At 39.2% G+C, this 121,896-nt stretch overlaps 2 protein-coding genes across 3 annotated transcripts; both read left to right on the plus strand.

The window, feature by feature from the left end:
* The first annotated feature begins 10,986 nt into the window (after window positions 1-10,986).
* On the plus strand, window positions 10,987-71,726 carry ppm1j.L (protein phosphatase, Mg2+/Mn2+ dependent 1J L homeolog). 2 transcript variants are annotated; one of them, XM_041582073.1, is made up of 10 exons: window positions 10,987-11,235; window positions 42,349-42,493; window positions 46,057-46,368; window positions 49,094-49,206; window positions 51,468-51,552; window positions 53,880-53,998; window positions 58,459-58,522; window positions 60,475-60,582; window positions 63,815-63,966; window positions 71,024-71,726. In XM_041582073.1, the coding sequence occupies exons 1-10, from the start codon at window positions 11,174-11,176 to the stop codon at window positions 71,178-71,180; spliced, it is 1,317 nt and encodes a 438-aa protein (XP_041438007.1). In that variant the 5' UTR covers window positions 10,987-11,173; the 3' UTR covers window positions 71,181-71,726. The 2 variants fall into 2 exon arrangements, with proteins under 2 accessions (XP_041438007.1, XP_018102090.1); XM_018246601.2 differs by lacking the exon at window positions 10,987-11,235 and adding an exon at window positions 28,541-29,214.
* A 16,149-nt stretch (window positions 71,727-87,875) lies between these two features.
* On the plus strand, window positions 87,876-121,586 carry rhoc.L (ras homolog family member C L homeolog). The gene is given in 5 exon segments (NM_001086170.1): window positions 87,876-88,050; window positions 111,005-111,162; window positions 114,333-114,453; window positions 117,205-117,335; window positions 119,025-121,586. Coding segments are annotated over 4 exon segments (582 nt in total). The 5' UTR covers window positions 87,876-88,050; window positions 111,005-111,006; the 3' UTR covers window positions 119,199-121,586.
* Window positions 121,587-121,896: the final 310 nt, after the last annotated feature.

Consider the following 121,896-nt stretch of genomic DNA (forward strand, 5'->3'; position numbering starts at 1 on the left):
AATTCAAACCCCATCTAGCTGAAGGGCGTCATAGATATGGTGCATGGTTTAGTAGTGTACCATACAGTATTTCATAGAGTGCCAAATGGTTCGTTTGTACATCATGTACTATAACTTTAAAAAAGTGTGCGTAGTTTCACATTGTGTTAGCTGTTTTAACTGCCAGCTGATTGCCTGCCAAGTGGGATTCTGAGTTGACGCTCTGCACTGAATAAACAGGCACCCAGGACCTTTGACACATTAAATTCTGATCCATCTCTAAATAGGGCTTGGTTATATGAGTATAGGGAATTACCACTTGATTATTTCACCCCTCTGTCCTACTATACATGGTATGGGGGTCAGCAAGATCCTCAGTTACATGAGTTGAAGACAGCACCAAACAACTTCCTTGCCGTGACAATTTGTGCAAACTTTGGTAAACAAAACAGCAGGCCAGCATTTACACACATGTTGTTTATGATATGCGGCTGATTTTTGGCAGCTTTTCTGGCCACTACACAAATTGCACTTTTATGAATACACTTGAATTAACCCCTTTCTGTTTTATTCATTTGGGAGGGTTAAACGATCTGAGCAGATTGCTCATTACTGACCTTAACAGATGGTTGAAACATCTTGCAAGCCCAGTTTTCCCTCTAAGTGTTGTCTTCACTGGCATTACATTCTTTTTTTTTAAAAAATCTTTCTGAATTTGTGCTGCACATTCAATGTGCAGTTATACAGATAAAGAGATGAAACCATATTTCCTCTATTCATGTACTAATGGCTGCCCAGGCACTGACTAACACAGAGGAAATTTTGTGCTATTTACAGTAATCCCCAAATCCTTTTAAGAAACTTCTTGCTGCAGCTTTATTTAGTGCTTAATTATTAAGCATGGTTTTGTTCACCCAATGGATAAACCTTGGTCACCCCTACCAACTAGTTTAACCCTTTCAATGCACACCACACTAGTGGTATCTATGCAAGCGGGATAACACATGAATAGGCAGTGACCAAGAATCAACTAAATGGGATTCACATGATTTTTATTGTCACCAATGGAGACAAATTCAGCGGATAAACCATACAGGATGAAACTGAAAGGGAATATGAAGAGTACTACACATACTCTCATTTAAATGCAATGGGTTGTGTCACTGAACATGGGACTTCAGCAGCAACATTTTACAAACACAAGTGCTTGGATACTCTAACTTTAAAGAAAAAATACTTTTCTTAAAAGGGCCCCTTGGTCCTCATTTTCCCCTAAAAATCAAAAGGCAAATGCAAATATTAAACTTCCAAATATATTAACAGAAACCCAACACAAGAAATAATGGACTTGTAAACACCAGCCCCACTTCAGCTAAATATGTGCAACTATACAAAATTAGTGTGCGTGCTGCCAATACAGTGAAATTCATACCAATGGTAGCAGAAAATAATTGCAATTAAAGTAGACCTGTCACCCAACTATAAAAAGCTGTATAAAGGAAGCAATTAGCTAGTTAAATATGAAATCCAATTTTTTTTGCATTAAAACATCCATACCTGTTATTATTGTGTTTGAATATCTGAGCTGTCAATCATATATTGCCTGCACCGTCTCTATGCCTGAGGCATAGAGGCAGGGCAGTCATAAACTTTCACTTTCCATTCAGCACTTCTTAGATGTCATTGCCCTCCTATCATTCCCCCTCCCTCCTCATTCTCTATAATTGTGTTTGGCACTGCACATTAGATCCCCCATTCTGGTGCATGCACAAGATTTTGTGGTGATGCACAACTTGCCTTAATAACAGTGTCCACAAAATGGTGCCTGCCTGCTTGCTGTGATTGTCTTTCCGAGAATTAGATATATATGGTGTAAGTAAAGTATACTTTACAACCATGATAGAAAAGGATTTGGAATTATTTCTTAGGGTGACAGGTCTCCTTTTAGTAAATATTTTTATGTTTAAAACAGAGTTGCCCAAAACGTAGATCATGAGCTAACAGTAAATCTTTACCTGGGGATCATGGACTTGCAACAGTAGAGTAGTGTCCAAAATTGCACCATTAAGAGCGCTCAGAGCATTTAAATGTTACATTATCTGTGTAATTCAATCATGTTGAATTCGCTCCATGATCCATTATATAACTGCATTGTTTATATCAGTGCGGCAATGCACAGAATGCATTTTTAGCTCCAAAATCAGATCCGTGTGTCTGTACACAGGTTGATGCTCTGCCCAGTGTAGACAGGCAGTAGCCTAAGTCATTAAATTCTGGGCACTCCTGTTTAAAACATTTAAAACCACAGATAATCTAGTACAATAGGGTTTCCAGAACAAACATCTTAAATGAAAATATCCTAATATTTCTCAGATTTCCTTAATGATTGGATAACATCAAACAAATGTCTTTCATTTGATTAGATAGCAGTTGGCATGTGAATTGCTGTGTATATCACATATGAAGTTACATTCAAATGCATACATCCTTATTAATTAAAATGGGCAGTAGAGTAAGGCAACGTTCTCTTCATACAGTATCTCTTGCTCTATTAAAAGTTTTACTTTTGTATGCACATTTTTTCACACCAAAATCATCTCCACTGCTAACTTTCTCTGTGTTGCTGGGGTCCTCATACACCTAATAACTGTTGTTGCATTTTGCTAATGAAGCAAATCCTTAGTTCAGTTCTTTGTGTTTGGTATGACTTCAGTTCACAATATACAGTTCATTTCAAGATGAAATATCTTATCACAGTGTACATCATTAATAACCATTATTCTTTAATAAGTAGTCCATAAAGTTATCAGTCACCAATAGTATCGCCTTAGATCTAAATATATGAACTAGCTAACTACAGTTCAAAACCCATTTATGTACTTTGACATTTTCCTTACTGAATTCCTCACGCCATTATCTAGCATTTGATAAGTTGATCATAATAAGTCACTGCTGAACTCATACTATATAGGGTTTAATTAGTGACAAGAGATATGTCTGTCCAGGACTAGTAGCACATAGCAGATTTGCTTGTCTAGTGCAGTCTAGCAAATGGAACCAAGCATACTGTATGTTCCACATAACCCTTATATTGTGTGACAGTGTGAAGAAAGAATTTGGCATTATGGAACACTTTCTATCCATGATAACTGTTTGTGTATTTTATGTAATGTAATGGGGGCTTCGCATCAAATCACCGGGAATATTTAACAGGGTGGGGGTCTATGGAATTTTCACTACATTTCCAGATGTAATTGCTAGATAATTGTTTTAGCTAATACTGTATTATAACAGAGATATTTGTGCTAATAATTTATCAGCACTGTTATGTGTGATTTTCTGATTCAAGCTGCCACTGACAGACATGATCAAGTCAGAGATGGGACAGAGACTGTAGCATGTTGGGCAAACATCAACCAATATTGTCTTAACATTAATCGGTGGTCCATGTGTGGTGATGATACCTGGATATCTATTAGGTTGACTGAAAAATCCTTTTTGGTCTGGACAGTATTAGTCCATGTTTCACCCTATTTCTTCCTAGCATTTTACTTGAGCCAAGCCACTTGATTAGCCTGGTTTGGCTTATCAACTAAGTAATCAACGTAGCCAAAGGTCTGCTTGTTTGGTGCCCATACTGCTAAACTAACAGAAATTGAAGGGCAGATAGCTGCGAAGAAGTGAACAGACAGAGATCAATTTATTAAGACCCATCGCTGTCAAAGGCGTGGCCATACACGCTACAATTACGATATTTCCAGAAAGATCGTTAATTTTCACTACAAATGCGAAGAGCTGAATTGTCAGATAAACAGGTAGAAACAATAGACCTTTATCTGATGATCCAGCATTATCCCCTTGCCAATTTTCGGCACCTTAAATTTTCCATCTTGGCCAATGAACACGATGACCGATATCCAATTCTTTCACCAATATCGGTTGCCTTGTCTCTTACCATACACACCGAATATCAAACCTTTGTTTCATATGATAAAATCTGCATGTGTATGGTTACCTATATACATGGACTTATATTGATAGCGGCCAGTTTTGCCTATCAACCATGTACTGATTTGAATAAGAGACTGGAAAATAAATAGAAGAGAACCTGAATAGAAATATGAGTAATATCACGTAGCAATACATTTTTAGCCTTCCATAACAATTTGTTTTTGACCCTCATTTGAAAGCTGGAAAGAGTCAGAAGAAATAGGCAAATAATTCAAAAACTATTTAAAAAAATTGTCATGCCATTACCGAGTGTCTGGATCCCAAACTGTGGTTTAAAAATCCAATAAGCTCTCTAAAGGAAAAATGTTGGATAAACAACTGGAAAGGCAACATTCTCTTTTTTCACAGGACTTCACAGTCAAAGGGCAGGCCACAATAATCTTGCATTCACACTGCATTTAAGGTATCATTACGTTCATTTGCAGTGAATTACAAACGACTGAAAATCCTTATTGAATAATTATTTGCAACATAACTCTGTAAAAATTTTGCAGACTTTTGTTATAACTCATTAAATGTTGTGACACCCTCTAGTTATTTATTGCTTCAGCTGCAAACACTCAGCACTCTTCAGCAGAGTGTAAAAGTTCAACTATTGTAAAAAGTAAGGTCAACATTTTCTTTACTGACTACAACCAAAAGAGAGTAAATCAGTACAATACGAGGAGCCTTTCTGAGTACTAGTCCATGCCTATGTTAAAAATTTTAAAAAATGTAAAAATGTTCAGTTTCAATAAAGTTGAGCAACTATGTTCTCATTATTCCACAGAACAGTTCACAATTAGTCAGCATTTTAGAGGTCAATAGGATGCACACTCTATACACCAATCCTGTTGTGCAACACTGATCTCTACAGTTTCACACTAGTATTACACACCACATCTGTTTTACATAGTTATCATACATGCAAAAACATTACTGCAGATTATAGGGATAAAAAAAAAATGTCTGATAAATGTTCACATTTAAAAGTCATAATTTTGGTATTAATGTCAATAATTTTTTTATTAAAAAATATTTAAATATTTACTGAGTTTTAAAGTCAGTATTCAGACTGTCCAAAGTCTAATTCATGATCAAATTATTTTTTGTTAATTTTTGCTTTCCAATCTACTGCGCATGCACACCCGTGTGAAGAAAGGAGCATAAAGAGGATAATTCTGTGGTGCTTGCACAGAAATACCCTGGACCGGTGCAGTTTTCTGCTAGCAGGAGCACTGGCCGGGGGGTTAAAAGGCACACTGCAGTACAATTCTGTTTGAAGGTAATTCTCATTTATATTCATTCACTTTTTAGGGTGATTTTGGATGCATGGGTGGAGGTTACCAAAGACAATAGAATCAGAAACGTTTAAGATGTGCACCAGCTGAGATTCATTAGCTAAAATGATGATCAAACGTAATTATGTACAATTAATATCAGTTATTTGATATTACTTATTATCAAGGGATTCAGTAATAACACATTTATTTTTGTCATTCTTAAGAATGTAGACTCACTAAATTTGTGGTGTCATTTCACATAATGTTGGCAGGAGAAATTGCTATAAATGTTGGCATTGTTAGGCAATAATAGCGCAAAAAACTAGAAAACTTTGAGAGACAGTTTTGAAAGCATGGATGCAATATATGAGTGTGCAGAAAATATATGTGTGCCTAAAAGTTGCAATTACAGAAGTGACTCTGGTTTAGTAGACTGGCCCTTGCATTTTATTACATTGTTTCTGATGCAAATCATTGTCACTCGTGAATTGACACCTACAGTAAGTCTAATTTTTCATTATGCAATCAAAGATTGCAGAACATACTGCTGCAGTTCAAACAAAAGTGGGTAATATGAATGTGCCTATAAAGAATCCTAAGAAAATATTATCTCAGAATATCAAATGGTTTATTTCAACATGTTTTACCTTATTTAAAAGGTTACAAAGATTACTTAAAAAGCAAAGGACATTACATTCTGTGATTTGAATTATGCATAACCATTAAATTCACTCTTAGTATGATGTAGCAAGTGATATTCTGAGACAATTTGCAGTTTGTTTTCAATTTTTTTTATTTGTGGTTTTTGATTCAGCAATCTGTTTATAAATAAAAGACTGTAATATGAATAAGAGTGGGCCTGAATAGAAAGATGAGAAATAAAAAGTAGCAATAACAATAAATTTGTAGCCTTACAAAACATTTGTTTTTTAGATGGGGTCAGTAACCCCATTTGAAAGCTGGAAAGAAGCCAGAAGATAGTAAAAAAACTATAAAAAAATAAATAATGAAGACCAAAAGTTGCTTAGAATTGGCCATTCTATAACATATTACACATTAACTTAAAGGTGAACCACCCCTTTAAAACCAGTGTTTCTTCTAATTCCTTCTAGGCTATGTGCACAAAAGAAATATTTTGTGTGCACATTGTAAACTTGTGTTCTCAGTTTTTAAAAACTGCTCCTCGGGTCAGAAGATTCTTTTTGTGCACCACAATTTGTTGTGTGCGCTGGCCTCACAATTTATGTGCATGTGCACAAGGGAACATTGCTTAAGACAATTATATGTGTGTGATATGTAGGGATCAGTATGGTGACAATAATTAATAGCAAATGTCACTTTATGACATGAGATATTGAAAAAAAATAACTCAATACAAGAAAGCTTTGTTACATTGTGATGCTGTGAAAGTTTCCTCCATGGGAATTAATACAGGAAATAAACTATCAATAGGTGGTATTGAGTAACTGAGTTGTTCTGAGCCAATGTACAGATTTAAAGTATATATAGATTATTATTCTGTATATTTATATATATATATATATATATATATATATATATATATATATATATATATATATATATATATATATATATATAAATATATATTGCTATAGCAATTCAGTAAGGTAGTATTCAGCACTTTTTCACCATCTGCTGGCCAATTTCCAGAATGCATATTTGTTTTGCATAAATAATGCTTTATTGTTGTCAAGAATTACCTGCTTTTGAATTTAAGGTGGCCATAGATGCAAAGATCTAATGAGCATGGCTATATCGGGGGTCGAATGATCGGATTACGATGAGAGCGCAATGGGCTCCGGCTCTGGACAAAAAATGTCAGGACTCTCCACGCACTGTCCGAAAATCGAATCCGAGATTCGTACGAAAGGATCTTTGCTTCTATGGCCACCTTAAGGAGCGGGGGTATACTAGTCACTGCTCCTCCAGATTGGCTGATATCTGTCTATATTCCCTGGCACATGCCTTCAGTCCAGCTGCAGGCAATAGTCTGATCCTGAATCCTGAGGAAGGGCCATGTGGTCCCGAAACTTTTATTGCACCAGCTTCTCAATAGCAGCAATGATCCAGGACTTCAAACTTGTCACAGAGGGTCACCATCTTGGAAAGTGTCTGCGAGTCATGCTGAGTAGGCTCTGAGCAGCTGTTGAGGAGCTAAGCTTAGGGGTCGACATAAATTATCAAGCAGAAAATGAGGTTGGTCTTCTACAGGGTTGATTATTAAATTCTGATGCTAGTTGCACTGGTTTCTCTGCTGCCATGTAGTAATCATTTGTATTAATTACTAATCAGCCTTATATAGGGACATTTGTATTCTATGTGTACTGTACTGTATATTGTGAGTGGGTCCCTAAGCTCAGTAAGTGACAGCAGCACAGAGCATGTGCAGTGAATCAGCAAAAAAGAAGATGGGGAGCTACTGGGGCATCTTTGGAGACATATCTTTACAGCTAAAGGACTGTGGTTGCCTTGAACTGGTACAGAAGCACAAAACATAATGTACAACATTTCTACCTACTTCTACCTTGGGGCAGCTGGGAAATTGACAATATGTCAATTGAATATAAAAAATCTGTTTGCTCTTTTGAGAAATGGATTGAATTCTGCTGGAGCAGCATTATTAACTGATTCATTTTGAATTTTTTTTTTTTCCATGACAGTATCCCTTTAAGGCGTTGCAATTGAATCCTTCAGCAGAGGTGTCAGGGAGCTGCTATATGGTTAGCTGCCCATTCTTCTGCTGATGGGCTTTTAAGGGGGAAAGAGAGAGGTGTGATATCACTTCAACTTGCAGTGCAGCAGTAAAGAGTGACTTAAGTTTATCAGAGCACAAATCACATGATTGGGGGCAACTGGTAAATGGACATCATGTCTAGCACCATGCCAAAGTTCAAAATTAAATATAAAATAATTTATTTGATCTTGGATTTCAGTGCATAATTCTGCTGAAGCAGAACTATTAACGGACGCTTTTTGAAAAAGACATGTTTTTAAAAGGCAGTATCCCTTTAAGCACTGGATAGTAGAAAGCATTTTTTTTTTCTTTATAGTGAGTTGTTAAGGTGTTTGACTGAAGATCCAATGGATGTGTATCGGTGTGGGTTTGACCCCCACTCTTACTAAAAGTTTTGAAGTCTCTTAAATAAAGCAGTGGATACTGAAAGCAATTTATTTTTCCTTCGAATTTTGCTCACTTTGATTGCTTAAGCGCAATCTCTGAATATTAAAATTGGTGCTTGCTAACAAGCTCACACCCCACCAGGATGGCCGAGTGATTAAGGCGTTGGACTTAAGAACCAATGACTGTGTGTCCACGTGGGTTCAAATTCCACACCTGGTAAAAGTTTTTAAAGTCTCATATGCAAGACTCCCAGCTGGGGCATGTACATATAATCACCTGCTGCAGCACAAAAGCAGAATTGAGAATGGGATAGTTTTTATTCTTTATATTTTGCTCACTTTGAGGGATTGAGCACAATCTCTGAATATTCAAATTAGTGCTTGCTAACTAGCTGCTTAAGCAAACCCTAACCAGAATGGCCAAAAGGATAAGATGTTATGCTTAAGATCCCATGGATGTTTATTTGCATGGGTTCAAACTCCACTCCTGGTAAGAGTTTTTAAAGTCTCATATGCAAAACTTTGAACTGGGACTTTTGTACGTAATCACTTGCTTCACAACAAAAGCTGCAAAAGTGTTATATCATGAACAAGCTCCCATAAGAGAAATTCACCATGCTGATACTGTTTGAGGTTCAGCACTGGATAATGGAAAGCTATTTTTTTTTTCTTCTTCAAATCTTGCTCACTTTAGTGAGCCGGGAAAACATGTTTTTTTAAAATGCATCCTTAAATAGTGCTGCTCCAGCAGAATTCTGCACTGAATCTGTTTCTCAAAAGAACAAACAGATGTTTTTATATTTTATTTTGAAATCTGACTTGGGGCTAGACATGTTGCCAGTTTCCCAGGTTCCTTCTGTCATGTGACTTGTGCTTTGATAAACGTCAGTCACTTTTACTGCTGCACTGGAAACCCTCCCTTTCACCGCAGCAGCCCATCAGCAGAACAATGGAAAGGTAACAAGATAACAACTCCCTGGTAGATGTGAGAATAGCAGTCAATAGTAAATCCCACTGCAACTCCTTCAGTTACATTGAATAGGAGAAACAATAGGTCTGAAAGCAGTTCATCTAGTGATATGCAGGCTGGCTTGAAACCAGCAGGAATCGCACAAAATATTCGGCCGTGGGCATGTGTGCCCTAACAGTGCAACACTTCCACATTCTTTTGCATCTTTTTATAGAGGCTTAATGATCTGCCCCACCGTAACATCAGAGACACGTATATCCAGAAATGTGGAACCGCTGGCTGGGTCAGGTGTGGGTCAAGAATTTCTCGAACCGCACATCACTAGTTCCATCAAGAGCTGGCACAATGACCTGAGATGGCTACCTTACACACCAATATTACAACTACAAAAAAAAATTGTTGGTTCAGGAATTACATTTTATATGGTAGAGTAAATTATTTGTAGTGTAAACAGTCTTATTTAAAATAAAAACTACACTGTAAAAATCATGACAGAATTCCTTTAAGATCCATTGGATTTATATCCGTGTGGATTCAAAATCCACTCCTGTTAAGAGTTTTAAAGTCTAATATGTAAGACTTTCAACTGTCAGGGACATTTGTACATAATCAGCTGCTTCAACATAAATGCAGCTTTAAATACATGCATTAAATGCAGTTCAAATACAAGAAATTTTGGGGTGAATTTTGATTTCAATTTTCAAATCTATTATTTGTTAAAATCCAAAAATTATGCAATCAGGTGCATCCAAATCCATGGAAGAAAAAGTGAATTGAGAAATCACTTTGGAATATGGGCAAATTTGTTTTGCAGGTATAGATAGGGCTGAATATTTATTGCGAAGGCAAACCAGCATATGAATATTTGAAGCATTGTTATAGGGGAAAGATACTATTTTTTTTTAAATTTTGCTCTCTTTTGGGGATTGAGCACAATCGCTGAATATTCAAATTAGTACTTGCTAAGTAGTGCTGTAGGACAGTGCCCCACCAGGATGGTGAGTCATTAAGGCATTGGACTTAAGATCCAATGGATATATATCCACTCCGGGTTAAAGTTTCAAATTCAAGACTTTCAACTGGGTCATTTGTCAAGTTTTCATAACATAAAAATTAAAATATACAAACAAAAGGAGAGTTTGGAGGTAAACGTAAACAAAAAAAAAGAATAATATAGTCCATTTACTTTCATTGCCGTTACTAGATATATTTCTAACCATACTTTCAGATTCATTGTAACATAGGGATATTACCTTGCAAGCCAATATTTCCTTATCCACAGATTATGGGTACTTAACAGTTTGTTTGTAGCTTCCAGTTTATTTGGTGATTCCTGGGGGTTGATTGTGAATTCTGTTCCTGTGGACGACTTAGGTTTAGAATATAATGATCCACTTCTTGTAATTTGGTATTGTTGAGCAATAATTCCGTGTCATACCAAGTTGTTTGTCTGAATGCGTAGATTGTGAGATATTTAGTGTGTAATTCTTTGTTAGTGGTGGATTCCAACCAGTCCATATGGAAAATAAGATGGAGTTTTTGTATAACTAGTGATAGTGGAGGTGAAGACATTGAGAGCCAGTGGTGTAGAATAGTTTTTCTAGCCATTTCAGAGTTATAGCCATTCACTGTAAGAAAAGATTGTGGTGAGTTGTATTAGGCTTTAAAAAGATTTAGCATATGAATTCCAAAATGTTGAAATTTTATAAGTCGTCGTATATGGGTATGTGAGATTCTGTCAAATGCTTTGTCTGCATCTAAGTTTATCAACATTACCTGTTCTTCTTTCTCTAGGTTATGGTGGTAAAGCATGGCTATTGCTTTTCTGATCACTTGGACTGGATGTCCTAAAGAAAGCCCATCTGATTTGAGGTAAGTATGGAGGGGAGAATTCTTTACAATCTGTTGGCCATTATCTTAGTCATAATTTTTAAGTCCCGATTGAGTAAGGATATTGGTTTATATGAGGCTGGATCTGTGGGGTCCTTGCCTTCTTTATGTAATAAGATGATTCTAGCATCAGCCGCCTTATCCCATAATGGATTTCCTTGTAATATGTCATTGAGTTGGGTTTTTTTTTGGAGAATCAGGAGCTTGCTTGTTAATAAAGTGTTTTGAAATGTGCTGTCATTGTCTTTGCTATATCTGATGTATCTCTAGCCAGGGCCGCCATCAGGGGGGGACAGGGGGGACAAGCGTACCGGGCCCGGGCATGAAGGGGGGCCCGGCAGCGCTGCATTTTTTTGAAGATCCGGGCCCCCCTTACGAGCGCCCGAGCCGTACGTCTTGCCTCTTCAGTGCCGAATGCGGAAGTGCCGAAAAGCCGAAGCCGATGCGACGAAAAGACCCGAAGTCACGGAAAAAGCCGAAGTCCCGAAGTCACGAAGCGCCGAAAAGACCCGAAGTCACGAAAACAGCCGAAGCCGAAGTCCTGAAGCAGCGCAAAGACCCGAAGTCACGAAAACAGCCGAAGCCGAAGTCCTGAAGCGGTGAAAAGACCCGAAGTCACGAAAGGAGGCGAAGTTGAAGTACTGAAGCCATGAGTTCAATTCTACTGAACACCAGTTTGTGTTTTTTTTTTTTAATCCCCTGGCCACCAATGTATTATTTTAATATTCTATAGGCCCCTGCCACCAATCTTTTTTTTAAAACTTTTGTTTTTGGGGCCCCAATTTTTTTTTTAACTCGTAAGGGGCCCCTTGCCACCATTGTTTTTTTTTGGGTTTTTTTTTTAAAAAAAAAAATTAATTTTCTTTTTGGTGGCCCCAAATTTTTTTAACTTGTAAGGGGGCCCCTGCCACCAGTTTTTTTTTTTTTTCAAAAAAAAATTATTATTTTTTTAAATTTTTTTTGGGGCCCCAATTTGTTTTTAACTTGTAAGGGGGCCCCTGCCACCATTTTTTTTTTTTTCAAAAAAATTTTTTTTTCTCCAAATTTTTTTTTTGGGGCCCCAATTTGTTTTTTAACTTATAAGGGGGCCCCTGCCGCCAATGTTTTTTTTTTTTTTTCAAAAAAAATTAATTTTTTTTCAATTTTTTTTTTGGGGCCCCAATTTGTTTTTAACTTAGAAGGGGGCCCCTGCCACCAATGTTTGTTTATTTTTTAGTTTTTTTTACATTTTTTTTTGTTGGGGCCCCAAGTTTTTTTTAACAGGGGGCCCCTGCCACCAATGTTTTTTAAAAAAAAAAATTTAATTTTTTTTTTTTTGGGGCCCCAATTTTTTTTATAAGGGGGCCCTGACCATCAATAGCTTTTTACAACTTGTGTGGGGGGGGGTTACTTTTTTAGCGCTGATGTCTGTGTGGTCTTTTAACTGCGATGTGGGCGGGATATGGGGCGGAGCTTGGTCGTCAGTGTGGGCGGGGCCCAGGGGGCCCCAAAAATTTTGTTGTACGGGGCCCCGTGATTTCTAATGGCGGCCCTGTCTCTAGCCCATCCCATAGGTGTTTTCAGTTTCTAAATAAATGTATTGGCCTGCTGTCTTTTAACTATATTTGCTAATAGTTTCCCTGATTTATTACCCCAGCGGTAATCTCTGTTTGCTATATGGCTCAGTTTATGTTGCATTTGTATTAAAAAGAGCTTTTGTATCTGTGTATTTTTACTTTGCTGTTTGTGAATTGGTAAGTTTAAATGCTTTGTATGCACGGGTAAGATCTTTTTGTAATAAACTATATCTGCCATCAAATAGTTTCTTCCGCTTAATCAAATAAGATATTATGTGACCTCGTATCACTGGTTTAGCCGCAGCTCATAATAGGAAAGCAACTGTTTTTATTTGTTATATTTTATATATATTTTTTTTTGTAACATTAAACAGCTTTATATGATACATTGACACCATGGGCAGAATGTGTTTGGGGAGGCTGCAGGAAAAACCCTGAAAGCAGTTGAAGTGGAAGATTTGTGTAGGACCCAGTACATGCAGATGGTAATGGCATAGCACCCCCACCACTACTTAATAATGTGAGCTCAGTTAGCAGTTCTAGCACATTATTCAACAAAATACACTGGATACAGGCACCACAAGCACAGGGTTGGAACTGTCATCCCATAGTGAGAGACAGTAGGTTAGGGCACCACAAGCACATAATAAACAGTGAAAACTGTGGGTGCTGACACTCCAGGCACATTTATATACAATAAGAGATAGTATTAAATGCACAGAAGAGGTGGATTTGACACTTAATAATTTCAAAAACAGAATAGGCGATTTTAATAATCTTTAAATGACAATGATACCTGTAATGTATTTATTGGACAGAGTGGCCCTCTTTTTTTGCTTGTGGGAATCCATGAACACTGCAGATTAACAGACAGCAGCAGCTGCAGCACAGATACATTTTCTGGTTCTGGTTGGTTTCTATCCTGCCTCTGCTGCTCCTATTCTTTGCTATCCACTCTCAGTACTTTTATTCTGCTTTCCAGCATCACCTTTGCCTTCCGGTTTATTTTGCCACTTTCTTTTGTGTTTCTTCTCCGTAACCAATTAATCTTCCCTTCAATTACTTTGTAGGTCCCCTAGTATTTTCCTTATTACTAACCCTAACTACATTTTGATGCTCCTTCTCCCCCCCCCCCCACCCATATTTCTACACTCTAACTTCATGTTTTCCTGACTTGGAATGCCTGCCCTATTCTTTTCATATTGTTTCCTGGATGATGGGGAAAGGGGAAACAAATTCAAAGTCTTAGAATAAAGAAAAGCAAGTACCTGGGAGCTGTCCCTGGTGCATATAACTAAATGCTTTTAACTATTAATGGGGACTGAATGCAAACCAATACCCAAGATTCAGTAACTTCAGCTTCAGATGAAAGTCTCGGTTCTGCAACTGGGCAATTGGCTAGGACACAGTTCTTCCTCTACAGCCTAGCCAATTCCCTTGAGACAGAAGCTGCTTTCTTTTTTTGATGGGGCTTATTTTATTCTCTCTCTTCTAATTACTATTAATTATGTGTGTGTATATATATATATATATATATATATATATATATATATATATATATATATATATATATATGTGTGTGTGTGTGTGTATATATATATACATATATATATATATATATGTATATATATATATATATATATATATATATATATATACACACACACACTCAGGTCAGGTCACGCAGGTCAGGATTAAGGAAGCTTGCAACTTCCCCTTAATCAGTTAGCCATTCATGCTTTCCCAAAATTCCTTGCACAGATTACTCAGGTAACAGACAATAAATGAAGAACAATTAGACGTTAAAAAAAGTTTTATATGATTAAAACATTTTTTGGGGGTTGTGTGTTCTTTCAAACACATACATTTCTCCATCTTGTGCTGAATGGCACATTATCAACCCCAAGCCAACAAAAAATGAAATAGAAGGCAGTTCTACTGACCTTTCAGCTATCAGTCATGTACAAGAGTTACTTATTGTAAGTGACTTGCCAATTCCCTGGTCAAGTTGATCTGCAGAGCTGTGATTACATCAGCCAGAGAGATTTTCATTCTATGAACACGAAGGAGGAAAGTTGTATCCAAGTTGTCAGGACAAGTCCAGGCAGCGGTGGGAAGGACTAGAGTTAGGCAATTACAGGAGTAGCGTTCGAGGCACTCTCTTCCTGCTCATTTGCTGCCCCCTCCTTTCCTCTCTCTGCCTTTAGCCCCACCTCTCTCCCTCTCTGTCTTTCTCACAAGCAGCCAGCTCTGGAACAAGGCTCACATCACGTGAAAACCCTCTCCTCACCTCCCATTGCCCAGCCTTCCATGATAGTGGGCCCCAAGGGGGTGCGGGCCCGTGTGCAATTGCACCCCTGGTAGTTATGTCACTGTGGCCCACTTGTACAAGAAATAGAGCAGCCCCTCGGGAATTCACCTTAATGGACAGATTGCCAGTCTGGGCCTGGTCTTCAGGATAGAATGTTTCAGAAAGATGGACTAGTGGTAGGCAGACATAAGAGGTATGCACCTAGTGTCTCCATCCATTGAGCCCTAAACATGTGTCTCTTCTGCCTACCCCTAGTTCCGACCCTGGCTTTTTTTGGCACTATAACATTGTCTGGTCCAGTCTAGACACTTTTGCCCTCCTATTTGTGTATGTTTACCACCAACTTTGACTGGAATTAATAAGGACAAGGACTTCATTCCAACTGCATCTCTTACCACATGACACTTAAAGGAGAAACAAACCTTTTTTATTAAAATCCCATACCCCCCTACCCTACATATACCCCCCCCCCCACCCTGCTTCCCCCCAGCCTAGGTGTTACCCTGGGTAAATGCCCCTAACTCTTTACTTACCCCTCGTTTCAGATTCAGGGCATCAGAGTTCAGGAGCGCAATCTTCTTCTCTTCAGTAATCTTTGGGTCGTTTTCCAGCGCTTCAGCAATTTCCATGGCTTTCTGCGGATTTTTCAGGACTGGCAGATTGTGCCAACTGCGCATGCACAGACATGCCGCTCTTTCCTGAAGATAACTGAAGAGAAGAAGATGGCGCCCTGAATCTGCAATGAGTAGTAAGTAAAGAGTTAGGGGCATTTACCCAGGGTAAGACCTAGGCTGGGGGGGGCAGGGAGGGGGGCCTATGTAGGGTAGGGGGTAGGAATTTTAATAAAAAAGGTTTGGTTCTCCTTTAACCACTCAGCCATACAGGTGGGGTGTCTGTCCAGTGTCTGCACTGGATTCTGAACCCTAATTTATATATTCTCCATGGCAGCATAACGTAATTACCCTAAATGGTTACCTACTATTAAGTTATGCTGCATATACATGGGTTTATTGAACTGAAACATTCAGTCTATCCATCTGTGCTACATTGTCCAGCAGGGACATCTCCCTGTGTTTGCCTTTATATATCCTGCACTTAGTCTTTTTTCTTTCTTGAGTGTGCTGCATTCTAGTCCTATCCCTAGCTATGGCTCTTGATAGTTGTCATGGTTGCGGTTCCTTGTTCCTGTGAACATGATCTATACTAGTTACTGCGTGCTGTCCCTACCTTCCTTTTTTATGGTAGTAAGGTATTGTAGAGTGTCTGCAGAAAATGTGAGGTAAGGTGAATTCAATTTAAAAAAAAGGATTAAGTAAAAAAAGTAAAAAAAAAGTAAGTAAAAAAAAAAGTGCAGTTTTTACTTACTCACACAATACAAAGGTATCACCTAACCTCATATTTCCCTTTTTACCTAGTTCTTGTGACTTGGATTTCTCCTTTTGCTGTGATTGTGACTACTTTCTAGTTTAACCCTTGCCTTCACTAAGTTATTTTGATCTGTTGAAATCCAGCCTTCCACTGCTTAGATGCAGGAACTTTGCATTCCCTTCTGTGGTGTAAAATCTGTCAGTAACCCAGCTGAGCTCTGTCCTACCTGAGTACCTCCTGACATGAACATGTCTAGAAAATATGGTTGTCTGATAATCTCATTGTGCTGGTCATGTGGTCACTGGCCATGCAATCTCATACCTCCCAACATTTTGGAAGTAAAAAGAGGGACAAAAAAAATTTTCCCGCACGTAGCAAACTTTGTTTCTTTTTCTGGCTGTTCAGTGCATAGAAAAGAGGGACTTTCCAGTACAAATGAGGGACTGTGGGTTGAGCTGTCAAAAGAGGGACTGTCCCTCCGAAAAAGGGACAGTTGGGAGGTATGCAATCTGCTAAACCATCACCTATTGTCACGTTCGGCACCCTAAATCAAGAACCAGTGCTAGGCTCCCTGGTCTCAGCTCTTGCTTCTGATTTTAACAGCCGTCTTTCCCCTTGGGAGGAGCCCTCGACTAATTGGATGTCGCCAGGTCTTACTAAGAGAGGAGCAAAGCTACGGGTTCTGGACGAGCAAAGGGGCATGATCTTCTCACCAAGGATACTGGATGGAAGAACACAACTTGGAACGCAGGCCAGACTAGGGATGTAGCGAACGTCGGAAAAAAAGTTCGCGAACATATTCGCGAACTTGCGCAAAAACGCGAGCGGTTCGCGAACGGTTCGCGAACCCCATAGACTTCAATGGGAAGGCGAACTTTAACATCTAGAAAAGACATTTCTGGCCAGAAAAATGATTTTAAAGTTGTTTAAAGGGTGCAACGACCTGGACAGTGGCATGCCAGAGGGGGATCAAGGGCAAAAATGTATCTGAAAAATCTGCCTGTGTGTGCTTGGAAGAGATAGTGTAGGGGGAGAGCTGTTAGTGATTTCAGGGACAGATGATAGTAAGTTTGCTGGCTAGTAATCTGCTTGATACTGCTCTGTATTGGAGGGACAGAAGTCTGCAGGGATTTGAGGGACATTTTAGCTTAGGTAGCTTTGCTGGCTAGTAATCTACTGTTCTCTTTAAACAACTGCCATACGTTGACCTTGTAGGCATTGTTTGCCCAGTTTTTTTGGACGCAGCCACTGAAGCACAGTTGCCAGAAAAAATATGCCATATAAATGCTGAAAATAGTCATTTTTCGCCATACGTTGACCTTGTAGACATTGTTTGCCCAGTTTTTTTGGACGCAGCCACTGAAGCACAGTTGCCAGAAAAATTATGCCATATAAATGCTGAAAATATAAATTTTTTTGGTTGCAGCCACTGAAGCACAGAGGCCAGAAAAATTATGCCATATAAATGCAGAAAATATGCATTTTTTTGGTCGCAGCCACTGAAGCACAGTTGCCAGAAAAAATATGCCATATAAATGCTGAAAATAGTCATTTTTTGCCATATACGATGAGTCAACGTATGGCAAAAAATGACTATTTTCAGCATTTATATGGCATATTTTTTCTGGCCTCTGTGCTTCAGTGGCTGCGGCCAAAAAAACTGGGCAAACAATGCCTACAAGGTCAACGTCGTTCAAAAAGGTACTCGTTGACGGCCCTTTGTTGCAGCAGACGTTCCAACATAAGGAGCGTTGAATTCCAGCGAGTCTGGCTGTCAGAAATCAAACGCCTGACTGGCATGTTGTAGCGCTGCTGAATGTCAGCAAGGCGTGCCATGGCTGTGTAGGAACGTCTGAAATGGGCCGACACCTTTCTGGACTGGGTGAGAACGTCCTGGAATCCTGGGTACTTGGAGACAAAACGTTGGACTATTAAATTTAACACATGTGCCATGCAGGGCACATGTGTTAAATTGCCTAGTCTCAACGCTGCCAACAGATTGCTTCCATTGTCACACACCACTTTTCCGATCTGCAGTTGGTGTGGGGTCAGCCACCGATCGGCCTGTGACTGCAGAGATGACAGGAGTACAGATCCGGTATGGTTTTTGCTTTCCAGGCACGTCATCCCCAAGACAGCGTGACAACGGCGTACCTGGCACGTCGAATAGCCTAGGGGGAGCTGGGGGTGCACAGGTGTGGAGGAGGAGAAGGAGGACCCAGCAGCAGAGTAAGAAGAAGAAGAAGACGAGGTAGAGAGCGATGGAGGAGTAGAGGTGGTGGCAGAACCGCGTGCAATCCGTGGCGGTGACACCAACTCCACTGTTGTTGTTGAGCTACCCATTCCCTGCTTCCCAGCCATTACCAAGTTCACCCAGTGGGCAGTGTAGGTGACATACCTGCCCTGACCATGCTTGGAGGACCATGCGTCAGTAGTCATATGGACCTTTGGCCCAACACTAAGTGACAGAGATGCGGTAACTTGGCTCTGCACATGTTGGTACAGGTGTGGTATTCCCTTTTTAGAAAAAAATTGCGGCTGGGTACCTTCCACTGCGGTGTCCCAATTGCTACAAATTTGCGGAAGGCCTCAGAGTCCACCAGCTGGTATGGTAAAAGCTGGCGGGCTAAGAGTGCAGACAAGCCAGCTGTCAGACGCCGGGCAAGGGGGTGACAGTCAGACATTGGCTTCTTACGCTCAAACATGGCCTTCACAGAAACTTGGCTGGTGGCAGATGACTGGGAATGGGAACAGGTGGTCAAGGTGGAAGGCGGAGTGGAGGGTGGTTCAGACGGGTCAAGGAGAGCAGAGGTAGAGCAGTAAGATGCTGGACCAGAAGGAGTGTGGCTTTTAGTTTGCCTGTTGCCTTTGAGGTGTTGCTCCCAAAGTGCTTTGTGCTTGCCGCTCATGTGCCTTCGCATAGAAGTTGTACCTATGTGGCTGTTGGGCTTACCAAGGCTCAGTTTCTGACTGCACTCATTGCAAATTACAATGCTTTTGTCAGAGGCACACACATTAAAAAAATCCCACACTGCTGACTTTTTGGAAGTGTGCGATCTGGCGGTAACAGTAGAAGTTGGCGGAGTTGGCGGTATTGGCGGCAATGGCGGGTGCGTTGGCCGGCTGAACACAGGTGCCGATACATGTTGTTGCCCTGCTGATCCCTGCGGGCTGTCCTCCCTGCTTCTTCTAAGTCTTATTCTCCTACTGCCTCTCTGACTCTCCGTCTCTCCATCTGAACTACCCTCCTCTTGCTCTCTTCTACTAGGCACCCACAAAACATCAATCTCCTCATCATCATTCTCCTCAGATGCATCAATTTCTTCTGACACATCACAGAAGGAAGCAGCAGCGGGGACCTCCTCCTCATCACTCATTATGTCCATCTCTATCGTGTTCTCTGCCAGAATTAAATCTGGTGTAAGGTCCTCATCTCCTTCATCTTCTTCTGGCAATAATGGTTGCGCATTACTCAGTTCAAGAAACTCATTGGAAAATAACTCCTCTGACCCCAGTGAAGAAGGGGCACCGGTGGTGGAGGAAGTGTTACGTGGGGTGGCCATAGCAGTGGAGGATGAGGAGGATGTTGTGGTAAAGTTAGAAACGGTAGAGGATGGGGTGTGCTGTGTAAGCCAGTCAACTACCTCTTCAGCATTTTGGGAGTTCAGGGTCATTGGCTTTTTAAAACTGGGCAATTTGCTAGGGCCACAGGATTGCATAGCAGCACGGCCCCTAGCACGGCCTCTGCGTGGCGGCCTGCCTTTGCCTGGCATTATTTTTAAAAAAACAACAACAACAACAAAAACTCAGTTGGTTTTTCTGGAAACGATAATACACACAGCTAGATGGCGGGTTGAAGAAAACACTGTGCAAATAATGCCTACAAAGTCAACGTATACACTACTACAGCGGTGGATACGGATTACGTAAAATATATGAATGCTGCTTGAAAAAAAGTAACTCAAGTGGTTTTTCTAGAGACGATAATATTATCAATATTTAGACAAAATGTGAACAAGGTCACACAGCTCGATGGCGGGTTGAAGAAAACAGTGTGCAAATAATGCCTACAAGGCCAACGTATACACTACTACAGCGGTGGATACGGATTACGTAAAATATATGAATGCTGCTTGAAAAAAGTGACTCCGGTGTTTTTTCTGGAGACGGTAATATTATGGATATTTAGACAGAATGGGAACAAGGTCACACAGCTCGATGGCGGGTTGAAGAAAACAGTGTGCAAATAATGCCTACAAGGTCAACGTATACACTACTACAGCGGTGGATACGGATTACGTAAAATATATGAATGCTGCTTGAAAAAAAGTAACTCAAGTGGTTTTTCTAGAGACGATAATATTATCAATATTTAGACAAAATGTGAACAAGGTCACACAGCTCGATGGCGGGTTGAAGAAAACAGTGTGCAAATAATGCCTACAAGGCCAACGTATACACTACTACAGCGGTGGATACGGATTACGTAAAATATATGAATGCTGCTTGAAAAAAGTGACTCCGGTGTTTTTTCTGGAGACGGTAATATTATGGATATTTAGACAGAATGGGAACAAGGTCACACAGCTCGATGGCGGGTTGAAGAAAACAGTGTGCAAATAATGCCTACAAGGTCAACGTATACACTACTACAGCGGTGGATACGGATTACGTAAAATATATGAATGCTGCTTGAAAAAAAGTAACTCAAGTGGTTTTTCTAGAGACGATAATATTATCAATATTTAGACAAAATGTGAACAAGCTCACACAGCTCGATGGCGGGTTGAAGAAAACACTGTGCAAATAATGCCTACAAGGCCAACGTATACACTACTACAGCGGTGGATACGGATTACGTAAAATATATGAATGCTGCTTGAAAAAAGTGACTCCGGTGTTTCTTCTGGAGACGGTAATATTATGGATATTTAGACAGAATGTGAACAAGGTCACACAGCTCGATGGCGGGTTGAAGAAAACAGTGTGCAAATAATGCCTACAAGGCCAACGTATTCACTACTACAGCGGTGGATACGGATTACGTAAAATATATGAATGCTGCTTGAAAAAAGTGACTCCGGTGTTTTTTCTGGAGACGGTAATATTATGGATATTTAGACAGAATGGGAACAAGGTCACACAGCTCGATGGCGGGTTGAAGAAAACAGTGTGCAAATAATGCCTACAAGGCCAACGTATACACTACTACAGCGGTGGATACGGATTACGTAAAATATATGAATGCTGCTTGAAAAAAGTGACTCCGGTGTTTTTTCTGGAGACGGTAATATTATGGATATTTAGACAGAATGTGAACAAGGTCACACAGCTCGATGGCGGGTTGAAGAAAACAGTGTGCAAATAATGCCTACAAGGCCAACGTATACACTACTACAGCGGTGGATACGGATTACGTAAAATATATGAATGCTGCTTGAAAAAAGTGACTCCGGTGTTTTTTCTGGAGACGGTAATATTATGGATATTTAGACAGAATGTGAACAAGGTCACACAGCTCGATGGCGGGTTGAAGAAAACAGTGTGCAAATAATGCCTACAAGGCCAACGTATACACTACTACAGCGGTGGATACGGATTACGTAAAATATATGAATGCTGCTTGAAAAAAGTGACTCCGGTGTTTTTTCTGGAGACGGTAATATTATGGATATTTAGACAGAATGTGAACAAGGTCACACAGCTCGATGGCGGGTTGAAGAAAACAGTGTGCAAATAATGCCTACAAGGCCAACGTATACACTACTACAGCGGTGGATACGGATTACGTAAAATATATGAATGCTGCTTGAAAAAAGTGACTCCGGTGTTTTTTCTGGAGACGGTAATATTATGGATATTTAGACAGAATGTGAACAAGGTCACACAGCTCGATGGCGGGTTGAAGAAAACAGTGTGCAAATAATGCCTACAAGGCCAACGTATTCACTACTACAGCGGTGGATACGGATTACGTAAAATATATGAATGCTGCTTGAAAAAAGTGACTCCGGTGTTTTTTCTGGAGACGGTAATATTATGGATATTTAGACAGAATGGGAACAAGGTCACACAGCTCGATGGCGGGTTGAAGAAAACAGTGTGCAAATAATGCCTACAAGGCCAACGTATACACTACTACAGCGGTGGATACGGATTACGTAAAATATATGAATGCTGCTTGAAAAAAGTGACTCCGGTGTTTTTTCTGGAGACGGTAATATTATGGATATTTAGACAGAATGTGAACAAGGTCACACAGCTCGATGGCGGGTTGAAGAAAACAGTGTGCAAATAATGCCTACAAGGCCAACGTATACACTACTACAGCGGTGGATACGGATTACGTAAAATATATGAATGCTGCTTGAAAAAAGTGACTCCGGTGTTTTTTCTGGAGACGGTAATATTATGGATATTTAGACAGAATGGGAACAAGGTCACACAGCTCGATGGCGGGTTGAAGAAAACAGTGTGCAAATAATGCCTACAAGGCCAACGTATTCACTACTACAGCGGTGGATACGGATTACGTAAAATATATGAATGCTGCTTGAAAAAAGTGACTCCGGTGTTTTTTCTGGAGACGGTAATATTATGGATATTTAGACAGAATGGGAACAAGGTCACACAGCTCGATGGCGGGTTGAAGAAAACAGTGTGCAAATAATGCCTACAAGGCCAACGTATACACTACTACAGCGGTGGATACGGATTACGTAAAATATATGAATGCTGCTTGAAAAAAGTGACTCCGGTGTTTTTTCTGGAGACGGTAATATTATGGATATTTAGACAGAATGTGAACAAGGTCACACAGCTCGATGGCGGGTTGAAGAAAACAGTGTGCAAATAATGCCTACAAGGCCAACGTATACACTACTACAGCGGTGGATACGGATTACGTAAAATATATGAATGCTGCTTGAAAAAAGTGACTCCGGTGTTTTTTCTGGAGACGGTAATATTATGGATATTTAGACAGAATGTGAACAAGGTCACACAGCTCGATGGCGGGTTGAAGAAAACAGTGTGCAAATAATGCCTACAAGGCCAACGTATACACTACTACAGCGGTGGATACGGATTACGTAAAATATATGAATGCTGCTTGAAAAAAGTGACTCCGGTGTTTTTTCTGGAGACGGTAATATTATGGATATTTAGACAGAATGGGAACAAGGTCACACAGCTCGATGGCGGGTTGAAGAAAACAGTGTGCAAATAATGCCTACAAGGCCAACGTATACACTACTACAGCGGTGGATACGGATTACGTAAAATATATGAATGCTGCTTGAAAAAAGTGACTCCGGTGTTTTTTCTGGAGACGGTAATATTATGGATATTTAGACAGAATGGGAACAAGGTCACACAGCTCGATGGCGGGTTGAAGAAAACAGTGTGCAAATAATGCCTACAAGGCCAACGTATACACTACTACAGCGGTGGATACGGATTACGTAAAATATATTATGGCTGCTTGAAAAAAGTGACTCCGGTGTTTTTTCTGGAGACGGTAATATTATGGATATTTAGACAGAATGTGAACAAGGTCACACAGCTCGATGGCGGGTTGAAGAAAACAGTGTGCAAATAATGCCTACAGGGCAAATAATGCCTAAAAGGTCAACTTATACACTACTACAGCGGTAGTAAAATAAAAAAAAGTAAAATAAAAAAAAAATGAATATTAAAAAAAAAAATTAAAGTTGGTGCTGCTGAACTACTAGGAGCAGCAGATTAGCACACCAGTCCCACTCCCCAACACTGCTAGACTAATAGCACTGGGCTCTTATAGTAGTAGTAGTAGTAGTAGTAGTAGTAGTAGTAGTAGTAAAACAACAAAAAAATAAATAAAAGCAGTCCTTACAAGGACTACTGTTATTGCAGCAGTCAGCAGATGAGATCAGAAGCAGGACAGCTGCCCACTGCAGCTACATACAGAGCACTGCAGTAGAAGGTAGATTACTAGCCAGCAAAGCTACCTAAGCTTAAATGTCCCTCAAACCCCTGCAGACTTCTGTCCCTCCAATAACAGAGCAGTATCAAAACGATTACTAGCCAGCAAACTTTCAACTGTCCCTGAAATCACTAACAGGCAGCAGCTCTCTCCCTACACTATCTCTTCAGCACACACAGGCAGAGTGAAAAAACGCTGCAGGGCTTCGGTTTTTATAGGGAAGGGGAGTGGTCCAGGGGAGAGCTTCCTGATTGGCTGCCATGTACCTGCTGGTCTGGGGTGAGAGGGCAAAAAAAAGCGCCAACAATGGCGAACCCAAAATGGCGAACGTCGCGCGACGTTCGCGAACTTCCGGCGAGCGCGAACACCCGATGTTCGCGCGAACAAGTTCGCCGGCGAACAGTTCGCGACATCTCTAGGCCAGACAACACAGTGTGGAACAGTCAGACAGGCCGGAATCAGGTTTGGAGAGCGTAGAATAGTCAGAAAGGCCGGAATCAGGATTGGAGAGTTTAGAATAATGGTCAGATTGGAGAGGTCAAAATAATAGCCAGGATACAGAGTTCAGAATAGTCAGGCAAAGCAAGGGTCAATAACCAAAAGATCAGGCAGGTTTCACATAGAAATAGCACCAGGAACAAACTAATTGAACCTAACAATGGGCAATGTGTTATATTTCAAAGCCCCTTTAAATACTTAGAAATTTGCGCCGTTGCGAGATGACATCATCACGCAGGCTCATAAACCCGGAAGTGCATGGCCGTGCGCACCATAGATATACCGGCACTGAAGGGAGCAGGAAGCAGGCAGCGGGCATCCCCGCCGGAGGCACGGCGGGCGGCCCCGCAGCTCGCAGGTTAAGCCACTAGACCACCAGGGAAACCCATCATTACATCTACTGTATATAGCTACTCATTTAATTTCCAAAAGATTGCATCAGTACATTAAGAGGTGATTTTAGCCCTCCACCCTTTATTTAGCGACAAGAGATAATGACACCATTAGCCTTTAGATTAATATTGATTTGGAATCACTAATCAAGTGTTACATTCCTTAAATGGAAAGTAAAAAGCTTAAACAGAAAAAAAGTAAGCTTTTTGGTTAAGATTTTTCTTAGTTCATAAGATATTTTTTTGTAGTACATATATCTTTATATATATATATATATATAAATATATATATAATACAATGGTCTGCTATGATTGATAATATGGAAATTAATTCTGGAAAGTAATGATATTTAATTTCTGTAATAAAGCAATAAATCCAGCAGCACTCCGATATGTGATTCAATTATTTATTCATGCCATTAGCAGAGAGACGTTTCAGGCTATTCCAGCCCTTCAAGCTTGATAAAGGGCTGGAATAGCCCGAAACGTCGCTCTGCTAAAGGCATGAATAAATAATTGAATCATATATCGGAGTGCTGCTGGATTTATTGCTTTACTGTGGATATATTCCTTGGCAGAGAGGAACACAGCTGTGTACCCGATGCTTCAAAAGGCGATTCAGTGTAAGTGTGGCACCTTTACTGATTTGACGATATTTAATTTCTGCATACACTAAGTTTCTCCATAACCACTTCCTCCCATATGCCAAACATCACCAAGAAGCTTAAAATGTAGGTTTCGAAATAAGTCTAAAACCACATGATGAAACTGTTTTGGGAAGTTTGTTGTTGTGTCTCATACAATTACCTTGTAATTAGAAGGCTATGTCTTTTCAAATCTGGTGCAGTTAATAACTTTTTTTAACACCATTTCCTCCCATTTCTTGCCGAAAAAACCCCAAAACCTAAGTAACAATTTTTTCACTTGTCTGTACTACAGTAATTTTATTTTTATCTCCCAATTGTTTTCTGAAGTCTTAATAGTATCTTTATATAAGTACAAGTTAAGGGACCTCCTGAATTTAACCAACAAAAGGAAGGGGGTATACAACTTTTTCCCCTATATATTGTAATTGTATAGTACACGGTGTCGGACTGGCCCACCGGGTACCAGGAAAACTCCCGATGGGCCCAAGTGTCAGTGGGCCCTCCTGCTTCTAACCATTTGGCCTGTTTCATGTGCATTACCTACTTCTGTATGGGGACAGAGAGGCTAAATAGATAGAAAAATCAATAATAGAATAGAAAGAAAAGAGACTTGAAGAGTAGAGGTTGAGTGAGGTGAGGAAGAGGAGAAATAGTTTGGATAGTGGGCCCATGGACAAAGGTTTTCTGGTGGGCCCCTGGCATCCCAGTCCGACACTGATAGTACGTATGTTAAAAAGAAAAATAAATCACTATAAACATTTACTTTTATACGTTAAGACCTATACAACATATTTGGAACATATTAGCCTGGTGATACACCACCCACATTTACACTGTAACACCTTCATGTTACATGGTTTTCTAGTAGACTTAAAGGAACAGTAACACCAAAAAATAAAAGTCTTTTAAAGGAATGACAATATAATGCAATGTTGCCCTGCACTGGTAAAACTGTTGTGTTTGCTTCAGAAAGTCTGATTTATATAATGCTGCTGGGTCATGGGCGCCATCTTCTGGATCTTCAGTCTTCTTCGGGTCCTCTTCCTTCCCTTTGGCAATGCCACAGCACTTTTGGTGCACGAACAGGAAGAATACTCCAACTGCGCATGCGCCAATATGGTGCTCCTTACAGAGCAAGACCAAAGATCCGGAAGATCCATGAGCTCCACTATGCTTACTCTGCACTGATATGTGAGCAATGTATTTGGGACACTTTCAGGTGTAATGAACTATGCAGGGGAGAAGCAAGGAGGGGGACTATCTGGGGTAGTATGTAGGTGCTTTTCTTATTGGGGGGTTTAGTTCTTCTTTAAGGTATGAAGATCCAAATTACAGAAAGATCCCTTATCCAGCATTCTGGATAGCAGGGCCTATACCTGTACATGAATAAACGACAGCGTATGTAACAGGGCTGAACCTTTTGAATTAATCCTGTGTGCTACTGTTCTTCACATCAGTTGTTGTTTACAAGGCCCAGCTACAAAAAAAGCAATAGGATAAAATGTGTCCCCTGACAATTCAGTATCATGGTACCAAACTACCACCAACACTGCATTGGTAAGCAAGAAAAAAACATATGAATCTTTTACTTTTGTAGGTCTGCTAATACTGCTGGGTCCATATCCTTACTGAGCTTTAGGTGGGGGAACAGAAAGCTTTGTACATAATCCAGGTTTTTCCAGTTGGTCTTTTTTTTTCCATTTACGTGGCATAGACTGGCTTTGACTATCCATCAGTCAGCTCAAGATATGTCTCTGGCAAGTTTGTTACAGATCTTCACAACAGCAGGGTATGTGGTTCATAATCATAATCACTAACAGGAAATGAATGAATGTGGTTCATTCCATATGATTTCATATTAGTGACCCTCTCTTCATTACAAATGCAAGCTGGACTCCATGTGCTGCCTCGTTCCCCACATATTGCTTATTAGTCTGGTAATGAAACAGTTAAACTCTTTCCTTAGCAGTGAACACTTCAACATCCTCTTCCACTTTTTGATGGGAGGAACCATCATCATCATGTATTTTTATAGCGACAGCAAGTTACCCTGTGCTTTGCAATCGTTTATAACAAACAGGTGGTACAATGATTTAATTAACAAGTCACAGAATATAAATTGGCTTAGAATATTGAAGACACTAGTAAACATTAGTTACAGAAACAACAGTTTCCCAACTTAAACAAGCAGGAGGACTCCACAAACAGCTCTGTGTATTAGTATATGAATATAAAAGCACATCACAGATGAAGCCTGCTTTTGATACTACTTCTTTTTAAATTGAACAGTATTTTACATATTACAGTATACTACTGGCACTTCTTGGGTTGATTCTTTACACAGTGTTAATCTCCTTTTATATGCCAGTCTATGGTCAATACAGTGTGTAAAGTGAACTCTAAACTGCTGGCATGCTTCAGATTTATGCAATGTACAGACTTAATTTCCTAGAGTGCATTTCTGCCATGTCAGGGGTTAATGCAGTGAACAAAGGAAAGTCACAGGTTGGGCATCTCAGAAGATGTGGGAGAGGCTCATGGGCATGGAAAGCACGCAGGGCTGTCACTGAGCATGAACTGAAACCACAAGAAGAAGTAACTTTAGAGGCGTAACTATACAGGACAATAGTGTCTAACACAAGTGTGTAAGGAAAAGCTGCAAGCTTTTGGGGAGAGATTGGACACATTACATTAAGCTTTGGATGACAGTGAACAATTTACATTTAAACAGCACAGGAAGAGGAGAAAGTGAAAAAACATGGGAAGGAAAAGAGTCTGATAAGCTGGCAAGGCAGTGTGGGATATAAGTGTGCAATACACTGCTGGTTATCCACTGGGGAACAGCCAGAGTCTTTGCCTGTGCTGGTGGCTTTGTGCTTCAGTGCACCTGTGCTAAACTGAATACTGGCTTGTAGCCAAACATCTCTGCACAGCACTGGATTCCTTGATATAGCTTCCTGCTTTGGCTTGTTATGATCAGTAAGTTCCGGACAGCAGTGTCAGGGCTGGTGGGATCGTGGTATAACAAACACAGTGCAGAGCCCAGCACCTGTACTGCTGAGATGGAGCACCCAAACCCAGGAAACCAAAACCCTTGCACACTTTGTAGACCAACCTTTCTTAATCTATCTCCAGAGGAGCTACAGGAGTCAGGGGACCACTCCATCAGGAAAGTATTAACCTTGAAGAGACCTGCAGAACTACCTTGGGGGACCGGTTATGCTGAGTGAGTACCTTGTTAACTGAACCAATATACTTAACAGCTTTAATCCCCCCAAAGTGGCATAAATATTGGGACCCACAGCAAAATTATTTTAGCCCCCCCCCCCATAAACATATTGAAACTGTTTACCAGTCAGTGTCCCACTGGCCCCAAGCAGTCCCAGGGTCTGCTACCGCTACAATTACACCTCTGGATAGGGATGGGCATTGTGGTTATATAAGAGCTTGCTCTAAGAACTAATAAGGAGAGGTTTTGAAAACTGCAGCAGGCAATTGAGCAAAAGAAAGTTCCTGGGTATCCTATTCATTCTTTCATTCACATCTCATATTACACCCTTCCCATGCAGGCCATCTTGTGCTCTTTCCATAAAACCTAAGATACATTAAGATTTCATGTGCTGAATGTTTGTCACCAAAAAGATAGAGAGCAAAATAACATCAAATTGCAACTTTTACCAAAAAATGAAATTTTTCTCTGTGAGAAAAGTTCAGTTTCAAATAAAACACAGAAGTTGCCTTGAAATTGCTAGTATCACAGTGACTTTTTTCCTATTACGAAAGGAAATGTGTTTTCTGGTACTCATGTGACTTTCTACTTCTTTCCAGTCATGGGTTTATCCCTATCTTTAAAGGAACACTAACTCAAAAATACAAATATACTTATTTGAAAGATTCAGTAGGACATTTTACAGAAATATGTGTAAAAGTTTAATGTATTTACCAATTAATATATTTTAGTAATTGCATGGGCCCAAAGTTTGTTGTCATGTTCAGCCATGAATGGGGCTAATGCCACAGAAGCAAGTAGAGGGCAAGTCTAGTGCATAGTCTGCTAGACGTCTGCAGTAATATGTAAAGTAAGTGTTACCTATTATTGGTTAACTTAGTAGATTTGATATTCAATTTTAAGGAAAGTCTATGCCTGAAGAAGAGATCTTACTGTACTACATTTTGCAAACTACTGTAATCTGCTGATTTTTCATGTAAAAGATTTCACTTGCACTAAATTTGTCTTTCTTTAAAGGCTAACAAGAAGCAATACTCAACTTCTGCAGGGCCTCTTTTAAAAAATGGGACAACTAGGGGCAGGTTTTCTAAGGTTTGAATGGTTTTTTAATTACATTTTTTTGGTCGAAACAAAAAATCTAATTTAAAACCACCAACTCAAATTTGAATTTGAGATTTATCACACTTCAACCCTGGAAACAGTTCTAATTTGACTGAAAACCTGCTGAGTTCATGTAGAAGTCAATGGCATCGACTATGTTAATAGTAGTGATGAGCCAAATTTTTGCCAAATTCCGCTTCGAAAATGATGCCCCATAGACTCCAATGGGAGAAAAAAAATGTAGCGTGTCAAAAAAAATTTGATGAGCTTCAAAAAGTAATTGACACAAAAATGGGGGTCACTGACAAAAGTCAAATTTTTTCTGGAGGAAAACTAGATTCGAATTTGATTAGAGTTCTTGGACAAGACTATTCGAATTGTGAATAAAATCGAATTTATTAGAGTTTAAAAAAATATTCACATTACTCTAAAATAACCGTTGATAAATAACCCCCTTAGTATGGGGATCATCATGGCATTCAAATGTGATAGCAGTTCATCCTTGCACGGGATCCACTCTTCAAGAAAATCTTTGCAGTATATTTTCGTTTGGCTTTTTTTTTTTCTTCGTAATGGTTTGTTCTCTTCTTCATGAAGCATCTGGAAACAATTTATTAGCACTGTCTAACAATCTTCTGTTTCCTTGCTAAGCCACATGTTCCTATTAGCATTATTAGATCTGGCTTAAAGGGCACCTGTTGGGTAAAAATGATATCCCCAACCAACAGACCACATTCCGGTTGTGGATAACAGTCTTTTTTTTTAAAAAATGCCCCCCGCCAGCGATACGCCCAATCGCACAGAGAGGGAGCTCCTGGTGCAAGCAGACATTTCCGGTCACTCACATGCACATAATGAAAGTGTGCCACAATTTGCTCAATATGTGCATGTGTGTGACGGCACCCAATGCAGGTAGCGTTGCACTGGCGGGGCCTTTTTTTGTTTTAAAAAACTACTGCTATCCCCAACCAGAATGCAAAATCTATTAGCCCGCACCTTTGGTTGGGGATAACATTTTTACCCAACAGATGCCCTTTAAAACGACTCATCTGTTATATGACAGTCCGTATGATGAGTTAAATTTACAGCAGCTCACTTCACTAAATAGGGCAACGGTTAAGACTCTCTGTGATACAGGAACATATATAGAAAGAAGTATTTGTCTCCTGCTCATAATCACAAGACTAACGTGTAAGAGACAAGTTTAGTGGCAGCATATACTTCCCTTCTTCCCACAAAGGAAGTGCAGTAGCCTTCACTATCAGCTAATGCATAATTCTTAACACACTATGGACTTTCACAGAAAATGTACTGTATGTCTATTGTTCTGTCAAGTCATGTCACTCAGTTGCACCTATGGCTTTTTTCACTGCAAGCGACAGCAGTGTCAGTGGCATAAGTTCAATGAAAAACAAGACAATTTGCATTTAGTCATAATGTTTTATTATTTATGGCTTTTGAGTTGTATAGCTTTTTATTCAGCCGCTCTCCAGTTTGCATTTTCAGCAAATTCACCATGCATTGATATGAATAAGAGACTGGAATATAAATAGGAAAGGATCTGAATAAAATGTGAGTAATAAATAGTAGCATTTACAATACATGTGTAACCTTACAGAGCATTTGTTTTTTAGATGGGGTCAGTGACCCCCATTTGAAAGCTGAAAATAGTGTGAAGAAGGCAAATATTTCAAAAACTATAATAAAAAAAAATGAAGGCCAATTGGAAAGTTGCTTAGAATTAGCCATTCTTTAACAGAGAACTTAAAGGTTAACCACCACTTTAAACACATTGCAAGGGAAACTGCGTTGACCAACAGCAACAATGTTTCATGTCCCAAATGCATGACAGCAGACAGGAACATAGATAAACTGCTGGTTATTTACCATAATTCAAAATCAAGAGGCAAATTGTATTTGTTTTTTATCTCTAGCAAAGCATACTAATTTTGTTTATGGGGCCAGCAGTAATCGTACCTTTCAAACATAGGGAAAATCAGTTGGTAGTTCTGAAATATAGTTTTAACACACCATAATGGTGTTATTTGAATTTGGGTTTATTGACAGAGATGGGAGTGATGATTGTGGGCACCGCATGGAGTTAATGCTTCAAGTAGTGTCCACAAGACTTCAGTTGATCCAGGTTGAAAGATGGTTTTAAATATTTGTTGCTGGAATATCTATCTATCTATCTATCTATCTATTTATTTATTTGAAATGATGCTACTTGTTTGGATTACTTTATGATCATTTGACCTTTTTTGTTTTTTACTAGACTTGCTATTTCTAGTCTTCGTTTATTTATTTCATTGTATTTATATAGTTCCGAAACATTTTCTCAGCTCTTTATAAAGATCATATTATTATCAGTCCCTGGCCCAGTGGAGCTTACAATCTAAGGTTCCTATCCCATTCACACACAGTACGGTCAATTTATTCAGGAGCCAAATAACCTGTGTGTATGCATGGGAGATAACCACGCAGAGAAATTAATCCATTCTGATGTAACAGTACCCGGGCGCTCACTATTTTGAAATTGTTGTTAACCTTTTATTGTACTTTATTCTCAGATACATTTGTTGCAAGGCTCTCTCTTCAGTTTAGATCCTTTCTTTCAGATTGTATTACCTAGTGGTTGTTTCTCACTTTTTAGAATATGAGGGCCACACTGTCTATCTTTACTGTGTGTTGCTGGTTATTTCTATTGTTATTTTTTTTTATATTTTGATGATGGGCAAAACTGTGATCCATCATCAAATGTGTGCGTTTTTTGTCTGATGGACACAATATTGTGCATACCTAAATAAACTAAAGCAGTAAGATCACAAATGTAGTATATTAAAATTATCCTTGTCTGGACAGTAAAAGGTATAACAATAAACCTTGAACTCTCCCCCTTCGCCCTTTCTAAAAAATGTAAAATTACTATTTTGTTTTTTAATGTGATTGTGTTGATAGGGGGAGCATGCTTTTAGTTAAAAATTACAAGAAGGATAGCTTTGTGTATTCGGTATCTAGTGGGCAGGTTATACCTGTGCTGTGTCTGCAGTTATGGAGATTGGAGGAAAATGTGTATGCCTTGTGCTGTTTATACTACCGCCATTAAGCTCTACACATGACTAGCATAGTTGGGAAAATTGTTGCGACATTATCCCTCATATCTGATCGGCCCTGTGATCACAGCTTCTGAGGAAGTTCTTGCAAGGTCTCCTTTCTGTTAACTGTCGGGCATCAATAACTAAGTTTACTGAAGCAGAAAACTAAATTAGTTTTAGCTTAGTGTAATTGAAGCATTTATAACAGGGTTTCCATGGCACATTCCAAATTGCTAAGCAGTCTTTTCAGAGCCCATATACATTCAGGAAGTTAGATATTAGAGAAAACTTTTCAAGGAAAATTGGTCCTCTCTCAACAGGTTTACATAGTCCCCCATTATGATCCAGTCTTTGACCTGAGAACAAAATGATTGCATCAGCCCAATTTCACTTACCACTTGGATGGCCAAGTCAGCGAAAGATCCATTCATTTGCTGATTATCATAAAATGATCAGATTTTTGTGTATGCCCAACTTACCTTTCGGTATGGAAGCCTTGTACTGCTGTGAGTTTTCCTAAATTTCAATCATATTATATCCCTGACCTCTTTGTTCCCTTTCCTGTTTAATCCACCATATTATGGTCGATGGATGAAGCAGGCCTGGTACAGATGTCTACATTGTGGAAGCTGCTTAGTCCAAAAGTTTTTGTACTTTTAACATTATGGGGGTTATTTACTAAAACTCAAATTTATCTCATCTTTTATTAAACCAAGCTTGACCAAACTCCCATCCACAATTTTATCTTATTTCAATAAAATAACTCGAAAAATTCGGGTTGGGAAAAGATTAGATAAAATCATGTAGCACACCCTTGAGTGTACTTTTGCTGTGGATTAGAGCTATGTGTGACCAGGCTAACACTTCTTGTAGTGTGCTCCAGACCCCCAGTGTACCCGTGCAACTCCCTGCAACTCCCGGTACCTGGAGTAGATCAATGCAGCAGGATATTCAGCCAGACAAGTCCTTTTCAGTAAATTATAACTGGTTTATTAACAGAGCACCGGCAAGATCATAAGTTACAGCACTTTGATGTTCACGGCAGTTATAGCGTAGCCTCCAACAACAATATTCCCTCCAGGGGGTAGAAGATGCAACAGACGGAGTAGAAATCAATATAGATCAGTAACAATAGACTTGGGAAATAGTTACCACTCTCACTGGCACTATCCTTATGGTTGAACACTAAGGCATGGGTTTCTCAGCCTGGGTCTTGTATCTTGGCACCGGACTTGATCCTCACCTCACCCACTGTATTCAGCCTGGGATCTTGGGTCTTGGTATCCTATCTGGTCCTCAACTCACCCACTGTAGTCCCTGCACTAGTGGTTCAAATACCACGGGGTCCTAACCCCACTATTTCTCCTCGTTGGAGCCACGTCTGCTCTCTAGCTACCCTGGGCTAACTTTCACTCCTAGAGCGACTATTACTGTAGTACTATCCCTATCTCATGCTTCACTAACTTTTCCGGCAGACCTGGACCTGTAGTACCTCACACTGAGGCAAAGTCCCAGGACAGACCCAGACCTCATGGTGCTAAACCCTTTTATATTATCAAACAGTGCCATCTAGTGGACAATCTCCAGGTACTAGTGTGGACCCCACTAGGGACATAGCTGCCTAACTTAACTAAAGAACCCTTAGGTGTCCAAATACTAAAGAGGAATGCCTGAGATAAATACACCCAAATCTCAGGGTCTCTACAATCAAGAGAAAAGTTGAATTGTAAATTATTGCCCGAAAACCCCTACTTTTTCAGATTATCAGACGAAACCCATCACAGATCATGATAACTTCAAATTGTAAAAGGGACATCTGACATTGATTTCTTTATGATCTTGGCAGGTTTGAGATGGTGGATTTTTGGATTCTGACTTTTAGCAGCTTCTGGGTATTATAAATCTTGAAAAATTCTAAGTTTTTTTCCTCTAAATAATTTTAGTTTTTGCCCAAAAAACCTTCATCAGTAAAAAAAATGAGGTTTTAGTAGCTACCAATGGCAGCTAATAAAAAAGGCTAATTATAGATTATGGCAGGTTTACAATTTTACAATTTTTACACCCCAGTTAATGCTAAGGGGGTTATTTACTAAAACTCAAATTTTTCTCATAATTCTAATAATACAAACTCATATTAGACACCATTTATATGCATATTATATGCATATTTTAGAAGTTCCCCTTGCCCAAGAACAGTAGAGAACTATATTGATGTGTTAACTATTGCAATTATTTGATCTTATTTAATGAATTGGCGACTGGAAATAGTTACAGTATATTATGTATTATTAAATTATATTACAATATTACAGGGCAAAAAGGAATTTTACTGGTCTGGCCCGGCTCTGAGTTTAGCACTATATGGGGCATCCCCCACAACCGTTCTTATCCCACACACGTGCCCCCAAGTAATGGACTTATCTCACCAGATCTTGCATTCCGATTTCTCCTTGGCCCCCCTGGACCCGCTCTGATGCTAAAAGTTGAAAGCGCTAAGTGGGAGGGGGGTGGGATTGGGGCTGCTGCCTCAGGCGGCAGCAGCCCCTGAAACGCCTCTGACCCACTCAAAATATATGAAGCAATAAATTGCAGATTTTAGTATCATTATAGCCTTGGATATTATGCTTGTCCAAGAAATCATCCAAGCCTTCGCAATATCATATGGCAGGGCACTCCACAACCTCACTGTCCTCACTATGAAGAACCAGCTAAGCTGCTTCAAATGAAAGTTAATTTCCTCTAGTCTAAAGGGATGGCCTCTGGTCCGATGATCCATTTTTCGGAAAAATAAATCTTCTGCTAGTGGTATATAATGCCTTCTAATGTACTTATAAAGAGTAATCATGTCCCCTCCCAAACATATTTTCTCTAGAGAAAACAACCCCAACCGGATAGGACCGGTGCCCAATATTGCACTGCATACTCAAGGTGAGGCCTTACCAGGAACCTATAAAAAGGCAAAATTATGTTTTCATACCTTGAGGTAATGCCCTTTTTTACGCAAACCATTACTGTATTTGCTTTAGTAGCCACAGAATGACACTGCCTGGAATTAGACAACAAAAAACCCTAGATCCTTTTCAATTAAGGCAACCCCCAAACGCACTGCCATTTAGTGTATAACTTTTATATTATTTCTGCCAAAGTGCATATACAACATTGAACCTCATTTTCCAGTTTTGCTGCCCAGTTTTCTAATCTAGTCAAATCACTCTGCATTTTGTATGGAACTTATAGTTCTGCACAATTTAGTATCATCAGCAAAAATAGAAATTGTTCTTTCAATGCACACCTCCAAGTCATTAATAAACTAGCTGAAAAGCAAAGGACTGTGTATAGAGCCCTGCAGTACTCCACTGACAACACTGGCCCAATCAGAAATTTACCACCACTCTTTCTAATCTATTCTTCAGCCAGTTCTCTATCCAATTACAAATATTATGTTCCAGGTCAGTATTCCTTAATTTAACTATTAACCTGCTGTGTGGTACTGTATCAAAAGCTTCAGCAAAGTCCAAGTAGATTACATCCACTGCCATTGCCAAGTCTGGGTTCCTGCTCACCTCCTTATAAAAGGCAATTCAATTTGTTTGGCAAGATCAGTTACGCATTAAACCATGCTGGCACAAACTCATAGTATTATGATTTGCAATGAAGTCATAGCCCTTCGAAATGCTTTCCTACCACTGGAGTCAGACTAACCAGCCTATAGTTTTGAGGCTGAGAACAGGATCCCTTTTTGAAAAGCTTTCCTACCACTGATATCAGACTAACTGGCCTATTGTCTCCCTGCACCATGCCAGACCTCAATGAATCCTGAAAAATTAAGTAAAGAGCTAAGCTTGTTTGGTACCCTGGAAAGAATACCATCTGGTCTCGGACCTTTGTTTATCTTTACGTGTTCTAGTCTCTTCTGAATTTCCCCTGCGTGAACGATGCATCATTTGTTGTATACTAGAATTAGGAATAATTAGAAGGAAACCTTCATTACTTGGTTCCTCGTTTGTGTAGACAGATGAAAAATAACAGTTCAGAATCTCTGCTTTATCTCTGTTCTCATCAATCAATTAACCCCTTCTGACAACAATGATCCCACCCCATGCTTCATATTTGTACTATTTACATATTCAAAAAATAATTTGAGGTTCATTTTACTCCTTGCTGCAATACCATTTTCCATATCGATTTTAGCTTGTTTTTTTTTTTGCAAAGATTTATTGGCCTCCTTATACCTGGCAAACTTTTCAGCTGTCCCAGCTAATTTGAAAACCTTTGCACTTCTAAAGTTTAGTGTTTTAGTTACTCCCTTATAGAGTTGTTTCTGCAACATAGTCTCAAAGGAGACCATGTTATGATCACTATTTCCTTAAAGCTTACCCATGCAAATGCTAGAGATGAGTTTAGTATTATTAGTTATTACCAGGTCCAAAAAGAGAAGCATTCATATTAGTTTATTGAACTAGCTGAAATAAAAAGTTGTCATTAAGCTTATTTACAATCCCCAACTTGGCAACCGTATTACCCCAGGCAATAGCATAATTGAAGTCACCCATAATAATAACTTGACATAGTTGTGAAGCAGCCTCCTTTTGTAATAGTAGCTGGGCTACAATTTCAATGCAATTCAATTCAAGTTGGTTTGTAGCCAGTGTAGGACTGGGATGTCAGGGGCCTACCAGAAAACCTTAGTCCGTGGGGCCCACTTTCCAAACTATTATTCCTCCTCATACTATACTCTATTCTTCCATTATTAAGCATCTTTGTTCCCATAAAGAAATAGGGAATGACATGAAATAAGCCACATGGTTAGAAGCAAGAGGCCCACTGACACCTGGGCCCACCGGGAGTTTTCCTGATATCCCGGTGTGCCAGTCTGACACTGTTTGTAGCATACAACAATGACACTTTTCTTTGGAGCTTTTTGCCCAGTCGAAATCTCAACCCAAAGGGATTCCACAACTTCCCCTGTGCCATCCATGGTTATTTCTTTAGAGCACAGCTTTAATTCAAGTTTTACATAAAGACAAACTCCTCCTCCTTTTTAAATCCTCTGTCCCTCCTAAAAAGGATGTAGCCATTTAAATTGACAGCTAAGTCCCATACAGCGGTGGTTTCCCTCTGATATTTACATTATTTAATGAAGAATCACATTTAAAGTTACTATCAGTATTTATTTCTTGTAACAGAGGGATCTCCCTAACTGGTAAACTGTATGCCCCCCTCACTCCTCCCCCATGACCCCTTACTAATCCCACTGCCCAGTCTACCCTAGCTTCCCCATAATAATCTGTCTCACCCCCTTGCCTAATTTAAACACTCCTCCAACCTCTTAGCCATTCTTTCCCCTAGCACAGCAGACCCCCTTCCATTGAGGTGCAATAATCGCAACTATATAGACTGTACTCCAAGGAAAAATCAGCCTAGTGCTCTAGGAACCCAAACCCATTCTTCCTACACCAAGACTTTAGCCACATATTTAACTCCCTAAGCTCCTGCTGCCTTTCTAAATTTGCACATGGAACAGGCAAAATTTCCAAAAAAATTACATTGGAAGACCTTCCCTTAATCTTCGAACCTAGATCCTTCAACTCATTCTTTAAGGTCCTCCATCTACCATTTATTTTGTCATTAGTACCAATAAGTACTAAGACAGTTGGGTCATTCCCAGCACCACCCAATAATTTGTCTACCCGATCAACCACATGCTGAACTGTGGCACCAGGAAGACAGCAAACTGGCTGTAGTGTTCTAGACAACTAATTACCCTATCCACTTTCCTAATAATTAAATCCCCTATAAACACAATCGGGGGAATGTAATAAAAATCGCTAATGGAAAAACTATTCGCAATGCGAAAAGTTATGCCTTTGCGCGAACAAATTTTGCTTTGTGCGAATTTAATATAGCTTTTGCGAGCCCGGAACCTGTTTAGCGACCACTTCCGACAGTGAAAGACCGGTTGCGAATTTTATAGTTTGCGCCAATGCGCAGTCAATGTAATAAAACTTCTTACTGAAAAAGTCGTTATGTTTGCTCCAAAAGATTACGACACCTTCAAGCACTTCTTATGAGTGCGGAATTAAAATTCGCAATGCGCAATTAAAATTCGCAATGCAATAACAGTTTAATGAACAATATTACATTGCGAGATGTGGATATTTAGTCTTATTGGTGCGAATTGTTTTGCTCTTTGCGACTTTTATTACATTCCCCTGAATCTGTTTTGGCTTAGCTCTGCTCTCCTCCCCATCACTACAAGAGAAAATGGTCTCCTGGCAGATCAGGGCCATCTAGAACTGCCAATCCAGAGTTCACACTTCCATCTTCTTCACACAATCGGGGAATCTGTTGGGATGAATAAACCCCAGAGCAGCCTCCCTTTGCCTTCTTCCCTCACACAAGATTTTCTGTCACCCAGATAAGTGCCTTATCATTCTGCTGCTGTTCTGTACCCCCCAATCTAACTGACCCCGCTAAGTCCTGCTCAGTGAGCATGAGACTTTTCTCAAGATTGTCAATCGACCACAGTGTTGCAATTTGTTGCAGTTATCATTCTGGAACAAATCTTTATATTGCATTTTCAGTACATGGTAAAGGTAGATTGCATTACATCGAACCCAATCCCAATTAATACAACACACACATAAATTAGGTTGGAGACAGGCCGCAGCTTTATTTAATCTGATAACTAGAAATTAACCACATAACCATGTAATTATTACTTTCTTAAACCCTTAGCCAGCCCCTGCTCATTACCCAGCAGGCTGCCTATATGGTTTATAAATATCCCAGCCTTTTATTCTCCTAGCCATGGGATAAATGCTTAAATGCTCTCTCTCTCTCTTTTTTTTTTTTTAATTGAAATATAACTCAATACAGATGGGTGGGTGATTTTTTAATCACTAACCTAACTTTTCCTCCCATCAACGCAACTGCCACAAATTCCAAGCCCCCTGATTTTGCTTTTGATTGTGATACTGCCTCACTAGCTCGAAGGGCTGCAAAAAAGGAAAAAACAAATATGACTTCGAACAAAACTGCTTCATATGAAGAGAAACAAACTGCAGGAAGTTCAGCAACCAATCTTTTCAGTAATGCTAACGTAATAGGTTTTCTTGAATCGAATGACTTGTTACATCTCATCATTTTTTAACTAAAGGAGCCTTAGCCACATCCTTTTTTTCAAAAATTCTGAAGAAAAAAGAAATTTAAAAAAATATATTTATCTGTCAAGATATTTCAGTAAATACAGAAAGCCTGAAGCCATTTAGTAAATGTCCTTGCCACAAGCCTTCTTCTATCTTCCTCCCTGTCTTCCTTGGCACTTGGTAACAAAGATAATAAATCCACATACTCCCCTTTAAGAATTTTTTCTTTAACTGAACTAGTCAAATGCAAGCCCAGTGTGTAGTTTGACAGGTTATATAGCCTGTTGAAAAGCTACTTCAGGAATTCCCGTGTTAGGTTTTTTAAGTGCATTCAATAATAACTTTACAGCAGAAACATCAATATTACCTAGTTGTTGCAGCAGACTTGACACCTTCTGCAGGAAAACTGGATTCAGCCTGTGGATGAATAGTGTGAACATCTGGAGCAATACCATGTTTAATGACACTTGCTGCATGGGAAACACCAGCTTGCTGCAAATCAACATTAGAAGTAGAGTAGAAAGTGAGAAAGTAGAAAGTAACTTCAGTGGTGGTAGTGGGGAAAACAGTAGGAAAAGAAGGTCAAGGCAATGTAGAAGTAACAATTAAGCCACCCAACAAAGTGCTCAAAGTAGGAGTAGAAATTCTCTGCTCCCCCACCGTTGCGCCTGCACTATTTAAACTCTTGCTGTGCTCCCTGAGCCAATCAAGTACCTTGGATTGTACCATTTTAATCTACAATTCATAAACTACAATATTACTCACATAGCAACCCCCTTCCCATGTGGTTAAAGGGTCGAATTGTCCTTTCACCCTTCATACAACTTATAAAAGTTCTTGTGCACATACACTCTCTAAAAACTTGCACTGCTACTTTAGCCAGCTTTGATAAATTGCACAAAACATACACTGGTAAACTGAATGCAAGTTACAGGTACTGGTTGTATGCTGCAATTTGGGGGAAAACTAATTGTGGGTATTAACACCTGCTCCAGCTAATGCTGGAAGCCTTGTATTTGCGGGCTGGTATCCCTCCAGAATACACCATTGAAGGTTCTTTGGTCTCAGCCTTGTAATTAATGCTAATAACACATTTTTACCTTTGCTTCTGCCTTTCTTAGCTCACCCCTGTAAAGCATTAGGCCCAGCTGCAGGCAATTCGGTTTAGATCAATTTAGGCCTGTTTGCTGCATCACTGCCCTTCATTCAGTGGAAACCCACACCCCAGTTCTGGTTCACAAGCCAAAAATCATGTACCTCTTTTCTGACCTGCTGGTGTTTATTAAGTTCCTGTTCCTGTCATTGTCCTATATCTATTGTTCTCCTGTTCTGGTCTGCCCTGTATGGACTTACTGTTCGACTGAGACCTGCCCTGACCACTAGCCTGATTATAGACCTGCTTTCAGCCTGCCCCCAGCCCTAACTACTGGCGAATTATATGGAGGTGCCTCTCAGCCTGCCCGTTTTGCTTATCTGCTGTGTATGTTTGTTTTTAATATCTCATTAAATCATAAATGTAAGCATAGAAATGTGTTTTCAAGTTTCTAATGTGTTTGCACAATGTTACACAGCAGATATGCACCTTCAAGGTAATTCTACACCTATGGTACATAATTCTTGGCATGTATTTTCTGCACTAAACATTTAAGTGTTTAAAAATGACCCCTGTATTGCAATGGTGTTGTAACTGTTGGAATCTATAGTTTGTCACTGTAACTTTCCTTTCATTTTACACTTTCCAGCATTTCCAGCAGTTTTATTCTATTTTCCCTATTCCATTTCTACAGAGTGGTCAATGCTGGAAAAAGCCAACAAAATGAAGACCAGGCCTGCTGTGAATTTGTAACAGTAGAAAAACGAGATGGTAAACTTAGTGATTGCAAAGAACCTCAAGATCTGAAAATTGTCACAGGAAAGAAGTGCCTCAGTCAGGTTGGTAGTTTTAGGGTAAGGACACACGAGGAGATTCAGGGAGATTTTGTCGCCTGGCTACTAGTCGCCTAATTTTGAATAGTTGCCTGAAATTGCCTCACTGAGGCAACTTTGGGCAACTATTGAAAACGCATCGCCGTGTGTGCATTAATGCAGGCAACTTTTCATTGTAGCCTATGGGGAAAAACGCTGAGGCAGTTCAGGGAGATAGTTGCTCAAAAGACGAGGCGATTAGTAGCCAGGCGACAAAATCTCCCTGAATCTCCTCGTGTGTCCTTACCCTTAAGCCTATTTTGTCAGACATGGTTTAGAGATTATTTTAGATGGTGACTACCCAAATAGCTGGAATATTTTACAAGTGTATGAAACAAGTGTATTTGTTTGCTTGTTTTCAATTGTTTTGTTGCCTTGAATGGAAATAGATGCTGCTACTTTTTTAGATATGCTTCTAAAGTGGCAGTGATCTTTTTTTTACTATTTTTTGTACTATATGAATATATTTCTATAGCTCTACTCAGAATAGCATAGCATGCTTCCAAGGGATTTTAGATAATGTTGCCCAGGGCTAAGATGTGGGGGGTATACAATAAAAGGTGCAAAGTTTAATAATGGTTTAATTACCAATAGCATACAATCAGCAAGACGCATTGACTGTTCAATTGTTTAAAAGCAAACTTATTATCAGTTGCTATGGGTTACTGTACTAGGGCTATCTGGATGCATTTATTAGGTATGGAGATTACTGTTTTTGTAATTTGTTTTGTTTTTATAGAAACACAGGTTAGGTAAGTGCCCAATTACATAATTCAGCACCCAGTAACACATCTGCTCTTAGGTGACCAATAAATGCTATGTTCACAAACAAAAAATATAGTTCCCTTGCAATTAATGTTCACTCACTTGTATTACCCAATTTCAGGCTTTGTAGAGGTATATAAACCAGAATAGGGATACTAAAAACAAGAAAAAGCAGTAAAACCCCACACTACCTTACTAAAATTAATTGAGATCTAATTATATAAGTGCTTAGTGCTATTATAATCATATGCTTGGTTCTCAATCAATTTAGCACCAACATACAATTAATGGCATTTCAATCGATTGTGTAATATAGAAATAATTAAAATGATTAAAGTGCTTAAGTGCTATAAATTAGGTGCTGTGAATGAGTGCTATGTGCAATGGGTTACTATACCTGCAGCAACCCCCCAACTGGTGCTGACATTTCAAGGATATTTGCTAAGAAAAAATATGAGTGATTTACATGCACTCCAAAAAATAGGCACCTCCACTTACCCTCTTCCTGTTTGTTATTGATTTTGTTACTTGCATTTTATAACTAAAAAAAGTTGATCATGAACATGGCAAGATGCAAGCAGACCAACACTAATGAGAAGTAGAATAAAAGAACAAAGGAAACAAAGAGGGAAAACAGTGAAATCACATGCATATGACATCGTGATGCTATTATATCCAACCACATTTCATCAGTGACTCATAAGACGTAAGCTTCTGGTATAAAATTTTCAAGAACTCCCCCGTGCTGAGTAGTTGGTTTGCAATACCAAGGAATTGTTGTAAAAATATTTTTTTCTAAAACGTATTTGTTGAACTAAAAAATTTAATTTCACTAAAATAAAAAAAATTAAAGATTTTTGTATAGGCAATTAATAGCTCTGTGGGCAGACAACAAAATGTATAGAATTATTCCCTATTCAATTGAATGGCAATCCCAGGTATACTTTTTTTCAATGACTGAGGTTGCAGAAAAACTTTATAGCACTTAATCCTTTTAAGATTTTTCATGAATATGAAAAACACAACAAAGTGTGATTGCTGGAGAAGTGGTATTTGTCCTGATTATGGGTGTTTTTAACTCAAATTTTCAGTTTTTAATAATATTCCCCATAGAGCAATGATTTTCAGTGTACATCTGGTCAAAATGTATTTGCTTAAAGGAATTGGGAGTTGTCCCTAACATAAAAAGTGTAATTTATGGACAACTGTTAAGCCATGCCTCTTCTGGCTTTTTGATATAGCATTATACACATAATAGACTACGGAAGGTGTTAAATTTTCAGCCTATGACCAGCCCAGCTCTTAATGGCAAGGGCACACTAGCATATGGAATGTTCTCTCTGCCTAATCAATATTATTAAATCAATTAAAGCAACAGTTTATATCATATTAAGTGGCATATTTAAGAATCTTAACAAACTGGAATACTGTATATATTTGAGTAAATATTGCTCTTTTACATCTCTTATTATGAGCTGCCATTTTGTGATGTTTACCCAATGATTACCTAATGGCACATGCTACTAAAATAGTATATTATTATGAAAATGGTTTATTTGCATGATCACTGTCTAACAAATGAGTTGTTTTATGCAATATGTTTTTATAGAGACCTAGATTGTTTGGTAGTATAATTTTCATTATATATGCTATATATGCTAGTGTGCCCTTGCCCAAATACCAGTATACAACCCTCTTCCTTCTCCCTTTGTTGTGATGGCAGGAATCCATTAGTCAGGGGATTATTTGTGCACTGGAAACCTAGTTATCTGCCCCACCAAGAGCAAACATGTAGCCTCGGTGTCCTTATTTGCCCTGTTTAGATCAAGAAATAAAAACAAAACATACATTTCTTGTGATTTAAAAGCAGGCAAAGGTTATATTTAGAATAAGCCCTAATCATTGAACTCATGTTGAACTAGGAAGCATACTGCCACTTAAAGGGGACCCATCACCCAAAAAAATTATTCAAAATCCTATTTTCTCACATTTGTCATGCAAAATTAACTTTAATGACACTATATAAATCATTTTAATCTTGTTTCCTCCAGTCTGGGATTTCAAAATTAAAGCAAGCAGACAGGAGCCATGTTGAGGACACTGTTATTAAGGCAAGCCTTGCATCATCTCAGAATCTTGTTGGTGCACCAGAATGGGGGGACACAATGTCCATCCCCATGCCCTGGCTACACAATTAAATGGTAAAAAGAATGGGGGAATATGTGGAGAGCAGTGACATCTAGGAAGTGCTGAATGGAAAGTGAAAGTAATTGTCTGCCCCGCCTCTATGCCCATGGCATAGAGGAGTGGCAGACAATATTTGATTGACAGCTGAAATTTTTAAATGAGCTTACAACAGCTATGAATCCTTTAATAAAAAATAGAAATTGGATTTCATGTTTAATTTGAAAGGGACTTTTACACAGATTTTTGTGTCTGGGTGACAGGTCCACTTTAAAGAGGAATGTATTGTTATTATGGAATGTAAGGATTCATTTATTCATTATGAGACTTCCTGCAATGCTAACCATGACATTGCAAAGACTCATCTCTGCAACCAACCACCCAGAACTGATGTTGCTATCTAAATAAAAAATGGCCATATTAGAAAACCTGGCAGAAACCACTTTATAATACCTGGATCAATGGACTTAACTTTCCAGGTTAACAAAATTTGCCTTTTGATTTCTTTTTCAAAATATATCATGCTGTGTGTGTGTAAACTCTGCTTTACAGTTGATATGAAAACTTTGATTTTATTTTAGGAAGATAAAGGTTTCTTGTTTTATTACTGGGGATTGTTTGATGGCCATGCAGGATGTGGATGTGCCATAGCTGCTTCTCGGCTCTTACACCTCCACATCTGTGATCATTTGCGGGACCTGGTACATATTATACCACATTCAGCAGCTGCTCCTTTAAACCTTGATCCTGGCACAAGAATAGACCACATCGCTGGTGTCAAAACTCCAGAAAATGCACAGCCGCCGGAAGTTGCAGTCCGCTTTCACCTTGAAAAGCAAGTTTTTCCTGAGAGTCTTGTCGTTGGTGCCATTGAAAATGCATTCAAAGAGATGGTAAGTTGCTTCATTTGCAGGAAATATTCGTACCAGCTTCAAAGCATCTATTGTTGTAAATAGTGTTTTGTATTCAATATGCAACACAGCAAGAAATTCATCAGTTTGATACACAAAATATGTGATCTGTAATGTGTATTGGTGGAACAGCATTTAGCTAAGACGCTGCTTTAGTCCAAAATCGCTGACTAACAAATGCTTTTGCTTGTGCACACACTGATTAACATATGTTTCACAAGAACCTCCTATATGATGTCTGATTGAGTGCAATCCAGCTGGCCAGCATATGCAAGAACTTCGGTAAAAAGGTGGAATACAAAACTACTAACATCATGAAATTAAAACAGAAAAGAACATGAACCTAACACTAGATAGAGAACTATATTTTACAACAAAGGTTTTCTGCCTGGATGCACCCCAACAGAATTTCAATTCTGGATAGCAGCAAATATGCTCGCCCTCCTCGTGTTTAGATCTGATCAATAAGTAAGAATAACATTTCAACAATGTAAGGAGGCCCCGGACATCCCGCAAACACAATTCTTTCAATACCTGAAAATCAGACACTTTGTGGAATCCAAGGTTAGAAGCCTACGACTAAGTGTCCTAGAGACACGAAATGCATTAGGCAAGAGATGATTGTATAAATAAAAGTATCTATTTTTATCTACCAATTTTTGGTCTGATCTATACGTGGTCTACCAGAGTGCCTTGCACCAACACTTGTTTGTCTGTATACGGATTGTTCCCTTCCTTGAGCTGAGGGCCTGGTGCAGGAAAACCTGGGCCACGCGTCTACTTTGGTGAGTTATTCCACAAAGATTGGTCATGTTTTGTGCTTAAATATTTCTAGAAGCCAAACAAACCCATCCTTTACTTATTTTGAAACCATTTGTTAGAAACGCTTATCCCAGACACACTTAGGGGGTTATTTATTAAAAGCTGAATTCCAAAAACTCAAAAAAATTTTGTTTGTTTTTTTACTATAAAATCCAAATTTTTTATTCCCCGAGGATAGAAAAAGTCTGAATCCGAAAATCCGGCATCTCAGACCTGGTTGTATATAAGTCAATAGGAGGTTTCTGTGGTCTGGTCTAGAATTACCTAGAAAATCCTACTATTTCAGACTTTTCGGGCAAAAATCTGAAAAATGCAGACTTTTTGGGAAAAAACCCAAAAAAAATTACAATTCGGGGAAAAAACTCTGAAAAAAATGTACAATTAGGGTTTTTGCTCAATTTTATAGAGTTTGTCCCAATCCGATTAAATCATGCTTTTTTTAATAATAAATATGTTCACATTGTAGATTGTAGTTTGGTCGGATTTTATTATTTTCAAATATCTGAAAAAATCTAATTTTGATAACCCCCAAAATCTTGTTCTTATACATCTGTCTTATATCAGACAATACAGACATACAACAACCCTACATGACAAGATTTGAAGAAAATCTAAGCCGCATGATCTCTGAAAGACTTGGTCAAACATTTGGGACACAGCCAAAACATATGTACAGTATCTAGTAAAAGAGCTTACAAAATCATATTTTACTATATACCTTCACGAATCAGTAGGCTTAGCGACAACCCAGACCACTCCACAGACATACAACAACCCTACATGACAAAATGGGAGGAAGATCAAGGCCACATGATCTCTGAAAACACTTGGTCAAACATTTGGGACACAGCCAAGAAAACATCCATATGTACAGTATCTAGTGAAAGAGACTACAAAATAATATTTTACTATACATTTGCACAAATCAGTAGGCTTAGCGATAACCCAAACCACTCCACCTGTTCTAAGGGCATGTAGGAAGCCTCTATGGTGGCTCAGGAATTCTGGAAGATGGTAGTAACTTTGTTCTCTGAGGTTTTACAGTGCACCATATATGCAGCCCCACACACTTCCCTGTTGGGGCTGAAAATCAGAGCTATACACTCCTAACAATCCCACAAATTGCCCACTCACATTTTAACAGCAGCAAGATCTCTGCTAGCAACCAAATATGGGACTGCAAACATTGATAACAAAGGTAAAATGAATTACAGTGATGGAATCCATTAGAAACAAACTTCTAGACAGAAGCTATGAAAGGGAGCTGAAGTGGTATCCATTGGCCAAACACATGGAAAGCATGCAAGCTGGAATTATAATACCACCTGAGGTAGTACACGCAGAACATAGCATATTGATCCTATGATTGGGTAAAAAGGTACCTGACTAACCCATCATTACGTTCTACCTCTTTTTGTGCCATTCTCACTCTCTCTATCTCTTTTTTTTCAAATTCCAATATATTTTTTCTTTTCTTTTTTATTTGCAACGTGCATGAATGACATACGGCAAACCAAAATGCTGGTCAACACAGCCAACAAATGCTAACTGAGCAGTGAGATGCAATGTGTAGAAATATTACTAGGTGCAGTGTATCTTATCTGATTCTATTGTGTGACACTGATGTACCACAGTCATTTATTGTTACTTGTTATACTTTTACTTTTATTTTGATAAAATCAATAAAAATGTTAACTGTTAAGGTACTCAATAGCATTCCCCAAACAAATGTAATCACATCTTTAGGGGGTGTAAATACCCTTTGATGTACATACACATAAAGGAACTATTGTATGTACACAAGTAAAACACAATTGCTTGTTTTTCTTTATAAAATTATTCCGTTACAACATATCTATTTATGTGTTTGTGTCTATGACTGCAGGATGAACAGATTAAAAAAGAAAGAACTACATACAAAATTGAAGGAGGATGCTGTGCTCTTGTTGCCGTCTATTTAATGGGCAAGTTATATGTAGCCAATGCTGGTGACAGCAGGTACGATGTGCTTGTTTCATTTAAATGCCGTCCATAACATTTTTTTATTTGCCTTGTGTATTTGCATAACTGAAATTGTAAAGGCATAATATGACTTTTTCCAAAATAATTGGTAAATCAACCCCAGGAGCTAATTTCTTGAACCTTGTGTCCCATTTTCAGCAGCATAGCCAACCTGACTCCAGAGTCTAAACCTGACTCAACGAGTAGCACTGAAAATCAGTTTGCAAAGCATTCAAAATTCCTTAGCTTTTCTTACTGAAATGGGACAGGAAATTCAGGCAGCTGTTTGGCTGAAAATCAGGAGTTCTGAAATAAAAAGTGTCACGCCCCAGGAATCAGGTGTCTAGTTTACATGATCTGGCCTGTTTGATGTATCACTTGCTCCATATGCTAGTGGTTTCTAGTTTAAAGGAACAGTAACAACCAAAAAATAATGTGTTTTGAAGTAATTATAATGTATGGTTACTCTCCTCTAGTAAAACTGGTGTGCTTGCTTCAGCAACATCTCTATAGTTTATATAAAAAATAAGCTGCTGCATAGCCATGGGGACATTATTCAATCTGAAAAAGGACAAAAGGCTCAGATTACATAGCAGATAACCCTGTAGTGGATTCCTGTCTAAAAACGAAATCTATTAGTGTTCGTGACCTCTGGGGCGGTGCAAATGCAAGATCACTTGGGTCCCCAGGCACACTGCTCTTTGCATGGTGTGCTGGATCAAAAATCTGGCTTTCTGTGCAAACAGTATAAGAAGGTGCACCCCAGCCCTGTCCATGCAGCCTGCCTTAAAGCAGGCATTAAGGATAAGGCATCCAATGTGAACTGTGCATCCTGCTGTTTCATACCCTGCGTGCCTGAATGACACACAAGGTACAAACCAGATAGTGGATTGGAGGGGGGAAGCCTACGTGCCTCCTCCACCTGCCCCTTTTGAATTGAGTGTTGCCTAATGCATGCAGTGTTCGATTGAAGCCACAGTCTGCAGGTCTGTGTGCTTCAAATTGGAATGCAGAGGCCTGAGGCGTTATGCACAATGCCCCAAACAGTGGGCAAACTGCAAAAAATGGCTGATTGTAGCAATTTTTTATCTCTAAACACTGCATGGATCATTTCAAATGAGGCCTCTTGTATTCTAAAGAACTTATCTGCCATGTAGCCATATCTCAACTACCCCCCCCCCCCATGGCTACACAGTACTGCTTTGCTGATCCTGCTGATCCTGTCTATCCACGACCTTTCTTTCTTTTCTAATGACTTACTGTTATTTTAGTCCTTTTAAATGAAACCAACAGTGGGCAATAGTGTGCGGTTATTTAAAAGGGTAATAACCAGAATGTGTCAGGCACATAGGACATTTTGTCACCTGATATAAATCTTCACTACCACAGACAACAAAGCACGCCTTTGTTTCCTTCCCACTAGCTAACATTCAAATTGATTGTGGTGAAATATATGGGGTACATCGACTTTCCAATGACATCCAAAGTTTCCTCGAAAGAAACCTTCAGGTGATTTGAATGCTAACCGGTGGGAAGGAAATAAGGGACATTTTATTGTCCGCAGTATCGAAGATTTTATTACCCTTAGTCTATGGGAAAAGATTTATCAAGGAAGGTCGTCAGTAATTTGAATGTGCTGTGGAATACTTTTCTCTGTTTTCTCCATTGATTTAAAAGTTGCCAGAATCCTATACAGTACGATATCCTGCTAAAACGTTTTACCAAGTGTAATTTCATTCTAAGCAACACATACCTCTGCTAAGATTTATACATGAGGTTAGCAGCTCAACTTGTTGAGGAAAAGGCCCTGTTATTCTGGTGCCAGAGGAATGTGCAGGGCCTAGTGGTGTAATGTCTTTATATGTTTCTTAAACATATTGTTTTCCATATTCCATAAAGTTGGGGCTCAAACAATGTATGCCAGTAGTCATAGCAATCATGTTGCATGTCTTGTATATATCAAGCATGGTCTCATGAAATTACCCTACTATGTTTTATGGGAATAAGCAGTATTGTTCTTGCTTCATTAAACAAATTATCAAATTATTCTAAATGCGGAATCAACTGTTCTGTTTTATTTAGGTAATAGGTAATAGATTCTGTAATACAGTATATTATTATTATTATTTAGACTGAGAAGAGAATATTTTGCTGAATCATTATGCTACCAGTTGTATTCTTTTTTATTGTTGTGACAGAATCTCCAAAGAAAATGTAATAACTAGTTGCAGGAACAGTACTTCTACATGTCATTACAGGGCCATAATCATTCGACAAGGGGAAACCATATCGATGTCACAAGAATTTACTCCAGAAACAGAAAGGCAGAGGCTCCAGTTCCTAGTAAGAGCACATTTTTTTTGTCTGATGAATACATAAAGTACGTTTGTATTAAATCGAAAAAAAGGAAATAGAACATAGCACTCATCAGGTCTTTAAAAAGTGAAAACATTGTTTTATTTCAAGCCCCTACTATTTTTCACTTTGTAAATAACTGATGAGTGCTATGCTCTGTTTTCTTCTACATTGATTATTCAAAGAGCAATTTGTTTTTTAGTGGTGTGTGCTCCTTCCAGGACAGTGTTAAATATATATATAGCCTTAGGGGGTTATTTATTAAGGCTCGAGTTGTGTTTTCCACGAAAATTCAAGTTCTGGAGTTGCTATTTCGGTCAAAACTCACATTTCGTGATTTATTATACCCAGACCATGGAATTAGCTTGAATCTGAAAATACACCGTCTAAAACCTGTGGAGGTCATGTAGGAGTCAATGGCAGAAGTTACTTTTTTTCAACATTTGAAGATGCTTATAGCTTTATGATGTTCAAGTTTTTTTCAGAGGGTTTTGCCTGAAAACTCGCAGAATCGAGTTTTTCTCATTTTAGTTTTTTTCTTAAATAAGAAACCATAAGTTTCGTTCCAGTTTATTCAAGGTATAAAAAACTCTAACATTCGACTTATAAATAGCCCCATTAGAGTTTGAGCATTTGTGTCCAAAAATCCAGTGATAATTCCTAAACTCTGGCGTGGTTTCTTCCTTTGAATACCTTGGCTTCCTGTCAAGCAAGTTTTTTCCAAAAAATAAAAAGCTTGGCACCTAAAACCTGCCAAGCTTTTTATTTCCTGCCTGGAAAACCCACTCGGCAGGAAGCCGAGATATTCGAAGGGTGCTGGGTTTTCATTTGGAGGGGTTGAACTTGATGGACTTTGTCTTTTTTCAACCCAATTTAACTATGTAACTATGTAACTATGTAACTATGAAACCAGACACCTGTCACATTGTTTTTGGGCCAGAATGCTCTAGCACAAAGGCTCTAGCATTCTTAAATCAAGCTCTAAATCTGTACGAGTACTACCATTGCAGTATAATAAATCCATATACAGGTATGGGACCTATTATCCAGAATGCTCGGGACCTGTGGTTTTCCGGATAACAGATCTTTCCGTAATGTGGGTCTTCATGCCTTAAGTCTACTAGAAATGTATTTAAACATTAAATAAACCCAATAGGCTGGTTTTGCTTCCGATAAGGATTAGTTATATCTTAGTTGGGATCAAGTACAAGCTACTGTTTTATTAATACAGAGAAAAAGGAAATCATTTTTAAAAATTTGGATTATTTGGATAAAATGGAGTCTATTCCGTAATTCTGAGCTTTCTGGATATCGTGTTTCCGGATAAGGGATCCTATACCTGTACTTTGCTTTTAATGTATTTATTATATATACTTTACAGTTAGAGGCTAATGTATTCAATCTGAGTTCTCTTGAAACTCGGCTTCATATTTACAAAAAACCTGAATCAGTAAAAAAAACAAAATTGCATTTTTCCATTAATTTTTAAAAATGTGACTAGAAAAGTTTTAAAAAGCTGGAAAGTTGAAAATAAACCTTCCATTCACATCTATAGAAACTTGCCAGGTTTAATTGGCAGATTGGAAATATAAAAAATTGAGATTGCTTTTTTCTGCCCCTTAACACAGTACTGCATGCTTATGGCAATATATTTGTTTACTGTACCTTAAAGTTAATAATGCCATATATTGTACTTTTAACAAAGAACAAATTGGTTAATAGGATCAACTGTACAAGTTCTATATAGGTGCAATTCAAATTGCTGGACAAGGGCTTGTCTCCACTTGTCAGGCAATAGCAGCCAGAAAATGCCACTATCTCTTAGCAAGTTTGAGTCCTTGTGCTTGTTCCTTCCATGAATCTGATCTAGGGGTAGATTCTCTGGGCATCTTTAATATTGCACTGAAACAGCATGAAAAGCATCCGCCCTAACAGTATGCAGAACATCTCTTAATTGCTTTTTTAATACAATCAATAGATAAATGTACAAAAGGGGAAATAAAGTACAAAACTAATTTAGCTTATATACTGTATCTGTAATTGTGAATCAATGATCTTTTCGATAGAAGAGGTTAGCATTTTAGATTTAGTTCAGTAATTTCCTTTTCTGCAAAGTGAAGGGTATAGGGAAGCTTGACTGAAGAGTGACAAAGATTCTAACATTTTGCCACAGTTTTAAAGTCAGTGTGGTGGCATATTACTAAAATATCTGTTTTACTTTAGCTTTCACCCAAGCATAGTTAAGAAAGTGAATTAGGAAAAAAGTAGATGACCTGCCACATTCAGCCTCTGTACTTCTCCACCTGTATTTTTAGGCATTCTTGAAACCAGAGCTATTGGGAAACGAATTCACGTATTTGGAATTTCCTCGGAGGATACAGCAGAAGGAACTCCGAAAGCGGATGTTGTATCGAGACCACACAATGACAGGCTGGTAATATTTCCTTTCATATGCCTCTCAGTTTTAACATTTTTCTACAATGCTTTGATATTAGCAAAATAAGCAACTCTTTACATGATTTGACTACAGCCATTCCTTAAGATTCACTTAAGTACATATGTAAAAAGTCTCCTAGAAATACAAGTCTCTATCCGACTTTTTTTACAGCACCTCTCTATGTAAAATAAAAGTCAGTATATTTTGTAAGCTGTGTGTAGCTGTGAAGTCACATGTAAAAAAATATATAGAGACTGTGTCAGCAATAGTAATCTTATGTCGAGTCAACTGCAGCTTGTAAAACAACACTTATTACACAAGTTTGCTTGACTTTCTCCAGTTTCTTCTCTTGCATTACATTGCCAATTCCATTAAAGTTTATGAGTTTTGCTGTAAATTCCAGCGTCCCTCTGGTATATTCACTTTTATAATAATGTACCCAAAGCCTTTAAAAAACAGCTTTTACTCCAAGAGTTAGCACAATGTTTTGACAAAGCTGCAGTCTTTTTATTTAATTTTATACAAATACTTTTACATTTTGTGATGAAAAATTTACTTTAATAATTAAATATGCCCCTGTATCAGATTTCTATTTTCATAATGCTAAGAATGAAACTTTTGAAACATGTCTGGGATTTACAGTATCTTTGTATGTGTGTTATGTTTGTATGTTCTCCCACTGCTTTTGTTGGTTTGCTCCAACGCTAAATATAAAACATACAGGTTGCTTAATTGACTCGCTTAGCACATTGTTCTGGCCATAATAAATAATAAGGTTTTATATCTTGCACTCAAACCCTTCCAAATTTTTAAAAGTTTCAACTGTTCACTTAATTTGCCCAGACCATTCAACAGAAACAACCAGAATGCTTCTTCTCCTCTCCACAGCCACTGATTGCTAATTAAATTCTCATTCTAATTAGCAGATCTGATGCACTCAACAACACAGCACCACACCTTTATCTCCCATTTATTCCTTTGTCCTAAGATCAGCTTTTGGGTTGCCTATCTTCGATCACATTTGGCACATTTGGCACGGTTCCCTACACACAACATTTTCCCATCTGCTTTAATATTATTGTAGTGCTGCATAACCTGCTGGCACTATGTGAAGCATCCAATTAGTCAAGGGCTCCTCCCGAGGTGAAAGGCGGCGGTTAAAGGCAGAAGTGAGACCAGGGAGCTTAGCCTGGGTTCTGGATATAGGGTGCTGAACGTGACAGCCAAGAACTAGGACCTCAAAAAAAGGTGTATGCAAAAGAGTGCAACAAAACTGAGACTTAACAACTGACAAAAGCAAGCAGCTAAAGCTTCTGTCAATTCAGTAATCAAACGCCTGTTAATTCAGTGGTCAAACAACAGTGCTTTGAGCTAAGAGAGAGCAATAGGGGGATTATATGGTGAAGTATTTATTAAATTATATTAACACACCTTATGTGTTGACAAAAAGGGGGACATTTTGTGCATATAGAGAGGAGCTAATAAAAATAGGCATTAATCCCAATAATCCAAAAAAAAAAAAAAATTAAACAGGAAGATGTCATCCCTCTTTCCCAGAAAAGAAAGATATTCTCTATTGCAGATTTTACAGGTGGGTGCTCACAAACCCCTACAAGGTTTCAGCATACAGTAATCATCTCTCAATCTAAAAACATTGTGAATCACTTATTATTCTCAAACTGGAACATACAAAATGGCTTATAGAAAATCAAGTGAGGACAATTTAAATAGAATTGACCTTAAATCACTGCTTCCATCCAATGAAGCATAGTAATCAGCAAAGAAAAAATTGTGGTTAAGGAAAGGTCTAACGCAGGTCTTTGCTCCAAAATTAAAGGTGCTATTACACATACAAAATGGGGGGGGGCACCCAATAATGTTAAAACTTTTATTAGATAATAAAATTGTATTGCACTTACAAAACATTCATGCAAATGTAGACACTCAGATTGCTAGTTCTATAATGCTCTGGGTCTGTGTAAGTAGTCATGGATTCTGCAGATGGCATTCCTCACAGTCCCTTCACTGGTGTCTGCTGATGACATCATTCCTGACACGTTCAGGCTTCATAATTTTTTACATTTAATTATAATATATTTGATGTCATGGCGATGTCCACCAGACATTTGAAATGAGTGCGCCCAAGGAAGAGAAGAAATAAAAGGGACATAGCTACTGTCAACACTCCAAGAAATGTGTTGTAGCAGGTCCACTGTCCAATGTCCATATTCCATGAGTCACCAGATGATCCAGAAACACTCCTCTGCATGCAGTGGTCAAACTAAAAGGCATGAATGTGAACTGCAGATGAAGGCTCAGGAGCTAATACAAGAACTTCTGGTCTGATTAATTGATAGGGATATAATAGAAGTAGGCTTGAAGGTCAGTGGTAAACATTAATTTGCCAAAATTCACATTATCCTTAGGGGTGACATAGTACAATCTGTCTACCATTTTGATATCATAACATATTTTTCATAGCCCTAGCCTACTGGGTCCATCTGCTTTGCCATTTGTACTAGTTCTTCTGCTTGCACTCTCTTGATTCTTTGAAGTTCAGACAAAAGAAAGAACTCCATCTGCTGTCTTCCCTTTCATGGTTGCAAAATAATAATGTTCCTCTTGCAGGCCTGTAGGAGTGGAGGCTTTAAAACATATGACCGGGTAAACTGGCCAACAACATACATTAAAAAGCCTGTAAATATCATGAGTTGTTTTTAGGGGCATTCCTTGGTACCCAAGAATGAAAACAGGTCACTATAATACTATGCTCTACACTGCTCCCTGCTACTCTCCTTTGTTGTAAGTCTTTCTACTTTAAAGTGTACTGTTTTTGTCTTGCTTCATCCCTCTCCACTTTTTTCCCTTTTTTCTCCAAGCTACCCTCCCCACATCTTTTTTCTGCATCTTCTACTGATGGCTACTAGGATTTTATAAAATGCCAGTATTTATTTTCTCAATTATTAAAGCATGAGATTGATGTAAGAATACCAAACTTGAAGCTGTATAGATTTTTACTCTGCAGAATAAATTTATAAGTTTGTCATGAGGTAAATGCTAGGTGCTACACTGATATAACGTCTGAGGAATGACATTTGTGTTCAGAAATATGCAGAATTAAAAAGAATGAAAATCACTTGTCAAAATAAACAAAGTAAAACATCAGCACAATTTTTATCCCTTCATATTAAAAGGCAGTTAACATTTACTTGAGGAACACACAGGGCCTTTTTCTATGCAGCACTTGCTACTTTTTGTGTGTCAGCCACATTATAGAACCACTTTATGTATTCTAGTATATAGAGTGTAGTACAGGTATGGAACCTGTTATCCAGAATACTTGGGACCTGGGGTTTTCTGGATAATGGATGTTTCCATAATTTGGATCTTCATAATCATGTAAACTTTAAATAAACCCAATAGACTGGGTTTGCTTCCAATAAGGATTAATTATATCTTACTGTAGTTTGTACAAGTACTGTTTTATTATTACAAAAAAAAGGAAATACAACAATAAAAATTTTGATAATTTGGGAAAATGGAGTCTATGGGAGATGGCCTTTCTGTAATTCGAGCTTTCTGGATAACAGGTATCTGTATAATGGATCTCATACCTGTACAGCATTAGTAATAGTGGCACTGTTATAGCGTAAATCTGGGAGCTGTATACCATACGGCTTTAAATGCAACCCTACATAGATCAAAAGCTTAAATATGATGTGTATATAATACCCAAATTATATATTTTTTTTTTTTGCTTTGCACAATGTAGTGGATAGTGAGGGTTTCCCTGTCTTATTTTTAATAAGAAGCTTACGGTAGTTATTTCAGCATAGGGAAGTATATTTAATAAATAAATGTACCCTAAGCAGTTCAATTTGTACATAAAGTAAAAGATGGTAAAAGATGGTGTTATATTTGTTTGGGTAACCTGCAAGTATGTTAGCTTATCCAACAAACTATTAGCTGTTATGGACAAATTAGCATACTGCTCATATAAGTAGCAAATAAAATTTAAATAATGAGTCAGATACTGTCCTGTATTCAAGAAGGCACAATGTTTTAGAAGAATAGCACAATGCTGCCACATCATTTGATGGTAAGAGCCCTTATAAAATATGAAGTGCTGGTTTGGTTTCAGCTTTATGGATGCTTTATGGAATTATATTTTTTTCTCTGCGCCAACCACAAGATGAATTAAAAATGTATGAGCAAGGTTCCAAGCTTGAGACATCCAGTCACAAGGTTAATATGTCACATTGAAAATGTCCCTGCAAAAGCTACAGTTCCCCGATACTGTACATGTACCAAAGATTTAAGCAGAGTCAAGCGAGAACACAAACACCTTTGTTATTAATAAATCAACAGAAACTACATGCACTACATCAACGGTACGGTTGTCAGAGAAGGCATTGTTCTTAGAATATTAATAGAACAAAGGAATACTTTTTTAACAGGGCCTATAAAACAATTGAAGTAGAAGACATGAAGTTCCCACTGATTTATGGAGAAGGGAAAAAGGTATGTATTAGAATAATATACGGTAACAGTGAGCAAATTTTGCCTTCATAAAAGCGGACCTAATTAAATGTATTATGATAGTAATGAGTTCACAATATGTAAGCTGTGACAAGTAGGGTCCTCTTTACCTCCTGTATTGGTCATTATTTGTGCGTTTGGTGTATACACACTTCTGTTGTACAATACTGCAGAATATGTTGGTGCTTTTATAAATACGTGATATAATACAGGCACAAAGTATGCACTACACTGCAGTCTCTCTAGGCACCAAAGCAAAGCAGTCTGTACAAGTCTGATTTGTCTCATTGCAGCAAGGAAAGACTTGCATCACTTGGGGTGCCAAATGTTAGGCACTTCCAAGTGATTGTATATACTTACCTGAAACCCCGGGCCACTGCTCCTATCAGCAGAAAACTGGCCTGGGGTTATATCAGTGAGCACCACGGAGCGATCTTCTTCCGTCTTCCTCCTTCTTCACGCGGATGTGCATGTGCAGTAGAAGGAAAAGCCAAACTTTAACAAAAAAGTTGGCTATTTAGTTCAACTGCACATGCGTTTGCCCCGGGAAAATTGAAGACAGAAGTGGATAGCTCGGTGGTGCTCTCTGGTATAACCCCCGGGCCGGTGCAGTTTTCTGCTGATAGGAGCACCAGCCTGGGGTTTCAAGTAAATAACAACAATCACTTGGGGGTGCCTACTATTTGGCACCCCCAAGTGTACAATGCCTTTCCTTCTCCTTTAAGCAAAGCAGATAAGTTAACCCTATATGGTCCAGTTGGTCTCCCCAGTATACATATACCTGTATGTAGAATGGCCCTGGAGAACTCAACCCCTCCACTAATAAATACCCCTACCCAGAACCCTACATAGTCCCCCCCCTGCCCCCAACTACACATGCGCCAATATCACGCTCACTTCGCCAAGAAATCCAAAGAGCTGGAAGATGGTGCCCATGAGCTCTGCCATGCTCACTTTACACCTACAGTATAAGTGAGTAAAGAATTCGTGGCACTTATAGGTGTTATCACTTATGCGAGGGGGGGAGCAGGGAGGGGGGACTATGTAGGGTTCTGGGTAGGGGTTTTTATTAGTGGGGGGGTTGAGTTCTCCTTTAAGTTATTTGTTCTATTGAAGGGATGCTTCTATCTAGCATACTTACACAATTTACTTGGCTTTTAAACTATTTTATCTACCCACAGGTGTCACCAAACATGTAAAAAAGAAATATAAATACAATTTTAATAGAGAATGAATTTTTATAAAAATATGTTTACATATACAGTTTATATACCCTAAAGTGGTAATACAAATTTAAAGGGATACTGTCATGGGAAAAAATTGTTTTTTCAAAATGAATCAGTTAATAGCGCTGCTCCAGCAGAATTCTGCACTGAAATCCATTTCTCAAAAGAGCAAACTGATTTTTTATATTCAATTTTGAAATCTGACATGGGGTTAGACATTTTGTCAATTTCCCATGTCAGATTTCAAAATTGAATATAAAAACATCTGTTTGCTCTTTTGAGTAATGGATTTCAGTGCAGAATTCTGCTGGAGCAGCACTATTAACTGATTTATTTTGAAAAAAATGTTTTTTCCAAGGCATTATCCCTTTAACAGAATTAGAGCATTATGTTTACATATACAGTATATATACAGTGAAATGAGAATACAAGTTTAACAGAGTTAGTGCATTATAGATCTTCTTTAAATTGAGAATAAAGTTGTTGTACAAACACAGGTAGGTGGAGTATAGTCCACATTAAGCAGAACTAGTTTCAATGGTATAAGTATAAATTAAAAGAACCTGAATATTTTGTTGATGTTTGCACATTATGGTACTCTAAAATTATATTTGTCCCAGTGGTGGGAAAGTGACTGCCTTGTAAGAGCAAAGCTTGTGTTTATTATTATTCTAATGACTAAAAACATGTTCTTTCATTTCGTAATAGGCAAGAGTTATGGCCACTATTGGTGTCACACGAGGGCTTGGGGACCATGATCTCAAGGTGTATAACTCAAACATCTACATCAAGCCTTTCTTATCCTGCATTCCAGATGTATGTACAACATGAAGATTGATTTATGTAAATGAGTTATCTTTACATGTTTATATAGTCCTCCTGTTAAATAAAATACAAAGGAAGCTACAAATTCAAACCTAACAGGTCATTGTATGTCTTCATACAAAATTTCAGTTCATATTTGCTTTATCCTGTTTATGTAACTATATCTGTATTGCTTTTACATTTAGGGCCTGCGGATGCCATTAACTGCTGACTTGCATTTGGCAGTCTGATTTTTTTGATTATTCATTAAAAGAATAAGGTGTAATTAAATGACTGTTGTACGTACAGGGTTGTTATGGCATGTATAGGCATGGGATGATTAGGATCCATGATCCGGAATCCTGTTATCCAGAAAAATCCAAATTGCTAGAAGGCCATCTCCCACAGACTCCATTTTAATCAAATAATTCAAATTATTAAAAATGATTTCCTTTTTTTCTGTAATAATAAAACAGTACTGTGTACCTAATCTCAACTAAGATATATTTAATCCTTATTGGAGGCAAACCAATCCTATTGAGTTTAATATATGTTTAAATGTTATTTTAGTTGTGAAAATATGGAGATCCAAATTATGGAAAGATACCTTATCCAGAAAACCCCAGATCCCAAACATTCTGAATAACAGGTCCCATACCTGTAATAGATCAACTATATCAGCAGGAATCACTGCCATAAAATACCTTTATCTACTGTTGGGCACTTGCCATACATGTAAAGACTAAAGTTCTCTACATGGCAGAGTTCACTAAGAAAATCAAAAAGAGATATTCCACTTTAGTGCTACCTTAATTAATAATTTGGTTGGCCAGTTACAAAACAGATCAAATGTTAATGGGTTAAATTATTTAAAAAAAAAAAACGATTTTACACAAAGAAGCGAAAGAACCCCTTGAGCAGACTATAAGCCATAGAAATCTCTTGGAGGTTCACATTTGGTGCACAGACTTCCTATATATGCTGTATTTTGTCATACATGTCTGTATATTTAGCAGCTCTGTATCTGCAGAAATATCCGTCTAGTCTATGGAAGCCACTTGACATTATCAATGGCTTAGAAACTGCTTCTTGTATATGATTTATTATGCAAAATGCTTGGGACCTGGGTTTTTCTGGGTAATATGTCTTTCTCTAAAAAAAAGAGCAGCAAGACCAATAAAATCATTTTTATGCTAAGTTAGCTACCCGTACAAAGAATTGCCTTTTACCAGTGAATTTTAACATTTCAGAATAAAGCAGCTACTTAAACTTCTGCAACTGCTCTTGGCGACAGTGCATCATCATGCCACCTGTTGCAAGTGCACTTATTGGAACACAGGAACCCTGGAGTTACCTCCACCTCAGAGGCAGCAGTAGCTCCATGTTTTCCGCAGCAGCCCGCAGTTGACGCAATATATTTGAACATAAAAAAATCAGGAGCAGAAGCCATTTTGATTGGAAAAATTGAAATGACTTGTATTCAAACCTTCAATTTGCACACTGCACTTGTGTTTGTAAAAGAGCCATTATACGTATGTTCTTGGCAATTATAGCCGTAGTTATCAAAATTCCAATGTGTGTGGTTTTAGATGTTTACAACAAACATCAAAAAAACAGAAAACCATTAAAACCACAAAGCAAAGAAAGATTTTACAATTGAAAAAGAAGCTCCCATTGACTTCTACAAGACCTTGGCTGCTTTTAGATGGCAAAGTTTTGTATTGGTGTTTTTAAGTTTAATAAAATACACATTTTTCTGGGGTTTAAAGTAATTAGTATAGACCAGTGATCCCCAACCAGTAGCTTGTGAGCAACATGTTGCTCTCCAACCCCTTGGATGTTTCTCTCAGTGACCTCCTCAGTGACCTCCCCCCCAAGGGACTTTTTCGTGATTGTGTTACTCCCCAACTCTTTTTACATTTGAATGTGGCTCACGGATAAAAAAGGTTGGAGATCCCTGGTATAGTCCATGATTTTTAGCAATTCGGGGAAACTAAAAAAGTACACAAAACACAATGGGGCAGATTCACTAACTTCGAGTGAAGGCATCAAAAATCCAAGAAATCTTGTGAGTATATACCCGAAAGGGGGAACCTCGAAGAATATCACACTGGTGGATCTTCTGCAATTTAGCTCTCCAGGCACCATTTTTAAACACTCTGTGGCTCTAGGGGCTTAATTGCTTATCTTAATTGAGACAATACTACTCTATGTGTGCGCTTCCTTTTACATTCTATTTCAGATTTCCTGTGTCGTTTTAACCTGGTGTGAACGGTGATATTCAAGGAAGCAGCCCCCCCCCCCTTTTTTGTCAATAGTGCAGTGGCGCGGTATTGGTATAAATTAATTATACCTCTTTCTATCAAAAAAATTTTTTATTCGAGTGAAGGATTCGAATGAAAAAAATTCGAATTTCGAAGTATTTTTTGGGTACTTCGACCATCGAATTGGTTAAATTCGTTCGAATTCGAACGAAATCGAACGAATTGAACGAAAAATCGTTCGACTATTCGACCATTCTATAGTCGAAGTACTTTCCCTTTAAAAAAAACTTCGACCCCCTACTTCGGCAGATAAAACCTACCGAAGTCAATGTTAGCCTAGGGGGAAGGTCCCCATAGGCTTGCTAAACTTTTTTTGATCGAAGGATTAAAATCCTTAGAATCGTTCGATCGAACGAAAAATCCTTCGATCGATCGAACGTTTAGCGCTAAATCCTTCGACTTCGATATTCGAAGTCGAAGGATTTCAATTCGAGGGTCGAATTTCGAAGTATTTTTAACTTTGAAATTCGACCCTTAGTGAATCTGCCCCAATGTGTTAAATTAACCATTTTTTTGTGTAATACACAGGTGGTTGCACCATAATTCTGATCATATTAGCAAATCATAATTTTGTATTATTTTTAATCCATTGATTATTCATATAACTATAAAGGAAATACATGTATGGGACCTTTTATCCAGAATTCTCAGGACATGCAGTTTTCCGGATCTCCATGCCATAATTTTTTTTCCTCCAATAAGTATTATATCTTAGTTGGTATGATGTACAAGGTAATGTTTTCTTTTATCAGAGAAAAAGGAAATAGTTTTTAAAAAATGTGGATCATTTAATTAAAATTGAGTCTATGGCAGATGGCCTTCCCGTAATTCGAAGCTTTCTGAATAATGGGTCCCATGCCTGTATTCTAAACTTCTGTTTATAATATCTGTAAGACGCAACTTGTTCTTTTCATTTCCAGGTGAGAGTTTATAACTTGGCAGAATGTCAGCATAGCCCTGATGATGTCATGGTAATGGGAACAGATGGGTTATGGGATGTCATTAGTGACAAAGAAGTGGCTGATACTGTGAAAAGAGTGTTTTCTTCACCTGCCACCGACATACAGAACAGGTAAACATAAATGGCCTGTCATACATGTCCATAACCTTGTCAATGTTGGATGAGTAAAACGTCTGTGCCTCACCATACAAACATCATTCTTTATGCTGCTTGTGGCTCATCTATAATATTATAGGTGACATTTCTGCGAATTGATTTTAACAAGTTAAATTGTAATCGTTTTAGGGCAGTATGAATTGTGCTCTTTACTCTTTGTTGGTACCTGTTTTTTTGTTATATTTCCTGCTTCTCATTAATTAGAGAAGCATAATTGTGTACTATATATATTTTGTCAAAGTTTCTAATTAAGGCTGCATCAGTATAATATACCACATTCTCTTTAAATGGGTGCAAGAATAATCATATAAAGCTGGTATTATGAAACATACTTGTGTTTGCAACTAATTCCACTAAGAGCTGGATAATACAAAGATGTTGGAAATGTGGAAACACATTTCTGCATGTATTATGGCATCATTCTTAGCCTTAAAGCAGCAGTTCAGTGTGAAAATAAAAACTGTGTAAATAGATAGGCTGTGCAAAATAAAAAAATGTTTCTAATATAGTTAGTTAGGCAAAAATATAATGTATAAAGGATGGAGTGACTTGATGTCTAACATAATAGCGAGAACACTACTTCCTGCTTTTCAGCTCTATAACTTCGAGTTAGTCAGCGACTTCAAGGGGGGCCACATGGTACATTTCTGTTCAGTGAGTTTGCAATTGATCCTCAGCATTCAGTTCAGATTCAAAAACAACAGATATGACCCGTGTGGCCCCCTCTCAAGTCTCTGATTGGTTACTGCCTGGTAACCAGTATAACTATTCAGTGTGAACCAAGAGAGCTGAAAAGCAAGAAGTTGGATTCTTGCTATTATGTTACACATCCAGTCACTCCAGCCTTTATACATTACACCTTTGCCTAACCAACTATATTAGAAAAATAGATTTTTGTACTTACCGTTAAATCCTTTTCTCTTGTCCTACATTGGGGGACACAGGCACCATGGGGATGAAGATCCTGTTGCTTGGAGAAAGGACACTAAAAGGTTAAAGTGGCTCCTCCTCCTCCTGCTCTGGGCTTCATCCCCGCCTACCTCCTCAATCCTCAGTTTTCTGACCGAAGAAGAGATGACGAGCCCTACCAATTGCCCATGTGAAGAGAAGGAGCACCTCCCCAATGCAAGCTAAGCACGGTATGAACCACCTGCTGTTTGAAATTGTTGGTATTTGAACAACAAAAATTATATAAGATATTACCTGATCAATATTAACATGAACTAATACAGGGAGGGAAGGCCTGTGTCCCCCAATGTAGGACAAGAGAAAAGGATTTAACGGTAAGTACAAAAATCTATTTTTCTCTTGCCTAGATTGGGGGACACAGGCACCATGGGGACGTCCCAAAGCTACCCATGAGGGCGGGATTTTGTACCCCTAGTGTTCAGGGAATAACCACCTGCAACACTTTCCTGCCGAAGCTCGCTTGGCTGAGGCGAATGTATGCACCTTGTAGAATTTGGAAAAGGTGTGTGTGGATGACCACACTGCAGCCCTACAGACCTGTTCTGCTGAAGCCTGGAGAGGAACCACCCAAGAAGTGCTGAGTGAAGAAGTAGAATGAGCTGAACCCGGAAGGGTGTGGCCTTACCTCGTACCTCATAGGCCTTCAAGATTGTTGACCTAATCCATCTTGCATTGGAGGCCTTAGATGCCTTAAGGCTTTTCCGTGGTCCTTCTGGTAAGACAAAGAGGTTGTCTAGCTTCCTTCTACTCTTGGTAGCCCTGGTGTATGTTCTGAGAGAACGAACCACATCTACGTATGTAACTGTTCCAAATTTGTCTTTTGTTCAGGACAAAATGAAGGAACCAGCAGGTCCTGGTTAAGATGGAACTCCTTAGGAAGAAATCCAAGGTAGGTCTCAACACCGCCTTGTCCTTGTAAAAAATCAAAAATGGTGGACGACAAGATAGAGCTGCTAGTTTTGAAACTAGTCTAGCCAAAGTGATGGCTAATAGAAAACTACCTGAAGAGTCAGCAGAGTTAATGGAATTGAGCCAATGGCTCGAACGGTTGCTCCTGCAATACAGAAGGTACCATATTGAGATCCCAGGGAGGGATTGTATGACGGTATGGAGGTATCATCCTCAATGCTCCCTGTAGGAAGGTCTTGATGTTGGGCAGCATTGCAAGCTGCTGCTGCTGAAAAAGGATAGAGAAGGCCGATACCTGAACATTCAGTGAGCTGAGTGCCAGCCCTTATTTCTAAACCCTCCTGACGGAATAACAATAGGCTACTTTCGTCCCAGGACTGTGGGTCTTTGGCTTTAGATTTACACCAGGATATGAATGTCCTCCATACCCTGTGGTAGATGCGTGCGAAGACGGGCTTTCTGGCCCTTAGTAAGGTCGGTATGGCCTTTTTTGGAACTCCTGATCTGGCTAGGATTATGGCTGCAAGTGTCATGCCGTTAAATCCAGCCATGGTGAACTCAGGTGGAGGATCAGTCCCTGAGATAACAGATCCATTCTGTCTGGAAGGTGGAATGGTGCGTCCACTGATGAACTTATGAGCTCTTCGAACCAAGTGTGGTGTGGCCAGTAGGGTGCCACTACAACTGTTTCTACCCTTCTTGATTACCCTTGGCAGAAGTGCCAGTGGTGGGAAGACATAGCTAGGTGAAACTGCCACGGAACCACCAGTGTGTCCATGCTAGGGCCAGAGGGTCATTGCTTCTTGTGAAGAACCTCGTAAGCTTGTTGTTGTACCTGGATGCCATTAAGTCTACTTCCGGAGTGCCCCACCTTGCCAGAATCAGTTGAAAAAACCTCTGGGTGTAGGCTCCACTCTCCCTGATCTAAGGTCTCTCGGCTGAGAAAATCTGCTATCCAGTTGTCCACTCCAGGGATACTGCGGAGATAGCTGGTAGGGCAGCTTGACTCCTTGTGCCTCCTTGGTGGTTGATGAAAGCCAACGCTGTCACATTGCCTGACTGTATTCTTACAGGTAGATCTTGAAGTCTGCCTGACCATTGGAGCAATGACAGGTAGATTGCTCTTAATTCCAGGATGTTGATGGGGAGTAGTTCTTTCTGTGACCAACGTCCCTGTACGGTTAGGTCTCCCAATACTTCTCCCCAACCTTGTAGACTGGCAACTGTTGTGATGACTGTCCACTGGTGATTGGGGAAGGGTTTTCCTGACGGAAGTGTTGTTGGTCAATGCCACCAACTGATAGAGGTTCAAACTAGATCTGATAGGGGAATCCTGCAGTTTAGGTTCGCTCAGTTCCTCCTCTGGTGTTGGAGTAAGGCTCTGCATGGCTCTGGTGTGGAGCTGCGCATATGGAATCGCAGGATGACACTATAGTCCCTAGCGCTCTCATGGCAACCTTAAAGGTACCTGATCCATTTTCTGCAGAGATGACAGGAGCCCCTGCATGGAGGTGATCTTGGATTGGGGAAGGAAGGCTCTTCCCAATGAAGAATCAAGCCCTAAATATTCTGTACTCTGGGAAGGTATGAATCGAGATTTTTGGAAGTTTATCTGCCAACCTAACAGCATTAGTGTCTGGAGATGAGTTGTGGCCAGTGCCATGGAACTGGCCTTTACAAGTTGGTCGTCCAGGTATGGTATGACACTCACTCCCTGCAGTCGCAGGTCCTCTAGAGCCGCAGCCATGACCTTTGTGAATAGCCTTTGCGCGGAGGATAGTCTGAAGGGGAGTGCCAGGGATTGCCAATGTTCTCCTGCCACTGAAAAGTGAAGGACCCAGTGGTGGTTGGGATGTATGGGGACATGCAGGTATGCATCTTTGATGTCGATCACCGCCCTGAAATCCTCTATGTCCAGGGACATTAGGACTGACTGGATGGATTCCATCTTGAAGTGGTGCTTCTTTACATGGTCGTTTAGTGCCTTTAGGTCTAGCACCAGGTGAAAAGATCCATAATTTTTGGGTACTATAAACAGGTTTAAGTAGAAACCGAAGCCCCTTTTACCCTTGAGGGAACGCCATTACTCCCGCGGAGGCAGTCAGGGTGTGTGGAACCACATGGAAAGCTGAGTGCCTGGGTTCTGTGGTAGGGAGCCTTGAGATGGAAAATCACCTCGGAGGTAGCTGAGCGAATTCTATGAGATAGAAATGATCTGTAGGACCCAGGGTTCCACTACTCTATGCCGTCACACCTCCTGAAAGTGACTTAAGCGTCCGCCAAAGGGTTTAGCTTTCAGGGGTGGGCACCTCCTCATGCGGAGGCTGTTTGTCCCGTGCGGGCTTAGGTGCTGCTCTGCTTCCTGACCAAGAAGTGCTCTGCCTTGACTGGAATCTGGGGCGGGTCGGAGCTTGTTGCTTTTCATGTTGGGACCTCTGGCTCTGTAGCTTGAGAATTTTCCTTCTCTGTTCAGCACCAAAAAGTTTTTTTTTTTTTTTTTTTTTTTTTTTTTTTTCCGAGAATGGGAGACCAAGCAGAGACCACTTCAAGGTAAGATCTGTTGACCAGTTTTTTAGCCAAAGGAAACGTCTGGCTGCAATGGATTATGCCGAAGCCCTTGTGACGAGCTTAGCCGCGTCCAGGACTGCTACGCAAATTTATGTATTTGTGTCCGCTATCGGAGCTAGAAAGAGGTATGTGGAGGGGTCTTCTGAGCCATGAGTTGGGCCACCTGTTCCACCCAAACTTCCATTGACCTGGATACCCATGGGGTGGCAATAATAGGTCGTAGAGTTCTGCCTGCTGCTGTAAAAATCGACTTGCAGAAACCCTCAAGACGTTTGTCGATAGGATCGTTAAAGGAAGCCGCATCGACTACTGGAATGGTGGTGGTCTTTGACAATTTAGAGACCGGTGGGTCCACTGCTGGGGGTGAAGACCAAGGTCTGTAAAGTAAAAGGATAAGTTTGAGTAAAGAGATGGAAAATTGGACTCTATGGTCTGGCGTTTTCCATTGTGCTTTAACAATGTCACCCAGCTGTTCATAGGCTGGAAAGACACAAGAAGACTTCTTTTGCCTCTTAAAAATGTTAGTGGTTCGCTCTGCTAAAGGTGGGGTGTGCCTGAATCAGGCTCTCGACCTCTCATTGTGATCTAGGGGTATCCTGATCCTATTCATCTGCGGATAGGATCTGTCCCTCTTCCCAATGCCTCTTCCTGTTCATCAGGCAAAACTGGTGGGGAAAGGGGAGGTCGCTTTGTGGCCGACTGCCGAGTGACCGGTCTGTGAGGCTCTGTAGATAGATGCTGTAGGACCTTATCTAGAGTCTCTGGAACTCTGGCTAGGTTTTGTAGACCCGCTAGAGATAGAGCGTACACCAATTCAGAATCCAAGCTCGTTTGATTAGCCGTAGCTGTCGCAGAGCTGGCTGGTAGGGCTGTGTGGGATTGTAATTGTGCAGTGACTGCTGCAGTCTTACAGGCTTCACATATTGGCTCAGCCAAAACACTAGCAAATTTAGGTCTGCAAGTAGCCCATGCCAAATACTAAATTGCATTGGTGGTACATGCAGTTGCCTGCTTGGGAAGGGACTGGTCATCTGCCCTGCCTGCATGGCTATATTATGTAGTGCAACCCAGTAAGTAAGATATTGGGGAATATTAGGAGAGTCCAGAGGAGTGAACCACTTCTCCCTTAGAGTGCGATCTGTGGAGACAGAGGGAAGTAGTGAAAAACCCCACAGTAGGTCCCATAGAGAGAGGGAAGTGTTAATCCCCTAGAGAAAGAGTAAGGGAAGTGTAACTACCTGTTCACCAAGGTAGGAAGGAATGGTGCCTTGTTCTTCTCTGTGAGAGACAGTGAGGCTGGAAACGCTCAGTACTGGAGAGAGAGATGCGGACCCAAAATGGCCGCCAGAGAGGTTTCCCCGGGCTTTGGTATAGTACCTTAGTAAGATGGCGCCCGTGAGGCGCGTGTGCAGCGACTCGTGCACAATGAAATAGACGCAGCGCCAGATGGTGGCGCGAAAGGTCGCTGGGAATGGCACTGAGTTACCAATGCGGGGACTACTTTTAGTGCTGTTGTCCCATTATGATCTACATATATAAAAGCATTGTTAGAATTCTGTTCCATGGAAAATATTACTTAATATTGATTCATGAGAAAATGTATATTGTAACCTTAACATAAATATCAAATAAAAAGCATGAAACAGGAGGGTGATTTAGACAAACTGTGTGTTGACAGTGTCTTTATATCTTCTGATGACCAGCTAAAGGTCTACTGGTAGATCCCATCTACCTTTTGGACATCCCTGGCCTAGGGAAATCTTTGTCAGAGAATAGCAGTCTGTGAGAGAATAGCAGTGAAAGTGAAACTAAATGCCTAGGAAAATCTGTGTGAGAGAGTAGCAGTGAAAGTGAAACTAAATGCCTTTCTGCAGAGCTGACAGGCAGCATGTAATGGGGGGAGGGAGGAGGGAATTGACTTACCTCCTTGTGCCAGCCAGGAATGCTCAATAAAAGACATACCCTCCGTCGTGGCTACTGGTGCAGCCTCCGGAGAGCGGGAACCAGTGCCCAGGGTAGTGTGGGGGGGAGCTCCCCAGCCTGCAGCCTCCGTAGAGCGGGAAGGCTATAGAGCATCTTCAGATCAGAAGTCCTTGGCTGGAGGGGTTCTGGAAGAGAAACACTGACCCCTAGTAGTGGCATGATACTGAATAAATCTGTACCATTGCTCCCAGCCACGAAGTGTCCATCCTCCTTCTGAGGACACTAAAGAAAACTGAGGATTGAGGAGGTAGGCGGGGATGAAGCCCAGAGCAGGAGGAGGAGGAGCCACTTTAACCTTTTAGTGTCCTTTCTCCAAGCAACAGGATCTTCATCCCCATGGTGCCTGTGTCCCCCAATCTAGGCAAGAGAAACATTTTTTATGTTACCCAGTTTTTATTTTTACACTGAACAATTCCTTTAAAAGTCTTACGCCTAGGCCAACAGTGTTTTGCCTAGTACAGCTTATTTGAAGCACAATAAAGGGATAAAAAGACCTTTTAGTGGACGTGTTGCGGTTTGCTCATTTCTCACAGTAATGTATTTTTGCCTCAATATGTGATTGAATGTTTATGGGCTCTTACAGGTATAACATTGCAGCAAAAGAGCTTGTCCTTCAAACCAGAGGAATTCTACAAGAAAACTGTTGGAGATTATCTAATGGGACACTGGCATCTGGAGATGACATATCTGTGTTTGTTATTCCTCTAGCTGGCCTAGAAGCTGAATATAAACACCAGTAGAGGACACAATGGCTCTCGGTTTTGTTACTGTCACAGCATAATATATATATTGCAGGAGCTACACATACAAAGCACTTTGAAAGACACTTTTAATCCTAAATGTTTAGATGTTTTATTAAAACATACAGATAAGATAAAGGAACATAGAAGTATGCCCAAGTGCTTTTACTGGAATTCATGTAAAATAAGCAGTGTTAGATGGAACAGAAATGAAAGATATATTTATATCACTATTACACTAGAGGATTAATCAAACAAAAGTCTGATGTATTGGGGAATAAAGGTTTATTTTGAAGACAGGCCTTTTTTATCTATGGGTCAGGCTTCAAAAACGGGTCCCTATTCTGTTTAGGTTGGTTCTTCATAATCCCACTTAATAATCTTAAATAGTTTCCTGCTATAGAAAATAGAAGTCAATAAATTGCTGGTTTAGACCATTTGAATAACAGTCTTTCTATTAAAAAAAAAACAAAAAACACCAAGGCCAACGTGTACATTTATTACATTGAATAGCCAACCAGTGCAAATAAAGATATAGGGACGTGATATGCAATATTTATTCTTTTTAGCCTTGATAAGAGTGATAACTCCAAAGCTCCTGTAGCATCTGATTATTTTAAGGATTACATTTTTTGTTTTTACATAGGCAGCTTGACAAACTCTGTCAATATCTACAGAGAGTTTTATATTGTATCTTTTAATTTCTTGGAAAACTGGCTTCAACACATTTTTTTAGATTACTTGAGTGGAAGTATACCTCCTTGTTGAGCTCTTGCAATATGCTCTCTTTTGTTTATTACAGGTATGGGACCTTTTATCCAGAATGCTCGAAACAGAACTTTATGTAATTTGGATGTTCAAATCATCCAAACATTAAATAAACCCACTAGGCTGGTTTTACTTCCAATAATGATTAATTATATCTTAGTTTGGATCAAGTACAAGCTACTGTTTTATTATTACAGAGAAAAAAGAAAAAATAATTTTATACATTTGGATAAAATGGATTTTATGGGAGACAGCCTTTCCATAATTCGGAGATTTCTGGATAATGCGTTTTGAGATAACTGATTCCATACCTGTATTTCAATCACAAAAAAAAGTGTTTTTCTTATTTCTAGAGTCAGAGAAACTAGCATGTTTGGGTCTTGCAAGGTAGATACCAGGGTACAGATAATCCCTGTGCATAATGGATTTAACTGTAAACCAAAATATTCAAGTAGCCATGTTCAGTGTATCTAATTAATCAATTTCAGTGCATTAATGACTTAATAGGAAGAGCAAAATTATTCTGTTACTGCTTAAAAATAGAAAGTACCCTGTACACATCAAGATTACTTTATCTCTATTGTTTTGATTTTTTTTAAAGGGAATGTCAACCCAAAAAAAAAAGGTTTTTGCCTAATAAAAACAATTTGCCTTCGGCACACCACTTACTTGATAGGGTGCATTCAATCCCAGGCTGCTTCAAGCCCAATGCAGTAATCTCTTGAAAAAGGGGAAAAGAAGCAGACCATACTTTGGCTCCTGCCTTTAAAGCATTTTATTGCTGCAAAGATGTGGCACAAGCTTTTGGGGACAACCCCTTTCTCAGGTGCATTACACACTTAGTGAACACATTGCATTAAATACCCATCAACCCCATGTGATTGGCTGTTTTTTCGTTAACCCTTCACCCTCAATTTATAAAAGGTATCACAAATGTCCATCATTTAATCAGCATGAAAGTCCCAATCCACTGTGATGCATAAAATTCATTGCCTGCGATATAATAGTTAATAACCCATTAAAAACATTTAATATCAATAAATATAGTGTATGATTACAAAAAGCATTGTAAACTAAAAATCTCATTCAATCCTTTAGGCACAAGAGAATCTAGTCTTTTTATCCATGCTGCCTCTTTTCTTAGCAACTGTTTCCGCACATTACCCCCTCTCAGCAGATTAACCTGTTCCAATACATTCCATCTCATCTGAGAAACTGTATGTTTATTATGAAAAAAATGTTTAGCAACAGATTATTCAGAAAACCGTTCATTTTTTTTCTTCCCGTTTAATTTTTTCTTCTTTCTTGATAGTATCGTTTTGTATATTACTTTTGTGCTCATTTAGGCGAACCTTAATAGATCTACTTGTTTGTCCCACATATGGTAAACCACATGGGCACTTACAGGAGAAATGCCGTTTGGAGTATTCTCCAATTTTTAAGAATAATACGTTTTACAGATGGAGTTAAACCAAATGTAGACACAAACGGGATTCTGTTTGTTAGCAGATCCCTTCATTCTACCTTGTTTAAATCCTGTTTTATGTGATCTAATTGTATCTTATCATAACCTCTTTGTGTAAATTTATTAATCATCACATCAGCCTCTTTCTCATACAATGTGTCATTAGATGTATTACGTCTTACTCTATTTAGTTGACTACGTGGGAGAGCCGGAAAGATGCCAGGTGGATGACAGCTTGATGGTAATAAAAGGCAGGAGCTGAAATATGGTGTGCTTCTTTTCCCCTTTTGCCTTATAAAAACATAATTCTAAGCAACTTTGCAAAACATTAATTAAAATGTTTTATGTTTTTTTAAGTTATTTGTAATTGTATTGCTATTGAAAGCAGCTTTTGTCTATCCCTTTCTATTCTCTGCCCTGGTGGCAACAAGCCAAAGGATTGACAGACCTGTCTTCCTGGAGTAGAATGGCTTTTACAAAATTGTTTAAAAAAGGTATAAAAAGAATAAGTGACTGAATAAAAAACAAAATAGAGTGAGGGAATGCTTATTGATCAGTCAAGTCAATTTGACCAAGTTAGTTGTACTTCCACTACACTCACACACTCCTTCATATGCTCAGTTTTTCTTGAAATCCAGGCTGAAGTCATACTGTATGACTGTACAATAGTTTACTCTGGTTTATACAAAAAAGAAGCCAGTGGATATGGGGGGGGATATTTTTGTCAAAGCGAGTAGAGCTTTAAAACCCCCAAAATAGTATCTGTCATGTGCAGCAACATACGGACATCAATGTATCCATGACTGGCTTTTGGTGTATAACCTGTTTAATCACACAGGGCTCCATAAAGGAGTATACTTTAAACACACAAATAATTTCAACAAGTATAACATCCAACACTGCAGTGATCTTAGGATCTACAGTTTGGGAGTGTATATTTTTTTTTATTTTTTTTTTTACCCAAATGAACTATGCAAGTATGACCGTGAAATAGAATTTCCAATATCAGTCCCATTAACACACAATGAAAAATGTATTCAACACTTTCATAATCAAGATTATTATTTATTTATAGTGAAAGCAAGTTACACATTGTTTGCATTCATTTATAACAAACAGGGCTCTTACAATAATTTAACCAATATGGGTTGTAGAGTAAAAAATATATTATATTATATATATATATATATTATATATATATATATATATATATATATATATATATATATATATATATATATATATATATATATATATTATATATATATATATATATATATATATATATATATATATAATATATATATATATATATATATATATAGTGTTGAATGTTTTTGCTTCAGTTAATCTTTCTTCTTACAGTTTGCTGTTAAATGGCACGTAACGTTTCCCTGCCCCGGAAAAAAGACACAGTTGCAAATTCTGGACACATGTTGGGCTGGCCATATGATACTAGAGATGCACCGAATCCAAGATTCAGTTATTCAGCAGAATTCGGATTCAACCAAATCCTTCTGCCTGGCCGAACTGAATCCAAATCCTAATTTGCATATGCAAATTATGGGCGGGGAGAGAAATCAAATGACTTTTTGTCACATAACAAGGAAGTAAAAAAAGGTTTTCCAATTTGCATATGCGGATTCAGCTGAATCTTTCGCAAAAGATTCGGGGGTTTGGCAGAATCCAAAATAGTGGATTCACTGCATCCCTATATGATACACTTTATCACACTATTCCCAGGTCTCTAAACTACATCCCACCATTCCCTGCTTTGCCTGTGGTGTACAGAGAGAATTGAAGTAACATTTTATACTTATATATAGTTTATACTATATATAGTAATTATATAGAGTAGCACTCTAAATAGCTTTTACAACACACAGGTTTTTATATGTTACCCCTGTCCCATCCTTATGGATACATTTTTCATTTTCCTATTTAAAGTGCTCATTTCCAATGCAGAAAGACAACCATCTCTAAATTAAGCAGCAACAGCAGATTGTTTTCTACTTACAATACAGGCTGTAAACATAGATAATTAAATTGCGGCACCATTCATGGAGTTTAACTGCATGTCCTGCTTAAGTACTGCTGACGAATGTGCCCACCGCTGGCAAGGCAGTAGTTTGTCTAGTTATCTCCATGGGCAAACACCACTGCCCCCTAACTACACAAACTACTACCTCAGTCAGAGAGCTGGGCAAGATCTGGCTGAAATACCATCTACTAGTTGATCATTTCTGGGCATTTTAGAAGGGTTCATCCAATCCTATGGAGAAAGAAAAAGTACAAAGTTTAGAAAGCATTTATGCATCTCAGACATCGAGAATCTAAACTTTATTTGCAGCTACTAAACTGATGCTCTAAAATAAATCTTGAGACATATGAAACATTTCTAGGTATTAAATGTAACCATGGCAAAAGCAGTTAGAGAACAGTGCGATTACTTAAAAAAAACTGCACAGTAATGGTAGTCATTTTTTGGCACTAATAACACTGGCAAGGACAATAAAGGGTTAAGTGCGCGCCTTGCTCAGACATCCTTACTGCAAATGGAAAAGGTGGAGCTTTGACAGACTGCCCCCTCAGCCAATGGTAAATGCAATAGCCTTTAAAATCGAGACTATCAACCAATAAAAAAAAGTCAGGGCGGGTTGTCTCCATGTTAGGTTGTCTTGCCACGCGTGCACTATCAGACTGGATACTGCTGCAGACCAGGCCTGAAGAATCCACAGGATTAACGAAAGCATGTGTTAATCCTTAGCCTGTCATGCCATCAATTAAACAGCAACACTCCCTCCCAAAACTATAGTGTGCAACTCCGATCTTAAGTAATGTACTGAAAGTGCACTGAGCACATAAGAATCTGCGATTTGAATTCTGTACTTACGCTTGCCACCTGGCTAGTAATGAAGCTTCATGTGAACGCTATTAATAGCGAAGAAAGCGACATCTGCATTTTTTTATTTTTTTGCACAAAACGTCGCCACATCCACAATTTAGAGTAATACATACAGACGGTACATAGAGCTACACTCTGCCATATGTTACACACTGTACGTGTACACACGCAAACCTCTATGATGACATACATATATCAATGCACATATCCATATATACTAGCGCAGACACATACCGTACCGCCCAACAGTCCCGCTTTTCTTAACACAACACGCAGTCCCGGATCGCTCCCGCAACGCCATTAATGACCAGCTCCTGCCTGACAGCTAAACCCGGCGTCACTAATCTCATCTCACGAGACTGTGAGGTCACAACTGCAGGTATATGAGCGCAATGACGCGGCAAGTGGCCGCCTTCTTGTAAGAGTGACGAGCAAGTACTGGGAAGGATAGCGTAGGGCAATTATACACTTCTAGCAGGTTCTTCATTCTGCGAGACGCAGATGCAATTTAAAGTGCAACAGGCAGGATATAGTGAAATCCATTAGCTGATGTTTTTAGGTGCACTCAAAGTTGTATTTAATTCACACAAAAAACCTTGTGCAAGGGTCTTAAAGGAGAACTAAAGCCTAGTTAAAGAAGTAGGCTAGCAATGTTGTACATTATGTTTAGGGCTTCTGTAACAGCCCAAGGCAACCACAGCCCTTCAGCAGTAAAGGTTTGTGCCTCCAAATGTGTCTCAGTAGCTCTCCGTCTTCTTTTCTGCTGATATACTGCACATGCTCTGTGCTGCTGTTGCTTACTGAGTTTAGGCACTGACTACAAATATACAGTAGACATAGGGTTGCCTATTTTACTGGCTTAGCCGGTAAAACACCTGCCGGGGCTAGGGTTGCCACCTGGTCGGTTTACCGGCCTGGTCGGTAAAAATGATGGTTGATCCCAATGTTATTAATAGGGAAAAAAGATAAATATATAGTAAGGCTGGTATTTTTTTTCCAGAAAAGGTGGAAACAAATTTACTGTCAATGTAGCAGCCAGTAATTTGTAATACTGTTTTCAAAAGCCTTTGCCCACCGGTGAAAACTTAAATTTTTTTCGGCTTTGGGCGATGTCCATTTTGCAGCACTACTCTGTGACTCTGCCCCTTTTTGCATCGTGCCCTGCCTGCTCCACCCCATTTGCATCACGGTCCACCCCTTAATTCCCATCCCCCAGCACTGGGTGGTAATTTTTTTTTTAAAAAAAAGTGGCAACCATAAGTACACATAGAATATAAATGTCACAATATAGGGGTGATTAGTAGATAATACAGATAATTTACTACATGGCAGCACAGAAACCAGTGCAAGTAGCATCAGAATTTAATAATCAGCCCTGTAGCATCATCTTATATTACAGGCAAACCTAATTTTCTGCTGGATAATTTGCTATGACCTCTAAATTTAGCTTCTCAACAGCTGCTCAGCCCGCTGAGCATATGTGTGTCACAGACACTTTCCAAGATGGTGACCCTATGTGACCAAATTTTTGTATAGGAGAAAAGAAAGTATCCCCGTCTTTTTGATCAGAAAAAACACACAAAAAGTTATATATTATCACTATGTAATTTGATTTCAGTTAAACCATTTAATCTCGTGATTCTATATCTATTGGTTCCACCCTTAATAATTCGTCCCACAAAGTGCTAGTGCTTAACCTTAATTAAATAGCATTAAATAGAGTAAAACTAAGACACAATTGATTTTTCTTTTAAATATTGTGTATGCTTTGTAATTTCTAACTCATGAATAATTCATTTAACATTAATTGATTGTTGAATTACTAAAAATCAGCTAAAACACCAATAAGGGTGAAAAAGTGCCACCAGATTGTGATCAATTCACTTATGAATCAATTAAAGTGCAATTGTTAATATCTCTGATTCCAAGAAAAGGTAAGAAAGGGAAATTAATAGATGGGTGGAGAAGTCCCGTATTTTCTAGCTGATTGTTTTACTAACTGCGGGACCCCACAAAGAAAGAGAAGTCAGTGCTTCTGGAACTGTAGTCTCAATTCTATTTTAACTAACTGGATTGAGAAGCTATCTTTTCTAAAAAACACACAAATTCCAGAGCACTTATAGTGAAAACAGTAGAACAAGATTGCAGATAAGGAATCTCCTTAATCTGGGCTAAGAGAAGCACCCAGATCACTATAAAAAGTTTTTTTAAAAGAACCCCCCAAGGTTTTATCTAAAATGGTATAAACCGTTGAGAAATAGCAAGCCGACGCGCGTTTCGCAAAATTGCTTTTTCAAGACCCTATGTGACCAGTTTGGGATCATTGCTGCTATTGAGAAGCTGAAACTTTATTCTGGCACAATAAGTGCAGTATATAAAATATGTAATTTTTAGCCATATTCATTTTTGGGGTTTACTTCTCCCTTAAAGCTCTTTTTTCACAGAGGCATCAGATGGGAACTTCTGTGCAAACAAAGGACAGATTTTTCACAATTCATAAACAGAACAATGGATTAATTAGGAGAACTAGGTGACCCAAAGTAATCCTTTACTCAGGCGCGGATTTCTGATGCCCCCTCCCTCCCGCAGGATTGTGCGCATGCGCATATCTTCTTAATGGAGCACTAAGCGTCTAGAGCAATTAGTGCTCCAGGACTGAGGCAATTACACCTTCGGCTGGGCAGCGTGCCACCCCTTAATTTTTGCAGCCCTAGGCCCGGGCCTTTGCAGCCTCGCCCCACATCCAGGCCTGCCTTTACTCTTTTGTTTACTCTAATTCTGAAGTGTGCAGGTTCCCTGGGTCCCAAAAGAGCATTGGAGAAGACTGGTGCTGACAGAGGTTTCTCCTGTTTCATGGAGGAGTTAGATCACACAAGCTGTCCCTCAGACTTTTAAGTTATTTTGAGTTCTGGTCCTGTGTTTTGTGTGAAGATGGGTACTATTTTTAACATTTTAGGCACAAAACATGGGCTAATTTTTGAGAATATAATGTCCTTGCACTTTCCTGTACTTGTGGTGAGCGCCAATTGTACCCCTGTCCAGCCTGCTCTGATGAACAAGTGTGCTTATTGACACTTAGAACTCTGGAATTACTGTGACAATATAGCAGAGGTCATCTTCCAGCCAGCGGCACAACTAGCAAGGAGAAGAACCTGCGATGGGGCTCCAGTAAGCCATGATCCTAACAGCTCTCCTGCTGATCTTCTTCTGCTGCACCAGGAAGCACAGTCTCCACCCAGGTGCAGGTGGACACGGCGGATTTTCACATGAGGGTTTGCATTTCACAGCTGATACTGTATCTTCCCCCGTCTGCTCACCAGGGTGAAGACTATGCTTTTGGGTGCAGTCACCTCAGCCAGAACAGCAGCAGAGAAGAAGTGGATTCTTGGCTTGCTTTTCTTTGCAGGCCGAGACCCGCCTAGCTTGGCCCTAGCCTAAAGCCTCCGGCCAAGACAGGTCTGTGGCTTCTGCTAAACACAATGGCAAAATAAAGATACTTTCAACTGCAAATGCTACTGCAATGACAATTACATCTAAAAATAAAGAAAATGGTAGATTCATGTATATTGGAAAGTTGCTCTCATGAATAAAGTGATACACAAAATGTGACTGTAGAACAGTTTCAGGTACTACACACTGTGTTGTTGTAGCCATCAAGAAAGGTGAGTATCTGCCTCAGACATTAGTGTAGCAGGGGTGGAAAAATGTAGGCCAGTTTGTAGGTGCAGGGTGATGAAGATTTATAACCATATTAATGCCACGTGACAGATGCATGCTCTGTTTGTACGCATGACAGGGAAGTGTTTCCCTGAGGTTTGTAGTTTTAGGATATACGACACTCTAGCTTTGTATGTAGAATCCAGCATTTCATTTTAATTTATTGGTTTCAAATCAATGGACCAATTAGCTCAACATCATGGTAGTTTGGCAACATGCACACATGCAGTGGTCATGGTTGTTTTGGTAGGCCATGACACAATAGCACAACTCAGTGCTCATTCAATAAATGAAACTTGCGCAAGGGGTCTTGCTGTGCTCTAAGCCTTGTGGTGGATTTAAAATCCTGTGTGAGGTGCAGAGTGCAGTGATGATGGGTGTAAGCAGCCCTGTCCTTTCTGGCATTCTTAAAGGAACAGTTCAGTGTGAAAATAAAAACTGTGTAAATAGATAGGCTGTGCAAAATAAAAAATGTTTCTAATACAGTTAGTTAGGCAAAAATGTAATGCTTAAAGGCTGGAGTGAATGGATATGTAAAATAATAGCCAGAACACTACTTCCTGTTTTCAATTCTATAACTCTGAGCTAGTCAGCGACTTGAAAAGGGGCCACATGGTACATGGTAGTGTTCAGGCTATTATGTTAGACATCCAGTCACTCCAGTTACATTTTTGCCTAACTAACTATATTAGAAACATTTCTTATTAGAATAGAAATGTCTGACCTTGTCGCTTCCTGCATCTGACACGGCTGATGGATGCGAACACTGCGCGTTGCATCTTCATCCAACAGTCGTGTTGGATGCACGCAGCAACAAGGTCCGACATTTCTAATAATTACCTTATTTTCATCGCATCCGTCTCGTCGTGTACGTTTCCTCTCATCGCGTCAGATCTCAAGAAGAAGACACAACCAGTTAGCATACACCTGTGAATAGTTTCATGTTCTAAACCTGAATGGCAGCTAGAAGCAATATTTGGCTACAATTTGTACACTTAGCATTCTGTAGTCTATAGTGCATTTAAAATCAAGCCCCCAAGCAAAGTGTGGTTAAGGGCTTTGCCACTTGGTGCTACTTGTCATTGCTATAAAATACAGCAAAATGTCTCTGCTAAAACACACCGGTGCCAACAAACCCCCCAGATTTTTTTTCCCCTAAAGGCAACCATAGCCGGTTCAGTGGAGTCACTGAAATATATCTAGAATTTGAATTTGTATAAACAAAAGCCTCAGAACTTATCTCTGTATTTGCAGCTATGGGGTAACTCTCAGCTACCCACCTTTCAACAAATTGCACATATCAAGTATGGCCCCACTAGGGCATATGTACGTTGGCAGATGTGACATGTGGGGGGCACATTTACTAAGCTCGAGTGAAGGATTCGAATGAAAAAAAACTTCGAATTTCAAATTATTTTTTTGGGTACTTCGACCATCGAATAGGCTACTATGACCTTCGACTTCGATTTGAATGATTCGAACTAAAAATCGTTCGAATATTCGACCATTCGATAGTCGAAGTACTGTCTCTTTAAAAAATACTTTGACTACATACTTCTGCAGTTTAAACCTACCGAGGTACAATGTTATCCTATGGGGACCTTCCCCAGCACTTTTCTAACCTTTTTTTAATCGAAGAAAAATCCTTTGATCGATCGATAAAAATCGTTCGATTCGAAGGATTTTATCGAACAATTTTTACTTCAATTGAACAATTTTTGCTTTGATCGATCGATCAAAGGATTTGCGCTAAATCCTTCGAATTCGATATTCGAATTCGAAGGATTTAAATTTGAGGGTTGAATTCGAGGGTTTATTAACCCTCGATATTCGACCCTTGATAAATGTGCCCCCTAGAGACCAGATCAGACGCACAGAAGCCGGAGAGTTACTCCCCTGGTTCTCATATTTGCAACTACAACCAGCTTTTTGGCAGCAATTCCAAAGACAATAGTGCCCTTTGTGCTCACCAATGTTGAAACTACTCTCCGAATCCCCTCCTCTAAAAAGCCTTACTATATATCAACATACTATACTCATCATATATATCACCATACTATATCTCCATGTTAGACAAATTAATCAAATGTAAAATCATCATCAGGCCTCACCTGACTCCCTTACTGCTACATCATATGGGAACCCAAGACTCATCTCATTGCCCTAAATACAGCACTCCCAAGGCTGACTTCCTCCATCTAATATGACTATGCCCGCAGGTACACAACTTTTGAGAACAGGTCCTAGACTATATTCAGAACACAACATCCCTGCCTAAAATACACCCAAGGTTTGCCTTGACATTGTGGTTGATATGCTAGGAAGTGTATCCTCCTTCACTTACAAGCTGGCTTAGGCTACTTAGAGCCCTTCTCCCTTCTGTACAACTTACTTATACTGCAAGGGGGTGCCCCCCAAAAAAAAATTGTATTGGGTGTATTTTAGACACAGAAAAGAAACACTTTTGTAGAACCAATGTTGTATTGTTTTATTGTTGGCTCATTGTTAAAAATGCTTAAAAAAAAAACTTGAAAAAACGCATTGGTTCTTCTAGCTGCTGGTCAATGCCACATTGTGGAAATTTTTTCTGTCTTTGTGTACAGATCATAGCCAAATATTGTTTCTAGTTGCCATTCAGCCTTTAGAAAAATCAGCTATTCACAGGTGTATGTTAATTGGCTGGGGCTTAAAAGCTCCTTACTTGCTCACTAGAGCTTCTAAGTTAATGGTAAGTGCAACATGGTCTTATTACACAGTCATACTGTTTGCTGTGGGACTTGATTTTAAAAGCACTACAGACTTAAGGTGGCCATACACACATGTAGTTTTGTATGATATTCTTGGCGTGTATGGCAGGAGATGAGTGGACCAATATTGACAAAAATTTGGGTATCAGTAGGCTCTCTATTTGGCCAAGATGAAAATTTATGATTAGGTGCCATCTCCTGACGTCCTTACCTCCCGGCGTGTCTGTTTCAGGCTGAGGGGGCGCATCTGGTGCTGACGTCACGATCTTTCGAAGTGATGACAGCATCACTTTGCCAGCTTCGTGACGTCATCATTCGACGCAAAATTTGAATTTTGCATCCAAATTCCTTTTAAAAAGCCAATTCGCCATTTTGTCAGTGCACAAGCTGGCTTCTGTTTACAGATCCTGCTAAAATGTATCTACTGTTTGGATTATCCATTTTTTTTACTCCTGCCTATTATGACTCCGATTCTAGCCGCCTGACTTGACCCTTATTGCCTGTTTTTCGACTATGTCCTGCCTAATTCTTGCCAGTACCTAGTTTACGGACTTTTAGTATTTCACGCACTAAAGGTGGCCATAGACACACAGATCGGATCGTACGAATCGAGGATTCGTACGATTTTCGGATCGTGTATGGCGTGTGCCGACGTCTTTCGCCCGGCGGAGATCGGTCGTTTGGTCGATCGGTCAGGTTTGATTTTGACCCGACCGATCCCGCCGGAGCTCATGGCACATCGTAATCTGATCGTTCGGCCATACGGCCGAACAATCAGATTACCCCCGATATAGCCATGCCTGTTAATGGCATATCGGGGAAAGATCCGCTCGTTTGGCAACATCGCCAAACGAGCGGATCTTTGCATCTATGGCCACCTTAACTCCTTGTTGGTTCCACAGCAAATGTAATGGAAACGAAACAATGGTTGCAGGAAAGATCGTAATTGTTACATTTATGGCCACCTTTAGATTGCTAATAGGCAGTGTAGAACTCTTGTTAAATGAGGGGCGTTGACATGTCACGTGAGCATACATATTTTTGCCAAAGTGTGGTGCTAACACCTTATTTTCAAGAAATGCTGTAGCACTCCAAATCCTGTAAAAGTGGTTTATTGTGCCAACAAACTAGGCAACGTTTCGGGCCAAAGCCCTTTATCAAGCCTGTGTAACACCACTCTCTAATGTATATTAGGAGGAAGTGGTAAACAAATCCCACCTTCCACAATGAGGAACAACTCCCATGATGCTTAGTGATACTCAATTCAATACAAAACATCCAGTGAAAATGATCCATATATCGTGTATAATACACTCTTTGTGTCCATAAGGCCAATTCTTTGTTAGTGAATCACACACTCCCAGTGGCCATAACAAGTGATGTGTAATTTTCTTTGTATAAGGAAATCCATATTGTATCCTAAGTAAAAATGTCCATATTGAAAAGTGTGAATGTCTAAAAAAATCTAATGGCTATATTTGCCCATAATGAAAATACATTGGTACATTCAAATGCATGTTACTTACAAATTGTTACTAGTTGCTCCCTCCGGGAGTAAACGTACATATATTTTGTAACAATTATTTTTAAAAGTAAACTGGTCACTGGCTTTCTTTCTCCTTTTTTGTGTACAGAAAATAGATTTTTATTGTTTCTAGCAGCTGCAGAATATGGGTTAGGCACTGGTACAAGGGTGCTTCTGTCACGGCCGGCACCCAATACCAGAACAAATGCCAAGGACCCTGGTCTCGGCTCGGCTTCACCAGTAGTGTGACCACCTTTGGGCTCCGAGAGAAGCCCTCAGCATAATTGGGTGGCACCTGGACTTAACGAGGGGTACAAGGCGAGGTGTTCTGGCTGGCAAAGGGGCACGACCGGATAGAAAGAGTCTTTGGGCAGAAGGTCAAGGACAAGGCGTCTGGTGGAAACGGAAACAGGACAGACCGGATCAGGACAGGCAGATAACAGAATCGTCAGGCAGGCAAGGGGTCAAAACCAGATAATCAGACAGACTGGATAAGGCAGAAGGATGGTCAGACAGGCTGGGTCAAACAGGCGGATATCAGAATCGTCAGGCAGGCAAGGGTTAAACCGGATTGTCAATCAAGGGGTTAAGCAGGAAGAGTTGTCGTAGGCAGGCAAGGGTCAGGATACAGAATGCAGAGAAGTCAGGAACAGGCAGGGTCAAACACGGATAATCAGTCAGGATAGCAAATTCAGGAACAGGTAGCACAAAGCTCAGGAAACCACAGGATATGATCCTATAACGGGCACTGGCTACAGGTCTGAATGGGCCTTAAATAGGGATCCAATTGGCGCCAAAACGTGCGCAATTTCGCGCCGTTGCGTGCTGGCGCAATCACGCCAGCGCGCCTGCGCCTTTAAGAGACGTGCTGCGCACGCCCTAGGAATCAAAGATGGTGCCGGCAAGGGCAGGGCAGGAGGGGCGCAGCGGGCATCCACGCGAAGGACGCGGCGTGGACCCCGCTGCCCACTAGACCACCAGGGTAAGTTTCTTACAGCTTCCAGCAGCTGGACAATGCCACAGTGTGGCTTAGACCAAGCACTGGCAACTTTTTTTTGTGATTTGTGCGCAAACATTTTGAGCTGTATTAAGCATTAAAACCATGAACAACTCTAATAACAAATATTTACCATCTAAAAGCTGCCAAGGTCATATAAAATTAGATGGGAGCTTATCCAATTTTTCTTTAAACAGTGTTGATAAATGGGCCTCCATAGTTTTTTCTCTTTTTTTTTATTAGGTTCACTTACCAATCAATTAACTCTTGTGAGCTAGCTTAAAGGAATAGACTTTTTTTAATGTGGTGAATGTTGGCTTTTATAGTGAAGGATCTGATTCATATATATTGGTTTGGTATAGAAATCTGGCCTTCGTGCCCTTATATACCAACAAAACGTGTATTCTATTGAAATTGTGTGTAAGTACCAAAGTTATTAAATTATGTTTCTCATTTGGTGTAGTGTGGAACCACAAGTGTGAAACAAGGCAGCCGGGCGCCCAAGGCAACCCGGGCGACTACACTGCTGACTTGTGATGTCTTCACACGCGGCGCTTCGTTTTCCGAAGTCGCCTGAAGTTTTCCTCGTGAGGCAACTTCGGGCAATTTCAGAATACGAAGCACCACATGTGCCATGCCGCAGGCGACTTTTCATTACAGACAGAGGGAAGGCGTTCGGGGAGATTGGTCGCCGCAAAGACGAGGCAATTGGTCACCAGGCAACTAAATCTCCCCGAATCGCCCAGTGTGCCCCTACCTTTACAATTATTTACTAGAACAAATACACAACACTGGTAACTGGTAATTCTGAACCTCAAAGGTTGTAATTAAAAGGATATTATCTCACAGGCCATTAGATACCAAGATAAAACTTAGTAAAATGAATGTTAGGGGTCTACTGAACAATTTTATGCCCAATGTTCATAGGTTTACTTAAATGAACGTTTAAATTAACCTTTAGTATGATGTCGAGAGTGATATTTTGAGAAAATTTGCATTAGGTTTTAATTTTTTATTATTTGCGTTTTTTGAGTTATTTAGATATTAATTCAGCAGCTGTCCAGTTTGCAATTTCTCTAGACATGCATTAATTTCAATAGGCGACTGGAATATGTATGTAGCATGTAGCGCTCCCACAATAACAGAATGCATATTAACTAACAGTGGCGTAACTACCTGGGCAGCAATTAGGGTTGCCATCTTTTCTGGAAAAAAATACCGGCGTTCCTATATATTTATCTTTTTTCCCTATTAATAACATTGGGGGTCAACCATCATTTTTTACCGGTGAGGCTGGTAAAATACCGGCCAGGTGGCAACCCTAGCAGCAGTGGGTGTGACTGCACCACACCCATCTCACTTGATGGTGTGTGTATGTGGGGGGGGGGGGGTAGGGCCAGAGAGGTACAGTTGCAAATTTTGGCCTTGGCATCTAGTTACGCTATTGTGAACTAACATTCTTGCGCTCAAAACCCTGATCCCCACATGCTTGTGTCCAGGTAGAAGAGCGGCTGGGGAGGGGGGATTTTGTAACTATAGAGGAAACAGACCCCTGTCCCCTCTGTTTCCTTTATGTCTTCTGATAAATTGTCCAATGGTGCAAAATGTGTCAGACAGGAGACACTGCCATGTGGTATGTTATATGTGAGTTTTTAATTATATATTTGATTTTTAATTATTAGAGCACCGACAAATGCTGCACATTATGTTGATTATTTAGGGCCATGTAACTGTTACAGCAGCCACACCTGTTTAACGTTGGCTATACATGCCCATATCTGATCAGAATTTTGGCTTATTCGAGCATCTGCCTGACAATCTGTGTACCGGTGTATATGGAAAGTCAGAGGGGTAATTTCAACAGATAATCCTGCAATCCTGGTAGAACATTGATTATCATTTACACCTAGGCAATTTTTATGAATTATGGTATGTGCATGCTGAGCACATAAAAATGCTCAAATCGAATGTATGCATTTTAAATGCAGCAAAGTGTTTTTTGAGTTTTAAATGCAATCCCCCTATTCTAAAACAACTCAATCCCCCTATTCCTAAAACAACTCAATGCAAATGCAAAAAAATAACTCAAAGTTAATTAAAAAGAAAAAGTATTTAGCATCAATCCAGATTTATATTGCTTAATCATTAAGCAAAATGCACTAAATTATCAAAAAAAAGTAAATCTAATGACAAATTGCCCTTTTATCTCCTCTAGTTCAGCAGATACCATACTTGTACAATTTCAGTTTTGTTTTCATTTAATTACTATAAATCAAATAAACACACCAGACATTTTTCTCCAGGTGCTGACTTAAAAAAAACAATATCAATGAAGCTAAAAAAAAGACCAGTGTTATGCAGGCTCTTATGCTGTACATTTGGTGATATTACACCACTGTGCTGTGTCATTTGTAGGGGGAGGATCACAACTCACTCAGTTAATGATTAGTGACAAAGTCCAGCTCTAAACAGGTTAACGAGCTCTTTCCCACCTCCTCTCCCACAATCCTTTGACAATGATGTCATATAGAACCCTGAGGGGGTGGAGGATTTAATTCTTCCTCTAGCAGGCAGCTGCCCCTCCTTCCTTCAGTGCAGCCTGCAGTCTACAGAGTAGGGAGTGGGAGCTTGGCACTTGCGCTACTGAGACACTGACTGTCCGGTACTGAAGCCCACACTTGCCCCTGAGTGGAAGAAGAGGTCCCTCCGTGCTCGGGAGAGAGGAGACAATTTGTCGTGTTCTAAGGTAAAGAAGCTCTGCTGAACTCCAGTCGTCCCGAAACAGCTTGTATGAGTACTGTCTCCTAACCCTTTAGCTTCCACAGAACCCAACCCTTTCGTTTCCACGGCCTTTGAGTGTGTTTCGCATTCATTTTTCTGAGTTCTACAGTGGTGTCACACCTGTGGCCTTCAAACTATTGTAGAACTAATATATTTCGCCTAAGGAGGAGTGTTTGGAAATGTTGTTTAGACCTAGAAGGAGGGGCCACCTCTTGTTCAATGCAAAGGGAAAAGGCTTCACTTTTGCACATTTTGAATATACGTTTTATTATGTAGCTTGTGTGTTAAGTAATAACCAGACTTGTAATTAACTGGTGCCACCTGTTAAGTCACTTTGGCGTTGAAAACAAAGAAGCTTTATGACAGTTTAATATTGCCTCGAAATCCTTGTTGTTTTTAAAGTGAAATTAATCCCATTTACAGGAATAATTTCCCTTTATGCTCTTATACAGACCTGTTTAAAGTTATGGACACATTTTTAAGAACCTTGTGCATTTCTTCCTGTAATGTATAGGCATCAATATGACACTACCCCAATGCCCATATTAGTAAATATGCAGTAGCATTTTCCAAGCAGTAACTTTTGAATAGTGCATTTCTGTTAGAATCACACAAAGAACTGTACATGACCTTTAACAGCTTTAGGGTCAGGCCACACAGGGTGTTTTGGGGAGATTTGGTCCCCTGGCGACTGATCGCCTCGTTTTTGCGGCGACCAATCTCCCCAAACGCCTTCCCTAACTCTGCAACGGCTAAAATTAGCAAACACCGGGGCTAATCACACTCGGCTATTCGTTTTCTGAAGTCGCCCTAAGTGGCGACTTCGGAAAACAAATCGCCGCGTGTGATTTGCGCCGGCAATTTTTGATTTTAGCCGGCGCAGAGTTAGGGAATGCGTTTGGGGAGATTGGTCGCCGCAAAAACTAGGCCATTAGTCACCAGGCGACCAAATCTCCCTAAAACGCCCAGTGTGGCTTGACCCTTAAGCATATACCGGTACTAACTTTCTCTTGCTATCAGTGTTTGGAGATCATTCACTGGATGAAACAAATGCTGGGTATTCAGATGCAAGTTAACTACATTTACATTTGTATGAAATGTGGTCCCTTAGGTCCAAGTGTAAATAGAAAATGGAAAAAGTGGGGGTTGTTCACCTTTGAGATCACTTTTAGTATGACCTAGAGAGTGATATTCTGAGACGATTTGCAATTGGTTTCCATTTTTTTTATTTAAATTTTTTGTTATTTAGCTTTTTATTCAGCAGCTCTTCAATTTGTATTTTAAGCAATGTGGTAGCTAGGGTCCAAATTACCCTAGCAACCATACATTGATTTGAAAAAGAGACTGGAATATGAACAGGAGTGGGCCTGGATAAAAAGATGAGCAATAACTAATACATTTATAGCCTTGCAGAGCATTTGCTTTTCAGGAGGAGTCTGTGATTCCCATTTGAAAGCTGCAATGTGTCAGAGGAAAAAGGCAAATACGGTAACTATAAAACTATATAAAAACAAAAATGAATGGCAATTGAAAAGTTGCTTAGAATTGGCCATTCTATAGCATACTAAAAGTTGCCTTAAAGGTGAATAACCCCTTTAATGCAAAGTAAAGTGGCTTAAAGGAACAGTAATGTAAATATCATGTAATGTTGCCCTGCACTGGTAAAACTGATCTGTTTGCTTTAGAAACACTACTATAGTTAATATAAATAAGCTGCTGAGTAGCAATGGCAGAAATCGAAAAAAGGCTATATGGCACAGGTTAAATAGTGGATAACAGATAACACAATTATGTTCTACAGAGCGTATCTGCTGTGTAACCTGAGCCTTTTCTCATTTGAATGGTTGCACAGCAGCTTATTTATATAAACAATAGTAGTGTTTCTGAAGCAAACATACGAGTTTTACTAGTGCAGAGCAACATTGCATTATATTTATAATACTTTAAAGCAATTTTATTTTTGTTGTTGCTGTTACTTTAACTCAAGAACATCCAAATACTCAAGCATTTCTTCTATAGCTCTATATGGGCTGTGCCTATTCCTTTGCTTAATGGAATGTGCAGTAAAAACCCCTACATACACACCCTTCTTTCCATTAACACTGTAAAATGTGGGGTATGTGTGTATAAATATGACTTTCATTGTCTATTTTTTTTTTTATTGAAAAGGACAAAAACAAGTTAGGGTTGCTATGTACTAATATCGCCTTTTACTTAGTACCTCAACTGCATGGCAGTGGTGTGAGTGACAGAACCGACTAGAATTGTAAAGGAGCCCTGGGGAAGATATGATTCTTTGTGTGTGAACGGAATATGGCTGGTAAATAACACGGCAAAGGCACACACCCTGTCTTGATCCTTCTTGCTGTCCAGAGCTTGTTTGCTACAAACCTGTTTTGCTTGTGTTGACAGAAAGGGACAAGAGTGTCCTGTTCAGAGGTGGCATTCAGAGAAACTAATAGGAAAGGAGGTGGAGGGGCGGGTGGGGGAATTAAGGAGGGGAAGATGAGGGTGTGGGTTGCTCTTTAGAGACAATTGGCTTGGGGAGCTATCAAACGCTCCGTGTTACAGTTCCCATGGAAACCAGTTTAAATAAGTTTCTTCAAAGATGCCATTCAGCTTTGCAGCTAGAATACGAAGGAATCAATATTTAATTTGCCTTCGAATTTGTTCTTTCACATTTGCTTAATATTCTCCCCCTATTTATATTTGTATTTATTTTGATAATTATGCAATTGATTGAATTTCTATTTGTGCTCAGCCTTTCATGAATATCCACAGTATTCATTAGCAACTCCTTAAACTATAACTAAACCTATTCTTAGTTGAGAGCTCTTTTTCTGTTTCTGGTGTTATACACTATGGGCTCTTAGACACAGGAATATGTTTTAAGGGCATGGCATGTGTCTGAGACGCAGGTTTGAGCGCACCTAGCATTGGCTAATTGATTTAATTATATTCTGCCTAGTTGTACTCATGAGTGTTCATAGTTTAGTTTTGCAACATTTAATTTGTCACATGTACTTTACACGAATTTAGAATCCAATGGAATAGAGGGTTGTCTTTGGACATGTCAAAAACACACTTGACTGCGTTTTAAAAATAGATATGCTATGTATGTATTTTTAAATGCTCATCATGCACTTCTATACACATTAAAATTGCCCATGTGTAAGAGCCCCTGTAGAGCCTATGAGATTTATACTACGAATTTGGTTCGTGTGCTCCAAAAGCGGACCAGGCTCCTTGCCGCTCCAGGTGCAAGCTGTACCCCCTGCCAGGGCAAACTCTGCATAAATCCAATGAAAACAGCAGCACTCCGGTATTATTGGCAAAAGTGAAAAACTTTACTTAAAATGCCTTAGGCAACGTTTCAGGCTACGCAGGCCCTTTGTCAAGCCATTCAATGGCTTGACAAAGGGCCTGCGTAGCCCTAAATTTTTTGCAAGAACTGGTCCACAGCCTCCATCCATTAGACCTTTAAAGTTCACTTTAAAATGACCTTTTAGCATTATGTAAACCGCAGAATCCTGAAACAATATACAGTCATTTCTGTGTTGTTATTCAGCACTAAAGGTGGCCATACACATGATAATAAAAGCTGCTGTTTCTGTCCTTTTGAGTTGGCAGCTTATTGGCCTGTGCATGGAGCTCACGACAGGCATGCTCGAATAAAAACACCATATTGGTCGGGCGGTTTTAAAATCACATTGGGGCCTGCATTCTCGTTGTAATCAGCCCGATATCATACACCCAGGGAAAGGTCTGCTTGTTTGGTGACCTCCCTATCCTTAAACTTGGTATGTAAACCCTTAATCAGTTGCCAGGGGTTAATTACCCTAGAAAGCATGTAGCAGTTTTGAAAAATTCCAGGTGATTGCAGTCAAAAACCCATGGTGCTATGGGTGATCCAGACAACAAATTAGTGGCAAAAAAAATGCATTGACTGGTGGCATCCTGTATAGTGGGGGCTTCATGGAATGTCTAGGATAGCCTGCAGACAAATATCATGTTTCACATTATTAAGCTTTATTTATATATTTTACATATTTACACAGGAGTTTGCAAGGTCCACTCATGCACAAACACACACACACACAATCTCTATACAGATGAGAAGACTATACATTCCCATTAGACTATGAAGCACACAAAATGGAGACTTTAATGAATTAAGTAAACTTTGTGTTTTCAAGGAAATACTGACTGCACTTTGTGTACTGTTAGGCAAGACTATCAGTCTTGTGTTGTAGGTTTTGTTCTGTATTGGCAAACCTTTTTTTTTTTTTTTTTTTTTTATATGAGCTGGGTTAACCTATCTACTGGTGCAGTCCTAGGAATGCATCTTCAGCATTTCCCCAGCAGTGTACACACCCTTGTGTGCGTGCTACAGTGCTATTGCTGTCTTTGCATGCCCAGACGAAGGCAAGCCTGAATGGCTTCCTACAGTCACTGGAAACTTTCGTTCTCTTGTTACTGGTGATTTGTGTAAGCATGTTTAACAAGCAAATAATTCCTCCTCATCTGAAGAACTTCCTGCTCCATTTTGTATTTTATACAAATGTATACAAGCTCTACAAAAGGCAATGATATAAAGATAAGCATCACCATACAATATTTCTTGTTTTTTGTCTTATCATCTGGCAGTTAGTCATCTTTGTAGCGAGTGGGCCAAAGCACAGGGCTGAGACAGATCTGGGCACATCACTTGGAATCTCTGTGCCCCTGGAACACTGACAAATGAGACTGTGAGCAGATGCTAATCTTAATGATCTAATTCTTTGCAATTAAATCATTGTATAAGAATACATGTGTAGTTTATTCAAACATTTAGAAAACATAACATTAAAAGAAAAAAGATTTTGCAATTTGCTAAGGACAGCTCCCATTGATTTCCACAGAACCTCCCCAGCTTTTAAATGGCAACTTTTTGTATTAGCAGTTTTTTGTGGTTTTTACAATTAAAGAAGTAAAGTCTAAAATAGAATAAGGCTAGAAATGCTGTATTTTGTATACTTAACATGAATTTACTGCACCAGAAGCCTAATCCAACAAATGATTTATGCTGGCCACAGGGGGTCACCATCTTGTAACTTTGTTAAACATCTTTGCAAGACCAAGACTGTGCACATGCTCAGTGTGGTCTGGGCTTCAGTTGGAAGGCTAAGATTAGAGATTGTCATAAATTATCGAAATAGCACAAGTCAAATAATATCTGCCAGAAGCCGATACAGCAAGACTGATTAATAATCAGAATATGCAGACTGCACTAGGTCCTGTGTTGTGATATAATGTAATATGGATTTTATAGTTTTTGTATTGTTTAATACAAACTTTCTCCAACTCTGCAGCACCAGTGGCTGCAGCAAAATAATCCTCCAAATAGAATCCCAGTTTCTGTTGAAATTTGGCTCCATGATCTTTGTCCCTGCAGCTAGAGTTGGAAACAGTAAAGGGGATGTAAAGGCAAAAATAAAATCCAATACAAATCTCTACATTTGCCGACTGCTCTACAGGTAAACAAACAAAGCTGCTTGAGTTCTGCATAAGAAAGATTGTTTCCCTGCAGAGCAGTTAGGTACCATCTGACAATTCCGTACAGTAAATGAAGGGAGAATTTCACTGCATACAGTCAGGTTTTTTATAAAAATTGTACACATTTTTTAATTAAAGTATATTGGAGATAGGTTTCTCTTTCATTAAAGAAAGTAAAGAAAGAGATTTTATTTTTTCCTTTACATGCCCTTTAATATCGACGTTATCATGATTTAGAGTAATTAAATACACAATTAGCACTAAAAAGTTTAATTCAGTAAAACAAAGAAAATATAAACATTAATAAATCTGCCCTATATATGTTTTATAGAAAATCCAGACACTCATTCGCCTCTTAATTTTCTGATAAGCCATATAAATAGTGCAAATGAATAACATGGTTGTTCGTAACCTGACATCCGTTTTTATGGATTTGTTGAAAGTTTTTCTGCATGATTTTGCTCACATGATCTGTGCAAGGGTAACAATCTTTGTAGTTTCCTTTTCCACCATATCCTTTTTTCTGTCCAACAAAATACAGAACATGTGTTTAAACAGTTATTGTGCAGTACAGTGTTCGTTAAACCTGTGGCATTAATGCTGAACCAGAAAATCCAGAGGAAATATTTAAATCCTTCTGAGAAGTGGTTGAAGTTTGTTCAACAGCCTCAAAATTGTGTGTTTATCCAGGAAATGCCACACTAAGCACCATTTTATTTACTGGCAGCACTCCTGCCATTATTTTGCACATGCAACTGGTTTATTTTGTAAAAGTGGATTATGCAATACATATTGCCATTATTCTGATTTAGAGTACTGTGTCCTCTTCATAGCAAATAACCACTATTGCGGTCAGGTGAGTATCACGTGGGATATTTTTTATTTCATTTTTGCATAGTTCGCTTTATCACTGTTTGTTCATGTTCTTCTTCCATATTCACTCAACGTATACTGTTGCCGTTAGTTTGTCAGATGAAAAGCAACATTTTTATTAAAAAGCCTGCTTTAATGTAGCATATAGTAAAATTTCATTTTTAGTTTTTCTCTGTAGGGGTATTTCAGCTGGCAAAGAAATTCACAAAAACATCCGTCTCCTCTCCTTGACCAGTATTGGTGGAGTCAAGCAATTCCTATTAAACTCAACAGTAAGAGACTGGATCAGATTCTCCACCAGCTGAGAAACACAAATTTTTGTTTAGTTGGCCGACGGTGCTGACATTTGTAGCTTGGTAAAAGATCGAGCCTATTCTGCTTCTCTTGCCTTGGAATATATCAGATTGATTTTAGGCTTTTTATGCATCATGTAAGTCTGGCACATTAACAGGAAATTGATGCAGGTGGTATAAATATATTGTTACAAAACTGTGGGTTTTAATTGGAAACCTTTTTCTGAGCCTTCTGTAAATAGAATGCTGTGATTTAAATATTGTGACGGCAAACGGCATTGATTAAATTATATTCATGGACCGTATTTCAGAGCATTTGTTTCTGTGCATAAAAGATGAGGTCTGCATTACTTTAATTTGGTTTGTGTGCTGCTTGTATATGACTGCATAACACTGTAAGCAGTGTATGTATAATTTAGGTTGTTTATGCATACAAGCCAGAGCCCTGTGAAGTTTGCAGCTTACATTTTTGATGATGAAGTCAAGGTTTACCATTTATAATACATGGGCTGCCAAGTTGGAATTTACGGTCATAAGAGGGCAACACCATAAAGAAAGCAAGAGGGAATCTACCAAATGAACTGCTTAACATTAGTTCTGTGAGGAAGTGACCCTTGAAAGAACATTTTACTTGGGTCTCCTGTTGCTTCTTCCTATAGAAAAGCACAGGATACATTTTTCTGATGGATGACCCAGGTGGAGATCAGAAAGGCAGTGTGCTATCACCCGTGTCTGCAATTTCTGGGTTTATAGACTGCTAGAGCACCAATTTGGGCAAACCATCTTATTTGCCTTAAGCTAACTACATTACTTGCTGAGTAGTTGGCTTGAGTTAGGGGCTTTCTTTATTTTGTCAAGTGTTAGCTGGCAGTTGCTTATACTTCAGCAGCAACTGTGTGGTTTGAAGTCTGCTGCTTCAAATCAAGCAAATAGAAATTATTATTGGTAAGAATTTGTATTCTATTGAAATGACAGCTAGCACAGATCAACCATCTCTCATCCCCTCAAATTTAAACTTGGGTTTAGATCTGTCTGTGGTTTTTTTTTTTTGCTTGCTTCCAACCAATTTTGCATTCCAGTGGATATGCTTGAAACTGTGAGTACATATGCAGGTATATTTAATGTCTTCATCTTGGGTACAGAAATAAAGTTCTAGTACTATTCTTGCACTGATCTATCTTGGAGGTCATGTTAATCTAGAGATGACTCTTATTAGTATGTATGAGGTAACCGTTACAGTAACACCTATGCTTTAGAACTTCATAATGCTGCTTCTTCAGAAAATAAATGAGGTTGTATGAGGATTCTCTTTTCACATTCCCTAACGATCCCTGCCTGACCACACCAGTGACTACCATAGGCAACATGCTTTCCATTTATGTAACAGAAAACTGCTTCAGGCGCTAAAATATATCTTGACCACAGCCCTTCTCCATGAGAGGACAAAGGTGGTTAGAATCCCCTTGCTACAAATCATCAGGGGTCTCTTTGAATAAAGAATTGAAGAGGCACAAATAGTTTGGTGACCATCTCCCAAAGATGACACTGATGTCAGTGTGTCTTCTGTATGCATATAAAACTGGTTACTAAGATTTCTTCATGATATGCTAGTACTTTTTTTTTTTTTTTTTTTTTAAAGTTGCAAGGTGAGAAGTTGACATGTTTGTTCAGTTGTATAAAATTATTTGTGCTTTCCCCTGTTCACCCTTTTGTTACCATCCCATCTTAGTATCATGAACACTACACTACACATACTTCAATTAAACCTTCCATTATGCCCTATATAAAATTATTTGTGCTTTCCTCTTTTAACCCTTTTGTTACCATCCCATTATCTTTTTATTATGAACACTACACTAAGCATACTTCAATTAAACCTTCCATTATGCCCAGTATAAGTGTTTTTCTATGTATGGGTGTTTTGGATTATGTGTAGGGCAGAGGTGAGTTGGGTCATTTCCTAATATAAATGTTAAACCCATAAAGCAATCCAGCATTTAAAGGAACAGTAACACCAAGAAATGAAAGCGTTTCAAAGTAATGAAAATATCATGTACTGTTGCCCTTTACTGGTAAAACTGAGGTGTTTGCTTCAGTTCATATAAACTACTATAGTTCGTATAAACAAGCTGCTGTGTAGCAATGGCAGAAATTTAAAAAAAGGCTATACGGCACAGGTTTAATTCTGGATAACAAATAACACCATTATGTTGTACAGAGCTTATCTGTTATCTTATGGGTAACTTGAACCTTTTCTCCATTGAATGGCTCCCCCTGTTGCGTCATAGCACCATATTTTTTTTTTTCAATAATGTTTTTATTTATTTATATGCGTTACATGTTAAATGGCATATTGCAGGTAAAATAATGCATAGCACCATATTTATATAAACAATAGTAGTGTTTCTGAAGCGGTTTTAACAGTGCAGTGCAACATTGCATTATATTTTTATTTAAAACCATTTAATTTTTTGATGTTACTGGTACTTTAATTCGCAATCTGCTGTACATTGCCTTGATACATACATAATTCTTGATTATTTAGCCTTCGTTGCTACCTTTGGCTATGTTTAAATTGTAGTAGTAAATCTGCAACACCTGTAACTGGGCTGGTTGGTCATTCACGGTTTAATCTGGGAAGCCGATTGTATACCAGAATTGTCAAGCAGCTAAAAATGCTATTTACAACACTCTGGTTAGTCATATCTATCAAGTGATTCACAAAGCTGCCTAGCTCTTGAAGTTTCCATAACAACATAATAGCTCTTTTTCTAGATCTAGACCATTTAATTTGGCCATTAAACTTACAAGATCAAGTTTTGCCAGATTAGTACAATAAAAGCCTGTCCATTTTCGTGTGTGGGTGCTGTATATGGTGCATTTTCTCAATAATTCGGTACTCCGTTTCCTCCCACACTCTGAAATCTTACAGAAAACTGACCATAGTATGTCAATGTGGCGAATGTGACTAGAGTGTAAGCTCCATTTGAGAGAATGTGAATGTGTTATCCATGTAAAGCTCTGTGCAAAACAAATATGACAATGTAAATTCACAGACAACAATTGCATTTTTGTCTTCAGGTGGCCATACATACAAGTCAGCTTATTTGCCCATGTGTGGAGCCCTCCTATGGGTTCCCCAATTGATACCTGGCTAAAAATGAGGCAAAATAAAATCAGGCAAGCATCATTTTGTAATGTGGTCCATGCGCCGACCACCTGTATTCACGTGATCGGATCAGCCAGATATCTCACAGCTCGTGGGCATATTGGGGAAACATCCTTTCGTTTAGTGTCCTCGCCAAATGAGTGGACCTTTAAGAGGAACTCCACAAAAACATAGCTTTTTGAAAAGTAAACCTTATTTCAAGCAACTTTAAAAAAAAATGTAAAATATACAGACTTTCTGACAGTTCCCTGAGCCCAGCCCCCTGCTCTCCTGCTGAGCTGGCTGACTAATTTGCTGAGCTGGCAGACTACTGTTACTTTGCATCAATAGCCAGTTGTCCTTAGCCTGCATCCTCCAAACCCCACAATTCCCTGCACAAGTGATTTCAATAAGGAAAGGAACATCACCTCCTGCATGAAACCCCTAATATACCCATCACAGTTACCTGTTTCTTCAAAAAGTATTAATAAATGCCAGGATAAAGAAATAAATATAATAAATAATAAGGTAAAGCTGGCTCGGTCTATTCTAGTCGTTATTTGTAATTTTGTCTTGACCATCTAGGTAGGACCTAATTAGTGGACACTTATTAACGCAGAGCCAATTATAATGTTTTTACTGAATTATAATTACTCTGAAAAAAATCCTGCTTATCATGAAACTGTTTAATTTGTTTAAAATCCGGTTAGGTCAGTGCAAGAATTTTGATTAAAAGCAGTTTGTTCTAGTATGGACCCAGCATTTCTCTCTGTCTGGATTACTGATTATGCCTCTGGTAATAGATAGAATCTCAGTGTTGAGGTATGATGTCTATTATTTTGATTGACCTAGGGCTTTTCCAGAAACTATTTCTATTATGTGGAGTATGATCAGTTGAGGCAAATAAAACATTTAAACATAAAAACCCTATAGGATTATTTTGCCATTAACATGGATTTATGTTGTTTAACATCAAGTTTTATATAAATGTAGTTATTACAGTGAAAATCTAGTTACCGTATATACTAGAGCAGTGGTCCCCAACCAGTAGCTCGTGAGCAACATGTTGCTCTCCAACCCCTTGGATGTTGCTCCCAGTGGCCTCAAAGAAGGTGGTTATTTTTGAATTCCAGGCTTGGAGGAAACTTTTGGTTGCATAAAAACTAGGTTCACTGCCATACAGAGTCTCAATGTAGGTTGACAATCCACATAGGGGCTACTAAATGGCCAATCACAGCACTTATTTGGCACCCCAAGAACATTTTTCATGGAAGTGTTGCTCCCCAATTCCTTTTACTTCTGAATGTTGCTCACGGGTTCAAAAGGTTGGGGATCCCTGTACTAGAGTATAAGCCGAGGTACCTAATTTTACCTACGAAAACTGGGAAAACTTATTGACTCTAGTATAAGCCTAGACACAACTACAGCCCTGTCTCCCAGCAGCGCACCTTCCGCCAAAGAGACTCCCCCAGCGATCGACCGGACTTCTTTGCAAAGTTGATGGTGACAGAGAATTGTGCAGAGAGTGCTGTGTGTCATAAAACCATCACTGATCTTTCGTATAACCAACAGATGGTGCTGTGTGATATTGCAGTTACTGTTATTCTTTGATATAACCAACAGATGGCGCTGTGTGATATTGCAGTCAGTTATTCTTTGATATAACCAACAGATGGCGCTGTGTGATATTGCAGTCACTGTTATTCTTTGATACAACCAACAGATGGCGCTGTGTGATATTGCAGTCACTGTTATTCATTGATATAACCAACAGATGGCGCTGTGTGATATTGCAGTCACTGTTATTCTTTGATACAACCAACAGATGGCGCTGTGTGATATTGCAGTTACTGTTATTCTTTGATATAACCAACAGATGGCGCTGTGTGATATTGCAGTCACTGTTATTCTTTGATACAACCAACAGATGGCGCTGTGTGATATTGCAGTCACTGTTATTCTTTGATATAACCAACAGAGGGCGCACTGTTATTCTTTCATAAAACCAACAGAGGGCATTGTGGGATATTGCAGTCTCTCCCCAAGTGAACTGTTGGTATAGGAATGATTAAAAGTGACTGCAATCTCGACTACTGCCCGCTGACCCGAGTATGAGTATAAGCCGAGGTAGACTTTTTTTAGCACATTTTGGATGCTGAAAAACTCAGCTTATACTCGAGTATATACGGTAGGTGTATGACAGCTGTATTTTAGAGCTATCTGTATAGCAGGTTACTGAGTAATAGATGTCTTACCCCTACAAAGGTTTATGGAACCAGAAGCCATTTTAAAGGAAACGCCAAGCTACGACTTTGTTTAGGGTAGGATGCAATAAGAGTGAAAGAAATGCAAGACCGTTATTTTGATTGTACAATGTACTGTGCTTTGCTGCCAACACAGTCCATCTGAACTCATAATCATAACTTAGGACTATTTGGTTTTATTATAAGAAATTATTAGTGTTTATATTTTATTTTTACAAAGTTTTTTTTTTGTTTTGAGATATGCGTGGTATCTAATGGTGCTTCTTCAAGATAACATTTTACCCAACTGCAAATGGCTTAACCATGCTTTTAGTTGTACAGAAACACAGGCCGAAAATAGACCCGTGCTCACCTTTTAACTTTCTGATGTGCCTGCTCCACTGTGTCAAAATCTGTGTGCCAGCACCCTGGCTAATGCACTGGCTCCAGTTGTAGCCACATTAAGAGTGCTGATTGATTGGAACATAGGGGCTGATTCTGAGACTGCATTTTATCTTCAGGCCGACAATCAGCCTGGGGCACATGCCTAGTGTGACATTAGCCATACCCACAAATACAGATAAAGACTATTCTATGACATTCTATTCCCATTTATTAAATCCACTAAAACTCATATGTAGCTATATGAGTAGACTGCAAGTGGTTGCTGGGAAGAGCAGATGATAGAGCTGTAAATCCTAAGTGAACCTTTGCACTTAGTGCTAAAAAAAACAAAGCACTTAAATGCAAAGCCAGTGTTTTAAAGTTTTAAAAGAACAAAGGTTATTTCAATACTGTAGATATAATGAATATATATTCTTTAAGGTAGCTTTCCAGCCAACAAGTGGTATGCTGTGTGTGTGAGATGAGAATGAACCAAGGTATCGTGTCTATGAAAAATCCTGAGGATCCTCTTTCCAAATTATGGTCTCTGTATCTGGTTTCTGCTGCAAGGCTTCCTTGGATGACCGCTTGATTATTGAAACTGACGAGACTTAACCTCATATGTGACACTCTGAGCATGCTTGTAAATGGTGCCCAGAGCAGTGTTCAGTCAAAAGCAGATCATTAACCCATGTGAGAAACGTTGCTAGGGATACACATGCAGGATTTCTTATTCAATCTTACTTTTCACAGATTCTTCAGTATGCCCCCAGCTAGCATCCAAAATATCTCGACAATGAAGCCAGAAATCACAGTACTAGTACCTATATGTATATACACAGAGCTTTGTAAAGGATGTATTTTTGAACGTAATGCAACCCAACACCAAGGAAGTTAGTTGTCCGTGTGAACAGTCCGTTCAGCAGAGGAAAATAGCTACAGCTCTATTCATTTACATCAGCTTCTAGCCCTGAGCCCCCAAAATTTGTTTGCGTAAGAATGCTTATAGCAGTGTCGTTCTTAACTTCTCTGTCTCAACCTACTGTAATTTTAACACCTACACTCTGTTGTGCAACAGTTCAAATAGGCCTTTTTTTTTTTTTTTTTTTGCACATCCTGTAGTGGACAAAGTACAGTCAGGAATCAGAGTTCATCTGTAGGAATTCTTATGACGGAGATTACCTTCTTGCATTGTATGTCAGAGACCAGTCTGACGAGTCTATCTTTACATTCCTACAGTTGTATAGATGCAAAAAAATCTGGTCTTAAAGAAACAGCAACTCTGTAAAGTAAAAATATATTCACATTTAAACAGTTGTAGTACGCTGCATGGGGGAGGAGGTGGTTTGGGAAATGGATAAAATCCCACTACTCGTAGAGGTGGCCATAGAAATTAATATTTCGACAAATCAGTCAAATTATTGTGAGGTTAGTGGGCCCCTGATTGATCGTGCATCTAACAAATTATCGTCTGTCATCGGTCAGAAAATCGATCAAGTTAAAAGATTTTCATGGTTCATTGCTCATGTCTAGGGTAGGAAAAGGATAGGGGCATTAATAGGGTTGCCACCTTTTTGAAAAGAATTTATGGGGCAGTGGTGGGAACTAAAGGGTGGGGCATGAGGCAAAAGGGGGCAGAGCTGCGGTGGTCGTTTCCACCGGAGGGCAAGGGCTTTTGTTAAGGGTATTACAAATTACCGGCAGCTACATTGCCTGTAAATTTGTAATATATGCCCTGGCCGGTGATTTACCGGCCGGATGGCAACCCTAGGCCTTTAAGATCAGAACAGCAGGAACTGAAGAGTAGCTGCGGTGACATCTGCTTAAAGGGGTTGTTCACCTTGCAAACATTTTTTCAATTCAGTTGTTTTTCGATTGTTCCCCAGAAATAGACTTTTTTCAATAACTTTCCATTATTTATTTTTTACTGTTTTTCCAAAATCTAAGTTTAAAGTTGAATGAGTATTAGCGACTATTGTATCAATTCTAACAGCTGCCTGTAATGAAACACAGATTTTGCTCAGCAGGGACAAAGATAAGAAATGTATCAACTAAATGTATCTATTTAGAACAGTTTACAGGGTCGGCGACCCCCCCTCAGAGCTGCTTCAGAAAGTGAAAAATTACACTTTACACTTCAATATTAGAAAAACGGTCACACATAGAATATAGAAAGTCATTGGAAAAAGTCATTCTTTCTGGTGATCTATCCGAAAACAACTAGTTGTTTGAAGGTGAACCACCCCTTTAAGCACCATGTAATGGCCAACATGGTACATTGGCAGAAAGTATCTTCAAACCTGCCCTGAACCAACCAATATACATAGTTTATGGAAAAATCAGACGAGGATCAGTGGGCCCTCATACATGCACAAATTGTTGTATTAAACTATGTTAATCTGTTCTGTTGGTGTATTAATACCTTAATAGCAGTTGTACAGATATAGGATCTGTTATCCGGAATGTTTGGGAACTTGGGGTTGTCTTGATAAGGTATGTTGACCCAAATTATGGAAATATCCTTTAAAGGAGTAGGAAAGCTCTATTTACTTGGGGGTATCAAAAGTTAGGCACCCCCAAGTAATTTTATATACTTTATACACGAAGGTGCCCAGTAGCGCAAAAAACCCACCTTTAACGAAAAGTCCATTTCATACTACTGTGCATCCATCTACCCTGGGAAATTTGAAGAAGGGAGGCAATCGCTATGTGGTGCTCGCTGGAAGAACCCCCGGACCGGAGCAGTTTTCTCCTGCCTGATAGGAGCATTTGCCAGGGTGTGAGGTAAGTATATACAGTAAAGCAATAAATCCAGCCGCACTCCGATATGTGATTCAATTGTTTATTCGTGCCATTAGCAAAGCGACGTTTCGGGCTATTACAGCCCTTTATCAAGCTATATATAGGTAAGTATATACAATTACTTGTGGGCAGGGCTGCCATTAGAAATCATGGCGCCACGTACAACAAAATTATCTAGGCCCCGGCCCCCAAGCCCCACCCCAGATCCTGCCCACTCCACACTACAGTTAAAAAGACCACACAGGCATCAGTGCTAAAAGAAGTTAAACCCCCCCCCCCCACACACAGATTATAAAAAGCTATTCATGGTCAAGCCCCCTTATAAGTTAAAAAACTGTGGTGCCAGGGCCCCCATAAATTTATTAAAAAAAAAAAATTGGTGGTCAGGGCCTCCCTACAAGTTAAAAAAAATAATTGGTGATCAGGGGCCCCCTATTAGTTAAAAAAAAAAAAAAATTGGTGGTAGGGCCCCCCTTACAAGTAAAAAAAAAAATTTGATGGCCTTGGGGGGGGGCTCCCCTCAAGTTATGGGCCCCCCCCTCAAGTTATAAAAAGCCATTGGTGATCAGGGGCCCCCCTGCAAGTAAAAAAAATAAAATAAAATTGCTTACCAGGGTTTTGTGTCTAAGGGGGGGGGCCGCCATGCTTCACTTACTGGATTAGCCGGGCCCCCCTGCTTTCAGTGTGCTGCCAGCTTCACAAAATAGGGCACAGCAGCTCCGTGCACGGAAGCTTTTCTCCTATTAAGATTTCCTGTACCTTCGTGGTCCTTTAAGAACAAGTCCTGGTAAAACTGTACAGGGATTGGATAAGGGGATCCAATCCCAATGCAGATTTACGGGGACTTATTCTGAAAGGACCAATGAGGGTACAGGAAATCTTAATAGGAGAAAAGCTTCCGTGCACGGAGCTGTTGTTCCCTATTTTGTGAAGCTGGCAGCACACTGAAAGCAGGGGGCCCGGCTAATCAAGTAAGTGAAGCATGGCCAGGCCCCCCTTAGACACTTAGACAACAGTCCCCCCCCCGTGACGCCCTGATGGGGGCCCTGCTTGTGGGTGCCTAACTTTTGGCACCCCCCAAGTAAATATAGCTTTCCTTCTCCTTCAAGTCTGCTAAAAATCACAAATCAAATGTTCTACTGTTTTTGAGTAATCATTCTGATTATTTTCTTCCTCCTCCTCCCCCCCCCCCCACCCAGTACAGCTTCTCTTCCTTCAATAGGCCGCTTTGGGTTCAAATAAAATTTGCTTGTATTTATTATATCACAGCATGTGTCTTACCTTATATACTCGCGTATAAGCAGAGATTTTCAGCACCCAAAATGTGCTTGAAAATCCTACCTCGGCTTATACGCGGGTCAGCTGCCTTGTAGCGATGAATCCCCCTCCCAGCCGCGAAGAGCAACAGCGCAAGTGTCATCTGGTGTGACTGCGCATTTGGAGCAGGCGTGACTACAAAGGCCAACGATGCGCTATGGAGAAGGCATAGGACAACGCATGCATCAAAGGTAATTACGGTAGGCGCATGATGTCCTCAAATGTGTTCCGTATAATAAGGCAAACCCCTGCCCCACGTGACAGCTTTGTTGAACTGCGCGAGTGCGCGTCTTCTCTAGTCCCAGCGCCTTAAGCAGCGACCAGTGAGACCTTCACCTCAGGGTAAGTGCCGTCTCTTGTATCAGGACTGCTGCTCTGCTACTGCCCAACTCTCTGCTTGTCACACACGGAGAGACAAAGGGACGCGCACGCACACCGCGTGGAACAAAGGGGCAGCAACGAGGAAGCCCCTGGTGCTACTGGCCTGGGCTACAGTTTATTGGTCCGCCTTTCTACCTAATCATCCCTTATAAGCGCCGCTGCCCAATGGGAAAGCACTTGGCTTCTGCAGGCTGGGATCAAAGGTCACCTCAGCAAACCCCCAGTAGTGTAAGGACCACAGTTAGAGGGACCCTAGAACTATGCATTGGGCTCCCATCTTAATGGTGGAAGGTGCATTGATATAAATCAGGGATGTCAAACCTGCAGCCCTCCATCTGTTGTCCAGCTATGACTTCCACCAGCGCATTCACGGCTCCTGCATGTTGTAGTGAGGCATCCCAGCCGTGAAGAAAGAGCAACATATATAACATAGTTGTGTCTAGGCTTATACGCGAGTCAATAAGTTTTTCTGGTTTTCATAGGTAAAATTAGGTACCTCGGCTTATACGCGGGTCGGCTTATACACGAGTATATACGGTATTTGTTGAAGACAACTACAATATGCAGCAACATAATTGTCTTCTCTAAATGTACCTTACTATGTTGTGCCATCACGCACCATGAAGAATAGTGCTTGTAAAGTAGGGCGAAGGGCAATGTGCACAACAAGGATATAGCCAATGTAAAAGTAATGCTGCAAATAGACATTATTGCGAACACCCACACACATGGAAAGTCACTAGAGTAGTGTGGTTTAGATTCTGTATATTCTATGCATTGTATATTACTCTTCTCTCTTTGTCATTGTGCTAATGGTAGCGTTATTGTAGTTATTAATCTAGATTTGTAATCCACATAAACATTTAATTGTAGATTAAGTACCAACGGTTTTGGCAGTTATATAGCTATTCTAGTTAAGGAATATTTTACATTGACTGGAGTTGATATGTATGGATAACCTGATGCTGGGTATTTAGGAGCCTTTTATACATACCGGTTATTGGTATGAAAGGCCTTATTTAACATACAGTATTTTCCACAACTATAAAATTATAGCCCCTGGATGCATTCTCTTTAGCACGAAGAGTACACCATACAGAGCATTGTATAAATCTCTTCAACCAAAGATCGGATGAATTTTTCTAGGGTTCCCCTGAGATCACTGCAGTATTCCTCCTAAATTACTTCTTTATGCAGCTAGTTTGGACACACCGGTATTCAAAAAGCTCCAGATGCATCAGGTAATGGAATTCTGCAATCCCTCCACACACAGACAAGACAGACAGAAAGCTTTCAGTTGTAGTGTTCCATGAGCCATGTTTAGGTGTTTGGCAACCAGATTTGATTCAGGCGCTATTATTCTAAATCATGTAAGAATGAAGTTACATTATACACGTACCTGATGAAGAGAGTAAATTATTTACTTCAATTTTTTTTTTTTTTTTTTTAAAGCTTGCAGTCTTCATTAGTCTGTTATACACTATCTAATGAAAATGTTGTGGTCCAAGTATCGTGCTGCACTGGAGTAAAGTCGTGCTAAATACAGAAAGTGCTAAGAAAATTGTCTAGAAATCTCACTTTTGCTTTAAGCACAAGTGTGGCTTGGCAACGTTTCTATTTGGGCCTCGGTCAAGTTATTGTGTTACCAAAGAAGCTTGTGGCTAAGAGCTTGCTTTGAATATTTTAACTCGGTTAAGTGCATTGATTTAAGTAGAGGCTAATCGGCTTTCTGGTGGAATGTGGCTGGAATTCTATGAATGCTTTACTCTCTCCCAGCAATTCTCAAGCTTCCTTTCTTTAACAGATTCTTAAAGAACAGCTTGCAGGATTCATATACTTCCGGTACATAAATTTTATTTACATACACATACACACACTCTAAAGTAACTTTTATATTGAATAAACCAGTGTTCCTAGATGCTTTGTAATAAACAGCATATTGATATAGGTGTCTGCTAGAAGCCCCTGGTAAAACAGATGGCATTATTGAAAGTGAGTTTTCATGTTTTGCTGTAATATTTTTACATTAAGGGCAATGGCACATTAATCTCCTGTAAAAGCTTTCCCATAGGCAATAATGTGAATCACTGGTGGTAAAACCCATGTGTCGCTTCAGCCTTCTCCTTGAGGCAACTTCAATTTTAAGGAAACTGAAGAGACACATGGGTTTTACCAACAGCGATTCATATTATCGCCTATGGGAAAGCTTTTACAGGAGAGAGTCACCCGAAGAAGCCAACATTTATCACTGGTGTTTAATCTCCTGGTGTGCTATTGCCCTAAGGGTAAGGCCACACTGGGCGTTTTGGGGAGATTTGGTCGTCTGGCCTCACGCTGCGCCGGCTAAAATGAAAAAACGCCGGCGCTAATCACACGCGGCAATTCATTTTCCAAAGTCGCCCGAAGTTTCCTCGTGATGCAACTTAGGAAAACGAACCGCCACTTGTTATTAGCGCCGGCGCTTTTTCATTTTAGCCGGCGCAGAGTGGGGGAAGGCGTTTGGGGTGATTGGTCGCCGCAAAGATGAGGCGATTAGTCACCAGGCAACCAAATCTCCTCAAAACGCCCAGTGTGGCCTTACCCTAAGAGTAAAAAGATGCTTTCACAAGGGGCTGTCTTAAAATTGATGGTTACGAAAATCTCATTACTTGGCAAAATGCTTTTACGTTATGCACAGTATTCTGATCTCTAACCACTTGTTAGCTCAGTGAGAGGAATGCACATGGGGTTTTCCAAAAATACAGCACTGGAGTTTGCTTGCTCCCCATGTACAAGTCCATAAATTTCAAAACACATGTGCTACCTTAAATAGTTTGTCACATATACAGACTTTGGGAAAGCTTATGTTGGGCACCTACTTCCTCTGTAGCTATAAATGGCTTTCTCTGTTGTTTTGGGTAGCTGCTGCTGGTTCTTTCCTTTTTTTTTTTTTTTTTTCAATATTTCTGCAGCGAAACACTGTTTATACTGTATTTCCCTGTTGCAAGGAAAGTGCATCCAAGTATAACTGTAAAGTGGTATCAGGAAAACATAAAGGTTAATAATTAGGGTTCAGATTTCTTACAGGAGTTGGTACAGTGCCTTCTACCATTGCAACTCATACATGTCACCTGTTGTAATATAGCCAAAGGGAGTAAAGATATTTTGTAAGTGCAGCTCAGTATTAAAGCTGACGCATGCACTGATTGCTAAAAGAGTGGATCAGTGACTAATTTGGTCATGACTACCTAGTACTATAGGCTTTTCTCTGGTTATGTTTGGGCTAATATCAAACTAGGTTATCTTCCTGCTTGTGGTGAAATGCAGGCAGAGAAACAGCCAATGGGAGTACACTCCCAACACTGGTGATACTGTCCATATCAACCAATCCGCAATTAAGATTTGAACAGTCACCTACAAGTTAGAAATCAAAAGCAAAGATCTGATTGGTTGCTATGGGCAACATTACTTCTAATGTTTTTCTCCAGTGTTGATAAGTATGCCCATTTGTGTGCCGAAATCCACTCCGTGTGTGTGCTCAGAGAGGTGCAGTGCATGTCCGTGCACTTAAAGGAGAAGGCAAGCTACGGAGGCATTTTATTGCCAATAGATTAGCTGCAATAGTGCAAGCTAGAATGCTATATTTATTCTGTAGAATGTTTTACCATACCGGAAAAGCTCTAGAAGCTCTGTTTGTTTAGGATAGCAGCTGCAGTATTAGCTTGGTGTGACATCGCTTCCTGTCTGTCTCTGCCTGCTTACTTATAGCCCTGGGCTCAAATTACAGCAGAGAAGAGGGGGACTCGGAGCAGCACTACTTTGAGGGTTTACGAATATATTTAGGTGGACCTTTCTGATGAGGCCTACTTAGTTTTAACCTTTCCTTCTCCTTTAACACACAGTACAAACACTGGAAACGGCCTAGTATGACATTAGTCTTAGGGGCATATTTATTATGCACTCAAATTATTATTTAAAAAAAAAAAAACAGCGGGATAATACACCACACATCAGCAGGCTTCACAGTGTAAAAAATGGCTGTTTTTTTCTTAGTTACTTCTGCCGGAAGCAATGTAAAATAACTAATAAAAGGTCTAAAGTTTGCCTACATCTAGGAATCTATAGCAACCACATGGAAGGTTCTCAGTTTGCATGTGACACTATACTGCTGTGCTTTATGCAAGGTATGCCCCTACTGTAGGTTCTCACTCATCTAGAGTGCATTTTACATTTCAGACTGGAGGGCAGAAGCAAAGTTAACTTAAAAATTAAGATCAGTTGTAGATTGTCACAGAATAGCACAGTATCCATCATACCAGTTGGTTATAAGTTGAACTGCCCCTTTAAATTGGTGAACTGCAAGATTTCAGGTCACTGCACCAGATGGGGTTCCAGAGATGGATAACAGACTTGTCATTTTAAAAATACTCTCTAATTTGCAAGACTTGCACCTTTTCTGCAAGCATAGGAATAGAACAAAGTTCACCCTCCTGCTGTTTTGTTTCAGCTGACAATATCTGAAGTAAAAATACCATTGGACACTACATGGGTCAACAAATATTTGCATTTTGTTTTCCAAACATAAATGATTGAACTGATGTAGGTTTTATGGCTTGTTTAAAATATTTTCTATAGACTGAACCATGTGTTTTGCCTGGTGTTTGTAACTGGCATATTGGGCAGGTGTGTAAGAAGTAACTATAGAGGAAGCAAACCTGCAACTGCTGGAGAGTGGGGGTGCAGTAGCTATAGATACTCAGGGTAACCATAAGGTTTTTTTTTTTGTTTTTTTTTTGTGACAGTCTTATTCTAAATTAGGCCACTGATCTTGGTGCTTTCTCCCTTAAAGGGGTTCTGTCATGATTTGTATGATGCCGTTTTTATTTCTAAATTACACGGTTTACACTGCAAATAATTCACTCTACAATATAAAATGTAATTCCTGAACCAGCAATTGTATATTTTTTTTTTTTTTTTTAGTTATTGGAGTGTAGGCAGCCATCTCGGGTAATTCTGCCTGGTCATGTGCTTTCAGAAAGAACCAACGCTTTAGGATGGAACTGTCTGGCAGGCTGTTGTTTCCCCTTCTCCATGGGTCCACAACCTTTTTCACCTGTGAGCCACATTCAAATGTAAAAAGATGAGGGGAGCAACACAAGCATGACAAAAGTTCCTGGGGGTACCAAATAAGGGCTGTGATTGGCTATTTGGTAACCCATTTTTGGACTGGCAGCCTACATGAGGATATGTTTAGCTGTACATCTGGGGGCAGTTGGGAAACTGATAATGTCAGATTTCTACCCCCATGTCAGATTTCAAAATTAAATATAATATCTGTTTGCTCTTTTGAGAAATGTATTTCAGTGCAGCATTCTGCTGGAGCAGCACTATTAACTGATGCATTTTGAAAAAAACATTTTATACTTTATCGTGACGGCATCCCTTTAAGGTGTTTTCTGTACCTCAAGGATATGTGACTTGTGATCCTAGAATGAGGTCTGTTTTAGGAAATCTGTTATATAAAACCTGAGTTCTAGACTGGTGTAACTATGAATTGGCAAAGGCCACTAGCAGGATCGTGGTTGTTATGAGGAAAGAATATGAATTTTTTTTTTTTTTTAAGGGACAGTAATCCAACATAAAGTTTAGTCTGTACTTGTATAAACTACTGAAGGTTTAGTAGCAGTTATACAAATAGGTGAGCTATAGAAAGCATTACCCTGACAGATATGCTATTTAAACTGAGGACAATGGAGTGTTGTCTCCTCAGCTTTCACGCTGAGAGAAGCAGATCTGCTCCCTTCCCCAGCTCCGTTGATCTGCACTGAGAAGTTCAGCTTCCTCTTGCATGCAGGCATATGGAGTGGAGGTCAGCCTGAAAACATAACAGCAACCAAAATGTGTAGTACATATTTTGTTCCTGATGATCTGGTCTGACTACTCCCCAAACAATTGTTTTTGCAGCAATGGCAGCGATTCGGAAAAAGCTGGTGATTGTTGGAGATGGTGCCTGTGGGAAGACCTGCCTGCTCATTGTATTCAGCAAGGATCAGTTCCCTGAGGTTTATGTCCCAACTGTCTTTGAGAACTACATTGCCGATATAGAAGTCGATGGAAAACAGGTGAGCTCTGAGATAAACAAAATTTGGTGGGGGTGAAAATTTGACTTTTGCTTATATCCTAATAGCAAATGCAAGAAATGAACACCTGAAAACTTGAATGACTACATTTTCAAGTGATATCTGTTTAAGACACAGTGATTGTCATTCGCTTTTCACAAAACCAGTTCTGCATGTTCTGTTAAAAAGTCATTGAGGCAAAACACCATAAACTGGCCTTTGCAATATAAGCCTAATGTACATTGTTTGCTCCATAACATACAGTATATAGCCTAGCAAACTTTATAGTATGCATATTTGTAACTTAAAGGACCAGTAACGTGAATAGTTTTTTTTTTTTTTTTTGTTCAACATGAGCACAATGAATAGTACTAGTGCTAAATTTAGATTGTGTTTTAATCCCCCCCCCCCCAAAAATGTTTTTTTTTGTTATTTCTTGGGCAGACCTGGAATCTGAAGTATTTCAATATTTGCTTCTTGCAAGGTTGATAATTAGATATGCCACTAAATAATTCCCCATTAAATAATTCCCCTTTGTTGTGAGTGTTTTGTGTTACAGATAAACAGGTGTCTATTTTGCAGGGGCACTGTCTGAATGTTGTTGATTAAATAATCAGCGTTTAGATAAATCTCCATGCATAAAAGAACCATAATTAAAATAGTCAAAAAGCATATTCAGCACAAGCCCTATTCATTGAAATCTTGTTGAACAAGCGGGTATACTATCCCTTTAACATCTGTTTATTGAGCACCTACAAATACACTTTTTTTTATGACCCCTGCATTTCTTTCTGTGTAAGAACAAAAACCATTGTATTGTACACCATATCTGTTGTGTAAACATGTGCCTTTTTGCCCTGTTCAACTTGAATGGCTTTTATTAAACTGTAGAAGTATTTCTACAATACTTTGTTTAACCCCTTCTGTTTTCTTAAAACGGACTCTTGCAACAATGTAGCAAAAGTCAGTTCTTAAACTTTGTTAATCATTTGGCTTCTGCTCTGTTTCAAAAGTGCAGAGAATGTAAACAGCCAGAGAGCTGCTGCTTTCAACAGTAATTGATTTTATAGTTTTAATTTTCAGGTTTTTATGCATGGTGTTTTGGGGAAGGATTGGCATTTTTTCCCCACAATGATGCAGTGGTGTAACTATAGAGGAAGCAGACCCCGCAGTCACAGGGGGGACCTGAGAACAGGGGACCTGGACTGTGGGGTCTGCTTCCTCTATAGCTAAAAAGAAAATAAAAACCCTCCTTCCTAGCCTTACCTGTGGCGAGGAAGGGGGACGCAAGTTGTGAGTGGGCGAGGCAGGACAGGAAGCTGGCGGGAGGATGGGGATCGGAGTGTCGGGGCTCTCTGAAGATTTTTTGGGGGTTTTTTTGTTTGTTTTTTTGCAGGGGGGCCCAGTGCACTCTAATTACACCACTGCTCTTAGGTAAGCACTTAGATGCAGGGCAGTTTTTTGGTGGTGGTCCACGTTAAAAAGCGGCTTCCATATTGCTAATGCTGCTGCTACAAAAATCGACCATATAAATGAAAGAAGTGTCACCTGCGAGAAGTGGCATGCTTGTTTAATTTTTGTTTACATTTTATCAAGGTACAGGTATAGAATCCCTTATCCGGAAACCCGATATCCAGAAAGCTCCGAATTACGGAATGGCTGTCTCTCAGACTCCAAATATTCCACATTTTTAAAGATGATTTCCTTTTTCTGTGTAATAATAAAACAGTAGCTTGTATTTGATCCCAACCTAGATATAATTAATCCTTATTGGAAGCAAAACCAGCCTATTGGGTTTATTTAATGTTTAAATGAATTTCTAGTACACTTAAGGCATGAAGACCCAAATTACAGAAAGATCAGTTATCCGGAATACCCCAGGTCCCGAGCATTCTGGATAACAGGTCCCATACCTGTATAACGTTTAAACAAAGAATTTCTGAAGCAGAAGAATTTTCTTGCTAAGGAAAACAAACAAAATCTCTAGCTTTTATAAGCCATTACTAGCCTATGTACAATCTTTTTTTTTTTTTTTTTTTTTTTTTTTTTTTTAATTTATTTTTAACATAAAGTATGTTCAGTAAACCTGGGCATTTGGTTTTCCTGTTCATATTTATTAGTGTTATTATAAGGGAAGCTGACATACTGATTACTATGCTCGTAATCACCACATGGTCTCCAATCTAAAAATAAGTTGATGATAATAATATTGCCTTGTATAAGGTTTAGAGGCTTAAGCAATCATTCAAATATGTAGAGAAGCAAGCAGGGGTGCGATTATGATTTTAATAATGTGAAATAAACATTATTCCAACGTGACCTCAGGAGTTGGCTCGTCTTTCTAATTCTTTTGAGACTACCTCACCCCAAACAACAGGTTCACGGAGATGCACCCAGGCCACCAATAAGAGTCTGAGTTGCTTCTCTGTTTTCCTTCTTTTTGTAAATTGGTTTCAAGTGTCGGCCCGGGGTTTATATGCTTGGGTCTGAAACTGTCCATGGGTAAGGCTTTAGCACATGGGCAGATTTGGGGAGATTTAGTCGCCTGGCGACTAATCGCCTCTTCTGCGGGGTGACAATCTCCCCGAACTGCATTCCCCCTGCTATAATAGAAAACACCAGCACCAATGCACTCGCGGCCCTTTGATTTCCAAAGTCGCCCGAAGTTTCCTAGTGAGGCAACTAGGCAATTTGATTTTATTTTTTGGGGCTGAGCAGCATTTTGTCTTGCTTTTTGTTTCTTGACCAATCATTCCCAAAGTGTGTGCAAACCTGTTAAATACTTAACCCAGGCGTCTTAAAGTTTTTGTTGCTGCAAAAATTCTGACTCAGGAGGATAAACTGGTTCAAATGTCATTCACGCCTCTCTACAGGACTATACAATGACTGGACATTTGTTGTCAAGTAAAAGTATATTATCAATAATATGTAGAGTTAGAATGAAATGCTCACTTTTTGACATTGCTGTTCTGTAAAGGTCCTTGAAACTCTTCTTTTAATTACTTTTTATGACCTGGATTACAGGCATTAAGCCAAATTAATTTGTAAGAATACAGTCTGTAATATGTGTGTTTGGTAAAATGAAATAACTCTTTGTTTTCACTTTGCTCTTTATCTAATCTGATAATCTTTCCTCTCTTATCCAGCAAGATAATTAGGTTTTTTCATTATAGGTGGAACTGGCTCTGTGGGACACAGCAGGACAGGAGGATTATGACAGGCTACGCCCACTTTCTTACCCTGATACTGATGTGATTTTGATGTGTTTCTCAATTGACAGCCCTGACAGTTTAGGTATGAATCCTTTTTGTGTCTGTTCTCCACTGCTTCTTCTGCATTTTACATGATTGCACAGGAGGAAAGAATTAAAGTATGATTTGCTCTGGAATACAAACAAGCAAGTCGTATTGGTGTAAGAAATATAATCGTAATCTGAAAAATAAACCTAAAAAGGTGCATTTTTCTCTTACCTAAGAAATATTTGCCAGTATTGTGCCTTAGACTTGCTTGAATCATATGAGTCACCAATGTTCAAATCTGCACTGCTACAGGTGACAAATCTCCCCGTAATGCTTTCCCACAATAAAGTAAATTGCAGGTAGGGAAAAGTTTTCTGAAGTTTCCTTGTGAAGCATCTTCGGGTGGCTTTGTTGCGTATTTTTTCCCATTAGAGAGTTATTTTATTGACGATTTGCCATTCGTAGTATCGCAGATTTAAACGTAGTCAACGATTCTCCCTGTGTACCATTAGCCCAAAAAGACATTGTTCCATTATTTACTTTTCATACCATTGCTATAAGAAGTATATGGAGGTAGTTTATTCCACACTGTATTGGTTTAACTAGAAGGCAGTGATAAACCAGCTGAAATACCCACTTTCAGTGAAATCTGGAGGCTTTACAGCAATGCCATTTCCTAGTAAAGTTTTTCTATACTGAAAGCTATCCTTGCATGCTCCCCCTAGTGGAATAATGCAGAACATGTTCAAAAATGCTTATATTTAACCCAAGTACCTTGAAATATTAACTAAACATAAAAAATGTGAATAGTTTAAAAAAAAAAAAAGTATGTATATATGTATATTTGTATGTGCTGCCTTTTGATTGGTTGCCATGGATTTACTGGAACATGAGCACATTTTAAAGGGCTACTAATGGTGCTAATGTAATAAAAACTATGGGGCGTATTTATCAAAATAGGAGATTAGTTTCCCACTTTAAAATTCACTCACATTCTATTCATTCCTATGGTGTTTTTAGAAGTGTATTTATCAATGGGTGAAAGTTAGAGTTCACCATTTGATAAGTATCCTTCGATATATATGCTTCTAAAAATCCCTATAGGAATGAATAAAAAATGAGGTTTTCTGTGGTAAACTCTTAATATCACATTTTGATAAATCTGCCCCTATATCGTTAGAATGAATAATTAACCAAAATTTAGCTTGTCCTAAGAATTCTATTAAAATTGACAAACATGAAAGAAAATGTATTTTAGATTGGAAGCTCTTTTGGGCCCTCTACCTCTTGCATATGTTGTGTTTTTTTGTTGTTGTATGTAATCTATTTGTGATGTTTTGTGTGTCACTCACTGATCACTGAGAAATAATTCAGCTCTACCTGTAACAGGAAGCAGCGTGGGAGTTAAACATAACTCCATTCCATCAATAACTGTCCATTCATTGGCTTAAGTAGCCTAGTATATGTGTGCCTAGGTTTGTGTTTGAGCACAGTGCCTTATTAATCAGGTGGTTTAGTACTTAAAATGGGACTATTTACATTAAGGCCTAATTTAGATGAAACCGTGCTTTACATATGGGCTGTTTTATTTCAGATATTTTTATATATATTTTTATTTTCTCTTAAAGGCTAAAAACACCTTGGGAGATTTGTATCTACTGTTTGTACGGACTAGAAAACTGTTTCCATCTATTGATTTCTCTTTGACAGGTTGGCCAAAATGCCCCTATAGTAAACAAGAATACTTGTTTCTAGCCAGTGATCTAAACTATTTAATCTCCCAGTGTTCTATACCGGTTCATTGTCACCTATGTGCTTTTCATTCAAGATGAGATCTAGAGTAGTGTTTGCACTTCCACAACTGGTAACCCCATGTGTGCTGTAGCCCAAATCTATTCAGACATACCCCAGGATAGTTAAATTTTCAGCAAAAAGGAAAATGATAGGGTTGTTTTTGCCAAATAGACACCAGGGGCCCTATACCTACGGTGTCAGCTTAAGCGGTATGGCCCTCTGGTGCCCCTATTTTTTTTATTTTTTTTAAATCACTAAAAAAATCCACAGCCATATACTTGCATCTGAATCCAGTGGTACCAGGATTTTTAGCAGTAAATGCACAGTACAGCAGGAGCGTCTGCACATGTGCAAATTGCCGAAGGAAGGGGCAAGCTTAGAAATAGCCCTGGTCTAAGGTTAGTGATAATGTTAGTTGGGTCCCAACATGTCCCAGTGAATAGTACTTGCCTTGTCCTTTAATGACGTTAAAGTGCAAGTCAACCGCAAAATAAAATTTACATAATTCTAAGCAACAATATTTATTACAAATTTCCAGTGCTTCTAAAGTTATTTGTAAAAATAATTTCTACTGAAAGCAGCATTTGCTTAACTACTGGTTAATTTTTAAACAAATGTTGCAAAAGCCTTGGATCCCCAACAAAGACAGGTCTGTTAATCAGCTGGCTTGCCTTACATTGTTTGAAAAGTCTGAGCCATCAGGGTAGAGAATAGAAACACTGCTTTCAATAGCAATATGTATACAAGTGACTCAAAAAAAAATATAGAACATTTGTAATGCATGTATAATGAATAGTTGTTTAGAATTATGTTTTATTAGGCAAAAAAATATTTTTTTGAGGTTGACATTCCCTTCAATATATGATGCAATACAAAGTATGAAAGCTTTATATGAAGTGCTAAGTGTGAAATCATAATATTTAGTGTTTGCACAAGCTATAGTAACTTTATGTGAATACATTTTCCATTACTGACCTACAACCATACATCTATCCTCTCATTGTTCCTTCAGAGAATATTCCTGAGAAATGGACTCCAGAAGTGAAGCATTTCTGTCCCAATGTACCCATTATTCTTGTCGGTAACAAAAAGGATCTAAGAAATGATGAACACACTAGAAGAGAGCTGACAAAGATGAAGCAGGTAAACTACAAAAAGCATGCATTTTGTTAAATGAGGTAAACTTTTTAAAAGTCCAAATAATTTCTTTTGTGGTATTTTCATTTATCCTTTGCCACAGAAATTCTCAAAAAAAAGAAAAATCTTTACCAAGCAATTGGTTTTCATGTCTCTAAATGCACAAAATTTAATCTCGTAAATGTCTGTTTTGCCCTTATTCTTCCACACCCTTGTCTCTCTATATATTGTGGGGGCAGGGCCAGACTGGGAATAAAAAGCAGCCCTGGAATAAAAGCAAAACAGCCCATTTGCATGCATGCATGTGCACTTATGGTTAATATAATAAGTCTGAGTACAAAGGTAAACAGTACCTTAACCCAGTGATCCCCAACCAGTGGATCGTGAGCAACATGTTTCTCTCAAACTCCTTGGATGTTGCTCTCAGTGGCCTCAAAGCAGGTGCTTATTTTATAATTTCAGACTCGTCTTTTTATTAGAGATGGTGCAGAGAAGGGCAACTAAACTGGTAATAGTTATTGAAAATCTTAGCTATGAGGAAAGACTGGCCAAATTGGCGATGTTCACGCTGGAGAAGAGACGCTTAAGGGATGATATGATAACTATGTATTAATATATAAGGGGATCAAATGATGCTTTATTTACCAGTAGGTCTTTCCAGCTGACACAAGGTCAACCATTCCAATTAGAAAAGAAGTTCTGCCTAAATATTTGGAAGGGTTTTTTTACAGTGAGATCTGAACATGTGGAATTCTCTCCCTGAACCAGTTGTACTGGCTGATTACATTGGATAGCTTTAAGAAGGGGTTGGATGTCTTTTTAGCAAGTGAGGGAATACAGGGTTATGGAAGATAGCTCATAGTACAAGTTGATCCAGGGACTAGTTCGATTGCCATTTTGGAGTCGGGAAGGAATTTTTTCCCCCTCTGAGGCAAATTGGAAAGGCTTCAGATGGGGTTTTTTTGCCTTTCTTTGGATCAACTGGCAGGCAGTTTAAAAAAAAAAAAAAAAAAAAAGTGGAAAAGGTTGAACTTAATGGACATGTCTTTTTTTCAACCTAACTTACTATGTTATGTTACTTACTATGTTACTAAGTTTTGGTTGCATAAAAACCAGATGTCCTACCAAACAGTCTCTTGTTGGCAGTTGGCCCACACTTCAATACATTGTATCAACTGGGTTGGGGATTCCCCTACATAGAATAGATCACATGGAAGCTGCTGCTCTTATAGAAAGCATCTCCGCTAAGCTAAACCTCTGTAGCTTATCTGTGTATTGCTTTTGCCTGGCCCAGCCTGTCGATCCAGAATCAAATGTTCCTTCCACAGCCACCTCTCTTTATAAGTAAGTATCTTCTCATGCTGCTGACCCAGCTTTTTATCAAGTTAGTAAAATGAGGGGTGATCTGGGAAAAAAAAAGAGAACTGTCCTGCACTTTGTTGTGTTCAGGGGTATGGCTGGCAGCAGACCTAGTGGCCCATCGGGAATTTGCCTGAACTGATAGATACCCAGTCTGGGTCTTTGTGGGGGTCCCAACTTTTTTTACCCATGAGCCACATTCCAATGTAAAAAGAACATTGGTGAGCAACATGATACTCATGAGCCACTGGATGGGGAATACTGATGTAAAGCATTACTTGATCTTTAACCTTCCCTTTGACCTTGTTGTTTTTGTTCCTTTATTTATGCTTGTAGGAGCCAGTTAAACCAGAAGATGGCAGAGAAATGGCCAACAGAATCAATGCATTTGGCTACCTGGAATGTTCTGCTAAGACAAAGGATGGCGTGAGAGAAGTTTTTGAAATGGCTACACGGGCTGCCTTGCAAGTTAGGAAACACAGAAAGAAGCAACGTTGTTCTATTCTATAAGAAAATTCCTAAAGCCTTTTAGAAAGACCAAGAGAAGAACAAAGTGAGAAGCTCTTTATTTTGCTGCTGCACCACCTGCTATGTTGATGCCAGAGACTTCAGTAGCAAAGAGCTGTATGCACAGTCTGTATTGTAATTGTATGTATCTGTTTTTGTTTTGTTTTCCTACCTATTGATCTCTCTAGAATCAGGCAATGTCTGGGGTTGAGAAAATAGATTTCAAGACACAGTTGAGAGATTTTAGATGTCCCTGCCCCAGTAAGGGACCCATATTTTCATTTCTGGTTTTAGACTTTAAAAGCACATGTGGGATTCTAGTTGGCTTTTTCTCTGTGTCATATTCTGGCTTTTCTGGTCAGAAAATATTGGTGTAATATTTTAAATGTCCAGTTACCATTTTACATAATGGCCTATTCATCATTTTTGTTGGACTCTTGATAATGGTCAGGGGTAGATAGATTCCCTTACTGTACATTTAAAAGGGTACCTCAGTCAACATATGATTCTTGCATAGCACAATACAGTCAAACAATCAAGTTGCACTAACCACTCCTTAATTTTCAGTGGCCTCCCAATTACCTTCTATATTACCCTAGCTCTAAACATATTTAGTGCCCAAAAGGACCAAAAGAAAATAAGTCTCAACTCTGATTTGGGCTTTTGTTGTCTTTTGGGCTTTTCTCCTTTGTGTCGATATGTTATTGAGAGTATTGTGGGTTTTTTAAATTTGACAATGCATACATGAAATCCAGTGTTTAAAATTATTTTCCTTATTAGGGATTTTAAAATGTGCAATTGTTTCATGAAAGGTAAGTGAATAATTTTTCCACAAGCACTTTTGGTAGCTGCTTGTATAAAAGTACATTTGTCATTGGGATACCCCAGATATACATATGCATTTTCAATCTAAAGGCAAAAGTAGAGTAAAATACTTTAGGTTTGTTGTTTTTCAGGAAACCTTATACTGCTGTTTGGCTATAGAATATCATTAAAGGGTCAAGGTTTGGCACAGTGACCGGCATTTCTTGGCCTATACTTTGAGTTCCCTTTTGCCTTCTCAATGCCTACCTTCTCTTTCCAATGCCTCCCTATATGTAAAATATGCAAAACCATATACAAGCTTGGCTTTTTGTGTGTTTGGAACATTTCTTTTGTGCATAATTGCAGTTACACAGGTAAAGGTCAGTGCCATTCTGTTTACAGGTGCTGTGCCAGACTTGCTAGAATCCATGCAGCACCATGTTCTAGCAGTTTAGCAGCTCCCACTCATCTCCATCTGGATATCGAGATAAGAAATGTTTTTGCACACAATAAGATGTACCTTATTTTTATTTCTAAGGGGATGAATTGGATGGTAAAAAAACTGATTATGGCAATTTCTTTATAGGTTTTATTTAATTGCTCCAGCTTACATTCATTATTTTCATTCCATTATGACCTGTGCCAAATGTCTGTAGCTTGATTTACCGTATCAAATTTCAAATAATATACACTGTCCTCTTCATATTCATTGTTTTAGGGATATGACACGTGAGGCATTTTTTTTTTGGTGGGATGACAATGTCCAAAAATACCTTACCATTGGCCTAAATGTAAGTTGCATCGGCAGACGTTTTTGAATTAATTAAGAGATTTGAGGGATATATTGATGGCAATTTACATTCAGGGCAATGCCGAGGTGTTTATTGTTGCCTATAGGAGCATGATTTCCCCATGTGCCATCGCCCTTACTAGTAGAGATCATTAGTTCCCATCATCCCGTGCCAAGAATCAAGAATGCATTTCTCTCCAAGAAGGTTTGAATGAAAAAGTCCACAACTACCACAACTTGACTGAGGGTAGAGATTTGACTTTTTTTCCTGATGCTTTAATGATTTCACTAAACTGATGATTAGCCACTGTGTGTTTGCAAATTAATTTCTACAAATACAATTTTCTTTCCTTCGATAAAAGCACATATGTCTGAATAAACTACACGGCTGGTATAAACTTAACCTGTTTTGTACAGCAGGTGATCCTGAAACTTGGCTCTTTTGGCTGAGTTCATGAGTTAATTTTGGTGTGACTACCCCCGCCCCCCCACCAGAAAATGCTTTATACTGACTGAGAAAATAAGTTTCTTGTCCTGTTTTACTTTGCTTTCCTGCTATTCTTAAAACCTCCCTGCGCCATCACTAAATAATGCACACATTAAACACCAGCATTTTTGATAAGTGTAACAATCGGTTTGAAGAACCCACCTGTTTGTGCTTTGTCTACTGAAAACATTGTATGTGCCGTGTACAGCAAAACAACAAACTAGCTTTATCTTTTTCCAGACCTTTGGCTTGTGTCCCACATGTTTGCCTTTTAACTACTTCATAGAAATAAAGCCTATAACTGTAATAACTTATTGTCTGTTTTGAATTCTGTTCTTTGCCTGACTGCCTGTAAGTTGGATCTGACACAATTGTAAAAATAAAAATGTATAATGGGAAAATAAATGCAAAATGGTATTTTACTCTTTGTTCTTGTAGACTTTGATTTGGCCATTATATGTACTGTTTCTAAGCCATCCCCTATAAATATTACATATATATTGTACAGTCAAGCGTGAAAGCTTGTAAATTTCTTAAAATCAGATAATGTTTTAGTTCACGTTCATAGAAAAATATTGCAGATTTTAAACAAATCCTAAAACTAGATGAAGAAAACCTAG

Source organism: Xenopus laevis, chromosome 2L, assembly GCF_017654675.1.
Source record: "Xenopus laevis strain J_2021 chromosome 2L, Xenopus_laevis_v10.1, whole genome shotgun sequence".
Taxonomy (NCBI): domain Eukaryota; kingdom Metazoa; phylum Chordata; class Amphibia; order Anura; family Pipidae; genus Xenopus; species Xenopus laevis.

What these genes read in the sequence shown, in the direction of transcription:
- ppm1j.L (XM_018246601.2), top strand. Translation starts at nt 28,961, where the DNA reads ATGATCAGTAAGTTCCGGACAGCAGTGTCAGGGCTGGTGGGATCGTGG. An exon ending in GAAAGAAGTGCCTCAGTCAG is followed by an intron (nt 42,494 to 46,056) that starts GTTGGTAGTTTT and finishes ATTTTATTTTAG; the next exon opens with GAAGATAAAGGTTTCTTGTT. An exon ending in GCCAATGCTGGTGACAGCAG is followed by an intron (nt 49,207 to 51,467) that starts GTACGATGTGCT and finishes ATGTCATTACAG; the next exon opens with GGCCATAATCATTCGACAAG.